The sequence below is a fragment of the Pleurodeles waltl genome, chromosome 5 (genome assembly GCF_031143425.1).
Source record: "Pleurodeles waltl isolate 20211129_DDA chromosome 5, aPleWal1.hap1.20221129, whole genome shotgun sequence".
NCBI lineage: Eukaryota > Metazoa > Chordata > Amphibia > Caudata > Salamandridae > Pleurodeles > Pleurodeles waltl.
In genome coordinates, this window is record NC_090444.1 from 929847690 (window position 1) to 929991868 (window position 144179).

The following is a 144179-nucleotide window of genomic DNA, read 5'->3' on the forward strand; positions in this document are numbered from 1 at the left end:
ACTGCTCTAACAACTTGACCCCTTTACAATGCTCAGTCCAAGAGAATAAAGTACATTATTGTTTTTAAATGCTTGCAATGTTTGTTAGATTTGCTGCATCAACCAGGAGAGGGAGTTTGTCATCTGACACCATCAGGCTATGGGTAGATTGATTTAGGTACTCCGTCGAGTACCACTGTTTATAGGACCTTTGGTACTGAAAGCTTGAATCACTAAACAACAAACCCTGACATCATACAGGACTGTACAACGAGTAGCATATAGACTGTTTCCAATCAGAGTTGCATTTTACAATGTCCAGGGGCCTATAAAGCCTGACAGGCACTATTCTGAGACCAAAGTTGTGAGGCATGAGGGTGTGTACCTTTATTCGCCAATGTGAGACAGCAAGATTGAAGGAGTTTTGATACTAAAAGTTTGAATCAGTAAACAAATCCTGACATCATAATAAACTGTACAGTGAGTGGCATACACAATGTTTCCAAACAAAGTCACAAAGTGCATTTTACAATGTACAGGGGCCTACAAAACCTGACACACATTAGTCGGACCAAAGTTATAAGACAAGAGGGTATGTAACTTTATCTCCCAATGTGGGACAACAAGAGTGCAGACCAGTTAATAAATGCACTGTGCAATTTCCTTAGGCTTCAAATACTAGACAGTTCCAAATAAAATTCATAAAGTGCATTTTACAATGTCCGAGGGCCAAACAAACCTGACATGCACTGGTTTTGGCTACATTTTATGGAAAGCAAAGTTGTGTAACTTTATCAGCAAACATGGCCCAGCAAGATTGTAAACAAGTTAATAAAGTGCACTGTGCAATTTCGTTAAGCATCATAAACAAGGAGGTGACTTAATTAGGAGTTTAGCGAGCAGAAACACTCTGTAACTCTTACTGCCCTCATTGCTCATGTTCAATATCGTAAAGACTTCCCTGAGAAATTTCACAAACCTCGTATAGAACAAAGCATGTACTTCACTCAAACATGTAGTAACAGCTTTGTTACATTGCTTTATGCCCAACTGTCAGAATATTGGTTTTAGCCAGTAGCATCTTAGACTTTTTAAGCTAGGGCAAATACAAACAACATGCATTAGCCATCATTGCTTATGTTTGCACAGTCTACAGTTATAATCAGAAGAGCCTTTTTAGAGCCTACATTTGTATGCTTGTAAAGGGATTAGTCCCTATCTCAGTCTCATAGGTGCTTTTTTGAAGGCCAATTTCGTTGGGCTGGATAGATAGGAAGCTCTCTCCTGGTTTCGATAGAAAGCTACACACACATCTGTATGAGCCTTTAGTACAAACTCTTGCAGAGCTTCTTCACAAGATATTATGTTTTGCAAGGATTTTGGAGGTTAATTTTGGTGGCAGGTTATATTCAAAAAGACAACTGAGTCCCTCACATAGAGTTCTTATTGGAGCTTTTTATTCTTGATGCCTGACATTATTAGATCTTTGAGTGATACTTTGGGGCCACCTTAAGCTTAGCATAATACCAAAAGCCAAACTTTCAGTATGATTGCTGACGCAGGCCAGGTTCCAGTCGTATTTGGGAAGAGTGGCTCAATAGAAGGACCCGTTCTTCAATTGCAGATTTTAAAATTCTGGTAGGGAGAACTTTTGGTCCCGGTGCATCTGCTGATCGAAATAAAGTAATTGTCATATTGATTTTATCTTTTCTGGCCGTGTCCTCCCCCTATTGATCAAGATTTTCATGAATATGACTAGTTTTGTCAACTGACAAATAATCAGGGCCAAAACTGTCATATACAGTATTGTATAGATTAGAGATGTATTCTGTTCACTTAGATACTCAAATAGATTTAGTAACCTTTGAACTATTTCCATTTGAATGTTTTTGGACCAATCTCCAAAACATGGTCGTATTTTTTGTTTTTGCGGCCTCATTGAGTTCAATCCACTGTTTAGCTTCATTTTGTGTAGCAATTTCCCGTACCTTAGCTCTGTAGGTTTTTCCTGTGTTCCGAAACTCCTCCTCTATTGGGGGTTGATGCTGTTACTGCAGACTTTTCTTAAGAGCTTATTCAGTTTTTTCCTAAAGAACTCTCAATTCAGGAATTGCATTGCTTGTTTGCTTACTTCCCATGTTTCCCGCCTTGCAGGCAAACGTATTCAATGGCTGTTCCATGAACAAGGACCAGTGTAAGGGTGAAAATGACTACTCACTTTCACTTACCATTGTTTTTAGGGCTTTGCTCAGTTTTTTTTTTTAACTATTGGCATTGGTGGCCATTTTATTCTTTGGAGGCCATTAACACGCTCCTGGTTGCCAATTGTTTAAATTTGTGGGAGTCTGGTGGGTATCATGGAAAGAGAGCAAATTAATATTGCGTGATCGGTGATCAAAATGTATTGCACTTGTAAATTGCTTTCTTGGAGATAATTCTGCACGGATACCCAAATGTAATCAATTGCTGATGAACTGGAGCTTGTAATACGTGTACAAGATGGAGGTTTATCTAAGGTACTGAGAGAGGTGGCCAATTTTTCTCCAGCCGTGTCCTTCTAGTTTTTCCCACGGTGATCTCCGGAATATGCCATGCAATATCTTTCTCCTGTTGCCATATGGAGGGTTCCACTGTTCCTAGTAGATACATATTGAAATCACCTGCCATTGCCCACATGGCTTTGTGATATTGTTGCCTTAAGATTTTGATCACTTTAGGATTTCTACTGTAGCAGTTCTTTTCTTAGGCTGTTTTGGATTTATGTAAATACTTCTAGTTACAATCGGAGGCACATTTCTGCAATGTGCTTTACTTGCAGCAGTTACTTTCACAAAGATATATGCCCCCAGGCTACTTGCAAGCTATTTTGCCTCGAGCTCCAGGGGTTTGTGTGTCAGAATAGAAACACCTCCAGAGAAATGGCCCTCTTTGACAGATGGTTCAGCTGCTGTAAAGAATTCAAAATGATCCTGCCATGCTGTGGCAACAAACTGGCATGTTTCTTGCAAACATGCTATGTCTTCATTGCTGATTTCCTCCATTGTATCAGTGTTTGTCTTGAGGTTTTTTAGGTTTCAAATATTCCATGAACAGAATTGCAGTCCAAGAGTGGGGTGAGAGCTGATGATATTGAAGGAGCCACAGTTATCTTGATTTGCCTTATGTTTTTTTGCCTTTCAGTGCAAGCTAGATGTCAGTCAGCACATTCTTTTGTTGGCAGCATGATCCTTCTTGATCTGAATTGGCTTCATTCCTGACCTTGGGTTTTGTGGGCTGTTTGAATAGCAAAAGACATATTACTACTGCTGATTTCAATGGTTAATTTGGGCAGGAATCTATTGGTATTTAGGTTTTGTCACACTGCTGATGTCGATCCCGCATTTTGTTAAAATTTGGGAGTGCCCCTCAACATGTCCTGCTACTTGCTATCTCAGCTTCTTGGAAAAGCACTTTGGTTGCCTCCTATGGGAGATCCTTTCCCCCTTTATAAATGTGATGTAATCATGGTCTTCAGATTTGAGGGTATCCAGGCCAGAAAGAGCCTCTAGGAGTTTGAGTAAATTATGTCCATTCAGAATGTCATTGTTCGCGCATGAGAAACAATCAGGGTGAAATTTAAGAGCTGCCATGAGGTTGTCTACTGCCTGCTGCTCACAATCTTGCTGTAAGGGGACGGGTGTGTCATCCAAATTTGCCTTGCTGCACCAAGGTTCTTCTGACACACTAGCAGCCTTGTGGTCAAGGATTCCTTGTAGACTGCATAAAGGACAGAATGCTTTTGAACATTTGCAAGTGGGGTATTTGGGCCCCCTCTATCAATCCCACCACACCTGGCTCTAGAATCCGAAATTTTGGAATATTATATAAGTTTATGCTTGTGGGAGACAAATGAGCGACCATTGCTTGTGGATTTCCTTTGATACAAGGAATCTGAGATGAGTTCAGATCCAAACACTCAATTGTAATAAGTCTTCCAATTACGAAATTGGGGCGTTCCCGCAAGAACATATAGCTGGAACCTCAGAAGTCAAAACAATCACTTCTCTTTCCAGAGCCAGATCCCCAAATGCATCTCCTATATTAAAAAGGAAAATAAGGGAAGATGAGGAGGATGACAACGAAAACACCCACCTACCACCAAACACCCAGGACTGACTGGATCAAAATGCAGTATGGGACATCTTTTTCAAAACCTCACAGCTAACGCTGGATGTTTTAGCCTACCAGTCTTCAAAAATGGATGTTCAGGTGGACGTATTGAATACTATTGCCAAATCCACAGCAGGCATTGATCAGAAACTGGCAAATCTAAATAATCTGATTAAGAGAGCTCCAAATTTTGCTGAAATGACAATAAATGACTGTACCTGTGAGCCCATAATCAATAAGCTGGCCTGGCTTCCAGAAGCCTTAAACTCGTTGATTATGAACCTCAAAGACAATATAAATATGAGAACTGATGAAAAAATCACAACTGAAGTGCCACCCCTGGACCAGAGGGCTATAAGTGAATGGAAAAACTTGGGTGACGAAGCATATGGATGCTTGAGGAAACAAACTGACAAAGAGGCGCAAGCCCAGGAGGAACTTAAATGTGATCAGGTTGGAGACCATGAGGTAAATACAGACCCCTCTATTCTTCACGAATCAGTAGGGACTCTGTCTCAGCCTGTAAAGCCTCTTACAGAAAGACAAAAGAAACAATGAAGAAAATCGAGAAACAAAAAAAGCAGTTATTCTTCCGGGCTCAACGTAAAAAAATGTGCATCCCACCCTAAGCCTGGACATAGGAGAAGATATGTCCAGGTCAAATGACTCCTCGACAACTACAAAAGTAATATCAAAAACAAAAAAACCTTTTCCAATATTTAATATCAGAGCGGGCCAAACCACACGTACGAACCAAAATTTAAAAGGAAAAAATGAAAATGCAAAAGCTTCTACTGAGGGGGATATGTTAATTAATGATCAGCAAACTACACCAATAGTAACTGAATTAGGCCAATTAGAACCGGCTTCTCAGGTCACAAACCTATACCAGCAGGAGAACAAAGACAAATTAAGCCTGACTCCTAAAATAAGCAGGAGGTCATTTGAAGAAGAGGGTACAATAATCAGGGTCATCAACTCGAGATATGCTTATCCCCAAGGGGCTCAAATTGGAACCCAACCGGCACAATATCAGGAAAAAAAAAAGAGAAATTTCAAAACCATCTCGGGAGGATGATTACTCAAACAGATTAATAACAAAGCAAATGACCATAAAGTCAAAATGGCCTGAAAGAGTAGTAGAAGATCTAAGGCTCGCCCAGCTTGGTGAACAGGAGGACGAAATAGGCAGCCCCATTTCCGGTATGTCAAATGACTGTTTACAAGTAATACTGGAACCTCAATACCAGTCTAGGGGGCGATTTGACATCTCAAACAGGGGAAACATACTGAAGTACTACAAGTCACTCCTACACTAAAAGATATAAAATCCACTGATGTTGTCTCTATAGAGTTTGTCTCAATGGAAAAGACAAATAAAGGAGCCCCTAACGAAGCAACTTTGGTAACCTGGATGACAATATTTCTGGAAAAAAGAGTGGCTGATGAAAAATGTACCTTTCTAAAATGGGGAATTAAGCTCAGCACCCCCAAGCTAATTAGTTATCCTGATCCGTTAGAAGAACACAAAAACTCATCAAATCAACTAATATTAAAAGAGTCGGGCAAACCCTTTTCAGCCCTTAGGTCGGCAATTGAAAAAACCTAGGGCTTCCCTCCAGGGACACTCCTTTTAATACGTATCCTTTAGCACATTCTGAACTAGGCCAGATATCAGAACTAACTTACTTAGAAAAACGTCACTGACTAGTAAGTAGCAGGGCGCACAACATGCTAACAAACCGACATAATACCCCCTTTCAGGTCTGCTCATGGAATATAAATGGGGTCAGACCGAACACAAACCAAAAAGATCTATCAACCCTATTGAAGAATTTCCACATCATCCTCCTTCAGGAGACTTGGGCTACAACCCTTTTGAAATCGATGGGTACATGGGGTTTTACTCCCCAGCAATAAAGGAGAAAAAGTACGGCCATTCAAAGGGGGGCCTTGCTACTTTCATTTCAGCAGGTCTAAAATTATTGTATACTCAAATTTATGTTAAAAACAAAGACTTCCTGGTAGTGAAGCTAAACGGGTGGCACAGGGATCATTCGAGCCCACTCCTCCTAATCAATGTTTACATCCACCCAGATGTCCAATCCAAAAAACACGTCATCGAAATTGGTAGATATAATCGTAACTGCCCATCAAGACCTAGGCCCCCTGGAGCTTTTAATAACTGGGGATTATAATCAAAAATTATTAAATCCCTTTGAAAGGGATACACAAACTATTTTGCATGATCATTTATGGGCTGTACCACAACAATCTCTGGGGGAAATCGAGAGAGGAAAAGCCGGCACGCCAGGACTCACTTTAGTAAAAGACTTTGAGGCTCTTGGGCTTAGAATTCTAAATGGGAGATACCCTCAGGGTACTCCGCCAGCATCTACCTGCTGCGCTACCCACACCCACAAAATAATTGACTATACTGTGGCCTCATTAATCACAAAGTTTTTCATCATAAAATCAGATATGAGTGATCATGGCCAGCAATTCCTGGAAATAGGATGTGATCCTCCTACTTTTAACTCTGCACTAACCATGCCAGGAGATGTCACTACAACAAATTATAAAAAACTCAGATGGTCTGAAAAACTAAAGGAACCTACAGGAGTCCGATCAAGGGCAATTGTTGCACAATGCAACATGGACATAACCAGGGACCCAATAGAAATTTGGTTGTTTTTCCTAAACAATTTTGCAGTTAGTCTTTTTGTAGATCAACCACAAACGAGATATTGAAACAAGGTGCGCGGTGCAAATACAAACTTAAATATAAATTATTCAGCGCATAATATTAAATTAAAGAAAGAAAGAAACAAAGTATTAAAATTATACAATAAGGACCGACAAATGGCTGTATTAAGGCAGACTTAAAAAATCTAAATAATGCATATTGGAAACAATTATGGAAACATAAACACCAGAAACATCAAGACCTCTGGGTAAAAGCCCTATTTCTAAGTAAAAAACAAAATACTCAGGGTTTTTGGAAAATGGTGAATGATTTGAATAAGGCCCGAGCACTTTGTCTAGCTCAAATATCCCTGAACCCGTCTGGGTTGACTATATAAGTCAACACTTTGATGAATCCAAGCTAGTTGATAAAATCTTGTAAGTGGCCACAGAAAAATCAAGTCCAGGGAAAATGAAACTAAAATCCCTTTTTGTCCAAAAGGAAACAAAATAAATAACTTTTTCAGCAACAGAAGTTAGCAACTTAATAAAAAAAAGCAGAAATGGGGGTACTCCTGGCCCCAATGGGATCCCAAATGATCTGTTTAAACTAGATTCAACTTATTGGGGTAAAAATCTTGCCCCTACTTTCAATCATTGTATATTGTCAAGAAGTATTACCAAATCCTGGAATTCACCCAATATTTAAAGGAGATAAAAAAAAACTCGATAGTTACCGATTAATAACTCTAATAGACTTAGAAGCCAAATTCTATGCTGGTCTTTTACTGGAACACCTCCGTAGCTGGGCAACGGAAAATAGCATTATCCCTCCTAATCAGACAGGTTTCGTAAAGGGCCAAGGCACCGCTGCAAATATATTAACCTTATCAATGGTCATTGACAAATGCAAACAAAAAAAACAGCCCTTGTATCTGTGTTTTGTGGACTTTAAATCAGCTTTTGATCTGGTCCTGCGACCTCTCTTATGGAAGAAACTAGCTTCCTGGGGAATACCGGAGATTTTATTAAAAGCCATACAGCAGCTATATACAGATACGTGGGTAAGAGTCAAGGTAGGGGATGGCTCCTTCCTCTCAAGGAAAATTATGACAAAGCAGGGATTGAAACAGGGCTGTGTGTTGGCACCATACTTTTTTATCTGATTTAAATGTGGAATTAAACAGGGTTAACGGGCACTCTACAAAGCTTGGTGATATGATTATTTCAAATCTGCTATACGCCGATGATGTAGTTCTCCTGAGCCAAACTAAAGTAGGACCACAGCGACTCATCGTTAAGATATTTGAATACGCAGAGCAGAGTGGAATGGAAGTTAACCAGGATAAAACTAAATTAATGAGAATCAGCAAAAAATCCTTAAAAATTAAATGGAACTCACAAAGGGGCCCTTTGGAACAAGTAAATCCGTACAGATACCTTGGTGTACTTTTTGATGAACGTGGTTCCTTTTTTTTCTCAGAAACAGGAGTTATATAGACAAGGTCATGTGCAATTATTCGCTTTCCAAACTCTAAAATAATTACTCACTGGCCCCAGCTATTGGCCCCTGCTTAAAGTCATTGCAGCCAAACTAATTCCAACTTTAGGATATGGAAGCGAAGCTCTGTGTGGGCAAGATGCTACTATCTTAAATAAAATAATTGGAAAAGTCTTTAGGTCCCTATTTCAGCTACCGGGACACACCTTATTAGCACAAATTAGGCTGGAGTTTGGCTACGTAAACCAATGCATAGACAGAAAAGCCAGCTGCATTAAAGCCTGGAAACAGTTACAGCTCGCAAAGGAAAATCCGCTCTGTCGTGCCCTTTGGAAAGAGATCAGCCCAAACACCGCAGACACTGGGCGCCGGTACCTAGAGCAGGCATTAATCGACCTAGGGGCAGTGGAGTTATGGGATTCAAATATCTCTTACATTTCTTTTTTTTACTAGCTACTAGATCGCAATCTTGGATGATTATTAATGATTACAAACTTTTGAAGTTCCAGCCGTACCTGGAGGCGGGGTGGACCAAGACAGATAAAGACCTTTTTATCAAATATAGATTTGGGATTATTCCGGGCAACGCCAACCTAGTCCCATGGGAACGCTCTCTAAAAATCCCACAGTGTAGGCTATGCGGTAACGGACATGAAGATATAATCCATTTAGTTTGTATTTGCAACGTTTTAAGAACCGAACGCAAACTTTTATTGAGGTCATTATTTAATCAGAGGGGAATATGGACTTGCCGGCAAGCAGTGATTGCCTGCCTCAAACCCGTGGACATTGTTTTAAATGCTACATTTTCGAAGTTTCTACGCTTGGTATCACAAAAACTTCTAATGTTAGAGCACAACTAATACATAAAATCTTTGCCCAGGAGTGCGGAAACCCCTTTTAGATAATAAGAAGTTCTGGCATGCTTTTTATCATATATATTGTAGAATGTAAAATTGATCTCTTGTGTCGTATATTTATTTTCATAGAACGACTTGATGCATCGATGTATTGATTTTTATTAATTACGCATTAAGAATAAACCTGAACTTGATACAAGGAACCTGAGATGAGTTCAGATCCAAACACTCCTTTATGGTCGAAGGAATGCCTTGGAACTACTAGCCCATATTGTACATTTCCATAATGTTCTGTGGGACACATTTTCCCTCTCCATTCCTTCATCAGGGTGTTATCATATTTCTTGGGTTGATCTCAGCTCCAGCAGTGTAAGTGAGCTCTTGAGGTATAAGAGCTTATACTTGCAAATGTTTCCTCTGTCTGTGCTGCGACAGCAGTCATAATTTTTGAAGCACACCCTTGATGGGATGTTACCCCATCAATCCAGATGGTATTCTCCAGGAGAATGATTATTCCACTGCTAGGGACATCTTTTGAGTCCTCTGAAAAAGTCTTCTGAAGAAGGTTGTAGCGCACTTGTTACAATGCTGCAATTGCCCAATGTTCATTTATATTCACAATGTTTCCCTGCAGTGGATTTTCGAATATGGAGTAAATATTTTGATTTAATTTGGCCTGATATTTTATTTTTGCTCAGTTCCTGCAGGCATTTGCCATTCTTCTTTGAAAGCTTGTTCATAAGTAAGTCCCCACTATTCAAACTTAGCGAGTCATTAGCCGGTAATTGACTTTGCCTTCTTTAGATGCATGTCAAGAGAATTGCATGCTTATGAGCATCGTTCATTTGTGGCTGGGTCAGAAGACAGGTCAGTATTTGGGCTAGGGAACACCCTGACATTTGTGTCCAAAGTTTCAACATTGGCTCTTGGCTTGGAGTTGTAGTTTTGTTAATTTGCACTCTCTTATGAAATCTGACATTATCTCTGGCAAGGCTGACATCTTCTCTAAATGAAGTGAGTAGTAGCTGAAGTCTGGCAGTATGCTTGCTAGTTGTTGAGCCTTCACACTCAGAGAATCTAAGTTATCTAATTGAGTTTCGATGTGAGTGTCAATGCTTTTGACATAATTCCCCATTGTTGGAAAAATGAATATTTATGTTTCTATTTTGTCAGTGTGCATTATAGCTGCCTGGCTCATGGTTGTTAAAGTATTGTCTATGGCAGGTTCACCAGTCCGATGCCTTTTCCCCATGTTCATTGCTTTGTTGCAGTGGAGATCATGAACTGTTTTCTCTAATTGGCATATATTATTTCGCAGAAGGTTTTCAGGCATCATCACAGCCTTGGAGGCAGGAGGGCTATTGTCTTGACACCCACCTTTAGCAAGTGACTCATATGGCTGTCTGATTGGGACCAACAAGAATTGGTCTTGAAATGAGTCCATTGCATTGAAGATCTCCTCACCCCCAAAGTAGTGTTCTTCCAGCTTGACAAGATGCTCTTGATTTATATTCTCAGAGGAGGGAGACAAGCGTATTGCCAATTTGCACAACTTCAAGTGAGTGACAATGAGCAACAATGACTCAGTCCTCAGTCCCTCCAAGCTCTCAGTAAGCCAAGCCTCTCTGCTACAGGCAGAGGGAAGGAGACTGGACTAGATGTGATTGAAGGCAATCCAGACAATCTTTATGTTCAATATGTATTTACTGATCCATAAATGGTAATGCATGAGTAGTGCACGGGGAGGGGCAGCTAGACTGATGGCAGGCCACCACCAACCACAGCAGGTTGCACTGGACTACTGCCATCTGCTTTTGCTAGAGAGGTGGGGGGCAATACTTCCCCCTGGGCAGCGTTTAAACTCTGGAGAGTCTGGAGCAATCTGCTCAAATGGTGGACAATGCAGAGGGTGATATTGAAGGAGGGTCTATGGCCTGGAGAACATGGGAGGGAGGGGTGCAGAGGGCATGGAGAGCAAAGAGGACTTTTGGCATCTCCTCTCACCTCTATGATTCCTTTTGTGTGCCTTTTGCCTGCCCCCTGGGGTAGCAGCAATGTAATGGGTATTGAGACATGATACAAAATACTGGACTTCCCTGATCTTTTTTCTGTCCCCCAGTCCCTGGCTCCCTACTCCCAGGGCTTCACACACAACCTGCTAGCATGGATCCAACTCCTCTCTTCGCCTCCTCACTTCCAGTTCCAGTTCATCAAAGCTGAGAAGGAACTAGAAGATTTCAAAGAAACCTATGCATTTCTGAACTCTCCCAACAGAAGATATTTTAAAAAATGTGATTTCCTCTGCTTTGCTTTTGAGTCAAATCCATATAGATAACTGGACTGGCCTTTGGGCTCTGTTCTGCAATTGGTCTGTCTGAGTTTCAATAACAATCTGCTTCCATCTATGAAAGCGAATTGCATGGGGTAGTGGCTTGGTCTGCATCAGTCATTCAATCTTTTGCCCTGTAAATAATGTTATTTTCTGATAATGTGTGTACATTCACCTGAAAGATTGGTGCACTTCAGTATCATACCTAGTTGGCCAGTTCTTTAGATTTGAATTTTCTGCTTTTGTAGTTCTCCTTTAATTTCTTTGCTTACACTCTTTTTATGGTAGTGTTTCCTTATGGGGGTGCTATCCAGGCAGTACAGGGTTGTTTGGTTGCCTCTAATTTAATCTGCATTGCATCAAATCCAGTGTGAACGCTTACTCTAAACCAGGAGATCATTATGGAATGCCGTACCCCATAATATATCACTGTTTTACCATTCCAAGATGGCCAACACATTGGTTCTAAATCATACTTCAACTTTAAAACAATGATAGAGTACTTGCAGTACCTTTGCAAGATAGTAATTGACTGCTATGATTTGTTTTGTTATTCCAAACATATGCCTGGATTGTTTAGAATGCAGCATGTTTTTTTTTACTTGTCTGCTTTTAATTTATCTTGCATGTGTTGTTTAGTTTTTGTGTGTTGTATTGCAGTTGTGTCAGAGTTTGAATGGAAGGATGAGTCAATGAATTGATGAATAGACTCATGAGAAGGAGAATTCTGCTGAGAGAGGAGGGGAGACTAGACCCCCACATACATCCTCAGCCTTGTGGTAGCTGGACTCCCTTGCACCAAAAGACACAACGCTTGGAGGCACTGCAAAAGTCAGAGAAGGGTTTGGCCACTCTGTGACATTGTGCTCTAAAGTGCTTTGCGGCCCTTCCGCAGCTCGCGACAATTCTGCAGGACGAAGAGGAGACTAGATAACCACGGACACCCTCAGCCTTGTGGCAGTAGAACTACCTTGCCTATAAGACACAGAGCCTAGAGGCACTGCAACAGCCTGATTAGGGTAGGGCCACCCGTTGATATCGCCCTCAAAAGCGTGTTGCAGCCTTCACGCATCGCGGGACAATTCTGCTGCGAGAGGGGGAAACTAGACTTCCACAGTCACCCTCAGCCTTGTGGTAGTGAGACTATCTTGCCCAGAAGATGCAGCCCCTGGAAGTGCTGCAACAGCCTGAGAAGAGGTGGGGCCACTCATTGACATTGCACCCAAAAGCGTGTTGCTGCCTTTTCACAGTGCAGGACAATTCTGATGTGAGAGGAGGCAAGTAGATCCCCCACTGACACCCACAACCTTGTGGTAGCAGGACTACCTTTCCTAGAAGAAACAGCATCTGTAGGCCTTGCAACAGCCTGAGAAGGGGCAGGGCCACCTGTTGACATCATGCTCAAAAGTGCTTCGTAGCCTTACTGCAGTGAAAGACACACATGGGAAGTGCCCCAGCAAAGCCTGGACCAAGTGGGGGCCCGTCTGCGTCCATCCGTGACCAGACAAGGCTGGGTTGGGCCACCCCCAACATCAGTTTTCTTTTTGGAGTGAGTGGTATTTTCCTTTCTGGATTTCCACGGTATCCTGTGCACCTGCTCCTTGCCTTTGTGGTGGGTTATCAACTGCTGGGTAAACGCTGCAAGGTGAGGAGGAGGAGGGGTCTGTCTTTACTGTTCAGCAGCGTTTACTACAGTACAGATTAGGCATGGTTGGGCCATCCCCCATAGTATATCTGTGAGTTGTTTTTATTCACTTAACAGGAAAAAGAATATGTAGGTGGGCCTTCCATTCTAACCCCTCCACCAAAAGCCACTTCAATAGACACGATACACAGAGGGCCATGGGGATCATGCGCACTAAAATCGAACTGACTGACAGCAGCTTGTCCTTTGGATCTGGTATAACCACAGCCACAACATCTGATGTCAACATAGCCATTGCACCCAATGCTACCCCCAATGTTGCCCCCCTATAAAATAGCTGGGGACCGAGTCCAACTTTTGTGCACCCCTTCTATTCCGCTCCCCCCTGGGGTGTCTCAGAGGTTTCAGTGGTCGCAAAGCAGTCCAGGGGGATCATATGGAATAAACCTGTAGAAGCTGGGGCTGAAGGTACCTCTTTTTTGATGCCGTCTTTTCCAGATCAGTCTTCTACTAAGGCTGTTGAAGGAGGGGCTGCTTATAAACCACTGCGAGGTGGACAGTTTTTGGAGGATTGTATCACTAAAATCAGAGATGTTGTGCTTGCAGAACTTTCCTCAATCCTAATTTGCATAACAGCCATTGAACAAGAGTTTAAGGATATCAAGCAATAACAGATCCAGCACTTTAGGCTCCTAGGACAACCCCTAGAGCTGGGCAAGGCAATGTGCCTGGAAAGTCCACCTCCTTGACCATTGAGGGGCCTGTGGCACCTGCCAGCAATGCACTGACTAGGCACTATATAGACACAACAACCCCATTTTCTAACCAGACTTGAGACACCCTGTCGACATGTTTTCCAGGTGTTAATATGAGTCACCAGGGGGAGGCAAAGAGCTGTTAGGATAGCACTACAGGGATGTGAGAAAACAGTGCTGATTGCAGAGGCCCCCTAACTTTTTGCCCTATTTTGTTACTTTTTTCTGGTGTTTTCCTGACTCTGATGGTACCCTGGGTACTGCTAACCAGTCCCAGGCCCTGTGCTCTGTAAAGAATAAGTATGCAAATTAGGCTAATTATAATTGGCTATGTCAACCTACCTATAAGTCCGTAGTATATGGTTTGACATGTAGGTTTAGGGACACCAGCATAGATAGTGCACTCACAGGTGCACTGCTGAGGTGCCCAATGTCATTTCAAAGGCAGGCCTGCCTTGCTGGCTGCTTTTAAAATAAAGTTATATGCAAATTCGACATTGGAATTAAAAGTACTTCCAAAGTCTTAAACTGCCTTATTTTTACATATAAGTCACCACTAAGGTGTGCCCTAGATTTCCCTAGTGCTGGGTGCCATGTAACTATAAGCACAGACCCTATGTAAATAGTTTTATAAGCCCTGGTGAGGAAAAACAGCCAAATTTGTTTTCCCTCATTGTATCGAATGGCCTCCATGGGCTAGAATGGGGAGACTTTATTTTAATTTATAAAGTCCCCTTAAGTGTGAGATTTGTCACGTTTGGTATCAAATTAATTGTTATAACAAATCCCACAACTTACAATTGTTGGATTTGATATAACTTGTTCAGGTAAAGAGTTTTAAACATTCCCGAAAAAGTTGCCAACTTCAGCCCTGTAATGCTTTGCTCTTATTGGCTAACTTCAGGCAGCCTGGCCAGGCTGCCTTGATGAGGTGTGAAGTAGCCTGGGCTGAACACAAAGAGATGTGCCTGGGGAAGGAGAACTTCCCCCAGCAGATGGAGAAGCAGGAAGGGAGGAGGGCTGCCAAACTGGTCTTCAAAGGTAGGGAAGGACATTTAGAACAACGCAGTACCTCCCTCACATCCTGCAAACCCAGACAATTAGCTGCCCCCCTGATTAACTTAGGAAAGGACAGGAGAAAGGTGTGTTTATGTTTTTAGCCACACCAGTGGGTGGGCTCAGCCAGATGTAACCTCCAAAAATCAGTTTCAGCCATGATGGATTTTTTAGGAATGTTGATCCCTGGGATTGATTTTTGCCACATTTCCTAGGAAGTGGTCACCGCAGGGGGAAGGGCCCTGCACCTGATTGGAGAACCAGGAGCCCCCTGTTGTTCATCCAGGAGCAAGGATAAATATGGCAGAGCTGCACCCACACCTCATTTCCCTACCAGATCCTAGAAGACCCTGCTGGACCCCTGACTTGCACCTGAACACTACACTCTGAAGGACTCTGCACACTGGGGCTTCACCACTAAAAGGACTTTGCCTGTCTTCTACTGCTTCAAGAAGAAACTTCCTGTTTGCTACAGGTACAAAGGAGCTGCCCAGAGTCCCCTGCATAACGTCCTGCAGGCAGAGCCCAGCTGACCAGGATCCAGTGGCCATTTAAGGATTCTGACCAGGTGCATTCTGGGAATTGTGGTCCCAACTCCCAAGGAGCAACTCAGAGCTTCTGGAACCTTGGATCAAGTTGTGGAAACTTCATGTACCCAAAAAGGCCTTCTGGAAGAAGATTCAGAAGCTTGGAGACGTTTGGAGCATCTCCATAAGTTGAAGAAGTACATTGTGGGGGTTGTAGTCCCAGACCCCAAGAGGCAAACCAAAGACTCTGAACCCTTGGCTGGTGCTGTGGACCACTTTCCTTAATCAAGAAACACTTCTGAAAGGAAGCATGACAGTGTTACCTCATGGGTGTCCTGAGCTCTGGACTTTGTTTCTTTCCCGTGTGACCTTTTATTAGCCCTTGCAGTGCTAGTTGCTTCTATGCACTGGGAAGCATTTTTTTTTTTTATTTCACATCTCTAGTTCCCCTTCTCCAATTTTAATGGTTTTGGTGTCATTTTAAAGATAAAAATATAATCTATGTTTATAAATTGTGTTTTGTATTTTACTTATTTATTGTTTTGTGATTTTTAAATGCTTTACACAATTGGCTCCTAAGTTAAGCCTTGTTGCTCGTTGCCAAGCTACCAAGGGTTGAGCTGGGTTTAATTTATTGAGACCTAACTGGATCTAAGTGGAGGTCAGTGACCTATTGCTGCGTGGATGTACTTACCTGCCCTTACTAATAATCCATTTTCCAACAAGAGATGTCTGGAATTAATGGTCCTACTCGATAACATAGACATCCTGTGAATAATTTTCCACCTGCATCTTGCCCCATGTGGTAATATTAACTGGAGTCCCACAGCTGTGTGAGAGTCAGAGGGAATCGCATGAAGAACTCACAAAGAAGACACTGAACTGGCTACCATGGCATGGGGCCCTCCCTCTCTCCTAAGTGAATAACATTCTTCAACCCACACAGTAGGGTGGATTGGTCCAGGGCTGGTGGACCGCCCAGGGGATTGTGTAATTATTAATTTCAGGGCTCCACTGGTGGTGCAGAGTTTGCTGTTTGGTCACTTAAGCAAACAGGTAGTTGGGTTGAGAAATGATTTGTTGCTGCCAGGATATTTTTCCAAACCTAGCTACTATCCTGGGCAAGAACACATTACACAGGAGAAAAGATTATATTCATCATCTGTACCTGTTCCTGTTCCTAATGGTTTATTAGGTGATCATGCTGTATGCAGAGTCCCCACCTGTAACCGCTTTAAAGTTTTAGCAGGAGTAGACTGACTTACCCATAATATGTGTGTTATTTAGACTGTTCCCCCTATAGCTAATGTAGAAGGGAGTTGCAGGGTAATAACCCATCAGTGGGGTGTTGAAAAGGAGCAGTATAATGACACCACCTTTTTAGGATTTAGAAATCAGTGTGCACAAAAAATTGGCACTCGGGCTATGATAGAATATGGTTACATGCCAGAAATAGCACAAGTAGGACTATTACCAACCAACCTTCTCACTGAGGTGCCTAGGCTTGAGCTCAGACTAGCCCTGTTGGGCTAAAAAAACATAACCAGTCTGAACATCATATGTATAAGTCTCTAGTACATCCACGACCTTTCCCCAATCATAGAAGAAGGGATAGTCACATAAGGGCAAGTGTTGTACCACCTGCACAGTCCAAATCACCTGAAGACCAAGGGGTGAGCACTAGGATTGGAAATTAGGATGATTCTGACATAAGACAACTAATCCTCCCCACCAAGCTGCTTTCGTGGAATGTAGCAGAGCTATCTTCTAAACATAATTAGCCTAACTATTGTCACTTCATAGACATGCATGAACTCTGCCCCTTCCAAGAGACCTGGTCAATAAAACTGGTGCCTTGCGCGGTCTAGGTTAATTTTAATAACGAAGCATCAACAATAGAAATGGGTAGACCTTAGGGAGACTTATGACATGAATCCGTACCACATTTACCTGCATGGCTAAGGAAATCAAGATAGCCTCCCCAGCTATTTTATGTGTTAGTCTGATATTTCCACAGAATGTAGTTTTAATTATTTCTAATGTGTACATAAAACCTGTGGGGAACAAAACAGAATCCCCAACCATAGAGATATAGAATACACATATGGCAATTTCACCAGTCGGATAAATAATTGTGGGTGGGGACTTCAATTGCCAATTCGAACCACTGAATGATAACACTGAATTCCTTACCCAGGAGGAAGACAGGGCGTGGTCCATACCCGAATTAGTAATCCCTTGTATTAAAAATAGCCTCCCCTGGCACTCCATATAAATGAATTAGCACTAAATCAGGGCATGATGGTAGAACTGCTTCTGACAGGGAAGGGAAGCATACTTTTAACCACATCCAAAGCACAAGTCTTATTGACTATATAATGGTGGATTTAAGGGTGTGGCGGTGTTTGATAGATATGACCGTAACATCAAGGCAAGACAGTGATCATAATGCCCTAATTCCTGTCATAGATTTCTCTGTACAAAGTAGGCAAGCTATTTGTATTGAACCTTTTGACAGAAAGTTGAGACTTAACTAATAATTGGCGCAGAGTCAAGTGGAGTGCCATGGCACAATCTCAGGAGCTGGTTGGGGCAATTTATAAACTAGTACCTGAAAGCACTGGGAGACTGCTCATTTTAGACTTGGCTCTGGATCAAGGAGAAACCCCAGAAATAATTGGTGATATACACAACATTATGAGAGAGGGATTAAAGAATGACTTATATGTGGAAACAAAGCTGGCTGTAGGTAGGAAAGTCCCTCTTCCTGTTATGATCAAGTCTGCAGACGTGCCAAATCAACACTTATTGCCTCTATTAAGCAGCACGATAAGAAGTTGATTCAAGACTTGACGGGAGCATATAAAAATATTGTCAAAGAAGCGAAAAAGGGCCTGGGAACATGGGAAGTGGGAAGGACTGTTGGTTGTAGCCCCTGAGGTAGACAGATCGCTCCTTTTGAAACATAGGACTGATTTGCATATTGCTGGGTCCAAACTGGGGTGCCATGGTTAGCAAAAGAACGATTAATTAAATACAGATTGGTGAGTGTTTTAAAAGTTTCAGCACTCCGTCCATCATTCTTTTGTGCTGGTAAAGTCATCCTAAGTGTGAAGGATATGCCCAGACATGGGTCCCGTGCTCACTGTGCCACTGGGTGCGAGCTAGCTTGACGGATGAAAGGTGACATCCTGAAACCTGTCTGATGATGCTTGTTTTTGGTCCAGGGAGGACCTGGCCTGACAGTTCGAGCTGGACTGTCTTGCTTGGGATTTTTCAAAAGTGGAAATGCAGCGGTCCTCTGCGTGTGTTTCTTGCGTTTCTGAAACTCAATTATATGGACAAATTGATGAAAACAGCCAGTCAGATAGAACTTGTCAATATTTCTACTGCACCAGCTGACCATGTAGAGCTTTTAACACTTGCTGTGCTTCCTGAAAAGTTTTTTTTTTTTTTTATATGCTGACATAGTGAACAGAGAATCCTTGAAAATAATTAAATTTGTCAGCATTCCCATGCTCTGTCCACTGGCTGCATTCTCAACATTAGCAGGTACTTTAAGCATAAAAAACTAATTGTGTTTAGTAAAGATTTGCTTCTATTAGTTACAGTTAGATCACACACAGCGACAATCTGACTGCCGCTCCGGATTGGCAGAGGATCACACAAAAATATGGTTTGCCAACTATAGAGCTGTGGTAGTTCTCTGTCCTGTGAAGGTGTGAAATATCGAGCAGGGAATATTGAGCTACCACAACACTATGGGCAAAAAATTGATGACCAAAATATCGACTGCTAAGCATAAACAAATACGTGTATCTTTATTATGTGTTACTCCTTTTGCATATACTTTGACAATATATATCTTTATGGTGTGTAGATGTCGAGTTAAGAATAGTAGTAAATCTATACTTGGCCCCATGCACTTTTATTCCCGATGTGTTATTCCTCGTTTTTTTGGCTACGATATTTTGGTAAATCAATATTCCCTACTTGATATTCCGATTTGCTACTGAAAAAGAAGATACAGGACCCAAGTTTGTGCTGAAAATAATCGTTGTGATGTTGGCAGGAATAAGTGTATTGTACGTTCTCTCTGAATGTAACTAACCATCAGTAAAAGGAGAAAGAGGAAAGCATCACAGCTTAATTGATTAGCAGTTAAAGCATTTATCAAGCTTACACTTTACATTTTTTGGAAGTGATTACATCGATGGTGCGATTCTGAATATGTTCTTGACAAGTTTGTATCACTTATTTTTGAGTAAGAGACAGACAGATTGGAGTATTAAATCAAGTACTGTTTAGCGCAACAAGCAAGGGCGGCCCATGATGAGATGCGATAGCCAGATGGCGTGTAGTAAACTTTATGCGGATTTATGCATACATTCTTTGAAAAACGCACTTCCACAAACATTTTAACACCATGTTTTGAAAACATAAAATGGCAGATGGCAGCCTCCACTAAATCACTAAGAGACATGATCTGATTTTGTTGGAGGTCAAGGGAGAGGAGTCAGAGGGGAAGCAAATCATCACCTCAGTGAAAATCTTAAACTATCATCAGCACATCAAGTCGGATATTACTCAAGAAAATCTACTAGTGGACACAGGGAGAATTCCAAATAGCACCAGATGGTGTCAACAATCCACCACTAATCCAGCAGTTTTTCTGTTTCATCAACAACGTCTATGATATCCGAAAAAAACAGGACTAGAAGTCACTTAAACTGCCATTTTCTTCAAGAGACCATGCAGCAGCAATACTGCTGGTGTGGGTCGATTCAAATTTGGAAAAGGTTAGGAGTTGAGGGAGGTAAACGAGAGACTCATTCAGTTTGAGATATGGCTGCCAGTTATACAAAAGAGTTTGCCAAGCCAAACTGAAGGCAATGAAAGCAATTTGAGGGTGCGTGAAATCACAGCAACACTTGCAATCTTGTAGGGGGTGGGTCCGCCACATTTTGTTTTTGGGGAAAAAACCTGGTAATCCTCATTTGATGGTGGCAGAACTACCTCTCTGGAAGGTCCATACCAATTACAATACAGATGAGCCTGGGCGTTGCAATATTGAATTTTCCATGGATACAAAGGTCACACTTGGTCACCCCAAGACAAGCAGGTGGACAAGCAGACAAAGTACTGACTACACTGCTTTAACTACTCACAGATACAATTCCAGATCTGATAATAACAATGACTACAAAAATCAAGCTCTTTATATTTATTTACAATGCTCTGTATGCAAATATTTCAAAATCACTAGCTAAGACCCACGTTCGTTAGACCAAATTCTATCCATTGATAAGGACTTTCTTTCAGTCCAATCCATTGTACCTGGATCTATGGGGGCAGACACCGCCAGCCACATTCTCTTAGTTGTGAACAATTTTAATATACATAAAATTATTGTTGCCTGTACCCTTAGCCCAATTGTGCCTCACGTTCTGTCAGTCTAAGGGGTTTCTGTGCTCAGGCCAGTGCTCTGAACATATTCTAGGGAACCCACACAATGATCTATTTTGCTTGAGTGATTGTGAGCAGATGAACTACTTACTCCAAGTTCAAGAAACCCAGGAGGGGTCAACTCAAGCTTGTCATTTTGCAGCACCTTTTCAAGAAGATGGTCTTCATGCTTTATTCTAGCAACAGCAGGGCAGCTTGGATGATGCTTCCTCCATGGCTTTCTGGTATCAGAGGACGGTTTAGACCCTTTGGGGCCCTAGGACGAGGGGCCATTGTTTAAATTTGTTTTTGAGATAATGCAAATTGGAGGTATGATGTGCCCTTGAGTCCCAGATGACTTTCCCGGGATCTCAGAGTCTGCCTAAGTGAGTTGGGTATGTTCTCGGTGTTCATGTGTGGGGTAGAGTTTGCGCTTGCTTAGCTTATTCATATCGAAGGTGAATTGTGAAGGTTTGTGAGAATTTAGGACAGGTAATGTTTTAGTAGGAGTGGGTGTACTCTGCAGTATGAGAGTAGGGAAGTCGGCTAACTTCATGTGAGTGTGGCGCTTTGTGCTAAAAAATTGTCCACTTGGTTGTTGGTGATGTACGGACCCGTCGTGGTCTAAGACTCCTGAGTATATTGAGAAGTGTATGAGACACTTGGTTTATGTTGTAATTTGTGCGGTTTAATAGGTCAATCGGATGTGGTTGACAAGTCGATTTTGAGTCAAGTGTGTGAGTGAAACCTTCGATGGAGATTTGGCAAGTTCTAAAGTGCACTAGAACGAACCATTGACAAGTCGAGAGTAGGATTTGCAGGTCAAATTCTGCTTGGGAGTGCGGGATCTGAGAAGGAGAGAGTAGCGGCCAAGGCTTCAAGTGAAATCTCTGTAAAGTTCTGAAGCGATTGTGTTACCCTTCTTGTAGTAAACCAGCAAATTTGGGTTTTATTGTTGAAGTGCTCGCAATATATTGCATTAGTTTTGTGTGGATTCAGACTGAGGAAGACAAGCCGCAAGACTTTGTCAGCTGCAGTGTGTGTGTGTGTGACGTCAGTGGAGGCGCGCTGGGATAGGTCAGTTGCAGAGAGGGGTCGCGCACGGATTGGCAGCCGTCCGTGAGAGGCAATTGGTTGAGAGAGTAGGCAAAGAGTGTTCTGGGAATTAAAGTCATTTCCTGATTAGATTCTAAAACAAAATAAAAGACGCAAAAATGAAGTTTTTCAAGGCTCTAAAGAGTGCTTTGAGGGGAGATACATACATTACAGCAAGTGTGGGGGAGCCTACACCGCCAGAGGATACTCCGGCTTATACCGTAATGGAGGAGAAGGGAGTCGCGCCTTGTCTTTGGCTAAAGCAATGGTGCAAATTGACAGAAAAAGAGGGCTGTTTGGCGTTTCCGGAGTACGGAACATTTAATATAAGAATTTTGGAAAATTTGCGAAGGGTGTTAAGTGAGCAGAAGCCGCCTCCGAGACCAGCTCAGTTTGAGGCATTAGCGATTTGGGATTTGATGGCCATACAACAGAGGCAGAAGAAATTTGTGAGGAGAATGAGAAGAGTAGAAAAGACCCTAGCAGAGGTTAGATGGGATAGGGAGACCAAAATGTGGAGAAGAGGAATAGTAGACGAAGTTAGGTTGTTTCCGGCAATAACTCAAGAAGCCGAGACACAGGGAAAGAAGGCCACTGGCAAAACAGACAAGGGGCTCTAGTAAGCCAAAGGAGACTCAGAAATCTTGGGCAGATGCAGATGATTCAGACGATGATGAATTTCTTAATCAGTTGTTACATGATCGACCGCCACCATATGCCATGAATGATAATGAACCTGGTACTAGTACGGGTCCTGAAGATCCGACACAAAATAAAAGAATCATGAATACAGTACAGACAAGCAATACAGTTCCGATACAGAATGGTGTCAGTGTATCTACTGCACCAGACACGCAGATACAGTTGCAGCCGCCACCAATTCAGATGCTCTGCCCTGATGTCCAAGTACTAGAGACAACTACGAATTTGATGGTGCCGCCTGGTCCGATATACACGAGATAAAAGTTAGTGCAGATCGAGCCAACTCCACAACTGCTGCCCCAGCCGCAGCAACAGGTGGTTCCGAATTATACTTCGGTCGCAGGACCGCAGTCAGTAGCTACAGCACCCATGATGAATCAAGCTATGGGAGTTAAAGCTCCACAGAGTTTGGGAACTGGACAGACACCAGCTGCTATATCATTGCTGATTACTGTTGGTCCGCTTGTACCGCTGTATGCGCAAGCTAAGCCTGGTGTATGCAACCAAGGAGTAATGACTCAAGAGGTAATCAGAGGAGGGTTCACAGGAAACTCACAGGGAATGACACAAAGAGTACAGACAGCCGAAGGATCTAGATCCTTGCTGGATTTCAGTCCGATTGGGGTTCCTATAGTGACAATGAGGCGAGCAGGGTTGGGTACACTAACCCCACAGGTAATGAGTACAAATACAACACAGACACCAATGATGCAGTCTGGAAATGTCTTGTTGCAAGGCTTAACAGTGCAACAATTGAACGAGTGGTTAGACAAACTCAACACTCCACAGACTACTTCAGTGACTACAGAGCGATCAGAAAGAGAGGAATACCTGAATTTTGTGAGGCTGGGTGTGGAAGCCACAGAATTAGTAGAAGGAACGATGGGGGTGAACAGATTAGAGTCATATACTGAGGCAGAATTGAGGTTTCTGTGCCCCAAAATAACCAAAGAAGTGAGCAGAGTGCATCAGAGGTTGGCAAACCTAGCGGAAAAATACGGCATAGACTTAGACAATACTAAACATTTGAAGAGGAGTTATAGGTTAGACTTTGAACCTAAAGATTTCGATCACATGAGATCCACTGGAATGAAGGCACATCTCAAAGAGATATTGCAGAGTGCTCAAATTTGGGGAGCATTAGAGAAGTGGGAAGGCAGATGGGCAAAGAAGAGAGCCAAAGAGAAGAGTGTCTGCCTGGAACCGAAACAGGTGAAAGCTGCACCAGATACAGGAACAATGAAAATGTTACCAATGAGAGAAACTGCTGGATGGGTTTTAGTCCATTTACCATGGTCTAGAGGTGACATTCTGTCATTCACAAATGACTACCCCAGGTTGAGGGAGAAACCAATAGAGTGGAATCAGCAGACGGACAGATTTGTGAAGCTCGCGAAATGTCTTTGGGAAGACTTGAATACGTTGTTTGAGATTATAGTTCCAGCTGACTTATGGCTTGAGTGCAAGAGGGGTGTGGATTGGCCGACAGAGGAGCTGACAAGGGACAAGGCTACTGGAGCACTGTCTCCTGATGTGATGAGGTATTACCATAAGGTGATTGAGTTTTTGAAACAGAAGGTGTCGCTGAAAGTTACTGATTGGCAGAAAATTGATTGAAAGTCACAGGAAGGCAAGGAGTCAATTCATGCTTACTATGAGAGTTTGTTGAAGGCATTCAAACACTATAGTGGTACTGAGGTCATAGAACCCGAAAGACATGAATCACCTTGTGTTCAGATTTGTTGAGGGGCTGAGGCCAGAGATTAGCCAGATGATTAAGAATCATTTGATCTGTTGGCAAGCAAAGCCGATTGATGAGGTATTGCAGTATGCAAAATACTGTAGTGATGAGATTGAATTGAAGCAGAAAAAGCTGAAAGAGAAGGTGATGGTGATGTAAATTAAAGCAGCTCAAGCAGGGATGCAGAGAAATGGAGTACAACAGATGGTACAGCAGAAACAACAAGGGAACGGGATGTTTCAGGCCCAACCGAGAGGTCGAGGGCGAGGAGGTTTTGTGAACCGCGGTCCAGATTTAAGTACAGTTGTGGTTCAAAATGATGTGCAAGGAATGAAAAAGGTGTTACCATGTCACGTGTGCGAGGGCGTGGGGCACTGGAAGCGGGAGTGCCCAATGATGGTGCAGGATGGTGTTGTTCAACAAAGCAATGATGTTGGTACATTTCAAAATGTGAGGGGTCCAAGAATGAAGGGTTCAAATCCGAACTTCCAGAACAATATGGTTCAGATGCAGGGTCTTCAGCCCATGCAGCAAATACAAATGCCACAGGTTCAGCCAGCACAGATGCAGCAGGTACAGCAGCAGATTCCCATGGTACCTAGACAGCAAATGCAGTTACCATTAGCTCCAATGGGACAGCAACAGGTGATGCTTCCTCAACAGGTCACAGGCCAAACAATGAGTCAAAATAATGCAGTACAACAGTTCCCATTGCATGGTGAGGATGGAATAAACGATGAATGGTCGGATGATTGTTCAGATAGTGAGGAGTACAGGCTTGCAGCGTCCCTAGAAGTAGATCAGAGGGGACCTTACGTGCAAGGAAAGGTGATGGGTCACAATGTTTCATTCCTGGTTGATACAGGAGCCACACGCTCTACAGTGCAGAAGTTCCGAAATTGCCACTTTCGGGGCATACCATAAGGGTGGTAGGAGTAGCAAATCAACTTCTAACAAACCCGATTACAGATCCGGTCCAAGTTGAGATTGGTACCTTCCAGGGATTACATAGGTTTGTAGTCTGTGACTCAAGTCCCGTATCCCTGCTGGGAAGAGACTTACTGTGTAAGATGAGGTGTTCGATTACCTGTTCCAATGAAGGGATTGAGGTGCAGACAAACAGTGATGATGAAGGGGAGGATGGTCAGATCTCAGAACCTGAGATGGAGACCGTAGACGAGGAGTACCCTTTGATAACCTTCTTCCCGATGTTCACAGTGACTGATTTGCCAGCCGAATTACAGGGAACGGTGACAGAGAAAGTGTGGGACTTGACAGGAAAGGAAGTAGGACTGATAAAAGGAGTAGAGCCAGTCAACGTAGAGGTGAAGCCAAATGCAGTGTTTCCCCTAGTACCGCAGTACCACAGTACCACATGGCACAAGATGTTCTTATACATGTGACGCAGATAATCGCAGACTTTGTGAAGCAAGGGGTCCTAAAGGAAGTGATGAGCAGCCCGTGTAATTCACCAATAATGGGTCTGAAAAAGCCTTGTGGGAAATTTCGAGTTGTCCAAGACCTAAGAAAAATTTATGAGATTGTGGTAAAGTGTTGCCCCATAGTGCCAAATCCAGCCGTAATCATGTTTCAGGTTCCGTGTGATGCTGAATGGTTCACGGTTGTGGACCTGTCTCAAGCATTTTTTCGGTGCCTCTTCATGAGGGCAGCCAATTTCTCTTCAGTTTCAAATTCCTAGATAAGGTTTACAGTTGGTGTCGAATTCCCCAAGGGTTTTCAGAGTCACCTTCCATCTTCAATCAGATATTGAAGAAGGACCTGGAATCACTAGAATTGCCTTTTAGTTCGACTCTAGTGCAGTACATTGATGATTTCTTGATTGCGTCCAAAATGAAAGATGACTGCAGGTACGATACTATTGCACTACTAAATCACTTGGGAAAGAACGGACATAAAGTGTCCCCAAAGAAGCTACAGTACTGTCAAAAAGAGGTGAAGTACTTAGGCCATCTGATTGAAAAGTGGTCGGGGAAAATATCCAAAGAAAGGGTGACAGCCATATTGCAGATGAATCCCCCGACAACCAAGAGGGATGTGAAGGTGTTTCTGGGAATGGTGGGCTACTGTCGCCAGTGGATTCCCAACTTCTCGATTATCTCCAAACCTTTGGTGAGATTAACTGTCAAGGAGATTAAGGATAGCCTGGGTGCTATAACCATGTCCGAGAAAGAGATGAAGGCATTCATTGAACTGAGGGAAAGCATGTGCAGGGCACCAGCTTTAGGTATGCCTGATTACACAAAGCCTTTTGTACTGTTTTGTCATGAACATGATGCTTGTTCTTTGTCTGTCCTGACACAGGTCCATGGAGGTGCAGCAGCCTTACCGGGTTGTTTGCATGCAGTTGCAGCAGTTGGTCAAAGCCTCACTCATTGTGAAGGTATAGTGATGGGACATCCCTTAACAGTAATGGTCCCACATTCAGTTGAAATTCTGTTGACCCGAACAAAGACTCAACATATGAGGAATGCTCACCTAACTTAATATGAAACAATTATATTGGGGTCACCTAATGTCTCACTGAAAAGATGTACTGTGTTGAACCCGGCAACTTTGCTTCCTAACGAGAATGCAGACATTGATGATGCCGATGAGGTATAGCATGATTGTCTTGAGGTAACAGATCTGTGCACCAAACCAAGACATGACATTAAAGATACCCAATTGGAAGAGAATGATTACATTGTCTTTGTTGATGGCTCATGCCTGAGAGACTCAGTAGGAGTACTGAGAGCCGGATATGCCGTATGTCCAATCTCGGGTATCCTAGAAGCATCTTGGCTCGAAAGAGTATACTCTGCTCAAGTGGCTGAATTGATTGCTCTTACAAGGGCATGCCATGCTGCTGAAAATTTTAAAGTCACTATCTATACTGACAGCAGATACGGTTTTGGAATTGTCCATGAATTTGGCCAGCTATGGTCACAGAGGGGTTTCCTGACCTCTTCTGGCTCTCCAGTGAAAAATGGCGAAAGAATTAAGGAATTGTTGCATGCGATTCAGTTACCTCTTGAAATTGCTGTGGTGAAATGCAGTGCTCATGTTAAATCACAAAACTTTGTGTCAATTGGAAATGGATACACAGATCAAGTCGCAAGGTTTTGTGCATTGAACTGTATATCGTTCCAAGACCAGTGGGAATTGTTACCTGAAACCGAAAATGAAACATGCTCAGGTTATGCATTAAGGGTGGTTGACACACTGGATGAATTTAGATCATTGCAGGGACGTGCCAGCAAAGAGGAGAAACGCTCTTGGCTCAAAATGCAATGTGTGCAAAGACCTGATGATTTATGGGTTTCAGAGGAGGGGAAAATGGTTTTGCCAAACAGCCTTTTATCACAGTTTGCGAGGTTCTACCATGGTCAAGCACATGTTGGGAGAGACGCCATGATCAGGTTGTTCAAAGTCGATTGGTTCAATCCAAAATTCAGACAAGCTGCAGAAGTTATCTGTCACAGGTGCATCATCTGTTAACAGATGAATGCGGGAAAAGGGACTGTGGTGAATTTGAGCCACATTGGGAGAGCAGGAGGTCCATTTAGCAGGATGCAGATAGATTTTATTGAGATGCCTGTGTGTGGAGGTCTGCTGGTGATAGTGTGCATTTTCAGTCATTGGATTGAAGCCTACCCTACACGTAGAAATGACAGTCTCACAGTGGCGAAACTGCTACTTAGGGAGTTGATACCACATTTCGGGTTTCCGATCTCTTTAGAATCAGATAGGGGAAGTCACTTCAATAATGAGGTGATCAAGCTCTTATGTGCTGCATTGAACATTGAACAGAAGTTGCACTGTAGCCACCGCCCTGAAGCATCAGGACTAGTGGAGCAAATGAATGTTACCTTGAAGTCAAGAATGGCAAAAATGTGTGCAGCTACAAATTTGAAGTGGCCAGATGCATTACCCTTAGTGCTAATGTCAATGAGAAATACACCTGACAAGAAAACAGGACTGTCTCTGCATGAAATTCTCATGGGTCGAGCTATGAGGTTGCCCGCAGTGCCTGCAAATGCTCTTGTAAATATCACAGATGATATGGTGTTGGACTACTGCAAGGGTCTGGCTGACGTGGCCTGCTCTTTTTCTCACCAGGTGGAAGCAACCACACTACCACTGATAAATGATCCAGGTCATACTCTGAAAGCCGGTGACTGGGTTGTTGTCAAGAAACAAGTGAGGAAGTCGTGTTTGGAGCCACTTTGGAAAGGGCCGTATCAAGTGATACTGACAACTACTACTGCTGTGAAATGTGCAGGACTCCCAAACTGGATCCATGCCAGTCACACAAAGAAGGTGACGTGTCCAACTGATGAGGAACTTGAGTTGTCGAAAGTAACAGCTGCCGAGAAGGAAGTCTCAGGGCCGGAGAGTAATCAAAGGGTAACTGAGACTGAAGGAAGGCCCGTTGAGGATGGCTTGGTCACTCAACCAGCAAACAAAATGTGACAGTGACAGTGAGCCTATCTCAACTGAGGCGCCAGGAGGACGACTCAAAGAGAGGTTCTCCCAGAAGCAGACGGATGCAGGTTTGAAGTTGAACCCCTGACAGACCCTGAAGACGAAGGAGGTGAGGCAGAAGGAGGTCAAAGCGTTCTGACTCCTCCTGAGCCGCTTGTAGGTCCATCAAGAGAAAACACCATAGCACAAGAGGAGGGCACTGGTCAACATCCTGAAAGGCCGAGTGGTAGGAGAACACTTAAAGGAGATAACTGGCCAGAATCACAAGCTGTGAAGGAGAAAGTGGTCATTAACAAAACAATAGAGAAAGAAGTTGACACCACAAGGAAAGAAGATCTCAGTGAAGGAGAGTTGCAGGGTGATCGCAAACTGAAAAGAAAGAGAGTTGCAAACAGGAGGTACGCAGGTCCTCAATGGGCCTATGTGCCATCAGCTGAGTGGCAACAAGAATTCTTGGCATTTTGTTTTGATCGTGAAATCCCAGGTCAATATTATGGTACGTGAAGTTGCCCACAAGTAAGAAACTGTGTTAAGCTGACATTGAAGATAGAAAGAGACCTGAGAAAAGAGACTGATAAACTACAGGATGTGACACTGTTAACCTGAATTGACTCTGAAAAACTGGTTATGACAAGCTGCTAACCTGATTTGACAAAGGGTCCTGGGAGTGAGTGAAACGCTGTAAATACTTGCTAAAGAAAGACTTTGCTAGAAAAAAGAAATAATAATAAAAATAAAAAAAAGAGCTTTAGAACTTCCTCAAAGTTGATTGTTTGCCTTATATTATTCTGCTCTCTGATTCTTTACAGATCATGACTAGCCTTAGAGATAATGATAATAGGGGTAGGATTCGTGGTTGGTTGAGTGTTATTTTGGGTGTTATGTGTGCAATAATAATTATAGGTGTGATTGTGGGAATGCCATTGGTGGATAAGAGTGCGATTAACAATGCTTCAATTCCTGACACGGCCACACTAACACCATGGGAGAGGTTTGAGCAGGATACAAAATATTTGCATGAGGAAACTAACACAAAAAGGGAACTATCTATTAATGTTTTCTATCGCTTGATGAATGAGTATGTTGAAACAATGGTTGCGAAGAACTGTTATGTGTGCACGAAAATTCCTTCATCAGCACAAGAAGGGGTTACTTACCATAGTCTGCCACTAACCTATGGGATAAGTTGTAGTCTGCTATTAACAAGGTTGTATAGTCAGGAATACATTCAATACTTCTATTCTAATCTAGATGTAGTGTTTCCCTGTGTGCCTATAAGTGAATATTTGAGCAAGATAGCTAGAGATAATAGTATAAAAATAGTTAGGGGTTTCTTTGAGCCCACATTGACATTTGGCACAGCTTATGTGCATCACAATAATCTAACCTGCTTACTGACACCTGTAGAGAAGAGCTTTTTAGATCACACTGATGATAGGAGAAAAGCATTAAAAGAAAAGCTAGAAAAGGGATTGGAGAAACTAACATTTGCAAATGTTTATGCTTATGGTGCAATAAAGATGCAAGGCAAGTTAGCTATAGATGCATTACACATAGGAAAGCTTTATATACAGAGGCCAAAATCTGATCATGACACTTTATTTGTGGGAACGAGTGAGTGCAGACATGTGTTCCTGTTTCAGAGTAAGTGGACAGGATCCAGCGATCCCTGGGATCTATTACATATGTGGACTTAATGCTTATTACCGTCTCCCTAAGGAATGGTATGGGACATGTTATTTGGGAATAGTTTTTCCAAAGATTTATCAAATCGATGACTTAAAGAAGTTTCCTAAATTGTCTGAATTACATCATACTGGACAGAAGAGAGAGACAGCGGCTGCTGTCGTAGGTGATATATTTGGACCCATAATCCCTTCAGTGGGGGTTATCTTAAACTCCATAAAGATTCGAAAGTTGTCTACTATTGTGGATAATATGCTGACAAACTTTACAGGGGCTATACTCCTGATGGATACTGAACTTGCTGCGGAAAGAGCTATGACTCTTCAAAACCGGCTTGCTTTAGACATTCTTTTAGCGAAAAGTGTCGGAGTTTGGGAAAAGGTTGGAAAAGGACTTGCTAAAGTGGAAAATTGGTTTAGTAATATTTGGACTGGGATACTTGCAAAAATAATATGGGGGATATTAATTGTTCTGGCTTGTTTATTTGGACTATGGTTATTATGTAAAATTAGAAAAAAGATTAAAGAAAAATTGGCAAAACGCAATAAAAGGAAAGAAGAAAAGAAAAAGGAGAAAATATTCTAAGAAATGTATGAAAAGTCAAAAAGAGGGGAAGAAATTGAAATGCGTGAATTAAGAAAGTGAAAGGTTGTGAAGGGAAAGGTTTTGTGTGATGACAAGTGTCATCAGAGGAGGGATAGTTTTTATAATCAAAATTAACATGAAAATGTTTACAAACTAATGCATATTAATGCTGCATAGAGAATATATTGCTGTGTTTTACTAAACGTGAGTCTGAAATGTGCCCACGGGGAGTGGCCACCATTGTATACGACGATTAATGAAATTGACTAATATTGAAGTTATAATATATTAATGTATGATTTCATACTAGTATTAAGAGTTATATTTTAAGGATTTGCTAATTAATCACTAGGCTTTAGTTAGCATGAGTCGGGGCCTAGCTGCCCGGTTTCATATTAAATGTGATTTTCTAACGTGCAGTGTGCTGACTTGCTGAAGGACATTTACTCGTACTTTTCCAAAGCTAGAGGATGTATGTAACCGTAGTGGATCCGTTCTCATGAAATTCGACTTGCTCAAAGAAACATTCTTGCTGAACGCAACAGTGTAAACTTGCAACAGGTACAAGGTCGCCTAAACCGATATAGACAATGGAACTACTGACTGGGGATGTGAGAGGACCACGAGAACATGAAATCATACTGGACATTCTACCCCTTGGAGACATCAATCACAAGAACCAATAAACTACGTGAGAACTGCTATGAGGTGACAATTTTGATAGGATGACTAATAAACTATTGGACGGAGATAATGGTGCACCAAACCTGACCAATCAGGAATTAGGGGACTGTACAACAGAACAGGGATAAAACCCTTTGACATGAGGAGCCATTAGGAGATGCCATTGCGAACTATACTTGCTATTGCCCAGCCACTGTGTCACTCTGCCTAAAGTCTTTGCTGTTTGATTCTTCAAACCATCTTGCCCTTATCTTGCCCGTTCTATACTTCTCCTCCTTATGAGGGAAGTGTCCCTTATTACCCTGTCTTGCAGAACTTTGCTGTGTTTCTTGGCTGATGGTGAATCAACTGATGTCCTGAGGACAAAGATTGACTCTGTATGCTGACCCATTACGGAGGGTAACTATATGATGATGAAATTGTAATTGTCTATTTGCCTTTCTAGGTACCAACTGCTTCTTTTGACAGAGACCTTAGTCAGATGTTTTCCAAATTTGTGTTGCTAAAACGTTTTGCATGAAGCCCAACATGCTAATACTAATTCGAGGTTAGGTGAGGAATTCACCAGATGGACGCAAATAGACAAATGACTGAACCAATGCTTTGTTGAATAATGCGCTAATGATACTCTGCTAAGATTAATCCATGCTGACATTGTGCTATATTCTTATGTTTTTGATCTTTGCTCTGTTGAAATCTTATTTGATTTGCCATATTATAACGGTGTTGATGTGTTTTATGGTTTTGTGATTAATACATTTGCTAGTAGATTGTAATGAATAGGGAATAAAAATCAAAACCTTGCAAATTCGGTGTGGTTATTCATGACTGAAAGGACATGGTGTGTCCCGATTCTTATTAATGACATTGAAATGTTTTGTTATGGTGAATATTGATGACGTTATTGACTTATTGGTTGACATGTTGATTAGTTGTCTCGTCTTAAGGTGTCTTCAATCAGGGTCAAAAGATTCATCGGCCTAAAACGAGTCCCAGAGGGAATAAATTATCTAGTAAGGGACGCGTTAGCAGTTTCTTAGTGATCCATTGTTGAAAGCCTTTGTCAATTATCTGAACTGTTTTATAAGGGAAACTTTAATGAGAGTAGATCCAGTGAAGGAACTGATCATTATCAATCACTGCATATTTGCTGGAGAACCTGCAGATATTTCCACAATTTGAATTAGTCCTTAACTTCTTTACTTGAATTCCACAAACAACTTCGCAAGTGCAAGTGCAACAACTTTCTTCCCTTAAATTACAGTCATCAATTGAGTGTCTTGTTTGACAATGAATACTTGTGAAAAGGCAGTACTTTACTTAGCAAGTATAATTTGAATCCACAGCTTTAAATGTCACCTCGCATGCTGTTCTACAAGACGGAAGAATCATACCCAGTTTGGGAAATTTATAGGTAAAAGAGAAACTGTGGCAAACAAGATGACTCTGTAATAGTAATTCATATGCTGTTAGGCAAACTTAAAGAGGCCCCATTGATCAGACTCTCAATTTGAAAAAAATCGCATTGGACTCTGATAACGCATCCCAGCTTTGATAATTTACTTACAACGGGACTCGTTTTAGGCCAATTAATCTTTTGACCCTGATTGGAGACTCCTCAGGACGAGATATCTGTTGAACATTCCAACCGACAGATCAATAACCAAATCAATATTTGCAATAACTAATCAACCAAAAAAAGAAATAACATTTGACGAGAATAAAACACACCATTACCTTTCGGCCACGAAGTAACCACACAAAGAGTAAGATTTTGGATATTTTTTCCCTATTAGTTACAACCTACTAGCATATTCATTAGTCTCAATACCAATAAGCACATCAATAAAACTACAATGTGACAACTGTAATAAGATTTTATCAATGCAAAGATCATGAACATTAGAGCAAAACACGAAGTCAACATGAATTAAACTTTAGCAAAGTATTTTTAGTACATTATTCAACAAAGCAAAGATTCAGTCATTTGTCTATTTGCCCTGATTTTGGTGGACTCCTTAACTAACCTCAAATTAGCATCAGCATGTTGGGCTTCATGCAAAACAATTTAGTAACATGAATTTAGAAAACATCTAAATATCGCCTCTGTCCAAAGAGCAGTTGGTACCTAGAAAGAAAAGGCAAACAGACAATTACAATTCATCATCAGATAGTTACCCATCCAAATGGGGCGGCATACAGTGACCGTCTTCGTCCTCCGGACAGCAGTCGATTCGCCATCAGCCAGGATAAGCAGGTAATGGCTCAGCAGGGTATAGCAAAAGGCCCTTCCCTCATAAGGAGGAGAAGTGCAAATCAGGCAAGGGGTAAGGCGAGGATGGTTAAGAGTATCAAACAGCTAAAGACAAAGGGGCATATTTATACTCTGTTTGCGCCGGATTTGCGTAGTTTTTTTTTACGCAAATCCGACACAAAGCTAACTCCATATTTATACTTTGACGCTAGACCCGTCTAGCGTCAAAATTCTTGGAGTTTGCGTCATTTTTTAGTGTGGACACCTACCTTGAATTAATGAGATGCAGGGTAGGCGTTTCCACGCTAAAAATGACTCTAAGGCATTTGCGTCTTATTTAAACTCCCATGCAAAAATGACGCACGGGAGGGGGCTGGCCTTAAAAAATGACGCGCAGCCGCATTTGCGTCATTTTTTAACGCCTGGTCAGGGCAGGCGTTAAGGGATCTGTGGGCTCGGCAGGACCCAGAGGGGCCCTCCCATGCCCCCAGGGACACCCCCTGCCACCCTCGCCCACCCCTGGAGGACACCCATGGATGTGGGGACCCATCTCAGGTAAGTACAGGTAAGTAGAGGTAAGTATTTTTAAAATATTTTTTAAGTGGCATAGGGGGGCCTAACTTGGGCCCCCCTACATGCCACTGTGCCCAATGTCCATGCCCAGGGGACAGAAGTCCCCTGGGCATGGCCATTGGGCAGTGGGGCATGACTCCTGTATTTGCTAAGACAGGAGTCATTTCCATGGTGGTTGTGCATCATAAAATGGCGCGAGTCAGGTTAGCGTCAACATTTTTGACTCTAACCTGACTTGCACCATTTTTTGACGCACAACCCCCATTATTCCCTACGCCAGCGCTGCCCGGTTTGCGTCATTTTTTTTTACGCTCACCAGGCAGCAGCGCCAGCTAGCGTCATTCCATAAATATGACGCCCGGCTGGGGCGTTGGAATGGGGTTAACCTGCGTAAAAAAAAAATACGCAAAACTGCATTAGCGCAGTTTTGCGTCAAAAAGTATAAATACGGCCCTAAGTCTCTCAGGATAGCCAGGAAGAATAACGGCCTCAAAAGAGGGCAGGGTAAAGGCGAGTAATGGCTCAATAATGTCCGATTTCTCCTTGTGTCACGTCGTTATATTAAAGTTGCCGGACAAGTCTCTAATTTCCAATTGGGCAATATTTGGTGCATGTTATTTCTGCCCAATAATCCGTTGCTCACCTTCCTAGAATTTTCACCTAAGACAGTTCCCATGCAGTTTATTGGCTCCTCTGATTGACGTCTTCAACGGGTAGAATGTCAGGTAGGAAAAGTTACACTAGTCACTCCAGTCAGTAGTTCCATTGTCTTCCCTTGGTTTAGGCGACCTTGTACCTGCTGCAAATTACACTGTTGCATTCGGCAAGAATGTCTCCTTGAGCAAGTCAGGTCTCATGAGAAAGAATTTTCTATGCTTACACACACATCTCTGGCTTCTGGAAAAGTACAACATCGTGTCCTCAGGAAAGCAGCACAGTGCACATTAGAAAACACAATTAATATGAGACCAGGCAGCGAGGCCCAGACCCTTTTTAACTAAGGCTTAGTGATTAATTTAGCAAAACCCTAATACATAACTCTTAACGCAAATACAATATCATACATTAGTACAATATTTAATTCATCATTTGTCAGTTTCATTAATCATTGTATACAGTGGTGGCCACTCCCCGCGGGCACATTTCAAACACGTGCATTAATACTATTCTAACACATTTTCGATGCAGCTTTATTATAAATTATTTCGCAAGATTTTCATGTTAATATTTATTATAAAAATTACCCTCCAACAACTCTAATCAGACTGCAAGGCTTCTAGCCCCTAATTGAAAAGCCGCAGCACACAATGAACCTATATGTTTATTTCAAAAGAGTGACAGGACCACAGCATCCATGAATTCTTCAAAGAAGCACCAAACCTTGCAATACTCTCAGATTCAGAGTTATTTATATCATCAGCCAATAAATTCCATGCAATTCTGAATCTACTATTTACTTACTAAAATTACTGAAGCGAATGATAAATCTGAGGGTTGTAAATTAACTTAGTAAAAATCAAGAGCTTCAGATCCCCAAAAAGTTTCTATTTTAAAAACTTTGTCCATATACGACTGCAGAAGTATATGATCATTCAAGGAACATTTTGCAAAGCAGTACGAAATCAAGGGAGTAGGTATCTGTCACACAGCTCGCTACCATTATTAAATTCAAAATAAGATTAAATTTTTTTACTTGAAGTTATGGAACTTCATCATGTCCCTTTAACGAAAAGTGGAAACAACCGTGGGACATATATATAAAGTATACATGCAATGTGATGCAACAACTAAGTGCCAGATTCAAGAAAATTGGCATAGCACCCGGTGCAGCGCCACTTTTCTTGCACTGCTTAGTGCCCCCTAACAATCAATCAATCAATCAGGAGTTTGTAAAGTGCACGATTCACCTGTGAGGGTCTCAAGGTGCTGAGGGGGAGGGGGGGTGCTGCTACTGTTCGAATCTAAGATACTGCTCACCATGGCCGTAGTTAGGGAACTAGCGTCAACATTTTTTACACTAGTTCAGTTGCATGATTAGCATAAAAAATGTCGATACTAGTCCTGCAAAGCTCATTGAGGCCCATTGTAAACAATGGTGTGCCTCCCTCTTGCCCCTCCTCTGAAATGACACAAAGAAATCTCTTAGATTTCTTTGCTCCATTCTTTTAGCCCCCCTAATGGGGGAACGCCCCCTTTGCATACATTATGTAGTGCAAAGGGTTGCAAAGTGGCACAATGTGTGATTTGCACCACTTTGTAAATTTAGTGCAGTGACATTGCCTTCATTGGGCCACATTAGCTTAAAAACATGATTCTAAAGTGGCTCAAGGAGGCACTAGGGGCTCTCAAATCTGCCCCTAAGTTTCTTTGGCTGCGTAGCAAGAAAGGAAAACACAGCATAAAGACATCTTCTAAGATCAGCATGTAACTGCTGTCATCCAAAGCACTGGCTTTTTAATTAGGCTGCTTTGTACAGCTCATAACCTTGGACCATGTTGCAGAATTGTGTGTGCAGTGCCTAGTATAGGATTTGTGATGGGAGCATACCCTTCCAGTGCACATTTCTAGACAATTTTGCAAGGATCTCAGGTCTTAGATCTGTGCTGTGCACTTAAAAGCAAATGTAATAATGGGATTTTTGGGAAATGTAAATATCTCATCTTGCTAACACCTAAAGCCATGTTTGCCTATTTTAGTAGATTAGACGTTGTGTTAAAACCTTTTGTGCTGATCTGCCCAAGTATCAATCCAGGAACACGTATACTGAAGTAAAACTACACAAAGCAGTGCAAATGGCACATTTCCAGTGCAAAATACTTTTTGTGTTGGAATCGTAAATTATTCACTTTGGGCCACATGTAGCAAAGTTCAGATTTGTGACTCGCAAACTGTGAGTCAGAGTGTCTCGCAATTTGCGAGTCCCAGATCCGAATGTAAGGCAGTGTCCTTGACACTAATTGTGACTCGCAAGGGGGTCGCAAATGCCCACCTCTTGAATATTCATAAGGTAGGTCGCAATTTGCGACCCCCTTGGGAATGGCGGACCTCACAGGGATGGTGGCCTGCTGGAGACAGCAGACCACCATGTCTGTGACTGCTTTTCAATAAAGCAGTTTTTTTTTGTAATGCAGCCCGTTTTCCTTAAAGGAAAATGAGATGCATTACAAAAACAAAAAATGAAACGTTTTTGTTTCATTTTTTCAGAGCAGGCAGTGGTCCACAGGACCACTGCCTGCTCTGAAAAAATGTTTTCTGTGACATTCACAAAGGGGAAGTGGTCCCAGGGGGACCCATTCCCGTTTGCGAATGTGTTACCACCAGTGTGACAGTGGTGGTAACTGCGATTGCTTTGCGACCGCGTTCGCGGTCACAAAGCAATCCTACATCTCACTGCGAGTCGCAATTAGGAAGGGAACACCCCTTCCTAATTGCGAGTCGCAAAACTGGGTTTGTGCATCGGGAAGTGCTTTTTGCACGTCGCAGACAGTCAAATTCGCTGTTTGCGAGGTGCAAAATGCTACGTAGGTGTGGCCCTTTGTGTCACAATGCATCAATTTGCGACCGCAAAATTCCTTAGTAAATTATTTGTAAATGGTGAAGAACTGAACCCTACTAGATGTTTTATTTAAAGCACTGGAAAAGAGGGAGTTAAAATGAAGGTTGACTGTAGATCTTCCTTGGAAATGTGTTCGCCGGTCTTCATCTGATCAATTCTTTATGCCTTTACTTACTTGTCTTTATAAACACAAAGTAACTTTGCGATTTTGCTTCTTGATTTAATTTCAGCTGCCGCCATGTTAGTTGCCATACTGATAGATCAGTGTTTTTTAGACCTTGATAAAAGTTCTAATAACATGATACTCAAACTGGTACATGCCATTTAATTGCAATAAAAGAGTGCCAATACTGAACCTCTTTCTGTTTACGTTTCACCTAGGAACTGCTGTTATGTGATTTTTGCAAATTGTGAGTTATGATGATAACATTTATAACTTCTACAGATTCCAACATCCTTGATTGAATTAACCTACCGTTTTATACTCTTAGAATTCAAAACATCCCTGGCCTACGTGTAAATGTTTCACCCGGTTCAGATTTGTTTTCCATTGTTGTACTTTTAGTCCTGTTTGTCCAATTAAAAATTCAGAACAACAAATACCAGAAGGCAAATTAAAATCCTGGACGAGATTAGCGACTGTTTCCTTCTATTTTTGATTTCAAAATTGATTTAGTTCCAGTTGACAAAATGGCTTTGCACTAGATGCAATTTTAAACACGGTACGGAAACTGCATAATGGAGGCAGGCCTCGTTAATTTTCCACCATTCATTTTGAAACTGACGAAATGTCTCTATGACCCAAAATAAATCATGACTAACTTGAAAAAATTGTTGATAAATTGCGGTCAGCATTTTTCGATTGTTACGGGATCACAGTAGTCCTGCCTCGAGTTAATTCTCATTTATTAAATGTTACAAATAATTGGAGGTTAGAAATAATACAATATCACATATATCACATCAGTAAAATCAGTGTTAAACTAGTTCCACTAGATATTTCCAACACCCATATTTTAATGTCTGGAAACAAACTGATTTTTTTTTTAAATGTCAGACTTTACTTGCAGAACCTCTCACTATTTGTTGACCACAACTTTGCACGAAAAGGTTAGGTATCAGGAACAAAACATTTTTTTCAGGTCAATATTCACCAGAAAAAAGAATCAATTCACTGACATCCTAGGCCCATATTTATACTTTTTTAGCGCCGCATTTGCATCATTTTTTTACCCAAAAGCGGTGCTAATTTACAAAATACAATTGTATTTTATAAGTTTGCGCCGCTTTTGCATCAAAAAGGGGCGCAAATGCGGCGCTAAAAAAGTATAAATATGGGCCCTAATCTTTAAAATAATACAGAGCAATTAAGTTTTAAGTCTGTATTGCCAAAAGAATTATAATTTGCAATTTCAATCTGCAATTAATTGTGTAAATTAGAAAACTGGCTTTCGAGGCCTGACAAAAGAAGACTTTAGTGGCCACCTTTCTGTCGTAGCCATCGGAGTGCACTAGACTGTAGCAATTTGTGAAGCACAACATATTCTTAATAAAACAACTGGATAAAAAACAACCAGTAGCCTGATGTACAATTCGTGGTCGTACTGAGGGGCATATTTATAATCTGTTTGCGCCAAATTTGCGTCAAACAATTCGTTGCAAACCTAACACCATATTTATACTTTGATGCCTGAACCCACAAATGTCAAAATTCAGCAGTGTGCGTCATTTTCTGGATGCGTGAAACTGCCTTGCGTTAATGACATGCAAGGTAGGCGTTCCCGTCCAAAAAATGACTTTAAGGCATGTGCGCTTTATTTATACTATGGCGTCATTTTGACGCACAGGAGTGAGCGGGCCTTAAAAAATGGCAGCCCAGCCTGATTTGCACAGTTTTTAATGCCTGGGTGAGGGCAGGCATTAAGGGACCTGTGTGCTCATTTCCATAGTCTCTGACCATGGAAGCAGTCCACAGGTGCCCTTTCCTGCCCTTAGGGACACCCCCTGCCACCCTCGCCCACCCCTGGAGGACACCCATGGATGGGAGGACCCATCCCAGGTAAGTACAGGTAAGCAGAGGTAAGTATTTTTTTTTTTTTTTTAAGTGGCATGGAGGGTCTAACCTGAGACCCCCTACATGCCACTGGGCCAAATGACCATGCCCAGGGGACAAAAGTCCCCTGGGCATGGCCATTGGGCAGGGGGGCATGACTCTTGTCCTTCCTAAGACAGGAGTCATTTCAATGGGGGTTGTGGTTAAATAAATGGTGCAAGTCCGGTTAGAGCCATGATTTTTGACTCTAACCTGACTTGCACCATTTTTTGACGCACATCCCCCATTCTTCCCTATGCCTGCATTGGCCGGTTAGAGTCATTTTGTTTTACTTTAACCAGGCCGCAGCGCTGGCTAACATCAATCCATAAATAAGGCACCCGCCAGGTGCGTTGGAATGGCGTTAGCCGGCTGTAATTTGTTTGACACAAACAGCACTGGCGCTGGTTTACATCAAAAAGTATAAATATGGGCCTGAGTGTGAGTCGCATATTCACGTTTAGAGTCATAAAAAGGCAAGGTGAGTTCTATATTGACCACTTTGCAAGTCAGAAATTACTTTCCAACTTGCAAAATACACTTTGTGGTACATTGCAAATCAGAAAGTGGCGGGCGCATACCAGTCGCAAGCTATTCCACCTTCTGATTCACAGTGCCTCGCATCAATTGTTTGTCACTGAGGGCCAGCATTCAGTTTGTGAACTTGAGTTGTTGCGCCCAATTAGTGCCATTAGAATGGTGTTGAATGATGCGTCTCATTAAAATACGATTAACACTGAAAATTAGTTTTTAATGAGCGTGAATGCAATTGATCGCATAGAAATTTCTCCCTGAAATCCTCAACATGTGTGTGCCCGCGCAAGGAGTTTAGATTTTTGTTACAACTTTGCGTTTCTGAGATATATGAAGCACTAACTAATTCTTTAGCGAGACAGCTGAGCATTGAAACAAAAGTGCGGTTGAACGGAGACCCAAGTTTTAAGTTGCTTACTAAGCACAAAAAAGGAACAAAATTCCAGAATATGGAGGGAAACTAAGATCTTGGTCATAGGGCAATTAAATAGTAATTCCTAATGTTAGGGAAAATTAATAAACCTATGCTAAGGAAGCATTATTAATTGATGAACATCAGGCCAAAGTTATTGACAAGCATGAAGGTCATACACAGGAATTTAAGATCAATTATGTTGGCCACCAGCAGCCATTGTAGGCCCGAGGAGGACCCTCAAATGGCATCCTGGCTGTTGGAAATGGCCCATTTTGCAGGGTTATCTCCAAACATTTTGCCTCTCTCCTCCTATTTTTCTGACCCTCTTTTTGTTGGCTTTAGGACTCTGGGCACTTTACCACTGCTAATTAATGCTAAAGTGCATGTGCTCTCTACCCTAAAACATGTTTGACAAATTTAATTTACATGAAAGTCCCTTGTAAAGTAGTATACCGTATACCCAGGGCCTCTAAATTAAATACTACTAGTGGGCTTGTAGCGCATATTGAGCCACCCACAGAAGTAGCCTTTCAAACATGTCTCAGTCCTGCCACTTCAGGGCCTACATGCACAATTTACTGCCCCATTGACATGGCATCTCAAACTACTTGCCAAGGCATTCTTTCCCCTTTTACTACATCAGTCACACCTTAGGTAGGCCCTAAGTAGCCCTTTTGGCAGAGTGCTGTCTATGTAAAAGGGAGGACATGTACTTTTATGTTTTACATATCATTGTAGTGACATGCAGCCTATTTCTTTTTTCACTACTATGAGGGCTGCTCCTCTCATAGGTTAATAATGAAAATTCCCTTATATATTTTTAAGTGGTCATTTCTCATCTGAAAGGAGCAGCATTGTCATGGTTGGTATGTTTGGAATGATAGTGAGAAATCCTGCTTACTGTTGTAGTTCGATTTTACATTACTATTTTAGAAATGCTACTTTTAGAAAGTGTGCAGTTCTCTGTGCTTATAACTCTATGTGCTTTGATGCCTGACTCCAATTCACTTATGGGGCAGTGACAGCTACACTTTGTGCATACTTTCCAGACAGCCACAACACAGGAAGGGTTAGGCATGACAGGAGATGCATTTGCATGCACCTGCATTCTGATTTTCTTCCTGGGCTGGGAGAGGGAGACCTTACATGTCAATAGGCTGTGTCCTTCTCTCACACAAAGGGTTAAATTTCACCCTACTGATGTCTGAAACCAGGGCTGAGTTGAAAGAGGTTTATGTTACACTTGAAAGGGTACCTTCGAAGTCACCCTTTATATCAGTGGCAGTTTTGAGTATAAGTAAAGGGGTTCTGACCCCATGTTGGGAGAGCACTTTTGGGAAATGGGACCGAACCCCTGTCAGAAGGACTGCTTAACTGCGCAAAGGACTCATCAGGACTTCTCTTCTGCTGTTGCACTGCTGCATGCGACCTGCTGGGTAGCCTAAAGGACTCATTGGATTGCCTTTCTGTTTGTGCCTGCAGTCATCTGCTCCCTGATTCTGGTTTGCCAGAGTACTGCTGTTTGCTAGGAGGAACTGCCATCAGGACAACCTGTCCTATGTGCTGTCCTGCTACTTGTTAGCACCCTCTGTTCCCTGCACCTAGTGTTTTCCAGGGACTGGCTGGAGGATCCCTGATCCCTCAGAGTCCCTGTGCCAGTGGGGTTCTGAGGCTGACAGATCTGATCTTTCTAAAATAGTGTGTGGCAAGCAATTTTGTTATCTCCCAGTGCCAGTTGAAGGCTGCATGCTTTCCTGCATTTCAGAGTGTACTGAATGCTCCCCTGGAAACCCCAACAGCATATTGTATCAGCCCTGCTCTTTGCCACTTGGAATCACTCGCCTGACGTGCCCGGCAGTGCCACAGCACCAAGAGAAGCTGACTAACTAGGAACCCTCTCATTGTCTAGGAGGTCATGGATTTTCCCCCATGAATGAGTGAAGCTTCCCTGGGACCCTAAACCGTGAGTCAAAGTCAGCACTCTGCGTTTCCTGGGAAGTGACAGTGCCAGGATCAGGCAGAAGTAGTAAGAGGCTGCGCAGCTTGAGTGAGTGGCTGGGCTGTCTTGGAGGACCGAAAAAGTTGGTGCTCTCCTACCAAGGGTGGCAGAGCCACCATGGGAAACTGACTCAGCAAGAGGTACTGAACTGCTACAGATGCACTGCACAGATGTGGGCAGCTGATGGTGGGAGAGGGAAGAGAGGGTTCCCACCTGACTGCACTGTGGTTGCCCCCATTTCTAGGCTGACCTAAAATGATGAGTGAGCTCTTTTTGACTCTGCCATCGTAAGGGGAAAACCTCAGATGAGGCCCCTGGGAGCAGTGCAGAGCCACCTTTAGGGATACTATTCTTGTTCAGGGAAACTGTGACAAAGGTCCCTACCACCTTCCCAGCCCTTGCCTCATTCAGAAAGGTGCGGTGGGGTCTTCTTTTAAGGAAGTCCAATGATCTATATAGTAGGCACCAGGTGTTCTTGCAGCCTACGATTTCTGCCAAAATTACTGTATCACGTTTAATAGGCACATAGGTACTCCTGTGGCCTGTAATCTGCCTGATTACCATATTACATCTTATAGGAGTACAGGTGCACTCAGACATATGTTTCACAGTCATCTAGACACAGGATGCTTGGTGTCCATTACCTGTGGCATGACCTGTCCTAGAGATTATTATATGTTGCTTTTATACCTTACACTGTTCAGGACAACAGGTACTATTTCATATAGCCACATACTATGCACCATCATGATGTTTTGTGATGTTTCCAACCTATGAACCTACTTCTTACTGTATGTACTGAGATGCCTGACAACTGCCTAGTTGGCCAAGAAAGACTGTACTATACTGTTTCAGGTCTAAGATGTATATTTACAATATAAGAAGCATATTTTTAAATATAATCATGTGTGGTGTCTCTTTTATTGTGTATGTATTGTATAACTGGTATGAGTGTGTTGGGCAAACACTTTACACATTGCCTCTTGGGATAAGCCTGACTGCTCTGTGCCAAGCTATCATTGAGTTAGCATAGGTTATCTTTGGTGTGTAACTTACTTTCCCTTACTAGAGTGATGGGTTCTGCCTGGCTTTGCTGTCACCCTAACCAACCAGAACCCCAATCTCTTACACTGGCATTTAAATAAAAGAATAAGGCTACCACCTTCTGAATAATTTGACTGGGAGAAGGCCATTGTTAGCATTTAGCTTGAGGTTGACTTTGGGGTCATTCAAATAAACATACAACGTTTATTAGAAAGTATTGAATTAGACGTGTCGACTGAAACATCATTTAAACCAGTGGGCTAGGCAAATATCCAGAGATTTTCCTGGCCTGCCAAGCATGCTTACAAGACAGGAGGGGTCTTTACTTTAGGATGGGGCAACGATCAACAAAAAACTGGTGCTCCTGGGCAAAACGGGTGTTGCCCTGCCACCTTCGGAACAGGGAAATAAACACAAATCAGCTGATAAGAAATTACTGGTCCAAGACAATAAGGAGAATCTCTTATGTGAACTCTAGTGACCTTTGCAGATATCCTACTGGGCAAGTGGCAGTCAGGCGAGGTTTTCTTCATCCTACAGGCACCAGCTACAGCAGTGACATCATCAGAGAGGGAGTGTTGTTTTAGAAAGCCATGAATCCCTTTGGGGTGCATCAACAGAGGCCCTGGGAGGAGTTACAAAATTCCATTCACTTCAATGGGTGGGGGTGAAGCAGGCCGATGAGGACAAGGAGGGGGCGGGGGCAACAATAATCACAAAGGGGAAGGCTAGAGGAGGGGCGCAGGGGGCTGATTTTCCTGCAGGAACACGTTTAGTCCTGCATTTGCTTTCACTTTGAAAAAAAACATTATGGAGCTGAGCACACAGAGTGCTCTTTATCTCGACTGTAGAGGACCAAGGGGAGAAAGGAACCAGCTGAGGACAACAGTTCCACTAGTGGACTAAGACACAAGTGTGCAGTTAAGCTTCTGCTAAGGGACATCGTCAACCACCCCACCCCCACCCTCATTTAGCAGATATAGTTGGGTGGGGTTCTTGATGGGCTTCATCTGTCTGCAGCTCAAAAGACAACGGTTCATAATTAACTTAGGGGGGCGAGTGAATGAAAGGAAAGATGGGTGGATGGATGAGACGGTGGATAGATAGCTGCATGGATGAATGAATAAAAGGATGGACATAAGAATGGAAGAGTGGAAGGGAGAGAGGGTGTATGAGTGAAAGGATGGACATGAGAATGGAAGAGTGAAAGGGAGAGAGAGTGTACAAGTGAAAGTGAGAAACAGTGTATTAGTATAAGGGAGAGTGTGTGTGAGTGAAGGAGAGATAGGGTGTATAAGTGAAAGGGAGAGAGGGCGTATGAGTGAAAGGGAGAGAGGGCTTATGAGTAGATGGATGAATGGATGGGTGGATGGATGGAGTGAAAGTTAGGATGGATGAGCAAAAGGATGGATGAGTGAAAGGATGTATGTAAAGATGGATGAGTAAAACAATGGATGGATGAATGAAAAGCAGGGTAGATTGGGTGTCTGGATGGATGGATGGGTGAAAGAGTGACTTGATGGATGGATGGATAGATGGATGAGTGAAATGATGGGTGGCTGAGCGAAAGGGAAGATCGAGGGATGGGACAGAGGGTGGATGGTTGGGTGTTATGATGGATGGCTAACTGAAATGGTGGATAGATGGATGAGCTACAGGGAGGATGGATAGATGGAGTGAAAGGGTGAATGGATGGGTGAAAGGATGGATGAATGATTAAAACAATGTATGATTGAGTGAATGGATTGGGTGATGGCTTGGTGTCCGTGGACCAGTGGTCACTCTCCTTAAGGGTTCCACAGCTACACTGCACCTACCTTGATTTGTGGTTCATTTTTATTCCATCAAGAGTGAATACCTATTCACTCTTGATATAATAAAAATAAAATGTAGAGCCGCTGTGGGTCCAGCAACAAACTAAGACAGCTAGTGACATTGTTTGACTGCTCACACAGATGCATGAAGTTGCCTGCACCAGCCTTCAGAGAGATTGTTCAGAGCTGGCGAAATCCCAGCAGTGTGACTGTGTTACTATGTATGTGAGTTAAAGTGTGTGAGAATCAGTGAAGGAGTGATTCAGAGTGAGAAGAGAAAGTGTGACAGTAAAGATGAGTATGTTTGAGAATGAATGTCAGTGGTGGAGGGAGCATGACAGTGAGTGCAACTGAGCGTTACTGTGTGAGACTGAGTCACAGTACGACTGAGTAATTCAGAAAGACTGTGTGAACTAGTGAGATCAAGTGAGTCAGAGTGAGACAGTAAACTTAGCGAAACAAAGTGTCAGAGAACCATTCAAGAAAAAGCTCTTTGGAATTCGAGCAAAGGATTACGTCCCACCCCTTTTAAAAGTCACCAGCTACCACTTGCAATGGATCTTGCTGCCCTTACACCTTAAATCCTGAATGGTATTACTGAAATGAGATCTGTATTCTCTTCAAGCTCGTTTGCCTCTTCTTGGCGAGGAGCCGCCTCTGCTTCCTGTTGCCTTGGGATCACTCCTGGCTACAGAACCGTTATAAAATTATGGGCAAGTTTTGCCGTCATAAAGTCTAGGGTTTCTGGTCATCAGCACCCGACCACACAGGGTCATTTCATTCTAGGCCATGGTATTGCACGTAAGTACGCATCTCCCTCTTGGTATTGGAAGTGGTCATTTTTTGGGTGCCAGAAAAGAAACAGGTAGATGGATGCCTGCTCCCGCAGTGATTTGACTCCCTCTAGAGTCACAGCAGTTCGACTGCAGTCATTTGAGATAATAGAGGACAGCTGTTACACCTCACATCAGTGATTTTTTTCCATTTCAAACCCAAAACTAGAAACCCTACACATAATAAAATGTAATGAATTTGCTAGCCATAGTGGTAAATACTGTCTTCTAAATCGAGCACCCAAAAGTTCTATTCAAATCTCATGCGCAAGAAATTAAGCAGAAAAACCATTTCCTTAAAAGCTGTAAATGTGATTTACAGGAAGCTGTTTTATCCATCATTATTCTCAAGTAGATATATATATATATATATTTGCAAACTCAAATCTGTTTAAACCCATTTACCAGTTAACATATGGTTCCTGTCTCTTTTATCAAAAATAGTTTCTTTAATTACAATATTCTCTGTAGATATAATATATAAGTGTTTTAGTGAATACGTTGAGGTGGCATTGTATAGGCTTAACAACAAAAGCAACACCCCTCACCTGTGTTTTAATGCATACACTTTAGGAGATGAATATCCACCAAATATCAGTAAAGATAGGTCAGCTGACAGAAGTTTATGGTTCTGATTATCTTGGAAGTTAAACTAATTACCTAGATTTTATTTCAAATTGTTCGTCTAGGTTTCTCATAATGTACAGTGACACTCTTATTTGAAGTTGTGGAAGTTGCATTTTTTGTTGGAAATCCGAGAAAACAGTGTAGTTGCCTTCAAACATTTCACTCATATTCTTTCATGTCTATGCTCTCGGAGAAAGAGCGGAAAAGTATCACGCAATAATGCAGACACGTTAGTCTGAAGATACTGCGAAAATGTGGAGGAACTGCAATACCTTAAGCCACAGTTTCTTGCCCATTTTCACCTCCCATTATTGCAGTTGTGTTGTTCAGGAAGCTCTCAATTTAATTGGTGTGCGCTTCTGTTTTACTATCACCTCTGAGATGGCAGTACCTGGGCATAAAGAATGCAGTGAGGCCAATGTCTTTGTGAATCTGTTGAATAAACGTTTTTTGTGTTGTAATTCTTTATTAACGAATTGCAATAGGACACAAATTCAGAGTAGGTTGCATCACAATAACATTTGTAAGTGACAAAGGAAGTCAGTGGCTGTTATACCAAAGAAGAGAGGCAGGGATAGAAGAGGAAGAATATGGGAGGGAGCTGGTGTGGAAATACCTGAAAGGGACATAAAAGCATAGGGATGGTAGAGTTATGCAGTGTGTCCTTAGAGTAACGACCTAGGCTCCGGAGTACCTGAGAGTTCTCCCCCTTCAAAACAGCATGAAATAAACCTAGAAGCCGGTATTCTGTGGGTGAACTAAGCAGTCTGTCAGTCCAGACACCGGGAACCTTGGGGGAAGGGGTGAGGGGTGGGTATATTATAGCGCTGCTGTGGCAGAAAGGAGCGCAGAGAGCAATGTAGTCGGCGGGCTCTGACAAGGGGTCGCTACTCCTGATGTACAGGGCGTGAGGGCCACACCAAGATAGGAGGATAGGGGATGTTTGGGTGGAGGAGGCGATCGACGGGGAAGGGCAGCAGGACTGAGAGAAGAGACAGGGTAGGCAAAAGGGCATATCAGAGGAGTTTGGAGTAGAGAAGAGTAGAATGCGGTGGGTTCAAGTAGTATTGAGTGAAGTGAAACATAGTAATACACTGCATGGAGACAATGGGAGAAGTGAGGCAGAGCATGGTAGCGTAGGCTGGTCATGGATCAGGTTGGCGGAGGAAGGGATGGGGAAGAGGTTGGCTATGAAGATGAAGATGCTCAATCCGAGGGTCAGGTAGTACAAAAAGGAGAAGAGAAACAGAGAATAAAGACTGAAGAATAGGGATAAGGGGGAAGGTATTAGGGCTAAGGCCTAAGGGCACCCAACGCCCATCACGGTCTAGGGGGGACATATGGGGGAGGGGTAATAGGAGTCAGGGAGAGGGCCAGAAGGAATGGGGAGCTGGCATGCATTGGGTGGGGGGAGCAAAGAGCGCTCTGCGAATCTCCTGCAAGAAAGGGTGCCCACGTCTGCTCATCTTGGACTTGCATAAGATAGATGACACGTTCATGGGTGGTGGTCCGGACCATTGCCGCCATTGAATAAATGTTTCTAGATGCTGGAAATAGAGGGACAAATGTATTTGAACTTCACGTCAGAACTTAATATTGGATTATATATTAGAACCAATGTTCATCTGCTAGCGCAGGTGATTTAGTAAAAATATTAATGAGTGCTCATGTATTATGAGAAATGGATTTGTGCAGAAAATGTAATAACGTAGAACAGTAATGCACGCATTTGAAATGTGATCACAATGAGTGGCCACCAATGTTCATGAAGTATACTTATTAAGGGTTTATTAATATGAAATGTTGAGTATATGTATGATTAATGTATTAATATGTCATATAAAGGGTTATGCAATATGCATTAGCGTTGCTAATTATAGGCCTTAACTTAGCAAAGGTCTTGGCCTAGTTGCACGGCCTCATGTCAAGCTGTATTTCTAAATGTTTAATAAAATGGCTGTTCAGAGAGTTACACTGTGATTTTCCACTATACTGTCTAAAAGTGCTCAAAGCTAAAACCTTTTCTCATAAGAACTGATTGATAGAAGATGCTGTTCTTGCTCAATGTAACATTATCAGCGTAATATATGTAAGACTGACTTTCTCAGGAGAACAATTGAGACACAGATTGGAGTATAAGCTGCAACAATATTGTTACCTGACGAGCTGGATGATGAAGACATTGCAAGAGAAGCCAACCATCGACATGTGAACGGAGTACTAGTAGAAATTTCAGATTTGAAGTTTCAGTTTTATTGGACAAAGTGTGATCAATAGGGATTTGGGAAGTAGTTTGAGGGAATTCCATTGCCCATTTCCTTGCTGGACGAAAGGGCAATTTCTTCTTATGCATCTTGATGAGAGACGTGCTCAACTTAATGCTTAAAGAATTTGCATTTTCCGAACTTTGATGCTGAATACTGATGCCCTGCTGATGAAGACTAACCTAGCTTGCGGATCCAAATTGAGGAAAGGCATATGAATTCTAAATGTGACTTGCAATGTATGTTGGCTTTTTCTTTCTAGCTACCAACCGCACTGTTTTGATAGAGCCATAGTTGGATGTTTTTCAAATTTGTGTTTGATAAATTGTTTTGCATGAAGCCCAACATGCTGATGCTAATCTGGTGTTAGTTAAGAATTCTCACTAATGAAAGTCAGCGATAGGGAATAACGTTTGATGCTTTTCTTTGCTGAATCTAAATGTCTGTGATATTGTTTGCACACTTGTTTTTATTATTGATTTACACTGTAACCTTAGAGTGTATAATAGTACAAGCTTTGATTAGAATGCCTTTCTTTCAGTACTTTGGACAGCCAGTGTTGTTTCTGTATGTGTACCATTTGATTTTTAGATTAACTTACGTGACCTTAGCATTGTTAATAGAGGGAAATAAATATGCAAACTTTTACCAAAGGTGTCGTTATTGATGACTGAAAGATCATGGTGTGTGGCAATTACTGACTCCATTAATTATCAATGCCATTGATGATATTGATGAATTATTCATTATTGATCTGCATGTACTGTAATAAAGGTGGGAACATCTTAACTGCGAGTCAAAAGGTTCATCAACCTATTCGTTTCCCCCTGTAAGTTTACTTATTAAGGTCAGACGCGCTAAGAGAGATGGTAGCAGAGATGGATGGTTTGTCTCCTTCAGAACCCATCATAGATGTCCGGTACAGAGTAACAGGTACTAACAGAGATGGTAGCAGAGACGGATGGTTTGTCTCCTTAAGAGCCCATCGTAGACATCGGGTACAGAATAACAGGTATTAACAGAGATAGTAGGAGGATTGATGGTCCCAGAAACGGTAGCAGGAAAACATAAAAATCAACAGAGATGGTAGTAGCTTGATGATTTGGGCCCTCATTCTGACCCTGGCGGTTTGTAACCGCCAGGGCAGAGGGCAGAGGAAGCACCGCCAACAGGCTGGCGGTGCTTCCGGGGCAATTCTGACCGCGGCGGTAAAGCCGCAGTCAGAAAAGGGGAACCGGCGGTTTCCCGCCGGGTTTCCCCTGCCCCAGGGAATCCTCCATGGCGGCGCTGCATGCAGCGCCGCCATGGGGATTCCGACCCCCTTCCCGCCAGCCTGTTCCTGGTGGTTTATACCGCCAGGAAGAGGCTGGCGGGAACGGGTGTCGTAGGGCCCCTGGGGGCCCCTGCAGTGCCCATGCGACTGGCATGGGCACTGCAGGGGCCCCCTAACAGGGCCCCATTATGATTTTCAGTGTCTGTAAAGCAGACACTGAAAATCGCGACGGGTGCCACTGCACCCGTCGGACCCCAGCAAATCCGCTGGCTCCATTCGGAGCCGGCTTCATCTTTGCTGGGGCTTTCCCGCTGGGCAGGCGGGCGATCTGCTTGAGATCGCCCTCCGGCCCAGCGGGAAAGTTGTGATCACCGCCGCGGTCATTTGACCGCGGTGCGGTGTTTGGGCGGTTTCGGAATGACCCCCTTGGTCCTTTGACAGTTCATTATTGCTGAGATTTAAATTTTGTTTTTCAATGATGTTAATTGGAGAGAAAATGTTCCCCTAAGTCCAGAAATGACTTTCCCAGAATCTTGGTTCTTGCCAATGGTTGTTTGCGGATGGTCTCAGCGTTCAGGTGATAGTGTGATTACAGTAGGGTTTTGCACTTGCACAGCTTATGCAAATCACAGGTGAATTGTGATGTTTGTGAGGGTTTAGGGAGTTTGCGAACTCCAAATGAAGTTGTAGAAGTAGTATGTGTACTCTGCAGTGTGAGAGTAGGGAAGTCGTCGAACTTCACATGTGTGTGGTGCTTTGTGCTAAAAAATTGTCCATTGATGTACTGACCCTGCATGTTCTAAGACTCCAGAGTATATTGAAAAGTATATGAAACACTTGGTTTTATGTTGTAATTTGTCTGGTTTAGTAGGTCGATCGGGCGTGGTCGACCAGTCAGGGTGTGAGTCAAAGTGAGTGAGAGAATTTTCAACTGAGATCTGGCGAGTCCTATGTGCACCTCGACAGACCCACTGATCAGTTGAGAGTAAAGTTTGCAGGTCGAATTTTGCTTGTGAACCTGGGAAACTAAGAAAGAAGGAGTAGCTGCAAAAGCAAGAGACGTCAGTGAAAAATCCGTAAAGTTTCTGAAGTGATTGTGTTACCTTTCCTGTAATAAACCAGCAAATTTGTTTTTTGATTTTGGGTTTAGTGCTCATAATCTTTGCATTAGTTTTGTGTGAATCTAAGTTTGGGAGGACAAGACACAAGACTTTTCAGCCGCAGTACGTGTGAGTGTGATGTCATTGGAGCTGTGCTGGGATAGGTCAGTTAGAGAGAAGAGTCGCGCACGGATTGGCAGCCAACTGTGAGATGCAATTGGTTGAGAAAGTGGGTGAAGAGAATTCTGGGATTAAAGGTCACTTCCTGATTTGATTTTGAATAACAAAAAGGTCGAAAAGATGAAAGTTTTCAAAGCGATACATATATTACAATGAGTATAGGCGAGGCTACACCGCCAGAAGGTACACCAGCTTACATTGTAAATGAAGAGAAGGGTGTAGCGTCATGTCTTTGGCTATATCAATGGTACAAAGTGACAGAGAAAGATGGGAACTTAGCGTTTCCTACGAATGGAATGTTCAATTTGAGGGATTTAGAGCATTTAAGGATGGTGCTATATGAATCGAAGCCCCTTCTGAGATAAGCACAGTTCGAGGCCTTAGTGATTTGGGAGTTAGTAGCCAGACAGCAGCAACAACAGAAATTCGAGAAGAGAATGAGAAAGGCAGAAAAGACTGTAACAGAGGCTCGGTGGGATAGTGCTTACAGGGTTTGGAGGATGGAGACTTTGCACGGAAGTAAGTTGTTTCTGACAATTATGCAGGACAATGAAATGGAAGAAAGGAAAGCTACTTGAAAGACTAACAGAAGTCCATCTGAAAGTAGGGAGGCTAGAAAGTCTTCAACAGTGGAGAAGGAATCAGATGATGATGAGTTCATTTCACAGGTTTCGAGAAATTGCCCACCACCATATGCAGCACATGAGAGTGATCCGAGCACCAGTGCTGATCCTACAGTGCAGCACATGAGAGTGATCTGAGCACCAGGACTGATCCTACCGCTCCGTCACAGGTTAATGGAATAGCAAGTCAGATGCAGGTTAATACTAGCCTGACACAGAATACGGTGCAGGGTAGCCTTTAAGTGCCTACTACTCCTGTAGTACAAAATCAGGTGCAACCGCCACAGGTTCAGAGAATTTACTCTGATGCGCCCATTATGGAAACAACTTCGTACTTAATGGTGCCTACGGAACAGGTTTTCCCTTGACCGATGTTGGTTCAGACAGAACCAACTCCACTTTTACTGCCCCAAGTACAGCCACAAGTCATGCAGAGATTCACTCTAGTAACAGGGACACAGTCAGATATGTCTTCGATGAGTTACTCTCCCACAGAACTTAAGTACCAGACCAACCCCAGATGCTACATCTTTACCTATTACTGTTGGTCCAGCCGTACCCCTATTTGCACAAAAGAAACCTAGTGTAGGTGAACAGGGTGTGATGACACAGAATGCAATGGGGGGAGGACATAGCGAAAATACTCAAGCAGTTTCCCCTGTGGGACAGACTTTTGACGGATCAAGATCACTGTTAGACCTTAGTCCACTCAGAGTACTTCCAGACACTATGGTAGAGTCAAACATTAGCCAGAGTTTGAAATTATTGACACCGCAGACCCCGAACGCAGTTGCACAGCAGGTGTCCTGGTCCAAGCCAGTAACATTTTGTTGCAAGGGTTAACAGTTCAGCAGTTAACTGAATGGTTAGATAAGCTGAATAACCAGCTGAGTGCATCTAAGGGAGAGGAGTGTTTGAACTGTGCTAGGCTAAGCATGGAAGTGGGTGAGCTCATTGAAGGAACTATGGGTGTGGATAGGTTAGAATCCTATACAGAAGGAGAATTGAGATACCTATGCCCGAAGATTACAAGGGAAGTGAGTAATGTGCATCGGAAGCTAGCAGACCTGGCAGAGAAGTACGGCATAAAGATAGAGAAAATGAAGCATTTGAAGAGGAGTTACAGATTAGATTTTGAGACTAAGGGGGTCCATGACAACAGGCTGGCGGTGCTCCCATGGGCATTCTCGCGGTCAGAAACGGGAAACCGGCGGTGTCCCGCCGGTTTCCCGCTGCCCAAGGGAATCCTCCATGGCGGCGCTGCAAGCAGCGCCGCCTTGGGGATTCCGACCCCCTTACCGCCAGCCTGGTTCTGGCGGTTTTGACCGCCAGAACCTGGCTGGCGGTAACGGGTGTCGTGGGGCCCCTAGGGGCCCCTGCAGTGCCCATGCCAAAGGCATGGGCACTGCAGAGGCCCCCTAACAGGGCCCCACCAAGATTTTCAGTGTCTGACAAGCAGACGCTGAAAATCGTGACGGGTGCAACTGCACCCGTCGCACCCCTTCCACTCCGCCGGCTCCATTCGGAGCCAGCATCCTCATGGAAGGGGGTTTCCCGCTGGGCTGGCGGGCGGCCTTCTGGCGGTCGCCCGCCAGCCCAGCTGGAAACTCAGAATTACTGCGGCGGTCTTTTGACCGCGCAGCGGTATTCTGCCGGCGGGACTTTGGCGGGCGGCCTCCGCTGCCCGTCAAAGTCAGAATGACCCCCTAAATATTTTGAACACATGAGATCTGCCGGAACGAAGGCACACCTCAAGGAATTGCTTCAAAGTGCCCAGGCCCGGGGAGCATTAGACAAGTGGGAAGGCAGATGGGTAAAGAAAAGAGACAAAAGGTAAAAGGGATTTTGTGGAGGTGATTGCAAATTTGAAACAGGTCAAGATCCAGTGAAGATTATACCAATGAGAGAGATTCCAATGGGGAATTTTATTCATGTCCCTTGGAGCAGAAGTGATATTCTATCATTTACAAATGATTATCCAAAATTGAGGGAGAAGCCAGTAGAGTGGTATCAGCAGACAGACAGGTTTGTGAAACTTGCAAAGCGCCTGTGGGAGGACTTGAACACTCTATTAGAGATAGTGATCCCAGCTGATCTGTGGATAGACTGTAAGAGGAGTATAGATTGGCCAACAAGCCAACCAGAGAGAGACAAGTATACAGGTGCACCATCTACCGAGGTAATGAAATATTACTATGAGGTGATTGAATTTTTGAAAACGAGAATTTTGCCCAAGAATATTGATTGGCAGAGAATTGACAGGACAGCTCAGGAAGCAAAGGAGTCCATGCATGCATATTATGAGAGATTATTACAGGCGTTCAAGCATTACAGTGGTACAGAGACAATTGAGGCGAAGGACATGATTCATTTTGTGTTCAGATTTGTGGAAGGATTAAGACCTGAAATTAGCCAGATTGATTAAGAGTCATTTGATTTGCTGGCAGGCCAAGCCGATTGATGAGGTGTTGCAGTATGCAAAGTACTGTAGCAATAAAATTGAGTTGAAGCAGAGAAAGCTGAAAGAAAAGGCGATGGTGATGCAGATTAAAGCTGCTCAGAAAGGCATGCAAGGGAATTTTCCGCAACCACTACCACAGTGACAGCAGGGAAACATGGTGTTTCAGCCCCAGATAAGAGGTAGAGGTCGAGGAGGTAATGTGAATCGTGGTCCAGATTTAGGTGCTGTATTGGTTCAGAATGATGTGCAGGGAATGAAAAAATTATTGCCTTGTCATGTCTGCAGAGCTGTTGGACATTGGAAACGGAAGTGTCCAATGATGGTGCAGGAAGGTGTTGTTCAGCAAAGTAAGGACATCAATTCATTCCAGAATATGAGAGGACCGAGGATGCGAGGTCCTATTCCAAATTTCCAAAATAATGCAAATCAAATGCAAGGTTTCCAACCCATGCAGCAGGTGCAAATGCCATGTGTGCAAATGACACAGTTGAAGCCAATGCAGCAGCAGGTTCCCATGGTACCTAGACAACAAATTCAAATACCTCAAGCCCCAATAGAACAGCATCAAATGATGCTTTCTCAATAGGTCACAGGTCAGAAGCTTCACTAAAGTAATAACACAGTGCACCAATTTCTGTTATACAGTGAGAATGGAATAAACGATGATTTAATGAGCAAAGGTTCAGATGAGGAGCCATGTGTGCTTGCAACCTCCTTAGAAGTAGATCAGAGAGGTCCCTATGTGAAGGGAAAATTCATGGGTCACAGAGTTTTAATCTTGGTTGACACAGGAGCTACACACTCTACAGTGAGAAGTGCAGAAGTTCCAAACTTGCCCTTTTCAGGTAAAACAGTTCAGATTGTGGGGGTAGCGAATCAGTGCTTGACCAACCTGATTACAGACCCAGTTCATGTTAACACTGGCAACCTTCAGGTATTGCACAAATTCGTAGTCTGTAATTCAAGTCCAGTATCCCTACTGGGAAGAGGCTTGCTGTGTAAAACAAAATGCTCAATTACTTGTTCAAATGATGGAATTGAGATTCAGACAAATAGTAATGATGAAAATGATCAAGCCCCAAAGACCGAATGTGAGACTACAAATGAGGAATACCCTATGATTGAATTTTTCTCAATGTTCACAATGAAGGAGCTTCATCCTGATTTGCAGGGAACGGTTAAGGAGAAACTGGGAGATCTGACAGGAAAAGAGATAGGTCTGATAAAGGGAGTGGAGCCAGTTAAAGTTACTGTAAAGCTAAATTCAGTTTTTCCTCAAATTCCCCAGTACCACATGCCATAATTGTAGACTTTGTGAAACAAGGGGTTTTGAAGGAAGTATTGAGCAGCCCATGTAATTCACTGATAATGGGTTTGCAAAAGCCCCGTGGGAAAGTTTTGAATTGTCCAGGATTTAAGAAAAATAAATGAGATTGTGGTCAAATATTGTCCCGTAGTGCCAAATCCAGCTGTGATAATGTTCCAGACTCCATGCGGTGCTAAGGGGTTCACTGTCATTGATTTGTCGCAAGCTTTCCTTTCTGTGCCTCTTCATGAAGACATACAATTTCTCTTCTGTTTCAAGTTTTTGGACCATGTTTACTGTTGGTGTCAAATTCCCCAAGGGTTTTCAGAGTCACATTCCATATTCAATCAGATCTTAAACAATAGTTTGGAGTTGTTGGAATTGCCTTTCCATTCAACCTTGGTACAGTACATTGATGACTTACTAATTACGTCCAAAACCAGGGACAAGTGCAAGTATGACACAATTGCTTTACTGAACCATTAGGGAAAAATGGTCATAAAGTGTCTCTGCTTAAATTGCAATACTGTCAAAAAGAAGTGAAATACATGGGTCACCAGAATTTGAAGGGATCGAGAAAGATATCCAGAGAAAGGGTTACAACCATATTGCAGCTTCATCCCCAGACTACACAGAGAGATGTCAGGATGTCTCTAGGGATGGTAGGCTACTGTCACCAGTGGATTCCAAATTTTTCACTGATCCCAAAGTGTTAGACCAGGCTGGAATGAAAGCGTTTACTGAATTGAAAGAGACTCTGTGCGAGGCTCCGGCTTTGAGTATGCCTGACTAAACAACATTTTTCACATTGTTTTGTCATGAGTGTGATGCATGTTCTTTGTCTGTCTCGACGCAGGTCCATGAAGGTGTAAACCTTCCAGTAGCATATTTTTCAGCTACTTTGGACCCAGTTGCAGCAGCCTTGCCAGGTTGTTTACGTGCAGTTGCAGCAGTTGGAGAGAGCCTTACACAGTGTGATGGCATTGTGATAGAATACCCTTTGACTATAATGGTCCCTCACTCTATTGAGGTTTTAGTTACAAAGACGAAAATCCAATATTTGACTGTTGCAAGGTTGACCAGATAAGAAACAAGTATTCTAGGGTCACCAAATGTGTCATTGAAAAGATGTACAGTGCCGAACCCGGCATCCTTACTTCCAAATGAAAGTGTTGAAATTGAAATGTTGGAAGACATAGAGAATGATTATCTTGAAGTAACTGACTTGTGCACAAAACCGAGACCTGACATTAGAGATACTCGATTGGAAGAGAATGACCAAATTGTCTTGTTTAAGAGACAATACAGGGACCCTGTGAGCAGGATATGCTGTGTGCACAATTACTGGTATTCTGGAAGCCTCTTGGCTTTGAGGATTGTAGTCTGCCCAAGTAGCAGAACTGGTAGCCCTTACTAGAGCGTGCAACTGAAAGTTACAATCTGTACGCATAGTCAGTAGGGATTTGGAATAATCCATGATTTTGGCCAGTTATGGTCACAGAATGGTTTCATGACCTCATCATCATCATCATCATATACTTTATTCGACCATAGGTCATAAAAGTTACATATTAAATTGTACAAAAAAGGTACGTTTTCTTCATTATACTTTTAAACTGGCTGAAAATAGTAAGGTTTAGAATAGGAAAAGCTTCTGTAGGCAATGGCCTACTATAATTCACCATTGATCCCGATACATAACTTAACATTTAGATACCAGGGTTTCTGAGACAATTGCTTCATAACGTTAAAATAGTACAAATATTTAAAACTCTTAAAACAATATGGGGTGATTTCAAAATACATATTTCCCAGATGGTATCATCATCAAGATAAATACAAACTATCCGACCCAAGATGTAAAAATTTAAAGTGCTGATTTGATGTTACATAATAATATAATTCCTTAATAATTTAGATGGCATACTTTAACAAAAAGAGCCTACTACCGGCACAATCATTTGGCAAATTTAAGCACTGTCAAGTCGTTAAGACACAAGCACAGTGTGATAAAAAGCTTATATATTAACTTAAAATGGTTATCGGATTCAGGTTAAAATGGCACGAGTACCAGACAGATGCATAAAAAATAGCTCTTTATGGCTAAAACTAGTGTTAAAATGGCAGAAACACATAATGATTACCTACATAATGTCTGAAAAATCTATTCCAAGCCCTATCCAACCCACTTCATCCAGATCATCTTCATCATCAACTTAGTTCATCAATGACCATAAAAGCACATAAAACAGAATATAATAATTCTTAAGTAAATAAATAGATACATGTCTGTAAATAGGTGTAAAATATAAAAACAATAACTTTATTTGCACATATGGCTCTAAATCTTACCTATATAGAGATAAGACCTTAAATAACTTTTTGAAGATGGCAACGTATGCGCCAAGCTGTTGCTAAATACTTACTTACTGAAAGAATTACGTCAGCTGAATTATGGCTTTTTAGAACCCGTAGAGCCAAGGAGCAATTCTTGAATCCCATGTCCCTGCAAATCTTGCGGATCCATTTTGTTCGCGGAATCGCATAGGCTGGGCAGAAGAACATAAAATGCTCAATGGTTTCAAAAATACTGCCACAGGCAGGGCATGTATCGGGAAGATTAATCGACCCCCACCTATGAATCAATGACATCAGGGGCAGTGAGCCAAAACGAAACCTTGCGTATAAGCTCTTGCCTTGCAAGTCCGGTATCACATCCAAATAGGATTCAAACTTTGGGGACCATTTAATATCAGTAAAGGAATTAGTTAAGCGACCATGGGATTTATGGATTATGTAGTTGTCCTTAACATAAGACCAATAGGTTAACTTTAAAACATTTTTGTGCCGTCTCTCTAATTTGTGGGGATTTTCCCAATAGTCGCCCAAGCCCAAAAGCCTAAGCCAATGGGCCACATGGCGAATCCAGGGAAGAGTATTAGCATTTTGGCATTTCAGTAAATCGAGTAATGCGGTCTTATATATATCTAGTTCGGGGGTTGTCCATAATCTAATCCAATAAAGGAGAGGTCTTAGAGTAGCTAGATCTGCTACTCGGCTTAACCCCAGATCTAGAAATAATGGAAGCAAGGGTGTAGTGCGTGGACATGCAATTAAAGCCCTTGCAAAGTTGTTTTCCCCCACACTGATCTTATTGCAGTTAGCGTAACCCCATACCTCCGCTCCGTACAGGGCTGCACTTTGAGCCTTAGCCGTGTAAATTTTTATTGCTGGGGAAACAACCTTTGTAAAGGAGCTTTGATAAAAACGCAATATGGATGAGGCTCTATGTTGAAGGAGCCCTGCACTTTTCGTAATCTGCTCTTCCCATAGTAGTTTACTGGTTAACCTAACTCCCAAGTAATCTATAGAGCTTACTTCCTTCAGCGGTACTCCCTCAATGTGGATGGAACATCTTTTCCTAGGTCCCTTGGATAAGACCATCAATTTTGTTTTGTTAATGTTAACCTCCAGCCCATAATCGCTACAGAATTGGTTAAACCGGTCAACAAGGGTCTGCAACCCCATTGGTGTCTTAGAAATGAGGAGTGAATCATCGGCAAAGAGCAGGATAGGGATTTTTTGTGTATTCAGGGAAGGGGCATCATTCTGGCCTGTGGACACAGCCTTTACTACTTCGTTGATAAATATAGTAAACAGTAGGGGGGCTAACACGCAACCTTGGCGAACTCCTCTTCTGATTGGAATCCGTTCTGTCAATTCGCCTTGTTCACCCCACCTCACTTGGGCATAAGTGTTCTCATGCAGTCGTTTTAACAGGAGTAATAGATCCTCTGGGATTCCCAATCTACCCAGCACTTCCCACAGTTTGGCTCTTGGGACCAAATCAAAAGCCGATCGCAGGTCTATAAATACCACATACAGGCATTGTTTGGCCACAAGTACATATTTCCAATGCAATATGGCCAATCGAAAAACCTGGTCTATCGTGCTTGTTTTTGCACGAAACCCTGCCTGTAGATGGGAAAGGATTTGGTACTCCTCAACCCAATTGATTAACCTCTGTAAAAGGTTTCATGACCTATTCTGGTTCACCAGTGAGAAATGGTTAAAGGATTAAAGAGCTGTTGCATGCTATTCAAATGCCTAAAAAGATTGCTGTGGTGAAATGCAGTGCACATCTAAAGTCACAGGACTTCATGTCATTGGGAAATGGATATGTGGAACAAGTCGCAAGGTTTTGCGCATTGAACTGTATATTGTTCAAAGATAAGTGGGAACTGTTACAGAAGAAGATGAAACAAGTCCAAGTTTTTAATTGAAAGTAATTGATACCTTGGAGGAACTGAAAATGTTGCAGAATAATGCTGACAGGGAGGGAAAACATTCATGGAGTAAAATTAAATGTGTGCAAAGACAAGATGAATTGAGGGTTTCAGAAGCGGGTCAATTGGTTTTGCCTAATTGTCTATTTTTTTAAATCTTTATTGAAAATTAAAAGGCATTACAGAGTACATTACGGAGTATCATCTATACACTGCATAAAAGGTGTAGCTTTATGATTAACATGCGAAGGCTTGTTGCCATCCGAGACGACAAAAAAGATGTGTGAAGTGACGTAAAATAAAATAAGCTAAATGGTGATAGTGGGGGAGGTGGATTTATGTGATAGAGATGGGGAGAGATAGGAGAGAAGAGGGGAGGGGGGAATATGGTGATAAAGAGAGAGGAAACTGAAGGGGGAGGGAGAGGAGGGTTGGGTCGATGGGCCAGGATGGACTAGAGGAGATGTTGGTAGTTTTCTTGATATTGTGTAAAGTGTAGAGCGTGAGATGTAAGATGTAAAGTGTGGGGTATCCAGGGCGTGGCGAGGAAGGTTGAACAATAATTTGGGACATGGTTTCCGTTTTTATTCGAGTATCCGGGGAGGGGGACTCCAGAAGGGTAGGCACATGAGAGTGTATATCGTGGGGTTTTGAGGGTATGCAACTTCAGATTATAAATGCTTATACACACTATCGCCGGTCAGTAGTACTGTCTGACAGGAGAGTGGTGCCCTGGCTCGTTCTTTTGTTGTCTTTCCTGATGATTAAGGCAGAACCGGGAGGGGCGAATATGCTATAGATCGATTGTATATAGAGTACAATATGATTAGGTTCTTGACTATTGGCATCACTCGTGCCCAGGGACTCACCCCTCATTAACTAAGGGAAGGAGGAATCGGGAAGATACTGGATGGGTCTCCATAAAAGCTTGTCCTCTTTAGAACAAGTCCAGTAGTCCTACACTGGTCGGGCTGACAAACGCTGGATGGAAGAGAGGGGGAGGAAACATCGGCTTGACGAGGGTTAAGGTGAACGAGTCTGTAGGAAAACAGTAAAGAACGAGGAATTCTGCTACGAGTAAGTGGTCTAGGATTCAGAGAGGGAGGAGGTGTGCGTTAATACAGAAGCTAAGTATATAAGCGGAGGTTGGAGAGAAAGAAGGGAGGGAGAGAAGGGGGGACCAAGGCTCCGACTGTCGGCTGCCCACCAGCTGATATGGGGAGAGGGATGGGAGAGGGGGGAGGGAGGAGGAGGATAAGTATTGAGAGGGAAACGGCCATTGACGGTTACGGTCCTATTAGGAAAGGTCTCCAGACTTCTGTAAACAGTGCCACCTGGTCCTGTAGATTGTAGATTACCCGTCCATGTGCAGCAGTTTGAATCATAGTGGTCATCCACTCTGCCGGAGTTGGGGCAGTACTGGATCGCCAGTGTCGAAGGATGCAGATTTTAGCCGTGACAAGTGCTGTGTGTAGTAATCACTGTTCTGGTCGTGGTGGGGGGGGGGGGGTATGGACGTGTGTCGTGGAGAAGGATGAGCGACGGTAGTATCAGATGTGGTATCAATAGGGAGTCCGCCAGAGTTTGGTGTACAGCATCTCATAACGGTTGTATCGATGGGCAGTGGCACAAGATATGTAAAGTCGCAGTGAGGTTCTACACAACGCCAGCAGTTCGTGTGTGGTATAAGGCCCGCCCCATAGAGTTTCACAGGGGTCCAATTCCAATCTTGAAGGACGTTAAAAAGGCAAAACTTCAGTCGGGCTTCTCAAGTGCCTCTATCAAGGGCTTCCAAGATATCTGACCAGTCCTCCTCGGTATAGGCGGTCCCGAACCGGCATTGCCACTTATGGCGCAATCTCTCAAGGAGAGGTTGTGAATGAAGATGATTCGCTAGCACTTCATATAGGCCGGCCATTACACCTCTATGACGTCCCCATGTCTGTAGATAGACGACGATTGGTGAGGCCTTGATCGCCCACAAGAGGGTTCCTAATACTTTATGCAGACAGTGTTTAAGTTGGAGGTAGCGCCATTCTTGACTACGATGAATATCCAACTCCTCTCTTAGGTTATCGAATGACCGGAGCTGGTCCCCGTCTATGATTTGGGCTATACAGCTGATGACGGCATCACTCCATTGAGGCCATCTCAGAGTAGTTCCCCTATTTTGATGCTGTTGTTACCCTCCATGGGGGCTTGTGTATGTAAGAAGGGATGCACTCCTAGTAGGCGGTGAGCTCTTTGCCATGCCGCACTTGTTGCCGTGAGGACTGGATTGAGCTGCCGGGAACCTACACTGTATAGTCCTCCTAACCTTTCGTGGTGGGCCTGTAAAGGTTTCTCTGTGGCCACCCACTGCGGAGGACCTGGTGTTCCAGGAAGCATGTAGGCCAGTTGTGACAGCTGTAGGGCTAGGGAATAGTGTTCCACTGAGGGAAGTCCCAACCCTCTGCAGGATCGACGCGCCAGTATTTTTGCTGGTGTCAACCGCAGGCGTGTAGAACGTATCGAGGCATCTATCATTTGGAGCGTAGGGAGGGGCACAGGTAGGGGAAGCATGCCTAGTATGTATGTGAAGCACGGGAGGGTGACCATTCTGACCGCCTGCACCCTACCACACATGGAAAGACCCAGCAGCGACCATTTTGTGAAGTCCTGTGTCATTCGGGATACAAGGGGGTCCAAGTTGTCCCTAATCATGTGCTCCAGACCCCGGTTGACAAGTGTTCCCAGATATTTGAGGCGAGTCGGGGTCCATCTAAATGGAAAACCATGAATTGCTGCCCTCGTCGTTAACTGTGAGAGGGGTAGCGCTTGGCACTTCTCCCAGTTCACCCGATATCCGGACAGGGGCGCAAAGCCATTAATGACTGACAGTAACAATGGTAGGGAGTGCTTCAGATCGGACAGGGTTAACAAAATGTCATCAGCATAAAGATAGATTTTAGAGATCCCTCCTATGAGGGGGATACCTGATATCTGCTGGGCGTTTCGGATGGTTGCTGCTAGGGCTTCCATTGCCAGTAGGAACAAGAGTGGGGACAGGGGGCAACCCTGTCTCTTTCCCCTATCAATGGGGAACGGATCCGATAGGAAGCCCCCGCATTAACTTGCGCCGTGGGATGGTCGTATAGTAAGCAAACTTTGGAGATGAATTGTTCTCCGAGGCCAAAGTGTGTCATAGTAGCGAACAGGTAGGGCCATTCGATGCGGTCGAACACATTCTCTGCGTCAAGGGACAGGGCCAAAGCTTCCTCTGGCATGTTTAAGGATTCGTACAGAGTATGACAAAGAGTACACATATGGTTTCTGGAGGTGCGGCCCAGTACAAACCCTACCTGAGTATTGTGGATCAAGGACGGAATGACTTTGCGTAAGTGTGCCGCCAAGACACTCGCCAAGAGCTTGATGTCTCCGTTCAGGAGAGATATAGGTCGACAGCTGCTGCAGAGTAAGGGGTCTCTGCCCGGTTTGGGTAAAACAACTATTGTAGCCTTGTTGGATAGTGCTCCAAGGGAACCCTCTTGGCACGCCTCTGCGAGTGCCTCGTGTACAGCGGTGACCGCCTCTTCTCCTGCCCATCTGTAAAATTCTGCAGGGAAGCCATCCTCACCCAGAGATTTGTGGTAGGGGAGATTTGAGATGGCTTGAGCTATTTCTGCCCTGCTTATTTCCCCTTCCAGGAGGGCCTGGCCCGCTTCGGAAAGGCAGGGTAAATTGGCCGCAGTAGGGAAGGACTCAATTTGTGCGTTGCTTGCCGCTGTTTCTGGGGAGTAGAGGTGTTGGTAAAAGGCCGCACATTTGTTTACAATATCTTGTGGGCACGTTAGTATTTCTCCTGTGGAGGACGTAATGGCTGGGATAGCGGAGTCAGCTTCTCTCTGCCAGAGCTGCGCCGCCAACAGCCATCCAGTCTTCTCAGCTTTTTCATAGTGGCGGCCACGTAGGCGTTGCAATGCGTATTCCGCCTGTGAGGTGTAAAGCTCGTTATGTGCCATTAAAGCTTGTTTGAGAGAGCGATGTAGCACGAGAGACGGTTGGGTGGTGTACTGCATAGTGAGGCTCTTAATGTCGTCTTCGAGGGTCCGCTGGCGAGTCGCCCTGTCTCTGTTGGCCAGTGCTGTATTGCGCATCATGTTGCCTTTCGGGGTTGCCTTTGCCGCCGCCCAGAGAACCCGTTTGGAGGTCACGGAGCCAGTGTTGTTGGTCATGTATGTGGACACATGAGTCCTCAACTGTTCTTTCCCTTGAGGAGAGTGGTATCTATGCACCGCAAAGCGCCATGGTTTACGACCAGGAGATGTGAGACCCATTTGGAGCGAAAGTAGAATAGGGGAATGATCAGAGAGCCCGCTATCTAATATACTGGTATCTTGAAGTTGGGGAACTACAGTGTGTGATACGAAAACGTAGTCCAGACGAGATTGAGTGCCATGGACAGGCGAGAAAAAGGTATATTCCTTGTCTTTTGGATGGGTTAGTCTCCAGTAATCGATTAAACCTGCTTCGTTTATCACGTCTGCCAGTAGTGCCCTGTCATGGTTGTTACCCGTGTCTATGGGGCCTGTCCTATCTAGTATAGCATCCCAGGCTGGGTTCCAATCTCCCCCTATGATGTAGCTTGCAGGAGAAAAGGACGCTTGATAACGGTCGGCGCGTAAACTGAGCCCACGCAGAGAAAAGTGTCTCCCACCTTCAGTTTTGCAAATACATATCTCCCTTACGGATCATCCCATATTTTAATGACTGTGGTTGGGAGGGTTTTTATGTAGTAGTATCACTACTCCGCATTTGCGGAGGATACCTTCTCCGACCTCATGGGTTGCTGAGCAACAGCTAAAGAAGACCCTTCCCACACAATTTTGCTAGTTTCTGCACTGTTAAACTGGGTCTCCTGTATTAGAGCTATATCCGCCCTTTTCGATTGGAGGTAGGACAGCACCTTCTTTCGTTTTATGTAATTCGTCATGCCGTGCACATTCCAGGAGAGGATCTGTAATGGGTGTGTCATGCGGGAGGCGATTCCCGACATGCTAGCTAATGGAGTAAGAACTTAGCAGTTCAGAGAGTGGGGGAGAGGGCTTCCCTTACTGTAGGGAGCATAGACGATGTCACTGAACGGTTTAATTGTTTGGGGTGTATAGCTGGTGGGTGTCGAGTGATTCTTCAGAGGAGGGAGAGAGAAGATGAAGAAAAGTGAGAGTGAAAGGGAGAAAGGGGGATAGAGGAAAAAGTGGGGTGGAGGGGAAAGGAACTGATTATTGGAGAGGGAAAAGAGGGAGAAGAAAAAGAGTGGTGAGAGAAAGAGAAGGAAGGAGGAGGGTAGGAAATGGAGGAAGGAATATGGAGGAGAAGGCTAGACTAGGAGAATTAGGGGGCAAAATCCGCTGGGGGCAGATGTGTAGACTGCGGGTCCAATCCTATCGGAGCTCACTGCGCAACCAGCCAGACCCCGGCCGGGGGAGCAGGGGACGCCGGCGCCGCTGCTTCTTAAGAAACCCTTACCCTCTGTCTCCGAAAGGAGGGATGCCGTGGGAACGCCGCGGAGGGATAGAGGGGAGGGTGGCGATAGAGGGTTAGACTATCCTGTGTAAGGGAGTGGAGCGAGGGGGAGGGTGCAAGATATCTATGGTTCATTGGCAACATCACATCATGTTGTTATGGTGGGGAGTGAGTGGCCGCACATAAGGGGGGATCATCCTGCTGCCGAAGGGTAATATCCCCCCAATAGGTTAACAAGGAACCACTAGGTCTAGTTATCACTATCATTCGGGGCCTGTGCCTTATGAGTAATTTGTTGTGGGAGGGAATGGGTGAAGGGGGGTAAGAGGGAGGGGGGCAGTGAGGGAAGAGGGGGAAAGGGTGGACGGGAGAAGCGGATTGGCATTGGGCCAGGAAAAAAAACCATTAAATATATAGGCTACTAGGTCATAGATAATATCGCTATGACGCGAAATCACAATGTTACTTGTGGGGCATCAAACAGTAAGGCGTATCCCTGGCCTATGCATAAACAATGAATGTTAACAAAATCTAGTCTAGATGCAGGCAACGCATGCATGGCAGTAGGTTTGAGGTAACATATATTACTTTATAGAGGCATGAACATGTTAGCAACTTCATCAACAACAACAAAGAAAGAAAGAATCCAGGCAGGTACTCATCCGTACGTCGATTTAGCGGTGGTCATACTCCGAGGCCCCAACCTTCACCTCATACAGCCTCTGTGTCAGACCTCAACCTCAAGGGGGGGAAGGTGCTGGTTTCAGACGGGAGCAGGATTTGTTCCTCTCTGAGAGCTGGTTGTGTTGTGCCACAGCATGGAAGACTTGGCCTCTATCATCATGTGACCTTGTGAGCCTCTCCAGGGCTCTGCCTCTGGGACAGTTGTCAGGGTCATACCGTTCCACTCCTCCCCGCTCCATTCCTGGGGGAGGGGTATAGCTGTTGTCCCCTGGGTTGTTTTGCGGTCGAGTCCGAGTAACTGAGTCTATGGGTTGATGCTGAAAGGCGTCCAAGAAAAGTCTCAAGTCCTCAGGAGCATAAAAGTCTTTGGATACTCCCTTTTTGGTGACCCACATTCTCGCTGGGTCGAAAAGGCCATATTTCATCTCCAGCTGGGGGAGTCGAGGCTGTAGAGCCAGGAAGGCCTTCCTGCATTCGTTGGTGTCTTTGGAATAGTCAGCCGTTATGTGGATATCGTATCTTTCCATCCGGAAGGGTCCATGGTTTTGCGCTGCTTGAAGGAGTTGACGGGTCTGAGCATGTCGCAGTAGACATGCGATGATCGGGCGGGGTCTTGAGGCCCCGTCAGGGCATTTCGGACCCACTCTATGTGCTCGCTGAAATTCCAGTGGTGGGTCAAAAACCAACGAGGTCAGCTTGGGGAGAACAGAGCCGAGAAAGGCCTGGACATCCGATCCCTCCTCATTCTCCGGAAATCCAAAGAGGCGGATGTTGTCTCTTCGACTTCTGTCTTCCAGGTCCGTTATCTTACTACGAAGGTAGAGGAGGTCCTGATCCCTGTCCTGGACTGTAGTCATGTGAGCTTCCAAGGTCCCCATGCGATGTTCCAATCCCGTCACTCTAGATTGAAAGCCTGCTATGTCCGAGCGCATGGATTTGGTCTCCAAAGTCAAGGAGGATAGGGAAGCGTCCATCCCCTCTATCCGACGACTAACAGCGGTGATCTCCTGCAGTATCCAGTCCATGGTCGTAGGCTGTTCCTTGTCAGACATGGCAAGAGGCTGGGCAGGAGTTGAGGGTAGATGGGATCCCACTATGGGGGAGACAGGTCGCTTGTGTTGAAGTGCCTCGGAAAATAACAGTTGTCACGCCGCTCTGCCTGTGGGTTTCTGCCCTGTCTTGCCACCGGGCATCTGAAGGCCAGCTTGTAGGAGAAGCCCTATAGAGCCTGGACCGCTCTCCCCTCCCGGGAACTGGGGGGGGGTTGATGGTGCAGAGGCCGGCCAGCACCTGGTCCCCCTCTCTTGGTCCTGTGTGGAGCTGGTGTCTCCTGTAATGCGCTGAGGTCCTCTAGTAGCGCCGGTTAGGGGAGCTGCATTGAAGAGCGTGAGGAAAGATGGCAGCACAAGCGTGGGTCCGGCAGAATTGATGGGACCAGGTAGTAAGGTGACATCATCGGGCGGTTATAGTGCCCCATTGGGGAGCATGAGGTGGGAATAAAGCAAGTCCTTCTCACTGGTGCTGAATATCTGTGGTGGGAGGACCTGAGAATGTATTTTCTCAAGGGTTAAAGATGGGAGGCATAGGCCTCTGCTTACTTGTGCCGCAGGTTTATTATTGTTGCTGTTGAGTTTCCGATCTTTAGAAGTCTTTAGAAGTTTTTAGAAATATTTAGAGAAGGGGCGGGAGGCCACGTTTCAGCATTGTGCTCCCCGTCGCTGTGCCCAGTCTGCCAGGGCCTGATGTGATGTCGTCTGGGGGCCCCTTTTTCAGGTTGGGGCCCTGTGTGTTCCAAAGTGCTTGTGGGTGCTCCGTTGGTTGAGCAGGGAGGGTCGATGTCCTGTTGCCCCTTACCTCTGGGGAAGGCAGCCGCCGTTCACGGGGGGAGAGGAGGTGGACAAAGGAGGTAGGTAGTGCGGTACCGCGGGACCGCCGATTGTGCCTCAGTCCTTTGCCGCTGTATGTTTTCGTCCCGATTCTGAGGGACGCGGCTCCGCCCCCTTTTTCAGGCCCTCAGTGCCGAGTTGCGCGGTGGCCCTCACCACGGCTTTATAGTGGGCCTCTTCATCGAGAACAGAGGCTCGGTGTAGTAAGAGAGCCTCCGAGGCTCATGAAAAAGAACGGAGCTCCTGAGCCAGGCGGCCATCTTGCACCGTGGCCTGACCCTTGCCTAATTGTCTATTGTCTCAAATGGCTAGGTATTATCATGGTCAAGCACATGTTGAGAGGGATGCCATGATTCGGTTGTTTAAACATGATTGGTTCAACCAAATGTTTAGACAGGTTGCTGAAGCAGTTTGCCATCTTTGTGTCATTTGCCAGCAAATGAACTCGGGGAAAAGGACAGTGGTAATTTGAGCCACATTGGAAGAGCAGGAGGTCCATTCAGCAGAATGCAGATGGGATTTATTGAGATGCCTGTGTGTGGAAGTTTGAGATATGTGTTGGTGATTGTGTACATCTTTAGTCACTGGATTGAAGCTTATCCTACACGAAGAAATGACAGCCTCACAGTAGCGAAATGACTGCTTAGGGAACTGATAAGACATTTTGGGTTTCCGATATCTTTAGAATCAAATAGGGGAAGTCACTTCAACAATGAAGTAATTAAATTATTGTATGCAGCATTGAACATTGAGCAGAAGTTGCATTGTAGTTACCGCCCTGAAGCATCAGGACTAATGGAGCAAATGAATGGTACCTAGAAGTCAAACGTTGCAAAGATGTGTGCGCCCACGAATCTGAAAGGCCTGATGCATTACCTTTAGTTCTGATGACAATGAGAAATACACCCAACAGGAAAGCAGGATTGTTGCAGCATGAGATCCTTATGGGCCGAGCCATAAGGGTGCCAGTGGTGCCAGCAAATGCACTTGTCAACATTACAGATGATATGGTGTTGGACTACTGCAAAGATCTGGCTGATGTGGCTCACTCTTTCTCTCAGCAGGTGAAGCCACCACACTGCCATCGATCCATGACCCAGGGCACAACCTGAGAGCCGGTGAGTGTGTTGTGGTCCAGAAACATGCGAGGAAAATGTGTTTGGAGGCTCCTTGGAAAGGACCATTCCAGGTGGTTCTGACAACTACCACAGCTGTGAAGTGTGCTAGAGTTCGAAACTGGATACAAGCCAACCACACGAAAAAAGTGGCATGTCCTCTGGACAATGAAAATGAGTTGTTGAGAGTAACAACAATGATAGGACCAGTCTCAGGGCCGGAAGGAGAACAAAGGGAAACTGAGACCAGATCTGAGCCCGTTGAGGATGGTTCAGTCACTCCTGTGAGAGACAAAGGAGAAGACCTCCAGGAGGGTGACGGAGAGCCTATCTAAATTGAGGCAGCAGGAGAGCCTAATCAGAGGATGGCTTTCCCAGAAGCAGATAACTTTGAGAGACAAACAGACCAATTGCCAGACTCCAAAGGGTAAGGAGTTGAGGTGGATCAAAGTCACTGTGCTGTGACTCCTCCTGAACCAGTTGCAGGTCCGTGAAGAGAAAACACCACAGAGCAAGAAGAAGTTACAAGTACAACATTGAAGAGAGCATTGACAAAGGGTCCACTGAAAGGAGATAAGTGGCCAGAGTCACAAGGAAAGATAAAGGAAGTGGTTATCAAAACAGCAATCGAAGAAGAAGTAGATACAACAAGGAGAGAAGATCTAAGTGAAGGAGAATTGAATGGTGATCGAAAATTGAAAAGAAAGAATAGCAAGTCGAAGATACGCAGGTCCTGATTGGGCGTATGCAACTACAAGGGAATGGCAGCAAGAAGTTTTGTCTTTTTGTTTTGATAGAGACTGTTGGAAAATGGGTTATTGATAGGGCAGGTAGGTACCTACACCTAGCAACAAGCCACAAACCTCCACAAAAGTACAGTTAGGTCTCAGTAAATTAATCCCAGCTCTACCCTTGGTAGCTTGGCATCGAGCGTCAAGGCTTAACTTAGGAGACAAAGGCCCTCATTCTGACCCTGGCGGTCTTTGACCGCCAGGGCGGAGGACCGCGGGAGCACCGCCGACAAGCCGGCGGTGCTTCAATGGGGATTCCGACCGCGGCGGTAAAGCCGCGGTCGGACCGGCACCACTGGCGGGGTCCCGCCAGTGTACCGCGGCCCCATTGAATCCTCCGCGGCGGCGCAGCTTGCTGCACCGCCGCGGGGATTCTGACCCCCCCTACCGCCATCCAGATCCCGGCGGTCGGACCGCCGAGATCCGGATGGCGGTAGGGGGGGTCGCGGGGCCCCTGGGGGCCCCTGCAGTGCCCATGCCACTGGCATGGGCATTGCAGGGGCCCCCGTAAGAGGGCCCCTACATGTATTTCACTGTCTGCTGCGCAGACAGTGAAATACGCGACGGGTGCAACTGCACCCGTCGCACAGCTTCCACTCCGCCGGCTCGATTCCGAGCCGGCTTCATCGTGGAAGCCTCTTTCCCGCTGGGCTGGCTGGCGGTCTGAACGAGACCGCCCGCCAGCCCAGCGGGAAAGTCAGAATTACCGCCGCGGTCTTTCGACCGCGGAACGGTAACCTGACGGCGGGACTTTGGCGGGCGGCCTCCGCCGCCCGCCAAGGTCAGAATGAGGGCCAAAGTGTAAAGCATTCAAATATCACAAAACAGTAATTAAATAAAACACAGGAAACAGTTTAAAAATCCAAAACCAATTTATAAAAATAGCTTATATTTTTATCTTTAAAATGACACAAAAACGATTAAAATCGGTTCAGGGGAACCGGAGATATGAATTTTTAAAGTATTATTATTTTCTAGCGCATAGAAACAAAAAGCGCCAATCGGGTCATCTGGTTGCACCAGGACCGGGACAAAGTCAAACTTTCAGGCCGACCGCGATGGAGCCCTGCTCGGATACAGGTCGCGGGAAGCCTCGGTTAAAAAGTTACCTTCTGACTTAGTCTTTATTTTGAAGTTTTTCTTCACCGGGACGAACCTGCCAGTTGGATCCGACCTCCTGGAGCCCTTGTCCGGATACGCGAAGTCGGTTTCCTCGGTGGTGATTTCTACCTTCGGACTTAGTAGTTTTTTCGAGATGAAAATCCTTCGACCGGGGTAAACCTGGATCTTGATCCGACGTCCGTGGAGCCCTTCTCGGATACGATGGCTGGAAGGTCCCGGTCAACTTTTTACGTTCGGACTTAGTCTTTTTTTCGGATGTTTTTCTTGACCGGGACGAACCACGAAGTCAGGCCGGGTCGCGGTTGAGGCAAGCCGGCTAGAATTTCCGCGTCGAGTCGGTCACTTTATGGAGCTTTTTTCTAAAATTTCTCCAGTCTTTTCCAAACTTCTGGGGCTTCACCCAGATGTTCTTTTAAGGTTCTTTTGGGGTCCACAGCTCACCCCAAGGGTCCAGAAGTTCTGTGATGGTCCTTGGGAAGTGCGGACTTCAACTCCCAGAGTGCACCTGGCGCAAACTCCTTTTTGGCCACTGGACAGTGGTCAGCTGGTCACTTTTTCAGGAGTTGGTGCAGGGGACTCTGGTTAGCAATTTTTCACCTGTAGCAAACAGGGAGTCCCTCCTTGAACCAGTGGAAGCCAGGCAAAGTCCTTCTTGTGGTGAAGCCCAAGTGTGCAGCTGGTGCAGTCTTTCTGAGTGCAGGGTCCAGGTGCAGGCCAGGGGTCCAGCAGGGCAGTCCTTCTTCTCCTTGTAGTTCTTTCTTCTTGAAATTTGGTGGGGATCTGAGGCGTGGGTGCAGGTCTGCCAGTTTTATCCTTGCTCCTGGGTGAAAAGCAGGGGGGCCCTGGTCCTCCAATCAGGGACAGGGTCGTCCCCCTGTGATGACCACTTCCTGGGAAGTGTGGCAAAAATCCATCCCAGAAGGCAACAGTCTCTAAAAATCCAAAATGGATGAATCTGATTTTTAGAGGACAGATCTGGCTGAGCCCACCCACTGGTGTGGCTAAAAATCATAAACACACCCCTCTCCTGCCCTCTCCTAATCTAATCAAGGGGGCACCTAGCTGTCTGGGGTTGCAGGATGTGGGGGTGTTGCTGGGTGCTCCAGATGTCCTTCTTTGCCTTTGAAGACCAGTTTGGCAGCCCTCCCCCTTCCTGCTTCCCCATCTGCTGAGGGGAGATTCTCTCCCCCAAGCACATTCCTTTGTGTGAAGTCAGGCCACTTCACACCTCATTAAAGTAGCCTGGCAGAAGCTGCTGCAGGCTGGCCAATCAGAGCACAGCAGCAAAAACAATGCAGAGCTGAAATTGGCAACTTTTTAGGTAAAGTCTAAACTTTTTACCTGCACTAGTTATATTAAATCCAACAACTGGAAGTTGTGGGATTTATTATAACAATCAATTTGATACCAAATTCTTGGTATGTAACATTTAAGGAGACTTTAAAATTTTAAATAAAGTCTGCCCATTCTAGCCTATGAAGGCCATTTACTTCAATGAGGGAAAAACGAATTTGGCTGTTTTTACCTCACCAGGGCTTATAAATCTATTTTTATAAAGTCCCTGCTTATAGTTACATGGCACCCAGCCCTAGGGGCACATAGGGCACACCTTAGGGGTGACTTATATGTAAAAATAAGGTAGTTTAAGACTTTGGAAGTACCTTTAATTCCAAAGTCGAATTTGCATATAACTTTAATTTAAAAGCAGCCAGCAAGGCAGGCTTGCTTTTAAAATGACACTGGGCACCTCAGCAATGCACCTAGGTGTGCACCACCTATGCTGTGGTCCCTAAACCTACATGCCCTACCATATACTAGGGACTTATAGGTAGGTTTACTTAGCCAATTATAATTAGCCTAATTTGCATATCCATTTTACACAGAGCACAGGCCCTGGGACTGGTTAGCAGTACCCAGGGCACCATCAGAGTCAGGAAAACACCAGCATAAAGTGGAAAATGGGGGCAAAAAGTTATGGGGCCTCTGCAATCAGCCCCAGTTTCTCACACAACCCCCCCCCAGCCCACACGCCCAGGAGACTCAGCCCAACCCTGGGAGAGTCTTCCTGGCTTGTTAGGCGAGGAAGACAGTGAAGAAAACTGGCTGTCCCTTTGCAGGGCCTACTCTGCCTTACATCCCCCTGTCAGGGTCACTCCCTCTGGGTAGTGAAGCCATCCCAACAGTAAAAGGACCCAACTCAAACTGAAACTTCCCTCTAGGGGGGTCTTCCTCCTCTCTCTCTGCCAACTTGGGTAGTGAGGTGCCCACCTCCCCTACTCCAAACTTTGCTAGGGCAACACCTAGCTTACCCAAAGAGGTCACCCAACACTTGAGCAACCCCACCATGACCAATAGGGTCAGGGGGCCTACTTTGCTATTGGCTCTGGGGTCTGCCTCCCAGGCCAAGTACAGTGCTGCCAGGAAGGCTAGCACCCAGCAGAGGCTACTGACAGCTGTCAGTACCCAGAACCACATCCTAAGCTCTCCACTGACAGGTGGCTGAGCTGCTTTAGGGGCATCTTTGGGGTCCTGGCACCCCTCTTGCTGTCTAGAGTGGGGGGCTACCACCTCCTGTGGCAGACACCCTCCTTCCACTCTCCCTTCTGTCAGTGCAGGGGCAACACCTTGCATCTGGACAGCTGCCTGACTACTCAGGACTTCCTTGGGGTCAGGTGAGGCCTCACCAGTGCCAACTCTGGGCTCCCCCCCTACTGGGGCAGAAGGCCTTTGGCTCCCTGGAACTCTCTTTAAGAGTGGCCTACCCTTCCTTTTCTTCTTTCCTTTTCTTGGGGACCCCTGTCTCCTAACTGTAGGGACTGACTCCCCAGGACTTTGGGTTGGGGGGGCGCCCTGGGCGACCACCCCATCTGTGACCAGACTCACCTCTGGGAGGTCATTGCCCAGGATACAATCTAGGGGGAGGTCAGCACTGACTACCACCCTAATCCAGTCATGGATACCCTCCCTCTCTAGGGGCACTATGGCTACAGGTTTGGAGGTGACCTCCCCTGTGGCTATCCTGACTTTCTTTGTCTTTCCTGGGACATACATGTCTGGGGTCACTAACCGGTCACTCACTACAGTGTGACTGGCACAGGTGTCTCTCAGGCCAGTGGTAGGGATCCCATTCACTTGAATGTGGTGGAAGTGCCTACTCCCACCCTCAGGGATCACCAGCTTACCATCTGGTCCTGTCTCCCAGCACAATGCTAGGAGGACTTCATCATCTGAGGAATCCTCCTCTATGGCTACACTGGACAGCCCAGTGCTAACCACCTTCTTTGGACAGGCTGCATCTCCTCTGAAGTGACCTGTCTGCTGACAGTCAAAGCAAGCCCTACTGTCCAAGAGCTTTTTTAACCCTGGGTCTCCCTGTCTCTGCATGTCAGAGTGGGAGTGGGATTTACTCTCCTCCTTCTTAGGGTTCTGGGGTACAGAGGGAGTCTCTGTGGTGGGCTTACCACCTCCCTCCTTAGGTTTTTGGGGACCTGTCCCCCCCTTCTTGGAGTCTCCCCCCTGGGACTTGACAACCACCCTGGTTCTCAACCACTCATCAGCTGCCTCCCCTAGCTCTCTAGGGTTGGTCAGCTTAGAGTCCACTAGATGCTGGCGTAACCTTTCTTGGATACAATTGGTCAAGATGTGCTCTCTCATGATCAGATTGTATAACCCCTCATAAGTATTTACTTTGTTGCCAATAATCCAGCCCTCTAGTGCCTTTAGTGAGGTGTCCACAAAGTCAACCCAAGACTGGGTACTGACCTTCTGGGTGTCCCTGAACTTCATTCTATATTGCTCTGGGGTCAGACCAAACTTCTTGACTAAGCACCTCTTCATACTAGGGTATGAATCTGCCTCCTCCCCCCTTAAGGTCAGAAGCCTATCCCTCCCTGAGTTGGGGACCAACTCCCACAAAAGGGAACCCCAGTATTGAGGCTTAACCCTTCTCATTTGGAGTGCCCTCTCAAATGCCCCTAGCCACTTATCTATGTCATCCCCCTCTACATAAGCAGGAACCACCCCCTTGGGTAATCTGGGGCAAACTCCCCCACCCATGGACACCTCAGCTTCTTTATCGCTGCTTCCATCTCTTTTCTCTTTGTATGCCCACTTTTTCTTTTCTAGGGCCAGCTTCTCTGCTTCCAAAGCTATGTAGGCTAGCTGGGCTTCCAGCTCTCTTTCCCTGATGGATGGGTTCTCTTCTCCTGAAAGGACCCTCTTCCTACCACTAGCTTTGGGTCTGCGCCTAGTGACTGTATCCAGTGAGGACCGTTCCTCCTCTTCCTCACTTGGGGTCTGATGCCTTCCCTCCCCTGAGTGGTTAGAGTTAGCATCTTGCTCTTTTTCTTCCTCCTCTGGAGCTTCCTCTGTCTCTACCTCTTGGGCCTCAGCCCATGCTGTCAGGGATTTAATCAGGATTTGCTTCCTGAGATCAGGGGTTGCAGGCAACCCCCTCTCAATACACAACCCCCTAAGCTGGACTACTGTCAGTGTGGGTAGGCTAGCCAGATCAAGCTCCATGGTTCCCTAGTTTTGTGTCAACAAAAACTTTTTGCAAAAATTGGAAACAAGAATTTAGAAAAATTACAAAAATTCAATAATTGAAATTAATCCAAATTAATTTTTTAAAAAAATTTAAAATTAAAAATTCAAAACAATTTTTGCACTAGGACAATTTAAAGGATTTTTAATTTGTTTTATCTAAAACTGTAACGTGATATTGAACACAAGTACAGGATCCCGTCGCTGCTTCCAATTATGTTGGAAAATGGGTTATTGATAGGGCAGGTAGGTACCTACACCTAGCAACAAGCCACAAACCTCCACAAAAGTACAGTTAGGTCTCAGTAAATTAATCCCAGCTCTACCCTTGGTAGCTTGGCATCGAGCGTCAAGGCTTAACTTAGGAGACAAAGTGTAAAGCATTCAAATATCACAAAACAGTAATTAAATAAAACACAGGAAACAGTTTAAAAATCCAAAACCAATTTATAAAAATAGCTTATATTTTTATCTTTAAAATGACACAAAAACGATTAAAATCGGTTCAGGGGAACCGGAGATATGAATTTTTAAAGTATTATTATTTTCTAGCGCATAGAAACAAAAAGCGCCAATCGGGTCATCTGGTTGCACCAGGACCGGGACAAAGTCAAACTTTCAGGCCGACCGCGATGGAGCCCTGCTCGGATACAGGTCGCGGGAAGCCTCGGTTAAAAAGTTACCTTCTGACTTAGTCTTTATTTTGAAGTTTTTCTTCACCGGGACAAACCTGCCAGTTGGATGCGACCTCCTGGAGCCCTTGTCCGGATACGCGAAGTCGGTTTCCTCGGTGGTGATTTCTACCTTCGGACTTAGTCGTTTTTTCGAGATGAAAATCCTTCGACCGGGGTAAACCTGGATCTTGATCCGACGTCCGTGGAGCCCTTCTCGGATACGATGGCTGGAAGGTCCCGGTCAACTTTTTACGTTCGGACTTAGTCTTTTTTTCGGATGTTTTTCTTGACCGGGACGAACCACGAAGTCAGGCCGGGTCGCGGTTGAGGCAAGCCGGCTAGAATTTCCGCGTCGAGTCGGTCACTTTATGGAGCTTTTTTCTAAAATTTCTCCAGTCTTTTCCAAACTTCTGGGGCTTCACCCAGATGTTCTTTTAAGGTTCTTTTGGGGTCCACAGCTCACCCCAAGGGTCCAGAAGTTCTGTGATGGTCCTTGGGAAGTGCGGACTTCAACTCCCAGAGTGCACCTGGCGCAAACTCCTTTTTGGCCACTGGACAGTGGTCAGCTGGTCACTTTTTCAGGAGTTGGTGCAGGGGACTCTGGTTAGCAATTTTTCACCTGTAGCAAACAGGGAGTCCCTCCTTGAACCAGTGGAAGCCAGGCAAAGTCCTTCTTGTGGTGAAGCCCAAGTGTGCAGCTGGTGCAGTCTTTCTGAGTGCAGGGTCCAGGTGCAGGCCAGGGGTCCAGCAGGGCAGTCCTTCTTCTCCTTGTAGTTCTTTCTTCTTGAAATTTGGTGGGGATCTGAGGCGGGGGTGCAGGTCTGCCAGTTTTATCCTTGCTCCTGGGTGAAAAGCAGGGGGGCCCTGGTCCTCCAATCAGGGACAGGGTCGTCCCCCTGTGATGACCACTTCCTGGGAAGTGTGGCAAAAATCCATCCCAGAAGGCAACAGTCTCTAAAAATCCAAAATGGATGAATCTGATTTTTAGAGGACAGATCTGGCTGAGCCCACCCACTGGTGTGGCTAAAAATCATAAACACACCCCTCTCCTGCCCTCTCCTAATCTAATCAAGGGGGCACCTAGCTGTCTGGGGTTGCAGGATGTGGGGGTGTTGCTGGGTGCTCCAGATGTCCTTCTTTGCCTTTGAAGACCAGTTTGGCAGCCCTCCCCCTTCCTGCTTCCCCATCTGCTGAGGGGAGATTCTCTCCCCCAAGCACATTCCTTTGTGTGAAGTCAGGCCACTTCACACCTCATTAAAGTAGCCTGGCAGAAGCTGCTGCAGGCTGGCCAATCAGAGCACAGCAGCAAAAACAATGCAGAGCTGAAATTGGCAACTTTTTAGGTAAAGTCTAAACTTTTTACCTGCACTAGTTATATTAAATCCAACAACTGGAAGTTGTGGGATTTATTATAACTATCAATTTGATACCAAATTCTTGGTATGTAACATTTAAGGAGACTTTAAAATTTTAAATAAAGTCTGCCCATTCTAGCCTATGAAGGCCATTTACTTCAATGAGGGAAAAACAAATTTGGCTGTTTTTACCTCACCAGGGCTTATAAATCTATTTTTATAAAGTCCCTGCTTATAGTTACATGGCACCCAGCCCTAGGGGCACATAGGGCACACCTTAGGGGTGACTTATATGTAAAAATAAGGTAGTTTAAGACTTTGGAAGTACCTTTAATTCCAAAGTCGAATTTGCATATAACTTTAATTTAAAAGCAGCCAGCAAGGCAGGCTTGCTTTTAAAATGACACTGGGCACCTCAGCAATGCACCTAGGTGTGCACCACCTATGCTGTGGTCCCTAAACCTACATGCCCTACCATATACTAGGGACTTATAGGTAGGTTTACTTAGCCAATTATAATTAGCCTAATTTGCATATCCATTTTACACAGAGCACAGGCCCTGGGACTGGTTAGCAGTACCCAGGGCACCATCAGAGTCAGGAAAACACCAGCATAAAGTGGAAAATGGGGGCAAAAAGTTATGGGGCCTCTGCAATCAGCCCCAGTTTCTCACAGAGACATTCCGGGTCAGTATTTTGGCACTTGAAGGAAGCTGATGAACTGAACTGTCGAAACAATCTGAGAGAAAATTTTGAGAAAGAGACTGTTGAAAGCAACTGGAAAAGACTTTTGATATCCTGATTTTACCTTTTGAAACCTGATTTTGACAAGCTACTTACCGATTTTTACAAGAGATCCTGGAAGTGAGACTGAAAGTTGTAAATAACCGCTGAAAGAAGATTTATTTATTTTTTTGCTGCAGTTTTTCTAAATTTTCTTCTGCTTTCTGATTCTTTACAGATCATGAGTAACATTAGCCAGCAGGGTAGGAATAATAGGCGCTATAAATATATGAGTATTGGTTTGGCCATTGTATGTGGTATATTGTTTGTGGTATTGATTGCAGGTATGTCTGTTTTTGATGAGGGTGAAGCCAACTTGCTAACAGCAATAGAGAAGTTTACGTTAGATGAGAAGTATTTGCATGAGGGTACTAATGCAGAAGAAGAACTTTCTTCTAATGTCTTCTACTGCTTGCTGAGTGTGTATGTTGAAACGATAGATGTGAGGAATTGTTATGTGTGTATGCAGATTCCTTCATCAGTTGAGGAAGGAGATACTTACCATAGCCTACCTCTAACATATGGAATAAGTTGTAGTCTGCTACTAACAAGATTTTATAACCAAGCATACATTCACTATTTCTACTCCAATTATGATATGGTGTTTTTGTTCCTATAATTAGGTATTTGAGTAGGGTAGCTAAGGATAATGACATAATATTAGTTAGAGGTTTCTTTGAACCTACACTGACGTTTGCCACAGTTTATGCACACTACAATAATCTGACATGCTTGCTTACACCTTTAGAGAAAAGCTTTTTAGATAACACAGAGGACAGGAGAAAGGTGTTGAAGGAGAAGTTAGAAAAAGGCTTAGAGAAAATGACTTACAAGAATGATTAGGTTTGTAGTACAATTAAAACACAAGGGAAATTAGCTCTAAATGCGCAACACGTAGGAAAACTTTGTATATATAGGCCTAAATCACTTACTGACACTTTATTTGTGGGAACAAGTGAATGTAGATGTGTTTTTGTTTCAGAGTAAATGGACATTTATGTTGAATGGACAGGACCCAGCTATTCCTAGGACATATCACATTAGTGGTCCTAATGCTTATGATCGTCTTCCAAGAGGATGGTATGGGACATATTACTTGGGAATAGTTTTCCCAAAGATTTTTCAAGTGGATGAAATTTCCAAAAGTGACTGAATTACATCATATGAGACAGAGGAGGGTCTCTCCTTCTGGTATACTGGGAGATATATTTAAAGCAATGATTCCTTCACTGGGAGTTTTTCTGAATTCAATAAAGATGTTAAAGTTGTCTACTAATGTGGATAACATGCTGACAAATTTTTCAGGAGCCATACTCCTGATAGATACTGTATTAGCTGCAGAAACAGCTATGACACATCAGAATCGCCTTGCTTTAGACATTCTTTTAGCGAAGGATGGCGGAGTTTGTAAGATGATTAATTCTAGACATTGCTGTGTGTTCATTCCTGATAATAGTAAATAAATTAGAGACTTACTTACTAATCTGACTAATGAAAGTGTTGATTTGGAAGAATTAAAAGAACCAATTGTTTGGGAAAAAGGTGACAAAGGCTTTGCTTCAGTGGGAAATTGGCTCAGCAACTTTGGAAAAGGAATTTATTTCAAAATTATACAGGGGATATTAATTATTGTAGTTTGCTTAATTGGAATATGGGAAATATGTAAATTGTGTAAAAAGATTACATTGAAAAAGTCAAAGAATGATGAGAGGAGGTAAGAAAAGAAAAGGGAAAAATTGTTCACAAAAAATTCGAAAAGGGAACAAAAGTATGAAGGAATGAAATGACAGAATTTTAGCTGATACAAAAATGTGTAAGTGATAATTTAGTGTGATGACACATTCAGTCATCAGAGGAGGGATTGCTTGTGCAGGTGTTTTGGTAAAAATATTAATGAGTGTTCATGTGTTATGAGAAATGGATTTGTGTAGAAAATGTAATAACGCAGAAAAATAATGCACCCATTTGATAATGTGATCACAATGAGTGGCCGCCCATGTTCATGAAGTATACTTATTAATGGTTTATTAATATGAAATGTTGTGTATATGTCTGATTAAAGTGGTAATGTCATATAAAGGGTTATGCATTATATATTAGAGTCACTAAATGTAGACCTTAACTTAGCGAAGGATTTGGCCTAGTTGCACGGCCTCATGTCAATCTGTATTTCTGAACATTTAATAAAATGGCTGTTCAGAAAGTTAAACTGTGATTTTCCACTAAATGCGCTCATAGCTAAAAGTCTTTCTCATGAGAACCGATTGCTAAAAGATGCTGTTCTTGCTAAATGTAACATTATGAGTGTAATATGTGTAAGACTGACTTTCTCAGGTGGAGAACAATGGAGACACTGACTGGAGTAAAATCTGCACCCATATTGTTACCTGACGAGCCGGGTGATGAGGACATTGCAAGAGAAGCCAATCAGCAACTTGTGAACGGAGTACTAGTAGAAATTTCTGATTTGAAGTTTTAGTTTTATTGGCCAAAGTGTGAACATGCGATCCCTTGACCAATAGGAACTTGGGAAGTAGTTTTAACTTGACAGGACTGCACCAAGAGAAGAGAGCCCATTGCTCGTTTTCTTGCTGGCCAAAAGGGCAATTTCTTCTTGTGCATCTCACCGCACTCTAGGGGGTTTCAATGAATTTTCTTTATTAGCATATTTTAGCAACCACCAAAGCATTTCAACTTGTTTAGAGTCTTGCTCACGGTTAGTGAGTCATTCTACTATTCTCATTAAATAGTGGGGAGTCCGTTTCACCCTTAATACGGCATGTTGGACCTTGTGGTTTATATAAAAAACAAACAGAAAATATAAAAATGAAAAACTACTTTGAGACAAGTTATGATGGTTGTAACCCACAAAGTATTTCTCGATTCAGCTTGAGCCATTATTCAGTACTATTTCATGTGGTGTCATTCATAATATGTCTCAACAGTTTAAGTACTTTATAGATGATACCGCCAGTGAACCAAGGATTAAAATCACACTGCTAGAAAAAAATGCAAATCATGTATCAGGATCAACAAACATCAGGGGCCGAGGACACAGTTGGGGCAGAAGCCAGCCAAACAATTATTGTTCTGAAGGTGGTCTCCTCCGTCACCAGCGCTGGCAGTTGAGTGCACTGATCAAAAACGTATATATATATATATATGTGTGTGTGGGTGTATATATGTATTTATATATATATATATATATATATATATATATATATACACACACACACACACACACATATATATATATTTTTTTTCTCCACCGCTTGATGACCAGCGACCAGCGGCACCACCAGGAATTCGGCCAACGTAAACAGTTTGGCTTTCAAAAAAGTGTATATATATATATATATATATATATATATATTTACATATTTAGATACACACAATTTTACCTTGTTGCGGACGCCACTAGGTAGGTATAGTTGGGACCGAGTTTCTATAGAAAAAGCATCAATTTATTTGCTTCTATCTTTGACTCCGGTTTACAAATCTTCACAAAATGTTCCATAAAACGTTGCCAATCACATGAGCTGCTGTCTGGAAAGTTTTGGTGTGATCAATCAAGTGGGGGCTGAGAAAAAGGGGGGCGTCCCAAAATGCTTTTTCCCCCATTCCTTTCTCCATAGGGATTTTGAACAATGATAGCGCAGAAACCACTGGACAGAATTACACCAAATTTGGCAGAAAGCTAGGGCCTGATCCATAAAGTGACCTTTGTGTGATTTGGTGTAAATCTGTCCAGCAGTTATAGAGAAATGAAATTAAATCCACATTTGCATAGATAGGGAATCAAAGTCTTCTGAAAACCTCCCGATCTCGTACTGAGATCTGATTGGCTGCCAACACTTCAAAAAGGAAGTGTTGGCAGCCATGTTGGGACTTGGCTTCAGCCGAGGCCCAGAAAAGAAGATGTAAAAAAAAGCAAAATGGGCCAGCATATTGACACCCTGACCCCTTTACTCAGGTGATGGGATTCCAACGGGACCCTCCCCCAGAACTAAAAAGCACAAGCTCCTGCACTTGCTAATTTTGAAGCCCCCGATTAGGCCAAGCCCTTGGGCATTCCCATTTTAATGCGAGCAGGGGCCTGCCAGCCTCCCTGGGGCAAAAACAATCATGTGTGCGGGGGACCACCCAGCCCCTCGCAGCCCCTGGGACCGCCATCTCCCTGGGGTTTTACAGAATTGTAAAGGGTGGGCTGTCTAGCCCCCCACAGCTCTGTGGATTGCCAACTCCCCGGGGCTTAATTCATATTTAATGTAGGGGGCCATGGGGCCCCCCTACTGCCATGGGGGCCACCACCCACGGGAGGGTAAACTAATTAGATGCAAGGGGCTGGCCAGCCACCCGCAGCCCTGGGGACCATCACATCCCTGGGGCTTAAAAAACTGTAAAGGGGGACCACAGGCCCCCGTCCTGGGGACCACCACCTCCTCTGTGCTTCAATAAAAGAGTGAAGGGGGTCAGTTTTTCACCCCCAGAGACCTGGGGACCATCACTTCCCAGGGGCTATGCTCATTGGAGTGGGGCTACACGGCCCCCCTCATGGAGCCACTGATGGCCCCGGCTGGATCCTGCTATGTCCCGGGGTGCCCTGGAACATAGCTGTTAGATTTTGCTTGATGGCAGCTGACAGCTCCCTCTATGCAAAAGCAAACAAAGTCAGCTTTCTGCAAGAGAGAGCTGTCAAACAGCTCTCTCTTGCAGAAAGTGGAGTTTCCATCTGTTCAAATATGTGTGCAGGAGAACCGATGAAAACATTGCTCCCACAAGCACAGCACTGCTATTTAAAGCAGCTCCCTGCTTGTGGGATCAATGCCTGCCCCACAGGATGTGGGGAGCTGGCTATGACCATGGGGGCCTTGAAGATCACCCTGCGGGTCTGTCACTCTAGAGATAGTCATTGCAATTGTCTCTCCATGCAATAACTGCAGTAAGTAGTCAGCTATGGCATAATGGTTAAGGACCCTCATACTGGAAGTTAAGGGTTCTAGTCTAGGTGTGTCTGTTGTCATTTCTACGCTTTCATTTCTTACAAAATTTAAGGTTCATACTGGAAGTTGATCTCGCTCTTTTGAATTGACAAATACATGTTTATTTCCAATTTGTCAAGAAATATCTCATTCTAAGTATATCATTCACCAAAGCCTAAAAAACTCTCTATCTCCCTCCCTCTCACTCTCTCTCACTCTCAGTTTCTCTTTTTTTATATCTTTCACCCAGATCCTTAAGCACCCACTCACAATCCTACTCAGACTCTCACACACCCAGTCACAGACCCACAGAAACCCTCACTCACCCATTCACCATCTAACACAGACACTGACACACTCACTAAGACACTGATGCTCCCACTCTCACACCCAGACACTCACACACCTGCTCACATACTCACTCACACTCTCAGACACCCACTCACAGACCCACTGAAACCCTCATGCACCCACTCACAGACCCACACAGACAGTGACACACTCACTAAGACACTGATGCACCCACTCTCACACCCATACACTCTCACAGCCACTCTTACCCCCAGATACACCCTCTCACACCTATAGAGACAGGTCACGGCCAACTCCTCCCACGCACGCCCAAAGGGTCGTGCACAGAATGGGGTTGGTGGTTAGGCGGGTTGGCCTGTGACCAACCGCTGCCACACACAGCCCTTTGGCTGTTGGCGTGGCAGGGGTTGCATTAACGTATAGTAATGAAAATTACTTTATTTTAGAAAAAACATAGAAATTCACTGAAGAAACCAAAGGTTACAGGGACATTAGAGATAGGAAATAGAATTTAAAAAAACATAGAAATTCACTTACAAAACAAAAGATTACAGGAACGTTATAATTAGGCTCACATTTTAACCGTACGAAACCATAGACACTCTCCTGTTATAGTTAAAGCTATCTCAAGTACAATACCTCATGCCCTAAGGTATCTACTTAGCGCAGAACACCAACTCCCTGGGGCAAATGTTGAAAAAAAGAAAGGGGGGGGCAATTTTGGACCCCCACAGCCTCGAGGACCACCACCTCCCTGAGTCTATTTTAGTTGGAGAAGGCACTGGTAACCCTGGTGACCCCGGTGGATCGCCACTCCCCAGGACCGGCTCATGCTATGTCCGGGGTGCTCACCCCTGGGACATATCTGTTTGTTGTTACTTGGCTGCAGCTTTGACACTTGCTGCCAAGCCATAGCAAACAATCTGCTTGCAGCGAGGGAGAGCTGTCAAACAGCTCCTGCTCCATGCTAGTAGAGGTTTCCTCTGTCATCCTGCCTGCGGAGATGTAGACATGGAGGCAGGGGAAACATTGCTCTCACAGAGAGGGAGCTGCTTTAGCAGCTCCCTCTCTATGACAGCAATGCTGGCTCCCACAGGAGACAGAGAGCCAGCTGGGACCATGGGTTCTTCAGGCTCCCCCCAAGGTCCCCAAAATTAAGGCTGGGTGCCCTGGATGGCACTCAGGTCACATGGCCAAGCCCCAGGGGATAGGGTCCCCAGGGCTGCGATTGGCCCTGGGGAGGGGGGCCACATGTCACCCCCATAAAAAATTATTAGGCCAGGCCCCAGGGGATGGGGTCTCTGGGGCTAAGATCAGTCTGGGGAGAGAGGCCGTTCTCTGTGTGGCGTTGGGTTGTTGTAGGGGTTGCCCACAGGGCCTGCCTGAAGATTGTGCTTGGTGTTCGTTGGATTTACGTATAGTAATAACAATTACTTTACATTAAACAAAACTTAGAATAAAAAGGTTACAGTGACGGTATAGTTAGGAAATAGAATTAAAAAACCTTAGAAATTCACTAAAAAAACAAATGTTACATGGACATTATAATTAGGTTCTGAATTTACAAAACCATAGAAACTTAGCAGTTATAATTAGAGTTATTTCAAGTAACTATAACTCGCGCCCTAATGCAACTATAATCTCGCACCCTCACCGTACACTGCTAATTATTCCAGATGTTACAGCAGTCATGAGAACTTCTATAACATCCTTAAAAGTATTAATGAAAAATTAGCAGTCAAATTTTTGAAGAAAAACCTGTGCATGGGGGGGGGCCCGAGTTATTTGATGAACTGATGAATGAAATACTTTCAGTGTGAACCTCACATTTGTGAAGCTTAAAAGAAACTAAAGAACAAAAATGACTACAGACACACCTGAAGTAGAACCCTCAACGTTTAGTGTGAGGGTCTCTCACCTAAACGTTTTGGCCATAGTTGACTCCTTACTGCTTACATGCTTCTAGACATGACTATTACTGTCAACCCATGCATGTGATTGGAAAGAAACGTGACTTTTCCATCACTAAGAAGGTTTAACAGTTGAAACACTAGCACATACAAACACACTGCCAAACGATACTAGGATTTGACCCTTCAGACTACTTAGTGACAGCACAAGACCTTGACCATTAGGCCGGAAATGACTATGGCCCTCATTACCTATGTAAACCCACCGGCCGCATTACAACATCCCTGCTGGGCCGGCGGGCGGAAACAGAGTTTCCGCCCGCTGGCCCAGCGGGGATGTTGGCCGTAACATTGCAGCCGGCTCCTAATGGAGCTGGCGGTGTTGCGGCCGTACGACGGGTGCAGCTGCACCCATCGCGCTTTTTACTGTCTGCTGTGCAGACAGTGAAAAGCAGGGTGGGGCTGTGCCTGGGGGCCCCTGCACTGCCCATGCCAAGTGCATGGGCAGTGCAGGGGCCCGAGGAGCCCCGCAACTCCCCTTCCCGCCTGTCTGTCCATGGCAGTCTCTACTGCCATGGACAGGCTGGTGGGAAGGGGAGTCATAGCACGCAGCGCTGCCCTAGTGGATTATAACCGCCAGGACAACGATGGCGGGAAAACGCCGGTCCTGGCGGTGCGACCGCAGCGCTACCGCCGCGGTCATAATATGGCGATTTGTACCACCAGCCTGTTGGAGGTACAATCGCCAAAACAACCCTGGTGGTCTTTGACCGCCAGAGTTGTAAAGAGGGCCTATGTTCTGCTCTGCATCCAGACGTAACTATAACATCCGTACCCAACATCTTGCTAGTCTTACTCTTTGAAGTCATTGTAATGAGAGATTATTGCAATGACAATCTCTCTCTATCTCTCTTCCATCACACTATGGGATGGAAGAGAGAGAGAGAGAGAGAGAGATAGAGTGACAGTACTGTGGGTACAGGGTGATCCGTCAAGTGGGGACAGAGAAAAAAAAAATCCAAAACGCGTTTTCCCCATTCATTTTTCATTTTGAACAGCAATAGCACCAAAACCACTGGGTGGAATTACACCAAATTTGGCACAAAGGTAGCTCTTAGTCCAGAAAGAACCCTTTTGTTATTTGCTGTAAATCCATTCAGTAGTCTTTAAGAGATTGAAGGAAATCCAATTTTGTATACATAGGGAAGCAAATGATTTGCTACTCCTCCCGATGTCGTGCTGAGATCTGATTGGCTGACAACATTTCAACAAAGAAGTCTTGTCAGCCATATTGGGACTCAGCTTCAGCCAAGTCCCTGAATAAAATGTATAACAAAAACAGAAAAGGGGCCAGCCTGACCCCTTAGCTCTGGTGGTGGGGTCCCAGAGGAACCTCACAAGGCTAAAAAGCATTTTTTTTTAATTTATGGCAGGATTTGTGGTGGATCCGTGGATCTGCCCTAAATTTAAAAAAAAGAACAGGCTCCTACGCTTCATCCTTTTAATACCACTGGGTGTGTCACATCTTAGGAGAATTTAGATCATAATACGGGGGGACTGCCTGACCCTCTCCTGCTGCCTCGGTGACTGTCACCCCCTTGGGTATTATAGCTAACATGTGGGGGCCATGTGCTTCCCTATGCCCCGGGGGCCACCACCTCCCTGAGGCATTCATTATCAATGGTGCGGGGGCTGTGTGCACCCCTACTGCTTCCCAGGGAACGCCACCTCCCTGGGGCTTTTAATATATATGGTGCAGGGGGACTGCACCCCCCTTGCCCCAGGGAGCACCAGCTCCCCGGGGCTGTGTACAAATATTATTGTGGGGACTGCTCTGCCCCTTGCAGTCTCAGGGACCACGAACTCTCTGGGGAATATAGTAAAAAAAGAAAGGAAGTCTGTTTTGGACCTCTAAGCTCTGGGGACCACCACCACCCTGGGGACGTAGCTGTTTGCTGTAGCTTGGCTGCAGCTTTGACAGCTGCTGCCAAGTTATAGCAAACGCTCTGCTTTTTGACAGCAGGACCTGTCAAATAGGTCCAGCTGTCAAAAAGTGGAGTTTTCAATTCTCTTCCCTACATGTAGATATGCATGCAGGGAACAGAGATTAAAGCTTTGCTTCTGCAACCAGGGAGCTGCTATTTTAAGCAGCTCCTTGGTTGCTGGAGCAATAGGACCACAGAGGAGGCCTTGAGGCTTCCCCCACGGTCCCAGATAGCCCCTTAAAGGGCATGTAATACATTTAACAAAAAGAATAGTCAGGGACCGTGGGGGAGTCATTGAGACCCCCCCCCCACAGTCCCAGATAACCCATAAAGGGCATTTAATACAATTTAAAAAAAGAATAGTGAGGGACCCTGGGGGAGGCCTTGAGACTTCCCCGCAGTCCCAGTTAGCCCATAAAGGGCACACTATAAAATTTAAAATAATCCGCAGGGACCGCGGGAGAGCCTTTGATGGCTCCCTTGTGGCACCTGACAGCCCGTAAAGGGCTAAAACAAGATATACTTAAAAAAATTATGAATAGCTCAAGTGTGAAGGTCATAGACCTTCGCGTTGAGGGTTCAAGTCTAGCTGGAGTTACTTCCCTCCTTTATTTTTTTTTGAAGTGCAAATGGCTCTGGCTCATACTGAAAGGTGATCTTATCATTTTTAAATGCCAAATACATTTTTCTTTTCAAAATGTGCAGAAATATCTCATTCTAAGTATATCATAAATCAAAGCCTCCAAAAAATCTGTATCTCTAGCTCTCTCCCTCTAACTCTTTTTCTCTCTCTCTCTCTTTCAATCGCTTTCTCCCACTTACGCACTCACTCAGACACTTACGCACCCACTCATAGACCCTCTCAGACACTCACACACCAACTCACAGACCCACTCAGACCCTTCTGCACCCACTTAAAGCCCCAATCAGACCCTCACTCACCCACTCACAGACCCAGTCTGACAGTTATGCACCAACTCACAGACCCACTCAGACTCTCACAGGCCCACTCACAGACACTCACACGCCCACTCACAGACCCACTCCCACCCTCATGCACTCACTCCCTGTGGCCAACTGCTGATTCAGCCATGCACAGCGGTGGTTGGATTAACGTATAGTAATGAAAATTACCATATGTTAAAAAAAACATAGAAATTCACAGAAAAAACTAAGGTTACAGGGACGTTATAGTTAGGAAACAGAATTAAAAAAATAGAACTTCACTCAAAAAAACAAAGGTTACAGGGATATTATAGTTAGGCTCACATTGTAAATGTGGAAAGCCATAGAAAATCACCAGTTATAGTTGAGTAATCTCAAATAATTATAACTTATGCCCTAAGGTAGCTATAACTTGCACCCTTGCCATGCACTGCTAATCACACCACAAATTATGGCACTCATGACATTTTTGATAACATCATTAATAATATCAATGTAATATGTGCACTTTTTGATGAATAAACTGTGCATGGCGGGGGCGGGAGTTATAGTTACCTTAGGGCACAAGTTATAGTTACTTGAGATCACTCTAACTAAAACTGGTGAATTTCTATGTGAGCCTAACTATAACGTCCCTGTAACCTTTGTTTTTTTCAATGATTTTATATATATATATATATATATATATATATATATATATATATATATATATATATTACCTAGTGGCGGTTTCCACTAAGTTGTTATAGTTGGGACCATGTTTAAATTGAAAACATGTTTTTTGACATGTCTGTATCTTTGGTGCCATTCAACGAACCTTCACAAATCTTTCCCATAAAATTGTTCCTGAGCTAAGAGCTCCGAGTGTCTCTACCCAGGCCCCTTTTCTTCTTCTTAATCTTTCTCTGTGGGACCCAAGATGGCTGCTAACACCTCCTGGTTGAAGTGTTGGCAGCTAATCAGAGCTCTGCATTTCCCTATACAAGCTTGTTATTATTTGCAAATCCTTCGTGCCTCTAGATATCTATATTTCTTTTTCTTTTAATATTTCAAAAACTACTAAACAGATTTACACCAAATAACAAAAAGGCTTCTTTCTAGACCAAAAGCTCAATTTCTGCCAAATTTTGTGTAATTCCGTCCAGCAGTTCGTGCTGTAGTCATGTTCAAAATCCCTATGGCAATTAAAATGGTAAATTGACTTTTTTTCACCCTCCCCTTTTTCTCAGCCCCAGCTTGACAGATCACCCTGAAACTTTCCATGCACTACAAGATTCTCTGTCACACTTTTTTGGGAAAAGTCTGTGAAGATTTGTCAAATGGCGCTAAAGTTATAGGCAAATCAAAAAACACTTTTTCAATGGAAACTAGATCATAACTGTGAATACCTACTGGCACTGTAAAACCTATCTATATACATCTAAGTATCTCTCTGTCTCTCTCTCTCTCTATCTATATATATATATATATAAATATATATATATATGTATATACTATACATATATATATATATATATATATATATATATAAATAAATATATGTGGTAATGGGCTTGGTGATTTATTCAGGCAGCAGTATCATATTACCCAACGCGTTTCACGGAATGCTTCCTTTGCTCACGGGTTAGGTTTGCAAAGAAAACTTTAATATGTGATTATAAAGACATGGTGCAAACAAACATCAATGATGGACTTTTCCCAAACAATTCCTTGGAAGTCAAGTTTACAAGGCTGCCATATTGGACTAGTACCAAAATGCATGATTGTTGCTTTTCAATTACATCCAAACATTCTCCTGAGCTGGGCTCATGGTTATACAGCTGCTTCCGTGACTCTGAATTAAATTCACAAAATGGCATATTATAAATACCGTAGAGTCTTGCACATTTTATAGCAGAACTATTTTGACTCCCAACGGACTCCATATTAGTGTGATGTAATCACCAGAATAGAATAGAATAAAAAGCTTGGTTTAGAATATTAGAGTTCACAGGTTCACACAGAGGAGTAAAGACGTGTGATTTAAGGCTCCATGTGTGGTGTAGTTATTGGCAGGTACCTAAGCGGGGAGGATACTATAACTGGCACCAAGTTAGGAGATAAGTAACCTGAAGAAGGACTGTAATCTCCCAGGGAGTTTGCTGTGTTTGCCACATGTGCCTTTGTTGAACTGCCGAGTTGACAGTTGTATGTAGAGTAAAGCGCAACTCCAGCTAGTTTGAAGCATTTGAATGTAAAGAAAGATTCACTGAGAAGTCTACGCATCATTGGTCAGGAAGCTAAGACTAAGACCATACTAAAAGGTATCCTGCTACCATGCAAAATAAAGTTATACATTGTAAGGAGTGTTAACGCTTAAGGAGAATAGAATCAGGTTTATAAAGTGCCCTCAAACACAATCATAATTTACCACATACGATTGCAAATAATAGCACTGGCTGACAGAATGAGTTAAAAGAAAACATACTGTTATTACACTTACCAGGGAAGTGGAGCGTTACAACCTCAGCATCAAGTGAGGAGTCCCAAGAAGAAACCCTGGGGTTGTGCTTACTGAGATGTCCAATACCTGAAGCAGTGACATCAGTTGAGGCAAATTAACACTAAACAAAGTCATTATCTAAATCGTTGTCAGGCAGCTCTTCTGTTTCAATATCAAGCAAAAGTGAAGAAAGTGACATGTTGATGCTTACCTCAGAGAAACGTGCGCATGTTCGACTGTTTGCATGTGAAGAAAAATGTTAATCAAAGAAATGTTGAAATGCCAAAGCAGCAAAATCATACAAACACTTTCCAAAGATTACACTGAAAATAAATGGGTGTTCAGTACCTTCCATTATCAATGATGGTGCATCCTTAAACATAATATCTGAAGATAAATACAATGAACCATCTCCAATACCGTGGCTCACGCCATCAAAGACCTGAGCGTGTACATAGGCTGCATAGATGCCCATAAAAAGTCAAGGTTCATTTGTAGTGGCAGTGAAACATAAGAAATCAAACTTACATGCACAATCCATGTGCTTCAGGGTGCAGCGACAAGTTCCTCTATACTGATATTCAATAAGGCTGCAGATATAGGACTGATTCCTGTGGATTACAAAATGAATGCTCATCACAAAATAGTAAGTCAATTTCCTTTGTTGTTTCGTGTTTCAGGAAAGCTTAAGACTATGAAAGTAAAACTGCATATTAATGTCAGTCCTGCTGCTCAGAGACATAGACAAATTGATTTTCGTTTAATAGAAGCTGTTGAAAAAGAACTCAATCACAACTTAAACATGACATTATTGAGATTTCTACTGGTCCAACACAATGGGTATCTCCTCTAGTGGTAGTGCCCCAAAAGGACAATGAAGAAGCAGTACAATTCTGCTTTGACATGAGTCCAACAAACAAGGCAATTGAACATGAATGACATCCAGGTTCACACATTGCTGACATGATAATGCAATTCAATGGTAAAAAGATCTTTTCTTGCCTTGATTTCAGTAAAGGTTATCATTAGTTGGAACTTGCAGGTACATTACAACCTTTTGTATACATGTTGTTTTTTTTCTATATAATAAACTTAGGGCCTGATTTAGAATTTGGCAGGTGGAATACTCCATCACAAACGTAACGGATATCCCATCTGCCATATTACTATCCCCATCGGATATATTGGGATCCTATGGGGATAGCAATATCCCCATAGAATCTCAATGCGGTTGAGGGTATATCCATTACGTTAGTGACTGAGTAATTACCGCTACCAAGTTCTAAATCGGGCCCTTTGTTTTGGTGTGTCATCGTTTGCAAAACCTTTTTAAGACATCATTCAACGTATCGTACAGCCTGTTGCAAATGCGTTCAGTTATGGCAATTACTCATTAGTTTTCAAAGATAAACAGAAGGAGCACGATATAGCACTCACATAAGTATGTTGTCTACTCAGTGATGCAGGATTGTCTATAAATGCAGACAAGTGTGAGTTCAACAAAACTAAAATTATTTGGCCATATCTTTTCTGAAGGGGGTGTGACACCTGATCCTGCAAAAGTACAAGTTCCATCAAATGCTGATCCCCCACACGATGTCTCAATGTTAAGTTCCTTTCTTGGCCAGCTACTGTTCAAGTTAGATACAAGAACCTGCCACTGTTAGTGCTCCATGACGAAAGTTAACAAAGAAAAATGTTTCTTTTCAATGGTCTCAAGAATGCAAGAGAAATTTCAAGAGGATCAAACACACCATTGAAAATGCTACTGAAATGGCATACTTTAGTCCAAAGCTTCATACGTAAGTTTTGTTGATGCCAGCCCAGTTGGGTTAGGTTATATTATTGCACAGCATAGTGGACGCCCAAATGCTCAACAGCATACTGTATTGTGGCCTTTGCTAGTAGAAGCTTGCCCCAAACAGAATGTTCATATTCACAACCTGAGAAAGAAAGTTTGTCCATGGAATGGGCTTGTGAACATTTCTATATATTCCTGTACGGAAAGTCTTTCACGCTGCTGAATGATCATCAAGCTCTACTGACTATTTTTGGCAATCCAAAACCCAAAATGCCTTCTCACATTGAACGCTGGGGACTCCAAAATGCAAGAATGTAATTATACAATTGTGCATCATCCTGAAAGGATAGGAATCCTGCTGACTACTTTGCGAGAATGCCTTGACAAGGTCCTGATACCCCATCCAAGATGGCTGAAGCCTACATTCATTTCTTTGTCAATCCAAGTATACCAGCTGTCATTCAGTTAGCCTAGATGATCACTGCCTCGAGCCATGGTAGGGACATGCTGAAGTTAAAGGACATAATTACGCATCGGTCGTGGAACCATCACACTCAACCTCTCACCCATATTGGCGAATATCAAAAATATAAAAATGTCAAGGATAAATAGTCCATAACTCAAGAAGAAGTCATACTACAGGTTTCGAGAATCCTGATTCCAGAGACTTGAAATGGGACTTGAAGGACATCGAGGTATCACTGCCACAAAAAGAGCTCTCCGAAATCGAGTTTGGTTTCCGTACTTAGATGAAAGAGTTGAAAAAGAACTCAAGTCCTGTCATATATTCAACCGTCTTTCTACCAATGTTACTCAACATACTCTGAACATGTCAGAATGCTCTAATCATACTGGGAGAGAATAGCCATAGATTTCTTCAGCTCTTTAGACAATGGACATCACCTTGTGGTGACTGTACATGAATACTCATTGTTCCCTTTAGTTGAGATCTCTCACGTACAACTCATGAAGGAGTCATTGAAAAACTTGATGGCATCTTTGCAATTCAGGGTATTTCAGCCATTTTAATGTCTGATAATGGCCCATCATTTAACAATAAACAATTCAAAGAATTTTGTTGAGCATCTGAACATATAGCATCCAAAGAGTATACCTTTGTGGTAGCAGGCGAATGGATTTGTTGGGTTTTCTATGAATATTCCAAAGAAAGCAGCATAGTGTGTAACTCTTGAGAAATTCACTTTGAAAACAATGCTAAATTATTTTCTACAAGCTTATTGTTCAACACTTCCACTCGACCACAGGCGAAAGTCCTGCAACTTTGATGTTTGGGAGAGCAATGACAACAAAGGGTCAGATGTATGAAAAAGGCCTTTTGCGGTGGTGTGGTCTGGCCATGAACAGCAATGGCCGCCTAGGTGCCGAGCTCCGCTAGGCGGTGGGCCGTGGACCGGGGGCGGCGGCGCCAGGGGTGCACTGAAGGCCCCCCCATCCATCACTAAAGCAGGCACGAGGACCGGCATCGCATGGGAGGCACAGACAGGGACAGGAGACGTGCCCTCTCCCCCGAGGGCACAGGGAGCGCAAACAACGACACGGAGGCCTGCGGCAGGATTAAAAGCCGCGGCCTCAAGTAGCCGGGAGACCCGACCCGGGAGGCGCACCTCCCTTTGCTGCGGACACCGGGGACGGCGGGCATTCGGGAGCCTCCCCGCCAACCCTCGTTAACTCCCCTCCTCTCCTCGCTCGGAGCTTGGAGGGCACTGGTGACGGTTGGGTGGCGTGCGGGGAGCGGTGACAGAGCCAGGGACCCCTCCCCCACCCGATTCGGAACTGGAACTCACGGAGCCCCCCCCGGGGACTCTAGACATGCTGCCACGTCTAGGTGGACGAGGCATCGCCAGAGCCCACACTGGCCCCAACTTACCATCCTACCCCCACTTCTTCATTCACATCTCCGTCTCCTTCCGCCAAAGAGGCCTGCAGTGAAAGAAACAGCCGTGGCCTGGAGCATCCGGGAGGCCCGATCCAGGAGGCGCACCTCACTTTTAGGTGGACACCAGGGGCGGCGAGGGCCTGAGAGTTGCCTTGCTTACTCTCGCTTCCCCCCCCCACTTGCTTGGACCCTGGTGAGTCCCCGCCCTGGAGGGCACGACGATGAAACTTGGGCGGCCCACATGGATCCTCACCCTCCCACTCGACCTGGAACAAGGACCCACGGAGTCCCCCCCCCTTTTGGGGACCCTAGGCACGCCACAACTTCTAGGGGGGTGAGGGCATCACAGGTATCCACGCTGGGGTCCTCTTGTGCCCCCACATCTCTAGCCAACTGTGCTGACCCTTCCCATCCTCGGAGGAGCGGAAGATTGCCTGCGACAGCACCTGTGAATGGACCCACGCGCAGCCCAGGTGACAGGAGGCCTGTTCTTTGAGATCCTGTTGTGAGTCAGCAAAGTACGCACCCAAAACTGTCGACCACCTGTCCCCGCTTCCACCCGCCCTTTCCCTTTTTCCTACATTCTCTACATCTGCCGCGCCAAAGATAGGCACCCCTTGGATCCCTGCCTGCATGCGGGAACACGCAATGCCCAGGGGCATGACAGCGGGCAAAACACACCGGGTAAGCCAGCCCGCCTACTACTTTTCTCCGAAGCCCTGCGCCAACAGAAGCATCCTTCTGTGGAGGACCCTCCACCTCTCCCTCGTAACAGCATGGCAGATGACACACAAGGTGCGACAATGGACCGTTACAGGAGATATCGGCAGTGAGTCGCAAACTGGAGGGCATGGACAGTGCCTTGGTGACGCTGACAGCGGAGACAAGATCTATGCACCTGGACATAGCAGGCTTCCAGTCACAAATCTCCAGGCTCGATCAACGAGTGGCAACAGTGGAAACACAGGTAGCATCTTGGACCGATAGAGACCAAGAACTCCTGCACCTTCGTAGTAAACTGATAGACTTGTAGGACAGGAGCCGCAGGAACAACGTCCACCTCCTCGGGTTTCCGGAAGGCATTGACGGAGCGGACATGTTCTCCTGCTTGCGGGAAACGCTACCCAAACTAATGGATATAACGTCCGATCCCCCTCTGGAATTTCAAAGGGCGCACAGACTGGGTCCCAAGAGACAAAACGGAAACGGCCGCCCCGTCAATCATAGTCTGTATGCTGCGTCACATGCAGGCTCGCCAACTGCTACAGGCAGCCAGAATACAAGGACCATTCCGTTTGGGCACACTGGAAATCTGACTCTCAGCTGATTTCTCCAAAGAGACTGCCGAACGAAGGAAAGCCTTCCTATCCCTCCGTACTCGCCTCCATCACCTAGACATTAAATTCGGCCTATTTTAGCCAGCAAGGATGTGGATTACCAACAACGGGGAATCACTGAACTTTTACGACCCGGAGGACCTGAGAGCATTCTTAGAGGGACTGCACGACCAGTCCCAATTCATGGAAATGACAGCTTAGACCCCCCCCTGGACATACGGGGTCTACCCTTGGGAGTCAGCCACCCGGTAACCGCATCTGAAACTGAAGGAAGATTTACCATAGATCCCCAAACCAGGGGAAGAGACCTAGAGAGACTCACAAAAAACTATGACGACAGGGGCCAAGTGCTCCAGGCGGTGGCGATACATACACAGATATCAGACAGAGACAAATCCTGATTCCCTTTGAAGCCCACGGCGGCCCTCTCCTGAGGAAAAGAAAACACTGGGTCCTTTAGGGCACTCGATACTGCTGACCACGGGCTGTCAAGGATATGCCAAAGGGACCCAGCAGCGGAGAGGACGAAGTGGAGAGATGAGTACCTGATTTTGTGAACTCATAGACATATTATTACGGGGGGCTATCACTCCTGACTGTCTTTGATTGTTTTTGATTGCCCCTGCCTATTATCACATATGCCCGTACATGTTTCGCTGTTTTATTTTTTCCTAGAAACTCAGAAATATATTTGCCTTCAGTAGCCTGGCCCCCGCTTTATCTGTTTAAAAAAACATCAGGCACTTCCTTAGAACTGTTACATTGTTCCCATTTGATAACAACTTTTTCTATCTTTGATTGTTTTTCATGATTGTTGTTAACTGCCCCCTATAGGTGGTAATGTATAATTGCAACAAGCTAACACATAACAGCGGCGAAGCACCTCCCTCTCCCTTACTGCAATCTACCTGCCCCTCCTCACCCTTCGGGCCCCTCCCCTCCTTCTGATTTAGGAAAAATTGAAAAATTGACATACGCTGATACTATTACTATACTCTCCTAGATGCGACCTAGGCTCCGATCTTATCTTCCAAAACCCTTGCAGATCCACACAACACCTTTCCCCTGTCCTTCGTTCTTTCCCCTCCCAATTCCCCCTTCCCTCCTTCCCCCCCCCTTTCTCACGGTACAGCGCCAACCCACTCTTGGATCTTTGGACTTTTGGACATAAGTCGCCACAGGAGCCACACATAATCTGAACACAGTCCTCTCCTCATACCCTCCTACCTCCCTTTCAAGTCACCTAGACTTGCACGCAAATGGGAGAACCAGATCAGGGGGGACTGGAGTGCCGCGCGTGCGTGCCTCCCCCGGCCTGGGGTCCGCTGTTCGGGCACCGGAGCTCAATAGGCCTGGGTTCTAGACCCGCAGGTTACAGTTTTCGAACGCCGGGACCTTTGTCCCGATTTTCTTATCTTTCTTTTCTCTTTCAGCCTTGTTCATTTGTTTCTCCCCCACACACTGACCCCTCTCTCTTCCATCTTCTTCTCCTCCACCTACCTACCTCCTGCCTTCCTCTTCCCACCCTCCCTTCCCGCCTTTAGAGTCCGCACCAAGTTCCTATTCTCCCCTCCCCCTCTTGCCCCCATCCCCCCATTTTCTACCCTATCCCAAGTGTCTCCATACCCAGGTAGGTGTCCATAAGGCGCAGGGATGTCTGACCCGAACTCAGCACCAACAGTGCCTCTACGGATCATATCATGGAATGCGAATGGCCTTACCCACTTCATAAAGCGAAAAAAAATCCTATCCTATCTCAATTCCAAACAAGCTGATATCGCCCTATTGCAAGAGACGCACTTAGATAGACCGGAATCCGATAAATTACGACAAGATTGGGTGGGCACTGCCCTGTTTAGCTGCAACCCAACCTCATCCAATACTGAAAACACCCCAAGGAAATGTGGGGCGGCGCTATTACTATGAAAAACCCTACCCCATACAGTTATTATATCATGGACGGACCCTGAGGGTCGCTACGTATTTGCTAAATCAAAAATAGGCGGCGCCTCACTGTACGTGGGCTCTGTCTACGCACCAACTGGCCCAAAACTCCTCTTTATCCTACAACTCAACCGGCTCCTGACTGAGATAGGGGCATCTGGCTATGTAATAGGGTGTGACTGGAACCTAGTCAGAGAGGCAGTACTGGACAGAACGGGACCCTTGGAAGTAAGTAATAATGCAGACAGAGCCCTACAGACCGACATATTATCGGACAACGGCCTATTGGACCACTGGAGGCTAATACACGCGACAGAAAGGGAATTTACTTTTCTCTCACCTGTACCCAATCCCGCCTCGACTATTTTCTCTTATCCCACAACCTGGTGGCCCACACTCAAGACGACTGCATACTAGAAGGTGGCCTCACGGACCACTCCCCAATCAGCATAGCGATCTGACTGGGTCTAGTATCCCCGGGCCACAAACCCTGGAGATTTGCAGTCCATCGCTATCGTTCCCCCCAGGGAAAGCTACAGGATCATGCAGCCACCTTCGCCCAAGACAACCTAGGTACTGTTGATTCTAGCCGAATCACATGGGCCGCAGTCAAGGCAGCGATATGGGGACAGCTAATGAGGGATGCTGCGCTGGCGAACAGGGACAGAAAGGAGCAACAGGCGGCACTAGAACTCGACATTCGTTGGCTCACTAGACAATACACCATGCACCCCTCTTTCTCAGGGCGCCACAACTTAGAACGTGCCCAAATGGCCCTTAATGAGCTATACACCTCCAAGGCCAAGTATGCCCTACAGAGGTTAAAAGGCAGACAGTACGAACAGGGCGAGAAGGCTGGATGTCTGCTGGCAGCCCAGCTTCGCCAGAGGGCAGCTGCTCTTGCTATCCCGGCCATCCGTGCCTCCTCCGGAGAAATTCTAACACATCCACAAGCAATCGCAAATGAATTTGTGTCTTTCTATAGGCACCTTTATACACCAGAGACAACGTCCAGTTCTGCCTGGATCACAGCTTTCCTGGAGGGCCTTGACCTACCCTCCCTGTCAGAAGAGGGACGCAGCCTTCTAGAAGGGGAATAAGCAGGCAGGAAATAGAAAGAGTCATCTCAGACCTTCCATACCACAAATCGCCCGGGTAGGACGGATTCCCGGTGGAATTCTACAAATGTGTAGGTAAGAGGCGATTGACATCCTACATGCAGCCTTGAGTGAAGGCTGTTCGGTGCAGACCCTGGGGGACATATCCAACAATGCCACAATAGCCATCATACCTAAACCCGGGAGAGATCCCCTGCTGTGTGGCAGCTATCGACCCATATCTCTTCTAAACTGTGATATCAAAATACTAGCAAGCATCCTAGCAAATAGACTACGCAAAGTTATACCGTCCCTGATCCATCATACGCAAGTGGGGTTGGTACTGGGCGGCTCCTCTAGGAACCACTTGCGCACCCTATGCCATACCCTTTGGACCTCAAGGGACCTGCCAGAGGCGGCGCTGGCTCTGTCCTTGGACGCCGAAAAGGCGTTTGATCGCATAGAGTGGCATTACTTGTTTACGACACTGGAGAGATTTTGTCTGGGAAACAGATTCATCTCAATGGTGCGGTTATTATAGGATCAACCTGCAGCGAGAGTTAACTGTGGAGGCTTCCTCTCAGACCCTTTCCCTATCCGTATAGGCACACAACAGGGTTGTCCCCTTTCGCCCCTCTTGTTTCTGCTAGCAATGGAGCCCCTTGCTGCAGCTATCCGATCTTCCCCTTCCATAATAGGCCTTACACCGCCGGAAGGCATTTCTAAAATCTACCTATATGCCGATGACGTCCTACTAACTCTCACGGATCTAGAACGATCCATTCCAGCTTTGCTGGAGGTCATAGATGGGTTTGCAACCCTCTCCGGCTACTGCATCAATTGGGATAAGAGCGAGGCGCTCCCCCTCTCGCGGATGACTACAAGAGCAGCCCTCCTAGGCTTCCCATTTTGCTGGACACCGAAACGCCTCAAATACTTGGGGGTGCTAGTCAATCCAGGCCTGGTGCATATGGTGGAGGACAACATTGATCCCCTCATCGCACGACCAAAACTTGACTTTGCAAAATGGAACCAACTGGGCCTCTCTATGTGGGGCCGGTCAGGATGGTCTTGATGCCCCACTTCACCAATATTCTGGGACTCCTCCCCCTGCAGGTGTCCCTTCACACGCTGCGAAATATAGATGCACTCATCAGATCATTTGTATGGGGCTCAATGCGACTGCGCTTATCGCCTGTCAAGCTTATAGCCCGTCGCTCCCACGGGGGCATGGGGCTCCCATGGGTGGAGCATTATTCACCGAGACTACACCTGTCCCAACTATCCCATGCTCTGTCTAAAGTGCCGGATCCGCCTCAGTGGGTTGCTGTGGAAAGGTTGCTGCTATCTGTGAATGAGGGACTCGGAGGGCCCTACCGCGACGACCTCCCATCCGCCAACTCTGTGAATCCTATTCTGAAGGCATCCGGGGCAGCCTGGCGAAGGGCTCATCGCTTGCTTGGGGTCCATCCTCTCCTTCATGCTCAAGCACCTCTGTGGTGCAACAGTGGACTCCGGATAGGCGGTGAAGTGCTCAATTGGCCACAGTGGAAGAGGGCCGGCATCCACACCCTCTCCCAGATCCTGAAAAATGACACACTCAAATCTTTTCTTAGACTACAGGAAGAATTGGACCTCCAGCCGCCCCAAGAGTGGACATACCTACAACTCAAACACTGCATTAGCCAGGGGACTGACACTACCCAACGGGGGTCCCAGTCTTCACCCGTGGTGGCCTACCTCCAATAGTGGGGGCAACACCGGGGAGTTATGGCAGGTCTCTATGACCTACTCACCTGACAGCTCTATTCCCAACCTCTCCTAGATAAACTACGCTTACAATGGCAAACCCAATTACAACAGACATTAGACCCAGATGACTGGAAGGACATTCTAGAGGCCCTGGACAGAGGTACACGGGAGGTGCGTTTAAAGTTCTGCCTCTTTAAGGTCCTGCACAATTGGTATTGGTCCCCAGCGAAACTGCACAGAACAGGACTGCTTCCACATGCGAAATATTGGCGATGCTCAGAGACATGCTGTGACCTAAAACATATCTTAACTGACTGCACAACGGTCCGACCACTATGGGATGCAGTGGGCTCTACTTTGGCCGAATCCATGCAACTTCCGTCACTACTTCCTCCCTCTCTCATACTTTTACAAGACACAACTTCCCTCCCAGACCTCTTTAGACCACATAAAAGGTTGCTACACACAGCATTAGCCATCACAAAAATCTGTATCCTCCGTCATTGGCTGTCGACGACCTCCCCAACCCCGGAAGAATGGATTATAGCTATGACCCGTATTGCCATGCATGAAAGAATCATCTATAACCTGCAAGACCAAGCTCACATATTCAATCAAGTGTGGGCTCCCTTCCTCACCGTGGGAAGACCATAGGCTGTATGAAACCACCTGCCACCCCCCTCCCTTTCCCCGCTTGCCCTTCCTTTCCCCCTTCCCTTCTTCCCCTCCCCTCCCCCACCCCCCTTCTCTTTTCCTTTACTAGTTTATTTTTCTTTTCTCTTTCTCTCTTTCTCCTCCCAGCCTCATCAGGGCCTTGATCCTGGTCTCTCCTATTCCTTCTAGCATACTCCCCCCGTAGAACCATCTCTCTGAGTCACGGAAAGGATACTGAGTACTAAGCATGAACTACGCCGAGTGAAGACAGAAGACCCAGGCCTCAATATCCTGATAGATCTGCTACTTTTCTAACACATTGCCCCGGTATATACCACTACCCCGATGTTATGACCTCCAATGTAAAAACACCCGGCCTAAAACTGACGTCCTACTGAATATACGCACCACGACTTGCTCCCAAATCGGATCTCGACACAGTGAGGAGTGAACTTTCTATTCCCGGGGGCCAGATGACCTTGTATCTACGCCATCATCATTCTGTTTGTTTGTTTATTTTCCCTATCCCTTTCCGCCTCCCCCAAACGCCCTGTAGCACGACGCTCCGCTTATTCCTTACCTCTTATCCTCATCTTCATCTTCTTTTTTTTTTTTCTTCTGTTTCAAACAACGTGATATGTTTTTAAAAATACGATTGGCAAAATCCCAATGCTTTATTTGCTTTCTCTATTCTTTGATTCATTATGTACTACTGTTTGAAAATGCGGGGACATTGGTCCGTTTTGGTTTATGTATCATTTTGCAGTGTTTACAATAAAAATATAAAAATCTTTGAAATTTAAAAAAAAAAAAAAAAAAGGCCTTTTGCGAATCAGAAATAGCGATTTTTAAGAAATCGCTATTTCTGATTCGCAAAATGCAATGTATCACATTTGCGATTCGCTAATTACGATTTCTTAAAAATCGCAAATAGCAAAATAGCAAGTGCTATTCCCGAATCGCAAACTGCGATACTGGCCCCCATTTGCACCTATGGGCCTGTAGGCCTGTAGGCCCATATTTGCGAATTGTTTGCATTTCCAAAATTGCAAATTCCTAACTGGAATTCGCAATTTTTAGAAATGAAAAGTCCAGGGTGCTACATATTTTTTTACACATGTAAGGTGCACACATGCCAAAACGGCATGTGTGCTTTACATGTAAATTTAAAAAAATCATTTTAAATGCATTTTAAAAATTTGCACACGGTTACCACCAAGTTCAACTTGGTGGTAAATAGCGATTCCTTAATGCCCAGTTCGCACTAAGGAATTGCTTGTTACATGTGCTTTAGAAATCGCAAATAAGGATTCCTTATTTGCGATTTCTTATTTAGAGAGTTGCAATTTGCGATTCTCTAAACAGGGTCGCAATTTTAAGGAATCGCTATTTTAGCAATTCCTTAAAATTGCATTCAGAATGCCTTTGATACATTCTGAAATGGCTTTTTGCATTCGCAAACAGGCATTCACACCGTTTGCGAATGCAAAAAGCTTTGATACATCTGGCCCAACGTTACCTCAATGGACCACCAAAAGGGACCAGACTGAGAACATGATTCATATCAGGGATTTGGTTAACAAACTGAAAATAAAAGCTTACTCTGACAACAGTAAACATGCAAAAGACATCACATTTAAAAGAAGGTGACTGTGTGATCGCCCGGCAGATGTGCAAAAGAAAATCTGATGGTTCATATAATGCTGAACCATTGATAGTGGTGTCTACCAAAGGACAAATGGTGACTGCCCAGCACCCTGGGAAGTCTGTTACCAGAGGCTTTTCTAACTTCAGGTCTATGATTCATTGTTCTTCAACTTAAAATGGTAAAAGAAAGACTGACTCTGAAAACTGAGTGGCTGCTGTTATTTCTTCAACATCCTTAGCAATCTCCAACACTGACGTTGACAGCTCACAGCTTACAGAAACCAGATTGGGTGGCATAATCAAGAAGATTTATCAAAGAGTGTAGGAAAGTCCTCTTTTTTACCCTAGTCAACATACTGGTGGTTACTGACTCTTGACTGTACGATGGGTACTGCTAATCAGTCCCAGAGTCAGTGCTCTGTGCAAAATGGATTATGAAAACTGGGCTAATTATAAAATGCTGTATCAAGCTATGTATAAGTCCCTAGTATATGGTAGTGCATGTAAGTTTAGAGACCCCAACATACGTAGTGCACTCATAGGTGCACTGCTGAGGTGCCCAGTGTCATTTTAAAGGACTTGGGGGTATATTTATACTCTGCTTGCGCTGGATTTGTGTCATGTTTTTTTATGCAAATTTCGTGCAAAACTAAGACCATATTTATACTTTGACGCCCGACCCCGCGAATGTCAAAATTTCCCAGTGTGCATCATTTTCTGGATGCGTGAAACCACCTTGCTTTAATGACATGCAAGGTAGGCGTTCCCGTCCAAAAATGACTTAAACACCCGTGCGCCATATTTATCCAACCGTGCAAAAATCCCACACGGCTTGGAGGCCTGGGTCAGGGCAGGTGTTAAAATGGGGCAAACACACCAGTACTTAAGGAAAAACCACAGAGCTCCAAAAGGAAGACATGGAGGTGCTATTCATCCACCATGCATGAAGACACAGAGCACAGGACCAACAGCAGCAGCTTCCACCACACCAGCAGGGACCCCAAAGGCAAAGGCAGGAAAGGTTATTGCGGACCAGGACAACCCTTCAGGGCCTCCAGAAACATGACGTCATCCAGAGGTACAGATTAAACTGGCAAGCCATACAGCTGCTGCTGCGCCACATTGAGCCACAGTTGGCGCCCAGCTTGCAGACACCCCACATCATTCCACCAGAGACCAAGCTGCTAGCTGACCTCCACATGTTGGCAAGTGGCTCTTTTCAAACCACTGGTGCCCTAGTTGCCGGGATCTCACAGTCCTCATTCTCTGCCTTCCTACCCAAGGTACTGGATGCCAACATCTCCCTCACACCCCGCACAGGACCAACAGCAGCAGCTTCCACCACACCAGCAGGGACCCCAAAGGCAAAGGCAGGAAAGGTTATTCCGGACCAGGACAACCCTTCAGGGCCTCCAGAAACATGACGTCATCCAGAGGTACATATTAAACTGGCAAGCCATACAGCTGCTGCTGCGCCACATTGAGCCACAGTTGGCGCCCAGCTTGCAGACACCCCACATCATTCCACCAGAGACCAAGCTGCTAGCTGACCTCCACATGTTGGCAAGTGGCTCTTTTCAAACCACTGGTGCCCTAGTTGCCGGGATCTCACAGTCCTCATTCTCTGCCTTCCTACCCAAGGTAGTGGATGCCAACATCTCCCTCACACCCCGCCACATCAGCTTCCCCAACACACAGCAGAAGCAGCAGGAGACCAAACAGGGCTTCTACCAAATCAATAGCTTCCCACACATGCTTGGTGCCATTGACTGCACACATGTACGGATTGTGCCACCTGCTGAAACCGAGCATTTATACCGCAACAGGAAGCACACATACTCCATCAATGTGCAGGCCATTGTGGATCACCGAGGATCGATCACCAACATCATGGCAAAGTATCCTGGGAGTGTACATGATTCATTCATCTTCTGTCACTGCACCATCAGTCAACACTTCCAGGATGGACAATATGGAAATGGCCTACTTGTTGGTAAGTACAGAAACCTAGTTATATACACACTGCACAGCAACCCTGTAGGACACACAACACATACACCACTACATTGACACATGGCCAGGATGACACGGAGGTTGTGACACTGCTAGTCATGTTTTATATCCTGACCCAATGGGATACACACCTATGGACAAATGACAGATGCAAATAACAACAGATGCCACTCCAGAGCCACAAGGGACCAATTTAAAACCACACAATGGCAATGACATGGCCTTAACTGTCAGTACAACTTGGAAGATGAATCTTACAATATCACATCAATAACACTCAATCACACACCCTTCCAACCAATACGTACTGTGTAAGGGGTGTGTAATGTGGTTCGGTGCAGGTCAAACACCATGAGACACACAGCATGATGATGATAACTCAAATTAAGGTGACATGGAATCATTGAGTCAGTACCAACATCTCACATCACTCCTGGGGTGACATTGCCCGCCAGCAATAAGGAAGTGGACTTTGCTAAGAACAAATATTGATGTGACATTATTGCAAAGAGCACATAGCTACACATACGGATTGAGACAATTACACATATACACAAAAGATGTACAGGCATATGGACCTTCTGACACTTAGGGGGTTATTACAACTTTGGAGGAGGTGTTAATCCGTCCCAAAAGTGACGGTAAAGTGACGGATATACCACCAGCCGTATTACGAGTTCCATAGGATATAATGGACTCGTAATACGGCTGGTGGTATATCCGTCACTTTACCGTCACTTTTGGGACGGATTAACACCTCCTCCAAAGTTGTAATAACCCCCTTAAACCTTCAACCCCACAACAAAGTTAGCAAGCTTCCCTGGAGCAGGTTCAGTAGTGTAGGTACACGTTTGCACATGAGCCAACTCGGTGAGGGCACAAAAATAGGTTTGCATAGAACTTGTCACACATGGGATATTTGTGCATTGTCAATTATCAACCCTTCAGTGCTGCAAACTTATGGAGATGTGTTGCACATTGTCACCTAGCCCAATCAAATGGCCTCACTGTTATTTTTCACATGCTATTACATATGTTGAATTGGATGGGATGTTCAGGTCACATAGTGCAACCATGTTACCACTACAGTGGAATCGATTCTTTGTGTGGAAGTATGATGTCACCTCCAGTGAAGATACATGGACACTTCTTTCACATGACATAATGCATGGGAGATACACAATGTACTGTAAGTTTACAAATATACTGCTGATATCCAGTCAATCAGCCAAACACCAGTTTAGATAAAGAAACAACCCAATGCTGATAGAACATCCTAGAAGCCTAGGATCCCACACATTAACACAAACACAGATGAGTTACAGACAACACAAGATAACAACTGCCATGCAAAGTTATAATCAAGGTGCAAGCAACATCCAAATATTTACACTCATTTTCACTTTCAGCTGATCAGGGGTATGGGATCCAGCCATGGATCATGACTCCATTTGCAAACCCAACCACTGCAGCAGAGTGTGCCTATTATGGGGCTCATCGGAGGACACGCACCATAGTAGAGAGGACTTTTGGCATCCTGAAGTCAAGATTCCGGTGCCTGGACATCACCGGAGGCAGCCTCCTCTACTCCCCTAAAATGGTGTGCAAGATCATTTTGGCCTGTGCCATCCTGCACAACATTTGTGTAAGGAGGAACATTCCCCTCTATGAACCAGACCCACAAATGCCTGAAGAGGAGGATGCTGTTCGGCAACATGACGGAGACCATCCAAACACTGGAGCAGGATTGCGTCGGAGACAACAAATTGTATAAAACTTCTTTCAATTATAGCCACCATCACCACCTCCTCACCATATGTCATTAAACACCTTACTTCATCACTCAATCATGGTCTGTGTAATTATTTATGCATCACATGATCCCTAGGAATCATATTCAGAGTTTAGCCTCATGGGGCATTGCAGAAATACAGATTAGGATACTGAAAAAGGCACATCACATTTGATGGGTATGAATATACACCCAACTTCAAACACAGTGGAAGTGCCATATGTCCTGTCTAATTCACATGTGAAGGACCACATCTCCGAGACACATCCATGTTGCCAACATGGGCCATTGCAGCACATGGCACACAACTAAGACACCATCAATCATAAGGTTAAATAGTGTTTCATACATGAGGCAGTGGATGTGGTATTGCATTGGTAACAGGAATGTATGACCACACCCTTGACAGCAGTAAGTGTGACATCAGCTATCTTTGCAAGGAGCATGTGTGACAAGAAGTCCATCTTAGCTGAAAATGGATAGCAGGAGTGCCCCAGGTATGACAAGCATTGCTCACAAGAGATGCCCTGCGCAGTCCATCCCAGGCAATATGTCCTGCCGTTGCCATGTTTTCAGTCTCTCCCCACCCTTCTCTAGGGGGCCCTGTATATGGACTATTTGTACCCTGATACCCTTCATCTACACACACACAGACTCCCATTCTGACTCCTGAGTGCTTCCCTCTTTAGTATGGCATGCCATAGTCATAGTTCATCTGTCTGCATGGGCTTCAGGTCCGATAATGCACTGCCTGGTAGTTGATAGGACCTGTAATCAGCTGTCCATTGCTTCACATGTGAAAGGTACTGTTGGCCCTTTGAACTTGATTCTCACCTACAGGACTTGTGAGAGACTGAAGCTGCACACACATGTGAGCACTTCCATGCAGACCAGCCATTTGACTCTGCCATGCCCTTGCTGCTGCCTGGAACTGCTTAGAAGCGGACACTTTCTGAATATCCTTGTTTTGCATTGCCGTATAAATCACCTGCGTAGCACAGGCCTTGGGGTATTGTGTAGCGTTGCAGCCCACAGTACGAGTACAGCTTTTAATTCCCACATTGTTGTTCCAGCTTTTCCCAGTCAGAGCCTGCTCACTGTGTATTTGCCTTGTTCATTTTTGTCCCTGACTTACCCTGCATCCTGTTGGCCTGACTGGTTCCTGTCTTTGCGTTGCCATAGAAGTTCCCTGTGGCTACATTTGTCTCATAGTTGCTTTCCATGCCGTCTCTTACCTCCTGGGGTATTGTGTCTGGTAGGTCTACGATGAATCCTCAAATGTATAGTATAGTTTAATCAGTTTACTTATCGTATTATGGTCTGGGACATGTATTCAAATAGCCAAATCCAGCCCCCATCCCTTGTCTGGGTTTCATGTATTCATGAGTGACAAACAGTGACATTGTACTATGGCTGTATGCATGGGTGTGGTACGGTGCCTCCAGCACAAAAAACAACGTTTGCTAATGTGTATGAAAGGACAAACATGTTTGTGCACTGACGGTCCACACACAGATTCACATTGGCCACAAACTTTTAATGGTGCTTGCGTGGTGACTATCTGTGAGATTATTCATCACAGAGGCACTGATGCTCCCCTTTGCAGTGGGAATTTTAGAGGTCATCCTGTGTACAAATGTTGTGAAGAAACCTGCCTGTTTCCTATTACTGATCCATAAAGTTTTTAAGCACACCAAGGTTGCCCTGTTATCAGCTGTACAAATGTTCTGCAGTGTCATAGCTGGACTATCCCCATGTGTGTTGTCAATTTATCTTTGTCTTCAGGTCAATGCTGCTTTGAAGGATACTCTGTTAATGCAGGGAATGGATCCACCCACTCATGACGAGACCTGCACGTAACTGTGACAACATGGAGGCCAATACTGACACAGGGTGCACATGGCCACACACTTGAACTGGACACCTTTGTGCAATGAACCACTGGAAATATATGAACACATGCAGCATGGTCTGCTGGTCCTCCACTGCCACAGGAGAAACATAGGTCATTTTTATGACTCAAAATGTGGTGTAACATAACTTTTTTGGATTGGTTTTGGGACTCTGTGTCACAAACATTGTACCTACCTAGCATGTTTGTTCAAATGCCTGGCTCATGGGTAGTGTACAAACAAGTGACCAGGAAGTGGAATCCAACATTCCAGTACATGTGATGGCTTACCCTTGTAACTTTGCCATTATCAACCGTCCTCTATCTATCCTGTGCATGGTTTGTCATGGGAGATGTTTTATCCCCCAAGTCAGGGAAGTTCACACAGCATTAGACGCTACAGGTATGAGTAACACATATCCTGAATGATGTACCACAATGAATGGCATCTGATGGTTATCTACATTTACAACACATGCATACAAGCACATTATGCAAAACACGACTTGTGACGTTCACACAGAGTCACAACAACAATTGAAATAGCCAATTCACAGACATAGACACACATGCCATGAGTGAATGTGTCAAGTGGCGTAGCCTTGCCATGCTCTATTCACGCACCACCTTCTCAAACTAGGGAATACCAATTTTTATTTCAAATGTTTGGGTTACTGCTGCGTCAGTGAAGAGTGCTTATCCAGCACAACAACATTAGTATAATGGTCCGCAGTAGTGTGGTCTGCCACATGTGCCCAAACACTGGAACACACATAGCAGGCCCAAACAGCCTATCTCTGTATAGTTACAGCTTTCATGTATGTTAAAAATGAGAAAAATTACACAAACACAGTTAAAGACAGATATTTTGACGCGAAAGCATAAAAAAAGAAGCATATGCATCAAATTTTGCTGCATATGCATTGAAAAATGACGCTCACAGCCATTATACATCCTTTGGTCCATAGCGATAATTCCAACACTGCACCCCATGAAATTGGTTAGCCATGAAAAATATATTGATCTTTCAATGCAAGGGAATTTTTAAGCATTGACGCAAAACCCATAAGCGGCATAAAAATGTCATGCATCATAATAAAAACGCACCGCATTTGAGACAGGAAGTGATGTAATAGGATATCCTGTTTACAGAAATGGTACAGTGGGTGTACTTTCACTTTCACTTTGCAGTCTGTGAATCTTCTAGACTGTGTAGCTGTGCTGAGAGTTTTGTTTGTCCAATGTGTGCTTTTGTGTCCTGTGTGCCATTCCATTTGTCATCTGTTGTATTTGTAATTGTTTCAGTTAATCAGTGTAAGTGTGTTTTTGTCATTTTTTTAGTCTGATTTTGTCTTTGTACTCTTGGGAGTGTGTAGTGGGTAGTGTTAGTTGGGGTATTGTTGGGCTGTTTGTGGGTTCTTTTTATTTCATTTTCCTAGCTTCTTTCCCTGTATTTTCCTATTTTCCCTTTCCTATCCCGATAACCTTTTGTCATGTTGGGAAGGCCACATCTAGGGAGAATGGGCGAGGAGGAGCTGGGTGCTTTCATTTGGCCGGTGTTCCACTTCCTACCCCTGATTTTAGAGGCTGGTGACAGGGTGATACAGGGGTAGCACACGGAGGCGAGGAGGCTCAGATGGTCCAAGTTGCTGTACCATCTGAAGAGAATATTCAACACACCGTGCAATGACCACCAACTCAAGCATCGCTGGGCTGACCTTGTTGCCAGAGTGAAAGACCTGTTGGACCACCTGGGTGTGGTGATTGGTGGCCCTGTTGGTGAGTACAATTCAGACTAATGTGCACATTTAAATGCTCTGTAGTGACAGTAGCAGATTTGTTGACATGCTGCATGCAATGTTTGGGGACATGTGGAATGCAAGTTAAATATACAGTGGTCCTGATTTATACAATATTTGCTACACATTACCGTCATATGTTGACGCAAAAGCTGCACAAACTTACAAAACACAACTTGATCTTGTCAATTAGTGCCGCTTTGACCTCAATAGATGATGGTAAAGCGGATCAAACTTATGTTTATTCATGGTCTGTGAGTGTACCAGGAATGAGATGTATTTCACATGCTAAAGCAAGGAATGAATGTAGTCCCCAATTATTTGGAATACATGTCTGAACTGTTTTCATGGCCGTATGTACAAAGTTCTTCCTAACCTCTGGTAATATCTTAGGCTGATACTTTGACTTGGTTTGTGCAGCATTTAAATTAGAAATGGATGCCAAAGTAATGCACACGGGATAATATCTAGATGTTTGGTGCTACTTTCCATAGCTGTAGCGTAAAACATGAAGCAAATGCTACACATTGAAGAAAAGTAAAATATGTGGCCCTCTGTCCATTGTTCCTGTGTGTTTTAATTTGCCTTGGGCACAATTGCTGGAACAGAGCTGATGCATTTGCCATCTGTGTCACTTTATAGCCATGCAATCCTCATAAGTTAATGGGTCTTTATGGGATACATGAACTTGGTGAATGCATGGTCACAAATTATTACATGCATGATGTTGTGCAAGGGACCCCTGACCGCTTCCATCATACATATAAAGTGACGAAATAGTTTGCTAGTTTACGTTTGGTACCCCCCGGTTGATCTAGTGCAGCATATGTACAATAGTTAACTTCTCAATATGAAGGCTATCACAGACATGGGTGTATGCTAAGATCAGCAGACCAGCATTCCTGTGACTGCTGACATTCCCAAGGTGCATACAAATTGAGACCTACCTGATCAAGACTGCCAGAGTAGGACATTTGCTAAACCATGTTTCAATTAGGGAACAGTGTCAGTTTGTTGTATACCCACAGATCACCCACCTTGGCAAATGTAAGATGATGAACGTGGCTAACTGTGATTTACAATACCTGACATAGGTACACAGGGCAATGAGTAACACATTTCAGGTGCAATGACTACACCTGTGCCCATGCATTCAGTCACGGATGATCAAAATAGACACTGTCAGCATATATTTCTTTGTTGTTTTGATTTAGATAAATGGCCAATCCATGTTTAGCGGGAGATTGTCATCAAGTAACTCACAGGATCCATGCCATCATGGTGTCATAGGGAGCATATACGGCTCTGGGTACACTGGCAATGTGGCATATGTAATCTACAGACAACACAGGCACACATATAATGGACCATAGAAAGCATAATAATTCATGAGCTACACTCAACCCACATGAGCATCACACAGTAACTGATTGTCCCTTGATGCACAAGCCACAATACCTGAGTGACTGGTATTGCAGTGCACCAGGAATGTGGCTTGGCATGTCTCTCATAACAACAAATGAAGAAGGAGAGTACCCTCTATAAATTAATCTGCACCCAATTGAGTAATAATGTTTTTCACCACATGATTGTTAGGGCCACTGCATGTGTGCATATGTGTGTGTGTCACTCACTGGAGTGACAGGGTCAGTACATGTTTGCAGTGGTATGTCTGTTGGGGTGTCTACATGCCTGAGGTGCTGGTCTATCATATATAATGTCACACACAGTGACTTTTTGTTCCAAGTGTTGTACAGTGCGCAGACATTGATCACATTTCACCCTTCCATGTTTTACAGGTGGACCAGCCCCCTGCACAATTGGAGAAGTGGCTCGATTTGCGGACCCAGACATATCTAGTAAGTGTTGATATGTTAGTTCTGTGTTGTGTTTGCAGCTGTTGTGTGATTGACTCCTGTGTGTCGGACACATAGCAAGGTATTATGTGCTGGTACATGATCTGATATGTGACTTGACTGGAGTTTGACTTGTTTTTCCATATTTGAGTTGGACAATTAGTGGCGTAGAGTCATATTTTGGGAATCTAGTGCTGCGCTGTAGGCATGGGCAGGTGAACAGGGTGATATTTGTTGCTACATTTATGCCAATGAAAATTTTGGAGGTAGCCATTTTGATGATTTAGTCAGCAAGTCACACCCTGATTCACACAGACCAGTGATGCTTAAGTGTTACCCACAGACTTGAGCCTCCCTGTTAACTAATTAACATGTAGGACTGTATGTTTGTCTTCCTAGCAGCATCTAGCTCCACATGTTGTACTACGTTTATGTGGCACTTCAGTAGAATGTCATAGGTGTGCATGCAGCTCAAACCCAGATGGGTGCTTGCATCTATGTGCTTGTTTTTGGAAAGGTATTAGTGATATCAAATGATGTGGACAATCGTCCACATTTAGGAACATAAATGTGGATGTGATTGTCCAATGTTTGTGTCTATCCTAGTTGGAAGCCCTCCTTACTGTGGTGGACTGACTAAACCCATGGACAGCTGTCCACAGCTTCCTGGCTGTCCTTGATGTTTGAACGTATGTGTTGCATGTGCATCACCCCCTGAGGCACAGGGTTAGGTTTATGAAATATGTGTAGCTAGGTGTGAGGATCCCAGTGTAGAAGACAGACATGTAATTCCAACATTTATTTGTTCCATCATAGGATACCCCCTCGTGATTAGCAACTGCATACCGTCCTGGCAATTCCATTTACAAATCACAGATCATGTGGCCCTTGATTGTCATCCAGAAGATAGTCAATAGTTGGCCTGTCACATGTGTACTACTTGCAGCATTTGTTATGAGACTAATGGCAGAACAATGATGCATAGATCATTTAAGTAGGTACACACCTTTTTGAGCATTGCTGTGCTGTAATGTAGGAGATGTGTGGGCTGTGTTGACATGGAATTCCTCAGGGACAATTTCTGATCTGTACTGTGATTTGGGCTGTTAAAGCTAATTTTGAGGAAGTGTTTGAATATCATCAGTAGATGTATCACACAATGATGGAACAAATGTTTGGCTTTCTCTTTTTTTTACAGCTTCCAACATGGATGCCAATCAGATCCGAGAATTCCAGAGAAGGGCGATGCGTTACCGCCACATTCTCAATGTGGAGTCTGGGTTCCGCCACATGACACAGCGTTATCGCCATGAAAGAGCCACAGGGGTCTGGAGGGCATTTGCCCAAGGGGGGGCATCCTTGACCACAACAGGCACCACCACCAACACCATCACTCCAACCCAAGTCACACCAAGGATGACAGCCACCGTTGCAGGTCACTCTATATCATCCGCTTCTGGCCCACTAACAGCAACTCCTGCACCTCCCCCTCCAAGCATGGCACCGGCAACAGCACAACCATCCACAAGTGGCACACAGACCACCCCGGCTGCAGTCATAGACAATGAAGAATTTATGAACATGCGACATGGCATGCGACGGATGTTGCACAGGATGGACAGGCTGCAGCAGGAAGTGTCCCGCAATAGCAGGAGTCTGCGTGGGATAAAGAAGATCCTGCAGAGGGCAAACTTGTGAATGTTGGACCCTCAGCCATGTTTCCCTCACCTTCCTCCTCTTTCCTGGTTTTTATATTTAGTGGGTTTAGGGGGCTTAGTGTTAGGTTAGAATATACTGTTAGTTTACTTAGTATAAGTGGTTTGGGGAGTGGAGGGTATTATATTTTAACATGTGTTTTTTTTTGTGGGTGGGGGATGATGTTGGGGTTTATGTGTATAACAATTATAAAAATACAATAAAAAAAAAAATACCCACAAATAAATATTTGTTTTAGGATTAGATAGTATGTGTTTAGGTTAGTATATGTTGTCCTACATGTGTCCCGTCATATAAGGGGGGGGGTTGATGTTTAGAGTGTTTAGTTAAATGTGATAAGTAAGTTTGGAACAGGGTAGTTAGGGCCAGTTTGGGTAATGTGTAGTTAGGATAGGTTAGGTTAGTTAACCACTTCGCTGCCAGGCCTTTTCCCCCTCCTGTGCCAGGCCTTTTTTTGCCTATTTGGGGCAGTTCGCGCTTAGGCCCTCATAACTTTTTGTCCACATAAGCTAACCAAGCCAAATTTGCGTCCTTTTTTTCCAACATCCTAGCAATTCTAAAGGTACCCAGACTTTGTGGGTTCCCCTGAAGGAGGCCAAGAAATTGGCCAAAATACAGTGAAAATTTTGTTTTTTTCAAAAAATTTGGAAAAAGGGGCTGCAGAAGAAGGCTTGTGGTTTTTCCCCTGAAAATGGCATCAACAAAGGGTTTGCGGTGCTAAACTCAGCAGCTTCCCAGCTTTCAGGAACAGGCAGACTTGAATCCGAAAACCCAATTTTTCAACACAATTTTGGCATTTTACTGGGGCATACCCCATTTGTGCAATTTTTTGTGCTTTCAGCCTCCTTCCAGTCAGTGACCGGAATGGTCATGAAACCAATGCTGGATCCCAGATACCTAAACATTTCTGAAAAGTAGACAAAATTCTGAATTCAGCAAGGGGTCATTTGTGTAGATCCTACAAGGGTTTCCTACAGAAAATAACAGCTGAAAAAGAAAAATATTGAAATTGAGGTGAAAAAAACATCAATTTTTCTCTACTTTTTACTCTGTAACTTTTTCCTGCAATGTCAGATTATCGAAAGCAATATACCGTTACGTCTGCTGGACTCCTCTGGTTGCAGGGATATATAGGGTTTGTAGGTTCATCAAGAACCCGAGGAACCCAGAGCCAATAAATGAGCTGCACCCTGCAGTGCGTTTTCATTCTATACCGGGTATACAGTAATTCATTTGCTGAAATATAAGGAGTAAAAAATATCTATCAAGAAAACCTTTGCATTTCCAAAAAGGGCACAAGATAAGGTGTTGAGGAGCAGTGGTTATTTGCACATCTCTGAATTCCGGGGAGACCATAGTAGCACGTGAATTACATGGAATTTCTCAAATAGATGTCTTTTTTACACACACCCCTATATTTGGAAGGAATAAATGTAGAGAAAGACAAGGGGCAATAACACTTGTTTTGCTATTCTATGTTCCCCCAAGTCTCCCGATAAAAATGATACCTCCCTTGTTTGGGTAGGCCTAGCGCCCGCGACAGGATATGCCCCAAAACACAACGTGGACACATCACAGAAAACAGAGCTGTTTTTAGCAAAGTGACTACCTGTAGATTTTGGCCTCTAGCTCAGCCGACACCTAGGGAAACCTACCAAACCTGTGCATTTCTGAAAACTAGAGACCTAGGGGAATCCAAGGAGGGGTGACTTGTGTGGCTCGGACCAGGTTCTGTTACCCAGAATCCTTTGCAAACCTCAAAATTTGGCTAAAAAAACACATGTTCCTCACATTTCTGTGGCAGAAAGTTCTGGAATCTGAGAGGAGCGACAAATTTCCTTCCACCCAGCATTCCCCCACGTCTCCCGATAAAAATGATACCTCACTTGTGTGGGTAGGCCTCGCGCCCGCGACAGGATATGCCCCAAAACACAACCTGGACACATCACAGAAAACAGAGCTGTTTTTAGCATAGTGACTACCTGTAGATTTTGGCCTCTAGCTCAGCCGCCACCTAGGGAAACCTACCAAACCTGTGCATTTCTGAAAACTAGAGACCTAGGGGAATCCAAGGAGGGGTGACTTGTGTGGCTCGGACCAGGTTCGGTTACCCAGAATCCTTTGCAAACCTCAAAATTTGGCTAAAAAAACACATGTTCCTCACATTTCTGTGGCAGAAAGTTCTGGAATCTGAGAGGAGCCACAAATTTCCTTCCACCCAGCGTTCCCCCACGTCTCCCGATAAAAATGATACCTCACTTGTGTGGGTAGGCCTAGCGCCCGCGACAGGATATGCCCCAAAACACAACGTGGACATATCACAGAAAACAGAGCTGTTTTTAGCAAAGTGACTACCTGTAGATTTTGGCCTCTAGCTCAGCCGCCACCTAGGGAAACCTACCAAACCTATGCATTTCTGAAAACTAGAGACCTAGGGGAATCCAAGGAGGGGTGACTTGTGTGGCTCGGACGAGGTTCTGTTACCCAGAATCCTTTGCAAACCTTAAAATTTGGCTAAAAAAACACATGTTCCTCACATTTCTGTGGCAGAAAGTTCTGGAATCTGAGAGGAGCTACAAATTTCCTTCCACCCAGTGTTCCCCCAAGTCTCCCGATAAAAATGATACCTCACTTGCGTGGGTAGGCCTAGCGCCGGCGACAGGAAACACCCCAAAGCGCAACGTGGACACATCCTAAATTTTGGAAAAAAACAGAGGTGTTTTTTGCGAAGTGCCTACCTGTAGATTTTGGCCTCTAGCTCAGCCGGCACCTAGGGAAACCTACCAAGCCTGTGCATTTCTGAAAACTAGAGACCTAGGGGAATCCAAGGAGGGGTGACTTGCGGGGCTCGGACCAGGTTCTGTTACCCAGAATCCTTTGCAAACCTCAAAATTTGGCTAAAAAAACACATGTTCCTCACATTTCTGTGGCAGAAAGTTCTGGAATCTGAGAGGAGCTACAAATTTCCTTCCACCCAGCGTTCCCCCATGTCTCCCGATAAAAATGATACCTCACTTGTGTGGGTAGGCCTAGCGCCCGCGACAGGATATGCCCCAAAACACAACGTGGACATATAACAGAAAACAGAGCTGTTTTTAGCAAAGTGACTACCTGTAGATTTTGGCGTCTAGCTCAGCCGCCACCTAGGGAAACCTACCAAACCTGTGCATTTCTGAAAACTAGAGACCTAGGGGGATCCAAGGAGGGGTGACTTGCGGGGCTCGGACCAGGTTCTGTTACCCAGAATCCTTTGCAAACCTCAAAATTTGGCTAAAAAAACACATGTTCCTCACATTTCTGTGGCAGAAAGTTCTGGAATCTGAGAGGAGCTACAAATTTCCTTCCACCCAGCGTTCCCCCACGTCTCCCGATAAAAATGATACCTCACTTGTGTGGGTAGGCCTATCGCCCGCGACAGGATATGCCCCAAAACACAACGTGGACATATCACAGAAAACAGAGCTGTTTTTAGCAAAGTGACTACCTGTAGATTTTGGCCTCTAGCTCAGCCGCCACCTAGGGAAACCTACCAAACCTGTGCATTTCTGAAAACTAGAGACCTAGGGGGATCCAAGGAGGGGTGACTTGCGGGGCTCGGACCAGGTTCTGTTACCCAGAATCCTTTGCAAACCTCAAAATTTGGCTAAAAAAACACATGTTCCTCACATTTCTGTGGCAGAAAGTTCTGGAATCTGAGAGGAGCCACAAATTTCCTTCCACCCAGCGTTCCCCCACGTCTCCCGATAAAAATGATACCTCACTTGTGTGGGTAGGCCTAGCGCCCGCGACAGGATATGCCCCAAAACACAACGTGGACATATCACAGAAAACAGAGCTGTTTTTAGCAAAGTGACTACCTGTAGATTTTGGCCTCTAGCTCAGCCGCCACCTAGGGAAACCTACCAAACCTGTGCATTTCTGAAAACTAGAGACCTAGGGGGATCCAAGGAGGGGTGACTTGCGGGGCTCGGACCAGGTTCTGTTACCCAGAATCCTTTGCAAACCTCAAAATTTGGCTAAAAAAACACATGTCCCTCACATTTCTGTGGCAGAAAGTTCTGGAATCTGAGAGGAGCTACAAATTTCCTTCCACCCAGCGTTCCCCCAAGTCTCCCAATAAAAATGATACCTCACTTGCGTGGGTAGGCCTAGCGCCGGCGACAGGAAACACCCCAAAGCGCAACGTGGACACATCCTAAATTTTGGAAAAAAACAGAGGTGTTTTTTGCGAAGTGCCTACCTGTAGATTTTGGCCTCTAGCTCAGCCGCCACCTAGGGAAACCTACCAAACCTGTGCATTTCTGAAAACTAGAGACCTAGGGGAATCCAAGGAGGGGTGACTTGCGGGGCTCGGAACAGGTTCTGTTACCCAGAATCCTTTGCAAACCTCAAAATTTGGCTAAAATAACACATGTTCCTCACATTTCTGTGGCAGAAAGTTCTGGAATCTGAGAGGAGCTACAAATTTCCTTCCACCCAGCGTTCCCCCACGTCTCCCGATAAAAATGATACTTCACTTGTGTGGGTAGGCCTAGCGCCCGCGACAGGATATGCCCCAAAACACAACGTGGACATATCACAGAAAACAGAGCTGTTTTTAGCAAAGTGACTACCTGTAGATTTTGGCCTCTAGCTCAGCCGCCACCTAGGGAAACCTACCAAACCTGTGCATTTCTGAAAACTAGAGACCTAGGGGGATCCAAGGAGGGGTGACTTGCGGGGCTCGGACCAGGTTCTGTTACCCAGAATCCTTTGCAAACCTCAAAATTTGGCTAAAAAAACACATGTTCCTCACATTTCTGTGGCAGAAAGTTCTGGAATCTGAGAGGAGCCACAAATTTTCTTCCACCCAGCGTTCCCCCACGTCTCCCGATAAAAATGATACCTCACTTGTGTGGGTAGGCCTAGCGCCCGCGACAGGATATGCCCCAAAACACAACGTGGACATATCACAGAAAACAGAGCTGTTTTTAGCAAAGTGACTACCTGTAGATTTTGGCCTCTAGCTCAGCCGCCACCTAGGGAAACCTACCAAACCTGTGCATTTCTGAAAACTAGAGACCTAGGGGGATCCAAGGAGGGGTGACTTGCGGGGCTCGGACCAGGTTCTGTTACCCAGAATCCTTTGCAAACCTCAAAATTTGGCTAAAAAAACACATGTTCCTCACATTTCTGTGGCAGAAAGTTCTGGAATCTGAGAGGAGCTACAAATTTCCTTCCACCCAGCGTTCCCCCACGTCTCCCGATAAAAATGATACCTCACTTGTGTGGGTAGGCCTATCGCCCGCGACAGGATATGCCCCAAAACACAACGTGGACATATCACAGAAAACAGAGCTGTTTTTAGCAAAGTGACTACCTGTAGATTTTGGCCTCTAGCTCAGCCGCCACCTAGGGAAACCTACCAAACCTGTGCATTTCTGAAAACTAGAGACCTAGGGGGATCCAAGGAGGGGTGACTTGCGGGGCTCGGACCAGGTTCTGTTACCCAGAATCCTTTGCAAACCTCAAAATTTGGCTAAAAAAACACATGTTCCTCACATTTCTGTGGCAGAAAGTTCTGGAATCTGAGAGGAGCCACAAATTTCCTTCCACCCAGCGTTCCCCCACGTCTCCCGATAAAAATGATACCTCACTTGTGTGGGTAGGCCTAGCGCCCACGACAGGATATGCCCCAAAACACAACGTGGACATATCACAGAAAACAGAGCTGTTTTTAGCAAAGTGACTACCTGTAGATTTTGGCCTCTAGCTCAGCCGCCACCTAGGGAAACCTACCAAACCTGTGCATTTCTGAAAACTAGAGACCTAGGGGGATCCAAGGAGGGGTGACTTGCGGGGCTCGGACCAGGTTCTGTTACCCAGAATCCTTTGCAAACCTCAAAATTTGGCTAAAAAAACACATGTCCCTCATATTTCTGTGGCAGAAAGTTCTGGAATCAGAGAGGAGCTACAAATTTCCTTCCACCCAGCGTTCCCCCAAGTCTCCCGATAAAAATGATACCTCACTTGCGTGGGTAGGCCTAGCGCCGGCGACAGGAAACACCCCAAAGCGCAACATGGACACATCCTAAATTTTGGAAAAAAACAGAGGTGTTTTTTGCGAAGTGCCTACCTGTAGATTTTGGCCTCTAGCTCAGCCGCCACCTAGGGAAACCTACCAAACCTGTGCATTTCTGAAAACTAGAGACCTAGGGGAATCTAAGGAGGGGTGACTTGCGGGGCTCGGACCAGGTTCTATTACCCAGAATCCTTTGCAAACCTCAAAATTTGGCTAAAATAACACATGTTCCTCACATTTCTGTGGCAGAAAGTTCTGGAATCTGAGAGGAGCTACAAATTTCCTTCCACCCAGCGTTCCCCCACGTCTCCCGATAAAAATGATACCTCACTTGTGTGGGTAGGCCTAGCGCCCGCTACAGGATATGCCCCAAAACACAACGTGGACATATCACAGAAAACAGAGCTGTTTTTAGCAAAGTGACTACCTGTAGATTTTGGCCTCTAGCTCAGCCGCCACCTAGGGAAACCTACCAAACCTGTGCATTTCTGAAAACTAGAGACCTAGGGGGATCCAAGGAGGGGTGACTTGCGGGGCTCGGACCAGGTTCTGTTACCCAGAATCCTTTGCAAACCTCAAAATTTGGCTAAAAAAACACATGTTCCTCACATTTCTGTGGCAGAAAGTTCTGGAATCTGAGAGGAGCCACAAATTTCCTTCCACCCAGCGTTCCCCCACGTCTCCCGATAAAAATGATACCTCACTTGTGTGGGTAGGCCTAGCGCCCGCGACAGGATATGCCCCAAAACACAACGTGGACATATCACAGAAAACAGAGCTGTTTTTAGCAAAGTGACTACCTGTAGATTTTGGCCTCTAGCTCAGCCACCACCTAGGGAAACTTACCAAACCTGTGCATTTCTGAAAACTAGAGACCTAGGGGGATCCAAGGAGGGGTGACTTGCGGGGCTCGGACCAGGTTTTGTTACCCAGAATCCTTTGCAAACCTCAAAATTTGGCTAAAAAAACACATGTCCCTCACATTTCTGTGGCAGAAAGTTCTGGAATCTGAGAGGAGCTACAAATTTCCTTCCACCCAGCGTTCCCCCAAGTCTCCCGATAAAAATGATACCTCACTTGCGTGGGTAGGCCTAGCGCCGGCGACAGGAAACACCCCAAAGCGCAACGTGGACACATCCTAAATTTTGGAAAAAAACAGAGGTGTTTTTTGCGAAGTGCCTACCTGTAGATTTTGGCCTCTAGCTCAGCCGCCACCTAGGGAAACCTACCAAACCTGTGCATTTCTGAAAACTAGAGACCTAGGGGAATCCAAGGAGGGGTGACTTGCGGGGCTCGGACCAGGTTCTGTTACCCAGAATCCTTTGCAAACCTCAAAATTTGGCTAAAATAACACATGTTCCTCACATTTCTGTGGCAGAAAGTTCTGGAATCTGAGAGGAGCTACAAATTTCATTCCACCCAGTGTTCCCCCACGTCTCCCGATAAAAATGATACCTCACTTGTGTGGGTAGGCCTAGCGCCCGCGACAGGATATGCCCCAAAACACAACGTGGACATATCACAGAAAACAGAGCTGTTTTTAGCAAAGTGACTACCTGTAGATTTTGGCCTCTAGCTCAGCCGCCACCTAGGGAAACCTACCAAACCTGTGCATTTCTGAAAACTAGAGACCTAGGGGGATCCAAGGAGGGGTGACTTGCGGGGCTCGGACCAGGTTCTGTTACCCAGAATCCTTTGCAAACCTCAAAATTTGGCTAAAAAAACACATGTTCCTCACATTTCTGTGGCAGAAAGTTCTGGAATCTGAGAGGAGCCACAAATTTCCTTCCACCCAGCGTTCCCCCACGTCTCCCGATAAAAATGATACCTCACTTGTGTGGGTAGGCCTAGCGCCCGCGACAGGATATGCCCCAAAACACAACGTGGACATATCACAGAAAACAGAGCTGTTTTTAGCAAAGTGACTACCTGTAGATTTTGGCCTCTAGCTCAGCCGCCACCTAGGGAAACCTACCAAACCTGTGCATTTCTGAAAACTAGAGACCTAGGGGGATCCAAGGAGGGGTGACTTGCGGGGCTCGGACCAGGTTCTGTTACCCAGAATCCTTTGCAAACCTCAAAATTTGGCAAAAAAAACACATGTTCCTCACATTTCTGTGGCAGAAAGTTCTGGAATCTGAGAGGAGCCACAAATTTCCTTCCACCCAGCGTTCCCCCACGTCTCCCGATAAAAATGATACCTCACTTGTGTGGGTAGGCCTAGCGCCCGCGACAGGATATGCCCCAAAACACAACGTGGACATATCACAGAAAACAGAGCTGTTTTTAGCAAAGTGACTACCTGTAGATTTTGGCCTCTAGCTCAGCCGCCACCTAGGGAAACCTACCAAACCTGTGCATTTCTGAAAACTAGAGACCTAGGGGGATCCAAGGAGGGGTGACTTGCGGGGCTCGGACCAGGTTCTGTTACCCAGAATCCTTTGCAAACCTCAAAATTTGGCTAAAAAAACACATGTCCCTCACATTTCTGTGGCAGAAAGTTCTGGAATCTGAGAGGAGCTACAAATTTCCTTCCACCCAGCGTTCCCCCAAGTCTCCCGATAAAAATGATACCTCACTTGCGTGGGTAGGCCTAGCGCCGGCGACAGGAAACACCCCAAAGCGCAACGTGGACACATCCTAAATTTTGGAAAAAAACAGAGGTGTTTTTTGCGAAGTGCCTACCTGTAGATTTTGGCCTCTAGCTCAGCCGCCACCTAGGGAAACCTACCAAACCTGTGCATTTCTGAAAACTAGAGACCTAGGGGAATCTAAGGAGGGGTGACTTGCGGGGCTCGGACCAGGTTCTGTTACCCAGAATCCTTTGCAAACCTCAAAATTTGGCTAAAATAACACATGTTCCTCACATTTCTGTGGCAGAAAGTTCTGGAATCTGAGAGGAGCTACAAATTTCCTTCCACCCAGCGTTCCCCCACGTCTCCCGATAAAAATGATACCTCACTTGTGTGGGTAGGCCTAGCGCCCGCAACAGGATATGCCCCAAAACACAACGTGGACATATCACAGAAAACAGAGCTGTTTTTAGCAAAGTGACTACCTGTAGATTTTGGCCTCTAGCTCAGCCGCCACCTAGGGAAACCTACCAAACCTGTGCATTTCTGAAAACTAGAGACCTAGGGGGATCCAAGGAGAGGTGACTTGCGGGGCTCGGACCAGGTTCTGTTACCCAGAATCCTTTGCAAACCTCAAAATTTGGCTAAAAAAACACATGTTCCTCACATTTCTGTGGCAGAAAGTTCTGGAATCTGAGAGGAGCCACAAATTTCCTTCCACCCAGCGTTCCCCCACGTCTCCCGATAAAAATGATACCTCACTTGTGTGGGTAGGCCTAGCGCCCGCGACAGGATATGCCCCAAAACACAACGTGGACATATCACAGAAAACAGAGCTGTTTTTAGCAAAGTGACTACCTGTAGATTTTGGCCTCTAGCTCAGCCGCCACCTAGGGAAACCTACCAAACCTGTGCATTTCTGAAAACTAGAGACCTAGGGGGATCCAAGGAGGGGTGACTTGCGGGGCTCGGACCAGGTTCTGTTACCCAGAATCCTTTGCAAACCTCAAAATTTGGCTAAAAAAACACATGTTCCTCACATTTCTGTGGCAGAAAGTTCTGGAATCTGAGAGGAGCCACAAATTTCCTTCCACCCAGCGTTCCCCCACGTCTCCCGATAAAAATGATACCTCACTTGTGTGGGTAGGCCTAGCGCCCGCGACAGGATATGCCCCAAAACACAACGTGGACATATCACAGAAAACAGAGCTGTTTTTAGCAAAGTGACTACCTGTAGATTTTGGCCTCTAGCTCAGCCGCCACCTAGGGAAACCTACCAAACCTGTGCATTTCTGAAAACTAGAGACCTAGGGGGATCCAAGGAGGGGTGACTTGCGGGGCTCGGACCAGGTTCTGTTACCCAGAATCCTTTGCAAACCTCAAAATTTGGCTAAAAAAACACATGTTCCTCACATTTCTGTGGCAGAAAGTTCTGGAATCTGAGAGGAGCCACAAATTTCCTTCCACCCAGCGTTCCCCCACGTCTCCCGATAAAAATGATACCTCACTTGTGTGGGTAGGCCTAGCGCCCGCGACAGGATATGCCCCAAAACACAACGTGGACATATCACAGAAAACAGAGCTGTTTTTAGCAAAGTGACTACCTGTAGATTTTGGCCTCTAGCTCAGCCGCCACCTAGGGAAACCTACCAAACCTGTGCATTTCTGAAAACTAGAGACCTAGGGGGATCCAAGGAGGGGTGACTTGCGGGGCTCGGACCAGGTTCTGTTACCCAGAATCCTTTGCAAACCTCAAAATTTGGCTAAAAAAACACATGTCCCTCACATTTCTGTGGCAGAAAGTTCTGGAATCTGAGAGGAGCTACAAATTTCCTTCCACCAAGCGTTCCCCCAAGTCTCCCGATAAAAATGATACCTCACTTGCGTGGGTAGGCCTAGCGCCGGCGACAGGAAACACCCCAAAGCGCAACGTGGACACATCCTAAATTTTGGAAAAAAACAGAGGTGTTTTTTGCGAAGTGCCTACCTGTAGATTTTGGCCTCTAGCTCAGCCGCCACCTAGGGAAACCTACCAAACCTGTGCATTTCTGAAAACTAGAGACCTAGGGGAATCTAAGGAGGGGTGACTTGCGGGGCTCGGACCAGGTTCTGTTACCCAGAATCCTTTGCAAACCTCAAAATTTGGCTAAAATAACACATGTTCCTCACATTTCTGTGGCAGAAAGTTCTGGAATCTGAGAGGAGCTACAAATTTCCTTCCACCCAGCGTTCCCCCACGTCTCCCGATAAAAATGATACCTCACTTGTGTGGGTAGGCCTAGCGCCCGCAACAGGATATGCCCCAAAACACAACGTGGACATATCACAGAAAACAGAGCTGTTTTTAGCAAAGTGACTACCTGTAGATTTTGGCCTCTAGCTCAGCCGCCACCTAGGGAAACCTACCAAACCTGTGCATTTCTGAAAACTAGAGACCTAGGGGGATCCAAGGAGAGGTGACTTGCGGGGCTCGGACCAGGTTCTGTTACCCAGAATCCTTTGCAAACCTCAAAATTTGGCTAAAAAAACACATGTTCCTCACATTTCTGTGGCAGAAAGTTCTGGAATCTGAGAGGAGCCACAAATTTCCTTCCACCCAGCGTTCCCCCACGTCTCCCGATAAAAATGATACCTCACTTGTGTGGGTAGGCCTAGCGCCCGCGACAGGATATGCCCCAAAACACAACGTGGACATATCACAGAAAACAGAGCTGTTTTTAGCAAAGTGACTACCTGTAGATTTTGGCCTCTAGCTCAGCCGCCACCTAGGGAAACTTACCAAACCTGTGCATTTCTGAAAACTAGAGACCTAGGGGGATCCAAGGAGGGGTGACTTGCGGGGCTCGGACCAGGTTCTGTTACCCAGAATCCTTTGCAAACCTCAAAATTTGGCTAAAAAAACACATGTCCCTCACATTTCTGTGGCAGAAAGTTCTGGAATCTGAGAGGAGCTACAAATTTCCTTCCACCCAGCGTTCCCCCAAGTCTCCCGATAAAAATGATACCTCACTTGCGTGGGTAGGCCTAGCGCCGGCGACAGGAAACACCCCAAAGCGCAACGTGGACACATCCTAAATTTTGGAAAAAAACAGAGGTGTTTTTTGCGAAGTGCCTACCTGTAGATTTTGGCCTCTAGCTCAGCCGCCACCTAGGGAAACCTACCAAACCTGTGCATTTCTGAAAACTAGAGATCTAGGGGAATCTAAGGAGGGGTGACTTGCGGGGCTCGGACCAGGTTCTGTTACCCAGAATCCTTTGCAAACCTCAAAATTTGGCTAAAATAACACATGTTCCTCACATTTCTGTGGCAGAAAGTTCTGGAATCTGAGAGGAGCTACAAATTTCCTTCCACCCAGCGTTCCCCCACGTCTCCCGATAAAAATGATACCTCACTTGTGTGGGTAGGCCTAGCGCCCGCAACAGGATATGCCCCAAAACACAACGTGGACATATCACAGAAAACAGAGCTGTTTTTAGCAAAGTGACTACCTGTAGATTTTGGCCTCTAGCTCAGCCGCCACCTAGGGAAACCTACCAAACCTGTGCATTTCTGAAAACTAGAGACCTAGGGGGATCCAAGGAGAGGTGACTTGCGGGGCTCGGACCAGGTTCTGTTACCCAGAATCCTTTGCAAACCTCAAAATTTGGCTAAAAAAACACATGTTCCTCACATTTCTGTGGCAGAAAGTTCTGGAATCTGAGAGGAGCCACAAATTTCCTTCCACCCAGCGTTCCCCCACGTCTCCCGATAAAAATGATACCTCACTTGTGTGGGTAGGCCTAGCGCCCGCGACAGGATATGCCCCAAAACACAACGTGGACATATCACAGAAAACAGAGCTGTTTTTAGCAAAGTGACTACCTGTAGATTTTGGCCTCTAGCTCAGCCGCCACCTAGGGAAACCTACCAAACCTGTGCATTTCTGAAAACTAGAGACCTAGGGGGATCCAAGGAGGGGTGACTTGCGGGGCTCGGACCAGGTTCTGTTACCCAGAATCCTTTGCAAACCTCAAAATTTGGCTAAAAAAACACATGTTCCTCACATTTCTGTGGCAGAAAGTTCTGGAATCTGAGAGGAGCCACAAATTTCCTTCCACCCAGCGTTCCCCCACGTCTCCCGATAAAAATGATACCTCACTTGTGTGGGTAGGCCTAGCGCCCGCGACAGGATATGCCCCAAAACACAACGTGGACATATCACAGAAAACAGAGCTGTTTTTAGCAAAGTGACTACCTGTAGATTTTGGCCTCTAGCTCAGCCGCCACCTAGGGAAACCTACCAAACCTGTGCATTTCTGAAAACTAGAGACCTAGGGGGATCCAAGGAGGGGTGACTTGCGGGGCTCGGACCAGGTTCTGTTACCCAGAATCCTTTGCAAACCTCAAAATTTGGCTAAAAAAACACATGTTCCTCACATTTCTGTGGCAGAAAGTTCTGGAATCTGAGAGGAGCCACAAATTTCCTTCCACCCAGCGTTCCCCCACGTCTCCCGATAAAAATGATACCTCACTTGTGTGGGTAGGCCTAGCGCCCGCGACAGGATATGCCCCAAAACACAACGTGGACATATCACAGAAAACAGAGCTGTTTTTAGCAAAGTGACTACCTGTAGATTTTGGCCTCTAGCTCAGCCGCCACCTAGGGAAACCTACCAAACCTGTGCATTTCTGAAAACTAGAGACCTAGGGGGATCCAAGGAGGGGTGACTTGCGGGGCTCGGACCAGGTTCTGTTACCCAGAATCCTTTGCAAACCTCAAAATTTGGCTAAAAAAACACATGTCCCTCACATTTCTGTGGCAGAAAGTTCTGGAATCTGAGAGGAGCTACAAATTTCCTTCCACCAAGCGTTCCCCCAAGTCTCCCGATAAAAATGATACCTCACTTGCGTGGGTAGGCCTAGCGCCGGCGACAGGAAACACCCCAAAGCGCAACGTGGACACATCCTAAATTTTGGAAAAAAACAGAGGTGTTTTTTGCGAAGTGCCTACCTGTAGATTTTGGCCTCTAGCTCAGCCGCCACCTAGGGAAACCTACCAAACCTGTGCATTTCTGAAAACTAGAGACCTAGGGGAATCTAAGGAGGGGTGACTTGCGGGGCTCGGACCAGGTTCTGTTACCCAGAATCCTTTGCAAACCTCAAAATTTGGCTAAAATAACACATGTTCCTCACATTTCTGTGGCAGAAAGTTCTGGAATCTGAGAGGAGCTACAAATTTCCTTCCACCCAGCGTTCCCCCACGTCTCCCGATAAAAATGATACCTCACTTGTGTGGGTAGGCCTAGCGCCCGCAACAGGATATGCCCCAAAACACAACGTGGACATATCACAGAAAACAGAGCTGTTTTTAGCAAAGTGACTACCTGTAGATTTTGGCCTCTAGCTCAGCCGCCACCTAGGGAAACCTACCAAACCTGTGCATTTCTGAAAACTAGAGACCTAGGGGGATCCAAGGAGAGGTGACTTGCGGGGCTCGGACCAGGTTCTGTTACCCAGAATCCTTTGCAAACCTCAAAATTTGGCTAAAAAAACACATGTTCCTCACATTTCTGTGGCAGAAAGTTCTGGAATCTGAGAGGAGCCACAAATTTCCTTCCACCCAGCGTTCCCCCACGTCTCCCGATAAAAATGATACCTCACTTGTGTGGGTAGGCCTAGCGCCCGCGACAGGATATGCCCCAAAACACAACGTGGACATATCACAGAAAACAGAGCTGTTTTTAGCAAAGTGACTACCTGTAGATTTTGGCCTCTAGCTCAGCCGCCACCTAGGGAAACTTACCAAACCTGTGCATTTCTGAAAACTAGAGACCTAGGGGGATCCAAGGAGGGGTGACTTGCGGGGCTCGGACCAGGTTCTGTTACCCAGAATCCTTTGCAAACCTCAAAATTTGGCTAAAAAAACACATGTCCCTCACATTTCTGTGGCAGAAAGTTCTGGAATCTGAGAGGAGCTACAAATTTCCTTCCACCCAGCGTTCCCCCAAGTCTCCCGATAAAAATGATACCTCACTTGCGTGGGTAGGCCTAGCGCCGGCGACAGGAAACACCCCAAAGCGCAACGTGGACACATCCTAAATTTTGGAAAAAAACAGAGGTGTTTTTTGCGAAGTGCCTACCTGTAGATTTTGGCCTCTAGCTCAGCCGCCACCTAGGGAAACCTACCAAACCTGTGCATTTCTGAAAACTAGAGACCTAGGGGAATCTAAGGAGGGGTGACTTGCGGGGCTCGGACCAGGTTCTGTTACCCAGAATCCTTTGCAAACCTCAAAATTTGGCTAAAATAACACATGTTCCTCACATTTCTGTGGCAGAAAGTTCTGGAATCTGAGAGGAGCTACAAATTTCCTTCCACCCAGCGTTCCCCCACGTCTCCCGATAAAAATGATACCTCACTTGTGTGGGTAGGCCTAGCGCCCGCAACAGGATATGCCCCAAAACACAACGTGGACATATCACAGAAAACAGAGCTGTTTTTAGCAAAGTGACTACCTGTAGATTTTGGCCTCTAGCTCAGCCGCCACCTAGGGAAACCTACCAAACCTGTGCATTTCTGAAAACTAGAGACCTAGGGGGATCCAAGGAGAGGTGACTTGCGGGGCTCGGACCAGGTTCTGTTACCCAGAATCCTTTGCAAACCTCAAAATTTGGCTAAAAAAACACATGTTCCTCACATTTCTGTGGCAGAAAGTTCTGGAATCTGAGAGGAGCCACAAATTTCCTTCCACCCAGCGTTCCCCCACGTCTCCCGATAAAAATGATACCTCACTTGTGTGGGTAGGCCTAGCGCCCGCGACAGGATATGCCCCAAAACACAACATGGACATATCACAGAAAACAGAGCTGTTTTTAGCAAAGTGACTACCTGTAGATTTTGGCCTCTAGCTCAGCCGCCACCTAGGGAAACTTACCAAACCTGTGCATTTCTGAAAACTAGAGACCTAGGGGGATCCAAGGAGGGGTGACTTGCGGGGCTCGGACCAGGTTCTGTTACCCAGAATCCTTTGCAAACCTCAAAATTTGGCTAAAAAAACACATGTCCCTCACATTTCTGTGGCAGAAAGTTCTGGAATCTGAGAGGAGCTACAAATTTCCTTCCACCCAGCGTTCCCCCAAGTCTCCCGATAAAAATGATACCTCACTTGCGTGGGTAGGCCTAGCGCCGGCGACAGGAAACACCCCAAAGCGCAACGTGGACACATCCTAAATTTTGGAAAAAAACAGAGGTGTTTTTTGCGAAGTGCCTACCTGTAGATTTTGGCCTCTAGCTCAGCCGCCACCTAGGGAAACCTACCAAACCTGTGCATTTCTGAAAACTAGAGACCTAGGGGAATCCAAGGAGGGGTGACTTGCGGGGGTCGGACCAGGTTCTGTTACCCAGAATCCTTTGCAAACCTCAAAATTTGGCTAAAATAACACATGTTCCTCACATTTCTGTGGCAGAAAGTTCTGGAATCTGAGAGGAGCTACAAATTTCCTTCCACCCAGCGTTCCCCCACGTCTCCCGATAAAAATGATACCTCACTTGTGTGGGTAGGCCTAGCGCCCGCGACAGGATATGCCCCAAAACACAACGTGGACATATCACAGAAAACAGAGCTGTTTTTAGCAAAGTGACTACCTGTAGATTTTGGCCTCTAGCTCAGCCGCCACCTAGGGAAACCTACCAAACCTGTGCATTTCTGAAAACTAGAGACCTAGGGGGATCCAAGGAGGGGTGACTTGCGGGGCTCGGACCAGGTTCTGTTACCCAGAATCCTTTGCAAACCTCAAAATTTGGGTAAAAAAACACATGTTCCTCACATTTCTGTGGCAGAAAGTTCTGGAATCTGAGAGGAGCCACAAATGTCCTTCCACCCAGCGTTCCCCCATGTCTCCCGGTAAAAATGATACCTCACTTGTGTGGGTAGGCCTAGCGCCCGCGACAGGATATGCCCCAAAACACAACGTGGACATATCACAGAAAACAGAGCTGTTTTTAGCAAAGTGACTACCTGTAGATTTTGGCCTCTAGCTCAGCCGCCACCTAGGGAAACCTACCAAACCTGTGCATTTCTGAAAACTAGAGACCTAGGGGGATCCAAGGAGGGGTGACTTGCGGAGCTCGGACCAGGTTCTGTTACCCAGAATCCTTTGCAAACCTCAAAATTTGGCTAAAAAAACACATGTTCCTCACATTTCTGTGGCAGAAAGTTCTGGAATCTGAGAGGAGCCACAAATTTCCTTCCACCCAGCGTTCCCCCACGTCTCCCGATAAAAATGATACCTCACTTGTGTGGGTAGGCCTAGCGCCCGCGACAGGATATGCCCCAAAACACAACGTGGACATATCACAGAAAACAGAGCTGTTTTTAGCAAAGTGACTACCTGTAGATTTTGGCCTCTAGCTCAGCCGCCACCTAGGGAAACTTACCAAACCTGTGCATTTCTGAAAACTAGAGACCTAGGGGGATCCAAGGAGGGGTGACTTGCGGGGCTCGGACCAGGTTCTGTTACCCAGAATCCTTTGCAAACCTCAAAATTTGGCTAAAAAAACACATGTCCCTCACATTTCTGTGGCAGAAAGTTCTGGAATCTGAGAGGAGCTACAAATTTCCTTCCACCCAGCGTTCCCCCAAGTCTCCCGATAAAAATGATACCTCACTTGCGTGGGTAGGCCTAGCGCCGGCGACAGGAAACACCCCAAAGCGCAACGTGGACACATCCTAAATTTTGGAAAAAAACAGAGGTGTTTTTTGCGAAGTGCCTACCTGTAGATTTTGGCCTCTAGCTCAGCCGCCACCTAGGGAAACCTACCAAACCTGTGCATTTCTGAAAACTAGAGACCTAGGGGAATCCAAGGAGGGGTGACTTGCGGGGGTCGGACCAGGTTCTGTTACCCAGAATCCTTTGCAAACCTCAAAATTTGGCTAAAATAACACATGTTCCTCACATTTCTGTGGCAGAAAGTTCTGGAATCTGAGAGGAGCTACAAATTTCCTTCCACCCAGCGTTCCCCCACGTCTCCCGATAAAAATGATACCTCACTTGTGTGGGTAGGCCTAGCGCCCGCGACAGGATATGCCCCAAAACACAACGTGGACATATCACAGAAAACAGAGCTGTTTTTAGCAAAGTGACTACCTGTAGATTTTGGCCTCTAGCTCAGCCGCCACCTAGGGAAACCTACCAAACCTGTGCATTTCTGAAAACTAGAGACCTAGGGGGATCCAAGGAGGGGTGACTTGCGGGGCTCGGACCAGGTTCTGTTACCCAGAATCCTTTGCAAACCTCAAAATTTGGGTAAAAAAACACATGTTCCTCACATTTCTGTGGCAGAAAGTTCTGGAATCTGAGAGGAGCCACAAATTTCCTTCCACCCAGCGTTCCCCCATGTCTCCCGGTAAAAATGATACCTCACTTGTGTGGGTAGGCCTAGCGCCCGCGACAGGATATGCCCCAAAACACAACGTGGACATATCACAGAAAACAGAGCTGTTTTTAGCAAAGTGACTACCTGTAGATTTTGGCCTCTAGCTCAGCCGCCACCTAGGGAAACCTACCAAACCTGTGCATTTCTGAAAACTAGAGACCTAGGGGGATCCAAGGAGGGGTGACTTGCGGAGCTCGGACCAGGTTCTGTTACCCAGAATCCTTTGCAAACCTCAAAATTTGGCTAAAAAAACACATGTCCCTCACATTTCTGTGGCAGAAAGTTCTGGAATCTGAGAGGAGCTACAAATTTCCTTCCACCCAGCGTTCCCCCAAGTCTCCCGATAAAAATGATACCTCACTTGCGTGGGTAGGCCTAGCGCCTGCGACAGGAAACACCCCAAAGCGCAACGTGGACACATCCACAATTTTGGGAGAAAACAGTGCCTACCTGCGGATTTTGGCCTGTAGCTCACCCGGCGCCTAGGGAAACCTACCAAACCAGTGCATTTCTGAAAACTAGAGACCTAGGGGAATCCAAGGAGGGGTGACTTGCGGGGCTCGGACCAGGTTCTGTTACCCAGAATCCTTTGCAAACCTCAAAATTTGGCTAAAAAAACACATGTTCCTCACATTTCTGTGGCAGAAAGTTCTGGAATCTGATAGGAGCCACAAATTTCCTTCCACCCAGCGTTCCCCCAAGTCTCCCGATAAAAATGATACCTCACTTTTGTGGGTGGCCCAGGTGCCTGCAACATAATAAGGCCCAAAACCTGAAGGGATAGAAGGGATAGCACAGCAAGTTTATAAGGGCATATTCTTTTATACATCTTTAGACGGACTCTGCTTTGGGGACCCACATAAGTGAGGTGTCATTTTACTTGGGAGACTGAGGGGAAAACTGGGGAGTAGGAATTTTGTGCTGGAGCGGTGATCCTACTAAGAAAAATCAGGAAAATATGCTTTTTTATGCAAATTGTGAGGTTTACAGAGGAGTCTGGGTAAGAAAATGTTGGGGGAGCCACACAAGCCACACCTCCCTAGACTCCTTGGGGTGCCTAGTTTTAAAAAGTTTCTGGGTTTTGTAGGTTTCCCTACATGACGGCCGCACCCAGGACCAAAAACATAGGTGGGCCCTCCCCCCCAAACACAGGTATTTTTGGAATATATCACTTTGATGTGTGTACATACGTCCGTGATGTGCCAAACACTAAAATTGTGAAAAGAAACACACTTAGGTTATGTGAAGAAGACCCCTCACCCACCAACCAAGTTGGTGGCATGCTTCATCATCGGGGTCCCACCTGAGGCACCTAGCGTGTCTCAAGTGTGCTGCGACGCCTGATTACAGCGGAGCAGGTTTTGTCATTTGTACCACACATACTGGTTGGATTTGGCACGAGGGTGAGTGATGGTTCAGTAGATCAAATTTTATTAACAAGAGATTTCACAAAAGTGAAATGCACTGGTAATAACTGAAAGGCCAAAAAACTGAACCAATGACTCACAGCTCGTGAGCTGTAAAGCCACGACAAGGCACCAACCGCTTTACAGTCCATTCACACACCTTTCATACATGACATGCACTAGACCATTCACGCCGCCAGCCACGGGCCCAGCACATTACAAGACTCGCATCCACAGACAGCGCCAGTCAAGGGCCCATCACTTTCATACGCCCACATGCCTGATACAGCAATCACACCAGCTGATGAGTGTGTGGACTGGCGTTTGGCCGGCACTGCCAGCCAAGCGCCACCCCACCCACACCACCAGCCAAGCGCCACCCCACACACACCGCCAGCCCAGCGCCACCCCACACACACCGCCAGCCCAGCGCCACCCCACACACACCACCAGCCAAGCGCCACCCCACACACACCGCCAGCCAAGCGCCACCCCACACACACCGCCAGCCAAGCGCCACCACACCCACGCCGCCAGCCAAGCGCCACTCTACACATGCCATCCCCTTTTTTTTGTTTTTAAACAACAAAGAAACCACTAATCATAAATTAGTACAAAACTACAAACACAAAAGCTCTAACTGAATACATGACTAATGCCAACCGTGAAACCGAACATATAAAAATATAAAACACCAGTTTACGCTCACGGAATTTCCCAATAATTCTTCTGTGTGTGGTAGCTCCTGAAACAGCCACCCACACACAGCCCAGGCTTTGAAGGACAATCAGGGCAGTACATCCTAGTCTCCTTCCTGATACCTCTTCGAGCACAGACTCTACATCTCTTAGCAGGAAAGTTTTTTTTGGCCGTGGGAGGAATGTGCTCAGCAAAGTGACGATCTTTCAATCTAGCCACATCCTCCACCACTGCTTCTCTAGGAACTCTTGCCTGTTCCAGCACAACAAGGCTAGCTATGATAGACTCCTGAAATTTCACAAATGTCATCCTTGACTCTGGAGAACTATCCTTAAACACAACAAAAGCATTAAAAGTTGCCAAGTGGAACAAGTGAAGCGCTAATTTCTTATACCACACATAAGACTTACGAGCAGCAGTGTAAGGTTCTAACCTCTGATCTACTCTATCAACACCACCCATGTGCTTATTATAGTCTAAGATGCACACAGGTTTGCGCACTTCGGCAACCTGACCCCAAACAGCCACAGGTGAAGTACTCTCATCATGGATGGTGCTTAGCATGTATACATCCCTCTTGTCTACAAATTTCAGAGCTAGCAGCTCATCATTCCGCAAGGCACTGCACTGTCCCTTCTCAAGTTTTTTACAGACAAGCTCTTTTGGATAGCCTTTCCGATTAGAGCGGATTGTGCCACAAGCAACAGTGTCCACTCTGAACAACTCCTTGAACAACCGAACTCCAGTGTAGAAGTTATCTACATATAAATGGTGACCTTTGTTAAACAGTCGTCTACCAAGTTCCCACACAATTTTCTCACTAACTCCAAAAGTGGGTGGACAACCAGGGGGGTCAATATTGGAATCCCTACCAGTGTAGACCCGGAAATTATAAACATATCCTGTACTACTTTCTGACAGCATATACAATTTAATTCCATACCGTGCCCTCTTGCTAGGAATGTACTGCCTAAAAACCAAACGACCCTTGAACAGGACCAAAGACTCATCTACAGATATTTCTTTCCCTGGAACATAGATCTCTGAAAACCGATCTACCAAATGATCAAGGACAGGTCTAATCTTAAAAAGACGGTCAGAATCAGGATGATCTCGTGGCAAGGCTAAAGCATTATCTACAAAATGCAACATCCGAAGAAGAAGCTCATACCGGTTACGACTCATGATGGCAGGAAATATAGCAGTTGCCATCAAGGGACTAGTAGACCAATATGAAGACAGCGACGGCTTCCTTATCAGCCCCATCAAAAAAGTTAAACCCAAGAACTTTTTCAACTCTTCCAGATTTGTGGGAATCCACTGGCTAGCTCTAGAGTGTGGCCTAAGTCTGGCAGTGTTGTCCCTCAAAAACTGCTCTGCATACAAATTAGTCTGCTCAACAATCTCTTCCAAAAATATATCGTCCATAAACAACTCAAAAAAGTTGACGGGCAAAAAGTTTTCCGTATTAACTCGACACCCTGGAAAACCAGTAAACGCAGGCAACTGTGGCTGCTCCATGTTTGGTGCAACCCATGCGTCAGGTCTTCCAATGGGAAGCCTTTCAGCCGCTGGCTCCTGCACCATTGGCACATCACTGTCCTCCTCTAAAACAGGCCCTTCATCAGCACTGAGAGTGGCTTCATCATCAGATGATTCATCTCTGACAGAAAATTCACTTCCAGAATCCTGCACTTCCTCCTCTGCCTCAGATGCAGAGTCAGTCTCATATTCATGGTCAGAAGATGACTCAAAAAGCACACTAACAACCTGCTGAGCGGTCATCCTACGGCTGGCCATGATCCTTCCTACTAAAATTACCTGGACAAATACACCACCAACAACCAGCACTGTGTAAGATAAGTAACAAAGTATAGGTTTATCACTAAGAATTATAAACTCAAAAACTATACTGCTCACTTGCCTGAAAAAGCTTGACTCACCAGCAACTACTCTGCACAGCCACAGCAATCACCAACGATATCCCACTAAAAAGAGAAAAAAAAAAGCAAATTAGACATAAGACAACACAATAATCATTGTGCATAACTCTAAGGACAATTTCACACACAATCCTGCATTCAGTACACCACCTACAAACATGTCATTCATGCATTGCAACAATACTCACTTGGAGTAAATTTATTTACTTACCTAAAACATGCAACTACGCAAACCGCAGGACAACTACTGCCAAAACTGCAACAAGCCACAGCAAAGTCAGCAAAAGCTTTGAACTAAAACAAAAAGGAGAAAAACTGTTATTATCATAAAAGTAAATACTTCGCCAGTTGACAAACACTCCGCCACTAACCATTTTTTCATTTTCCCGTGTCTAGTCTTCTCTGCTTGGGGGAAGATGGGCCTAAAAAAAAAATAGGCCAATCTACCCCCAAGGGGAGGGGGCAGAAATCACCCAGATTACATTGCACCCTTTGGGGGGGGGCGACCCTTGCCCAAGGTGCCACACCCCCACACAAAGCACACACACACATACATAGTATCCCCGGCGCTATGGGGATTCTGCCCCCCTTGGGGACAGAAAGGCCTAAAAAATAGGCATATCTGCCCCCTAGGGGGCAGAACTGCCCAAAAATACATGTGGGCCCCTGGGGGCGACCCTTGCCCAAGGGGCCACCCCCCAATACAAAAAATAAAAATCAACAATAAAATCCCTGGTGTCTAGTGGCTTTCTGCCCCCCTTGGGGGCAGATCGGCCTAAAAATAGGGCCAATCTGCCCCCAAGGGGGGCAGAAACGACAATAAATACATTGCGCCCCTGGGGGGAGCGACCCTTGCCCAAGGGGCCACCCCCCAACACAAAGCACACATACATACATACTATTTCTGGCGCTACTGAGATTCTGCCCCCCTTGGGGGCAGAAAGGCCTAAAAAAAATAGGCCTCTCTGCCCCCAAGGGGGGCAGAACTGCCCAAAAATACATGAGGGCCCCTGGGGGCGACCCTTGCCCAAGGGGCCGCCCCCCAACACAAAAAATACACATCAACAATAAAATCCCTGGTGTCTAGTGGCTTTCTGCCCCCCTTGGGGGCAGATCGGCCTAAAAATAGGGCCAATCTGCCCCCAAGGGGGGCAGAAACGACAATAAATACATTGCGCCCCTGGGGGGAGCGACCCTTGCCCAAGGGGCCACCCCCCAACACAAAGCACACATACATACATACTATTTCTGGCGCTATTGGGATTCTGCCCCCCTTGGGGGCAGAAAGGCCTAAAAAAAATAGGCCTCTCTGCCCCCAAGGGGGGCAGAACTGCCCAAAAATACATGAGGGCCCCTGGGGGCGACCCTTGCCCAAGGGGCCGCCCCCCAACACAAAAAATACACATCAACAATAAAATTCCTGGTGTCTAGTGGCTTTCTGCCCCCCTTGGGGGCAGATCGGCCTAAAAATAGGGCCAATCTGCCCCCAGGGGGGGCAGAAACGACGTAAAATACATTTGCCCCCAAAGGGGAGCGACCCTTGCCCAAGGGGCCGCCCCCCAACACAAAAAATACACGGCAACAATAAAATCCCTGGTGTCTAGTGGCTTTCTGCCCCCCTTGGGGGCAGATCGGCCTAAAAATAGGGCCAATCTGCCCCCAGGGGGGGCAGAAACGACGTAAAAAGCATGTGCCCCCAAAGGGGAGCGACCCTTGCCCAAGGGGTCGCTCCCCTACACTAATATTCACTCACACACACACACATACAGAAATCCCTGGTGTCTAGTGGGCATTCCTGCTGCCCGATCGCATCGCGATCGGGCAGCAGGAATGCTCAAAGAGACATCGAGGGAAAGGAAAACCCTTTCCTTTCCCTCGATGCCTCTCTGAGAGCACCCCCACCCCGCACGAAGGTGAAATACTCACCTTCTCCCTTGACGCGCTGGAAGCAAATGGCTTCCAGCGCGTCATTCCCCGTTTCCATGAAATCAGCGCGCGATCGCGCGCTGACGTCATGGGCGGGGGGGGTGGGGGGGGTGGGCGTGAAAGGGGAAGGGATTCCCCTTTCAGCCCTGGCCTGGGGGTGTTGGGGGGCGGCCCTCGGGGGAAGCGCTAGCGCTTCCCCCGACTGCCAGTCCCTGGACGTAATGGTTACGTCCATGGCGCCACACGGGCGCTGCCATGGACGTAACCATTACGTCCGTGGCGGGGAAGGGGTTAAGGTGTTCCCCCTAGTTTTAGTATCCTTTGTTATTGTTAATAAATATTTAGGTACTCCTTTAGAGTATGTGTCATATACTTAGGGATCAGGGCCTTGGCATGGTTGAACAGTGTCAACTTAGTATTAGCATTTCTGTTCCATCCTGCATCCAAATTCCATTATTGACATGGTTATTCCCAATTCCAATTGAGCTGTCACATTGGCAGCTACACCAAACCTACTTCTCTATGCATCTGCCATCCACTGCACCCACCACTCAAGGTTACTATGGTTCCCAATGTGTTGTTAAGTTTGGATGTATGTTTTCAATTCGTCATAGTTTGAGACCAGATTTGGAATCTTGGGCACTATGGTACGTTTGCCTGCAGCCTGATGTTCATGTGAACCCTGATAAGGTGAGTGATGGTATAATCTTATGTAGTATAGTATACATAACCCACACCTATCATTTCTTACATTATACTGCAAGGTTACATATTTGTCCATACACTCGTACACATCCATTCCTGATGTATGGTGTGTGTGATGAAAGTTTAGAGTCAGATATCACATACCTAAAGATTTTCTAGAAGGAAAATTTGAACACATTGATTTTCTTCTTAAACATCCCTTGAAGCTGACTTTTTCTGTCCAACACAGCATTATACTGTTATTTTTCTATTTACTTCAGAAATAACCCTCAGGAAGCACAGATGATGACACAATCCAGACCCCAGTGCATAGTTATCAGCCCACAATCTTTCAAAGCAGTTGTATTGACATTCTATGGCCATTGACATGTGACATACATCACTAATCTCCTACACAGTTGATGTGTCACATCATACAGAGACAAAGTGGTTGTGTAAGTGCTATTTATTTTAAAGTGCCGTAGTGCAATATTTACATAGTCAAAGATTGTGAGTCCATTAGTGTGACGCATTCTATTGTGATACTACACAGGTGCAATGGGACATGTCATTGGACATGCTGGGGTGAAGTAACATAGAGTGCAGAGGAACATGACTTGCCAATGAGGTAGTGAGAGACAATCACAGAGCATAGTGTCAAGGTAAACAGTGGGCTAGAGAACAGTGCATGTGAGCAGCTGTTCCAAGACTGGCATTTTGACAAGCACAGGACCTAGGATATGAGTGCCCATTTGGCATGGACTTGTGCTACCGGGTACTCTTACGGATGAAGTTATCTGTTCCATGTCTTAATCTTCTGATGTGTGTGTTGTGTCCTCTGCCCTTAGTGGTGGTAGGTTTGTAGGGGCAACACACACTTCAGTGTTTGAAGACGTGGAGTCAGAAATCCTGGTAGCTGCTAACTGTGGGGCTATTAAGGGCAGTACTGCAGCAAGGAGGAGCTGCTGGTTCTTGAGTATAGCAGCTACATCACTGTGGTAGGCAGCCAGGTCAGCCCTGAGGGGGTCAATATTGCATTTGTGCACGCAGTGAAAGGTTTGGTGTGTGAGGTGTTGTGGTAACTCCCTTACTGCTGTGCTGATTTCCTTCACACTTTGTTGAAGTTCTTGCAGGATAGATGTTAGCCGTTGCATGGCTGCTGCTTGTTCTGCAGATGACACCATACACGAACGCACCCTCTCTAGGCTGGCTGCCATATTTGGCATCCCCACCCGCATCTCCTTGGCCAGCTTCCACTGTACTCCAACTAAAGTTCTCTCAAAGCTGGTGCCTGTGTCGTCAGAGTCCTCAGCGGGGTTGGAGCACACAGGTCGTACAATTGGGGTGATGGGTTGCCCCCCTGTGATGGCTGTTACTTCTGTGCTCCTCCTTGTGACTGAAGGTGGGGTCTGGAGGGTTCCAAGGACATCTTGGAGGGTCTGCTGGCTGATGTTTGTGAGCTCGTCATCCATGTCATCAGGGAAGTCCAGGACAGGCATATCCTCAGGAAAGCCATTGTCCTCTGCAATGAGATATTATACAATGTGTGTGTCTGTGTTGTGGCATTTGTAATGTAACGTGGCTGACTTCCTATTAGTTGCACATTGTGATCTTGTTTCCTGTTCATTGTTCCTGTCATTAAGATTAGCATTCTCCCAGGCCTATTCCCCACATGCATGTCACATGTAGTGTGGGCAGTTTGGGGAAATGCCTGCGTCACATCCTCTAGGTATAGGTTCTGCCCAAATTGTATGTTGCCACCTTATTGTCCTACTCAACCCTCCGTCTACTTCCTTTATCATGATGTGGCCTTGCACTGGCTGTGGGTGTTCTGATGGCACTTGTACCACACTTAACAATCTCAAACTGACCCAGTCTCTGATATTACACATCCTCCTATATGTTGCTGAGACCTAGCATATACTATGTATAGCATTGGCATGGCACGATACGGGTGTCAGCTTTGGTAGTGTGTACTGCTGAAGTTGGGAAATATCTGCTACACTGGATTGCACTGATGGTCCTAGCAGTGTTCCAGTTCCTCTTATGACTGTACGGGTATGTTTCACTAGCTGGAAACATATGTCCTTCCCCTCAATGCTGTTGTCTTAGCACTATGACATTTAAGATGTTGCATGGTGGCATTGCAGATATTGTGACCCAGGCACAGGGTAGACCCTGACATGTGCAGCCTGGGTATGACATTACTGCTGTGTACCTCATAATGTTCCATACAATACCTGATGTTTGTTGTGCCTATGGACATGGGCATTTGACAGGATTTGCACATTTATATTCATTACAGGGGATAGATAATGTTGTCATCCTGAACCCTCGAATTTGAGTGTGTTTGATCCATGGGCACATAACAGCCATTAGCTACTTGACCTGCACACACAGCAGAGATGGTAGTGGCAAATGTTGTCAATGCTAAATACCACTTGCAGATATGGCCTGAGACTGGAAATTGAGCCCTAGTTCATGTAGCAACAATTCCAGCTTTTGTGTGACAGCAGGCCAGTTTTACGTTATACCCTCCCCTCCTGGATTGGCTTTGCTTGTCAAACATCCTTGGTATGGCTGAGTACCCCCATGCAAAGGTTGTTGGTGTAGTGTTGTGCTGTGTCCCAGGTTTGCCCTGCAGAGCCCATGCCCCCGTGCCGTGCCCCTTTGCCCTTTCCACTACCTGATTATCATGGCTTACATTTGTTGTGTAGTAGGTATGTCCTGCCCCTGCTTGCAGTTAACAATTAGGCATTTTAGTATCCCTGCCACTTACCCTACTCTGTGTCGTCTCCTGGTAGTCTGAGCTGTTCTGTCCTTAAATCCCTGTGATGATATCCTCAGGGATGACAGCTGCCACCATCTCCTCCCTGTGGTCCAGGGCCTCCTGCAGTGCTGGACTTCCACCTCCAGTCTCTAGTGCTGCCTTCCTGTTCCTGGCCATCTTTTCCTTGGTCCTGCACTTGCAGTCATGCCAGCGTTTCTTGCACTCGGTGACTGTTCTCCGTACGTATACCACACTGTTGATCTTATTAACAATTTGTTGCCAAACTGCCTCTCTCCTACCAATTGGCAATTTAGAGGTGACAAAAAGTTGGTGCTGGTGTTCCGTCACCTCTTTCACCAAAATTTCATGCTCCTCTGCAATGAACTGACACTTCCTTTTCTTCTTCTCCCTCTCTCTTAGGTCTTGTGTGGGTCCTCCTGGCTGGTTCCTGGTTGGTTGTCATCTTCCTGGGATCTCTCATAGCTTCTGGGATCCATTTTGGGGCTCCTTTACAAATTTTACTGTGTTTGTGCCGCTTTTTGATGCTATTGCGTCAAAAAATGGCGCATATCTGGTTTGCAATCTCGTAAACCGGATTAAAGTCATTTTTGCCACGTTAATGTTGTTTTACTTTACGACGTGGCGCATTGGTTTGAGTAAAAAAAATTACTCTAACCAGTGGATTGCTCTGCCGTGCTTCAAAGTATAAATTTGACGCCCGGGTGGCTCAATGAAATGGCGTTAGCCGGCGTTAAACTTTTTGATGCAAAACTGCGTTTTGCCTCAAAAAGTATAAATATGGCCCTTGGTATCATTTTCAACAAAGCAGGTTTTAAGAAATTGTTTACACATGCTTGTTTAAAGAATGGCAATGGAATTAGTATTTGTAGCACCCTCCACAGCCTGGGTACCCGCCAATGACTACATCACACACAGAGCTGTAAATCACACATCTTTATTTCTCGGCATGAACCTGTGAACTCGAACATTCTAAATGAAGCTTTCATTACATTCTATTCTAGTGATTCTGTCACACTGCTACAGACTCAATTCGGAGCCAAAATAGTTTAATTATAAAATGTGCAAGACACTACATTGCCCCAAATTTTAAATGAAAAATAACATTTTTATAAAAATCTGTAGACATACACTTATATATAAAAAAAATATGTACAAGTATATCTCTTTGTTGAAAATGGATTGTTGGTATGGACAGGTAAGTACCTATACTTAACAATAGGCCACTAACCCCCACTAGGTCCAGTCAGGTCTCGATAAATGAATCCCCGCTC